Raw genomic sequence first — 113919 nt, forward strand, 5'->3', positions numbered from 1 at the left:
AGATTTTCACATGATTAGCAGCAAACAGCAGGAAACCAGAACGAAAGGTATAGGGCCAGGTTACCTGCATGCTATTTAATGTGATTTCATTTGATTTCTCTACCTACTTTGATTTCTGTACCTATCTGGGCCTTCATAACTTCCAGTGGGGCCCTTTTCCAGGTCCCTCCACCAAGGGAGGTGAGTTTGGATCTAGAAAAGAAAGAGCTTTTTCTGTGGTGGCCCCCTCATTGATAGAAATCCCTCCCCAGAAAGGCTCAACAGGCAACCTCAGTCCCAGATAAAGGCCCCTTTATTCCCCTCGGTATTTTATTTGGCTTTTTATTTGTATTGCCTTGTCGTTGCTGAATCTGTAGGGTGTTTTCATTCCTGCAGTTTATCTGCCTAGGTTTTCATTCCCAATGTTTTCCTTACAGTGTTTCATTGCAAACCAACCTGAGAGCTTCAGATATGGGGTGGTTTAAAGTTTGAATGAATGAATGAATGAAATTGTTATCTGTGCAATGGGGAAATCAAAATACCAAAAGCTGAATCCTGATTTCATAATCGATTACACGGGCATTTGATATACCGCAGTTGTCGAAGCACTTTTGTAACCACATTGTCGGTTCTTGCCAGAAATGTAACTTCCTCCAGGGTCTACATCCATGACTCTGCCACTTCCAGTTCTCCCTTTGTGCCAAGGGGATGTCTGATCACACGTCATTGAGATTCTTCTCACGGAGAAAGAAAGAAAAAAACACCGAATGAAAGGAAAGTTTGTCCTTGCTGAACACGAAGGAGTTTCTCCGCAAGTTGACCAGGAGAAGCTTTGGACACCCCCCCATCTATCTCGCTGCATGTCTGCTCAAGTTGACGCCCGTTGGATTCTTAACTAAAACCAGCACTTTGTGACTCCGGAGTTCAATAGAGTTGATGCCACTCTGCTTGTCCCTAAAGAATTGGGTCAGTTTGACGGGTTTTCTGAAGAAATAACTGCAGAAGGACAAAAGTGGACCAGAAATAAAGCAATCAGGTAAAATAATGCCTGGAAAATTGCTTTTTTCTTGAAAAATGGAGGATGCATTGTACAGGTGCTTGTTTAGAAATAAGGATGTCAGGACTGTAACACATCAAACCGATAATAGCTTTTTTAAAAAAAATATCAAAAGACTTGGGAAAAGTTTTGACCCACATTTTGTTTGGTTGAGTTTAACTGGGGCAGCAAGAAAGTTTTGTCCTTCCTGAATGGCAACTTTTTGAGTTGTCTTTTGACAAATTGAACATAAAGCAATTCAATGGGCTAAAATATAGGAATGCATGAATGTGTTTTCTATAAAAGTAGGAAAAGTTGGGCTGAAACGGGGGCAGGGCGGGGGTGGGTGGGAAGCTGGATTCTGAAATAGAGAATAAGTGCAACTTTTTTTTTTGGAAAGAAAACGGTGTTCCAAAAAAGATACAGAGTTGTAATACGTGCTATTGAGAAAAAAAATGGATTTTTAAAATATTATTTTGTTTGCAAAGAATAACTTCCCTTGTGAAAAAGAGAGTAAATGCTGATGTGCTAAAATGATTTATCTATAGAACTTGCTTGAGAGAATATTGTTCTATGTTTCTACCCTGCATTAGATAAAAATATTGCCCATTGCGATTTGTCTTCTGAGAACTCTGAACCTCTGCAAACTAAGGGAGTTTTAAAATCTCCTTCCTTTCACAGAAATTTGTCAGAAGCCCAGAGCATCTGAAAAGATTCTGGAATGAGTCTGGAAAAAGATTCAGGTAAATGAATATCAGGATGAATTTGAATTGGTTTATTTGTGATACATTGAAGCAGATAGAAGACGGAACGGAATCTACTTTTGGGACAACGATTCATGAATTTATTTCTACCTTGCATATTGCAAAAGCTCCCATTTAGGAGCCCTTGGTGCTGTAAACTTGGTTGTTTTCTTTGCAGATGTTTCATTACCAAACTAGGTAACATCATCAGTGCCAAAAGTGAATGGGGATCTTGCATATTCTTCTAGCACTGATGATGTTACTTAGTTGGGCAATTCAACGTCTACAAAAACACAACCAAGCTCAGGGAGACCCAAGGGCCTCACACTTCGACCTTGAACTACGAATATTCTCGTTTATTAGCTCCTGCTCTCTTTTATAAATCAGTAAAATCAAAATCCTCCTGGCTGTAGGATTATGATATAGAAAGATTGCTTATGAAAGAAAACAAGTTGTAAAGGAAAGAGGAAATCCAGAAAAATGCCGTTGCCTCTTTTATCTTCCTCACAAATACCTATTTGGTCCCAATGAAAAAAGAAGAGCTAACATAGCTAGAGTTTTTTTCATCTCCAGATACTGTCACTGAATAATCTGCTCTTGTTTCCTAGCTCTTCTCTGGACCACAGCAGCAGACGGGCAGGTAAAGCTGCGAAGGGACCCCACCTGCTCACAAGCGCCAGTAACAATTCACCAGATGTTCCTAGAATCCCTAGAGAAATACAAGTCTCTCAACGCATTAGCCAGCAAAAAGGAGGGGAAATGGGAAAAAATTACTTTTTCGGAGTATTACTGCCTTTCTCGGAAAGCGGCCAAGAGCTTCCTGAAGGTAAACTTTGGGTTTTTATAGTATACCCTTTATTTTCATTGTACAAAATAAATACCCAATACCCATTGTGTAGTCTTTGGGATGACTGAGACTTATTTAAGTGAGTGCCCATATACGTGCAATTTTATCTTTATATTCAGAATGATCTATACCGTTGCATTTTTGCAACAGTTCTTATAAAGAATAATACTTCAGCAGGAATCCTGTGGCAGCCTCTCACCTAACAAACTTTTGGCGTAGACCACCTTCCTGTTTTTCTCCTTCCTCTCCTTTTTCTCCTCCTCCTCCTCTTTTGCAAATTGTGGGACGACTGCCTTTTGAGCAACTGCAAAGATATTCAAGCCCTGATAATTTGGTACTTCCCGTCCTCATGAAGCCTCAGCTGATTTGATAAGTGAAGACAGCCGCCAATGTTCTTCTTTTTATTTTGACTAAGTGAGGCAAGTATTGTTCAAACAGCAAGATATCGCAAGGGGTTTAGAAAAGCAACAACAGCAGCTAAAATCAGAGAAACAGCCAGAAAGTTGGCGTGGGATAAGGATTCTGTGCTAAATGACCTAGAAATGATGCATGCCAAGCTAAATGAGAAAGGGGAGAAATTAGCATAGTTCACATCTGGGGGGCGGGGGAGACTTTCTCTTTCTTTCCAACAATGTTGACTGTACTGTTCCTTTTCCCCCCTCAAGCTCGGCCTTGAACGATTCCACAGTGTTGCGATTCTGGGTTTTAATTCTACAGAGTGGTTCATTTTGGCTGTAGGAGCTGTATTTGCTGGGTAAGGTTGGAAACGTCCCCGTTAGGGATTTACGGAGGAAAATGCGACACAAATAAACTGGCCAGGGAAGATGGGCTGACGTAGCTGATGGTTTAGCTGGAGCCCCCTTCTTGGCCAGCTTCAGGTGGGGAGAGCTGGAGGGGTACCAGCAGGTCCCAAGATCAACAAGTTACAAGCCATTGGGTATTTATCCCAAGCAAGCTGCATTAAATGCAAGGGATGAGTGAAAAAAATCTGCAAACTGTGCACAAGTCTTGATGCTTATATGGAATTGTCCATCAACTTTTCATAAGCAGATTCCCACTGATTTTTTTTAACCTCTTAGTTTAGATCTGGGTTTCTCAACTACTTGAAAATGTGTGGACTTCAACTCCCAGAATTCCCCAGCCAACTGACTGGGGAATATTGGGAGTTGAAGTCTACACATCTTTCTGGACTTTGAGAGTTGGTTCAGACCAAAGTTGTGAAACACTGGTTTAGATTATAGTCTGGCATTTCTGGCTAGATTCCCATCCAAACACCATCCAGTTGCAGTCCTGCTTTTGAGATCAGCCAACATCAGTTGGACCCTAATTAAAAAAAAATCCAGTGTTCTTCTATAATTGTCATAAGCCTTTGGTTTTTAAGCTAGGAAATATTAACCCACTTGTATGATATGGCATGCTTGTCATTAAAAAGAAAATGTTATTTTCACTCAACAACAGTGGCATTGTGTCTGGGATCTATACCACCAGTTCTCCAGAGGCCTGTCATTATATTGCTCATGACTGCAGAGCCAATATTGTGGTGGTGGAAAACCAGAAGCAGTTGGACAAGATAATGCAGGTAAGGAACGTGCCTGCTGCTAGAATTTACACCCCTGTTTGAGAATGTCACCTTGACTTTATTTGCCTCTATTTATTTGTGAATTTATTTGCTGGGCTTCCATTTATGTGTTAGATTTGTGTCCCACATTTTGCCGTTTTAATCAATGTCAGCTTAGAGCAGCTCATATTACAGATTTAAAACTTATTTTGAGATCCAGTAAAATTGGCTGTGAAGGGTTACCCTGGGCTGTACTCCGTTGCAAAACAAACCCAGATTTGCATGTCACTAAGCTGGTTTGTTTACTTTTGTCTTAAGGTGTCTGGTGAACTCAGGCATTGTGGTTAGTTAATTGAGTTTTATGGCTTAAATGTTACATACAGAGCAAGCTTTACAATTCATTACAATTCATGTTTGTCTGTCTGATTTCTTTTCAGTTGAGTTGGAAGGTTAATTTTTTTGTTCTAGTATAGCATTATCCATAATACAAATACAAAGACTTTAAAAAAAAATCTCAAACTTTACACAGATCTGGGATCGTTTACCATACTTAAAAGCTGTCGTGATGTATAAAGATCGTGTGTCTGAGAAACATCCCAATTTGTATATGGTATGTAAATTCATGCTAAATCAAGTAATTCATCCATTTTAGTTGCCTCGTTAGTTTTAATTCCATTCTCCCTCCCCATTGCTGGGATTTCTGTAAATAGTGAAAAACAATTGCAAGAGGAAATATTAATACTTCAGCAAGACAGAAAAGGAAAAAAAATCTGGGGAGTGTCTGGTTGAGCCGATGCATATTGTTTAGCCATAGTTTGTTAAATAAGCCACAATTGGCAGATTCAAACATACAGCTAGGTTCAAATAGGTTCGAACCTATTTGAACCTAGCTGTAGAAAATAGGTTCATATATCTTACTACGAATGACATGAACCTGGTTGATATATTTAAAGACATCTGGAATTCTAAAAAGCAGAAGAAACACCCTATATCATGGGTGTCTAACCATGACGACTTTAAGACCTGTGGACTTCAACTCCCAGAATTCATCTTCCAAGATTCCCCAGACAGCCATTCTGGCTGGGGAACTCTGGGAGCTGAAGTCTACAAAGTTACCAAGGTTGGATACCTGTGCTATATACTGTGCATCCTCAGCCTTTAAAATAATACTTTCCCACACATGTGAACAAGACTTAATAAAGGTGTTATCTCAGATTAATTAGCTAAAACTTGAGACCAATTCAGCAACAGTAGTAAAACTAAGCCACCAGCTAACTAATCCCACAGACTTTAGCTTGCTAAAAGACATCAAGAGATGCTCTTATGAATTATGAAACATGAAGATGCTTAAGCCTCAAGCACAGTTCATTGGCTAGGAAATGATGGTCTCTGTTCCCAACATGTAAGGGTGTCCTTCCCTGCCCTTTGTGTTTACTGGAAGGATAGTATCATGGTAATGGCGAAAGGATTTCTCCCCAGACGTGCTGACACTTCACACTTCGTCATCCTGACCAAACTGACACCGTCCTCCTTTGAAGTGTTAATGGATGGGCTCCCCGTTGCCTGGGTGCTGTTTCTTGGCCAGCTCATGCATCAGCGTCAGATTTCCAATTCTGTAGATGTTTTAGCTTTCCGTTCTAAAACTCTCCATGGGAGGAGATTCACAGGAGCCTTCTTCACAGGGTTCATAAGTCATGTGTGAAATTATATGTTCTGTTGCTGCTCTCTTGTCCCAGCAATTACACCAGCAAAACATTCTTAGAGTTAGACTCTTTACTTGTTCAAGGATAGGACCAGTCCTTTGGAGACCTATCAAGAATCCTTTAGTTCTTCCCCATTGTATCCCTAATTTTCTCGATGCCCATGTTTTTTTTAATTGTCATTGGATGTAAAAAGAAGGACATTTATGACCACATTTTTAAAAGAATGTAAAACCAGTTAGTAGTCCAGGATGCAAAATTAGGAAGGTGGGGAGACAATAATTGAACTTACAATCCTCCCACTACAAAAACCTAGTGCTATTCTCCTTCCAAATGGTATTCATTTAGCATCTTATTTGACAGACGACATGCACCCCACATAAAATAAACAGGGGTTTGGTTTCCTGAGCCCAATTCAATGGATTTACTTTGGAGGGAGCATATGCATTTCATGGCCATATCAAAATTGTATATTGGTGTATTGCAAAAGCCTTTAATGCACTAAAGATACTCAAGCCTGGTGAAAATAAATGCAGGAAGATTAACAGATATATTATGATGAAGACCTGGGTATCTTAGGGACCTTCCTCTCTGTTCCATAGATGGATGAATTCATGGAGTTGGGAAACGAAATTTCGGATGGACAACTTGATGCCATCATCAACTCCCAAGAGGCAAACCAATGTTGTGTCCTGATATACACCTCTGGAACAACAGGGAAGCCCAAAGGGGTCATGCTGAGCCACGACAATGTAGGTATTTTAGCTGTGTCCATGTCAGTAAATGCTAACAATAGCAAATTAGAAACAAAAATTAAACCTCACTGCCAAAATTAATGCAAGAATACAATGATAACTGTATTACGTGATCGATTTTGCATTGAAGATTTATTAATAATCCCCTCAAGGCCTGAAATGCAAGGATTAAAATATAGATAGTAATCTACAGTAAAAAAAGAACCAGATATAAATGCCGAAATAGCTAAAAAAATGTAGAACAAAGTTCATATTTCTTCTGGAAGTAAAAAAAATAGTAGAGATTTACTGTCAGGATAACACAGAAAAGTGTTTTTTTAGTATACACAACAAAGGGCCATATTTCTCCTTGTCTCTAGGCAGCGCCCAAATGTGTCCTGCCAACTGCCTGGTCTTTTTGCCAGCTTGGGAGTAAAAGAGATTACTCTGTCCTTGGCTGAACTGGCATAAATCATGTTTTCTCTTTTATTCCAACACTGCAATGGATTCCCGTCACCTTGGAAAGAGGTCAGGGGGCTGGGAAGCGAGACAACTGTGGCAGAAGAGAGATTGGCCCTGGGCACAGAGAAAATCGTGCCACAGAGTTTTTGGCTGTCTCAAGGAAGGCTGGAGACCACTCAGGTTGACAGTGGAGGGAAGTTCCACAGTTGTGCCCAGTGGAAGATATGTCTTTTAAACAAGGATCTCCACCCTTGGCAACTTTAAGTCTTAACTATGCGCTGGCTGGGGAATTCTGGGAGTTGAAACCCACAAGTTGCCAAGGCTGGGGAATAGAATGACAGGGTTGGAAGGGACCTTGGAGGTCTTCTAATCCAACCCCTGCTCAAGCAGGAGACCCTATACATTTCCAGACAAAAGGCCATCCAATCACATCTTAAAACCTCCATGGATGGAGTCCCCACAACTTCTTGAGATGGTTCAGAGGCCCATAAAGTTGATTTTACCGATAGAAGAGAATATTGGTTTTCTCTCTTCTTGTTGGGCTGATCTCTTCCAAAGAAACCTATTCATGGATCACAGAGTTGAAGTTGGAGACCAGAAACGCCTCTTCTCTGTGCAAGGTCTAGCTTGCTCGGCCCGGCTATTCCTGATTTCCATGTGCAGAAAGGCTATTTTTATTGTCTCCCTCATTGTGGAAAGCATCTGCTGGCCCTCACTGCGCACCAAGGCCCCTTTTATTAAAAGATGACCTGCTCTAAACGGTCATCAGATTCTGCCTGAGAATTTGGCCACCTTGATGCTGCTTGGATGACGGAGAAGAGCATATTTGGACGCGGTGGAGACAGTATTATTTACTAAGTTGATCTCTCTCCCACTGTTATCTCACGACTCTCAGCAGTTATAAAGTCGCAATAAACACGCCAAAATGTTAAATCTAATCCAATTCTAGGCTGCATAAACAGAGGGATAGAATCAAGATCACGTGAAGGGTTAATACCACTTTATAATGCCTTGGTAAGGTCACACTTGGAATCCGGCATTCAGTTTTGGTCGCCATGATGTAGAAAAGATGTGGAGACTCTAGAAAGTGTGCAGAGAAGAGCAACAAAGATGATTAGGGGACTGGAGACCAAAACACATGAAGAACGGTTGCAGGAACTGGGTATGTCTAGTCTGATGAAGAGAAGGACTAGGGGAGACATGATAGCAGTGTTCCAATATCTCAGGGGATGCCACAAAGAAGAGGGAGTCAAACTATTCTCCAAGGCACCTGAGGGCAGAACAAGAAGCAATGGGTGGAAACTAATCAAGGAGAGAAGCAGCTCAGAACTGAGGAGAAATTTCCTGACAGTGAGAACAATTAATCAGTGGAACAGATGTTGCCTCCAGAAGTTGTGAATGCCCCAACGCTGGAAGTCTTGAAGAAGATGTTGGATAGTCATTTGTAGGGTTTCCTGCCTGAGTAGGGGGTTGGACTAGAAGACCTCCAAGGTCCCTTCCAACTCTGTTTTTCTCCTCTCTTCTCCTCTCCTCTCCTCAGCTTTGCCCCATTTTACGAACTTTCTTGCCACAGTCGTTAGGTGAATCACCACAGTTGATAAGTTAGTAATCCGGTTGTTAAGTGAATCTGGCTTCCCCATTGACTTTGCTTGTCAGAAGGTTGCAAAGGGGGAATCACATGACCTCGGGCCACAGCAAACAAAAAACAACCACCACCACCCCCCCCCCAGATCCTTGGCTCAGGACTTTAATTCTTTGTCATTTCTTTCTTAAACCTGGACAGATTACCTGGACCTCTGCCCACGCCAGTCAAGCAGGAGACATGCAACCAGCCGAAATCCAGCAGGAGAAGATTGTCAGTTACCTGCCACTGAGCCACGTTGCTGGTCAGATGTATGACCTCTGGACTGGGATCAAGTGGGGCGAAGAGGTTTATTTCGCACAACCGGATGCCTTGAAGGTCTCTCGGCGGGATTTGGGGCCAAGTTTTTTCCCCATATAATTCCATGCATCTTCCGTAAGATGCACTCTGGACTTTTCAGAAGGATAGGATGAGATACCCTTCTAGAGAAATAATAAGGGAAAAAGAGGGTGGACGTACTTTATAGGCGATAACCTGATTAATCCCTTCAGCAATTTCAATTAACCAGTCCCAATCGTGGTAAGATTAATTACCAATAGAAGAATAGAATAGAATAGGATAAGGTAGGGTAGGGTAGGGTAGGATAGGGTAGAGTAGAATAAGAATAGAATAGAATGATATAGAATAGAACATACCAGAATAGAATAGGAATAGGAATAGAATGCAGAATAGAATAGGATAGAATAGAATAGAATAGAACAATAGAATGTAGAATAAAATTAGAATGAAATAGAATAGGATAGAATAGAATAGAATATGGCTAGTGCTCTCTGAGCAAGAACGTTCTTGCGGATGTTTCATGATCCAACTAGGTAACAATATCAGTGTTATAAGGGAGAAGAGGAGGAGGGGGGGAGTCCTTGGTGCTCTCTGAGCTTGGTTCTTTCCTTGCAGAGATTTCATTACCTGTCTAGGTAACATCATCAGCGCTTGAAGGGAGTGAGTTTTGCTTTCTCTTTATATGCAAGTAGCTCGCCCTATCTGTGTTGATGGGAATGTCCTGTTGTTGACTGTTTGACTGGTGGTAGTTCCTTGATTGGGGTGCTGTTTGTTGCGTTAGAGATGACTTAAAGTACTCTTAAGATTAAGACTAGGTCTCCTAGGGAGATGATATATTTTTAGACTTTCAAAGGGCTCTTTTTGTGACATTTGCTGACCTGCCAAACTCAGGGAATGCTTTTTGAGAAATATGGGGTAGCTACAAAATGATACCCCTCCTACCCAACCCCCTTTTAAAGCCGAGTGAGGCAGTGGCTGTGACTCCTTCATCTTCTAACTCCTGGTTTCATAATTTAACAAAAAGCCCCGTGAAGGCAAGATCCTCTAGTCTGACCTGTTAACCAGGGAGTTGGCATGGAGTGGGCATCCCTGGTCTCTTGGCTCCCAACCTCCCCTCTTTTTGGCCTTCCCAGGGAAGCTTGGTTGAGGTCCTCAGAGAAGCTCTGCCCACTTCCCAAATGGGAGTGCCCCGTGTGTGGGAGAAGATGATGGAGAAGATCAAAGAGGCTTCTTCTCAGACCAGCTTGTTGAAGAGGAAGATGCTGTCTTGGGCCATGTCGGCCACTTTGGAACAAAACCTGAGCTGCTCAAATAGGTGGGTACCCACAGGGACCTGCTTTTTTTTGGGGGGGGGAGAAAGGTTTTACAGACCACAAACGGAGGAAAAATAAATCCCTCATTCTGTGTTTCCCAACCTCTGGGGTAGAAGCTGTTCTTCAGCCTATTGACAAAGGGACACTCGGCTCCTCCCGATCTCACCTTCAACCCCTTTTGCCTCTTTGTAGGGACTCCAAGCCCTTCTGGATGGGGCTGGTGGACTCGTTGCTCCTGGCGAAGATCCGCTGGGCCCTGGGCCTCTCCCAGTGCCAGAAGCATTTCTCCGGAGCTGCCCCTCTCCCGGTGGAAGTCTCCCACTTCTTCCTTGGCCTGAACATTCCTATTTATGAAGGCTACGGGATGAGCGAAACCTCCGGTCCCTTTTGCATCTCTGGGCCACATGTGTATCGACTCCACAGGTAAAGATCCGGCCTATTCTCCTTAGCAACCCCCAACAAAGCAACCTGGGGAAGTTTAGCTTGCAGGTGGTGAGGGTAGACTGGGCTAGGGGCCATCTGCAAAGATAAGGGAGGGAGAAAGCAATTTGTGGTGTTTTCCCTGCCATCCCTGGGTGTGGGTGTGAAATGTAGCTTCACAGAAAATTGTGGTTGCCGCATAAGAGTTTGGTCCTTTACCTCCAACTCCTGCAATTAAAGACGGCCTTTTTTTTTACAGCGTATTAAACTTAGTTGTCATGATGATGGAGTTTATTTGTGCTTCATACACTGGCAAATAAAAGCATTGGTTTCATTTAGTGACTCTGTTAAGCTCACTGTGAAAACCCATATGTTATTTGGAATTCCTTGGAGACTCGAGAGCAGTGTTTGTCACCCTCGGCAACGCGAAGAGGTGTGGGCTTCAACTCCCAGAATTCCCCACACACCTTTTCGTGTTGCCGAGGGTGACAAACACTGCTCAGAAGTAACATTGGGGAAAAGGAAGACCTGCTTTCCCCAATATTCCATAACCATTTCCTCTTAGGAGTATTAGATATTTTCGTGATGCATCTGGAAGCCGTTGAGTGCCAGAGCTCCAATATTTTTAAAAATAAGCAAATGTACAATTGGAATTAAAAAAAAAAGACTGTCTAAGGTTGCGTGGTCTGGTCATCCTTGACACACTCTTGTTTCTGCTGTCCATCCTTTCCTTCCTTCCAGCTGTGGCAAGGTTGTCCCGGGCTGCCATGTTAAGATAGTTAACGAAGACGAGGATGGCAACGGGGAGATTTGCTTTTGGGGACGGAACGTCTTCATGGGCTACTTGAACATGGAGGACAAGACCAGGGAAGTGATTGACCAGGATGGCTGGTTGCACTCGGGAGATCTTGGAAAGATGGACCAGGATGGATTTCTTTATGTCACCGGAAGAATTAAAGGTGGTGCCTTCTTTGCTGCTTTTTGAAGTCCTCCAGATGTTTGGGATCACAGCTTCCATACTTCTTTCCCACTGGCCAGAGTGGTTGGAGCTTTAGTCTCAAACATCTGGAGATCGCCTTGCCCTAATTCACTTCCTTTCAGCTGTCCAGACTGTTAAATGCTCAGGTGCTTCTACCCAGCCCTTCAGAACCAAATTAATTTTAAATAAAGTTTTATTTTTTCATTTCATACATATTCACAAATCTATGTTCTTGTAAATACTATTAACCTATATCTATTAAATATTGCCATTTGTCACACTCTTCTTACAAATATAGAAAACACAGTTGGGGTCACTTTCTTGCCACCCCATATCTCCATCTTGTTTTGCAACAACCCTACTCCTTCCTTCTTCTCAACTGCCTTCTCCTTTCCTCCTCTCCTTCCTCTTTCCTTCTTCCCTTCCCTTTCCCCCACTCCTCCTCCTCTTCTTCTTCTCCTTCTCCTCTCTCCTACTCTTTCTTCCCCTCCCTTACTTCCTCTGCTTTACCCTTTCTTCTTTTCCCTCCTCTTCCTCTCTCCTTTCCATTGTTGCCCTTACTTATTTTCTTACTTATTTTCTTTCTCTAGTAGATTCTCGGGGTGGCATTCCAGCGATCCCAACTTTATCTTTACATAAAAATAAGTTTTCTCTTCCACATTTTTTCCCGTTTCGTACTTCAGTAGCAAATTCCAAGCTCCATTATTGATGGAGGCTGCCCTCTTTCGGCAATCGTGCAGAAGTTTCCCAAGAATCTCTCAGCATCCCTTGAGGCCCGGCACAATTGATCTCTTGGAGAGATCCTTGTTTGATGGGAATGGTTAAATTTCAACTAAATCAATTAGCAGCAGGGCCTACATAATACTTCCTAATGTTCAGGATAGCCTTTGCTGAAGTAGATGACATTGGTTGAGCTGGATTTGACTGTTTCTTGTACATAGGACGGCCAAGAGATTCTGCACGATGCCATATGACAGGGGTGTCCAAACTTGGGAATTTTAAGACTTGTGGACTTCAACTCCCAGAATTCAACTCCCAGAATTCTGAGAATTGAAGTCCACAAATCTTAAAGTTCCCAAGTTTGGACACCCCTGCCATATGAGAACATAGCAAACTTTCAGTTTAATGGACGGCTTAGAATTTGCACGGATCAATTTCCCATCTGGATAGAAGTCTGTTGCATCCAAAATAGCCAGGTTTAGGAATTTGGATTTAATTTTCACATTTCTTTTTAATCGTCGTACATCTTTTGCGCTTTGATGTGGGCGAAATGTAGTCATTTGTGTTCATTCATGCAAGTTGCCTAGCGCATTGATCGATGCAAATGACACCGTGATTTGGTTGACGTCATTTGCAATTTGAATGGACATTTGGCCGGGGTTGGGGGGGGGGTAAGGTGGAAGAGAAGGATACCCCCCTGCACTAGTTCATCCCCACTGAGATTTTACTGAACATGCCAATGGGGCTATAGAGAAGTGTTTTCAAGGATGCTAATCCATCTTCCCTGTCACAGATTGAAGCCTAGGATGACGATGAGATGTATTTTTGAATTGAACTTTGATGTTCTGTATTTCTTAGAGCTGATTATTACAGCTGGGGGTGAGAATATCCCTCCAATCCCCCTGGAAGAAGCGGTCAGGAAGGAGCTGCCTCTTATTAGCAATGCTGTGTTGATTGGTGACCGGAAGAAGTTCTTGTCTATGCTGCTGACCTTAAAGGTACATGATGCAAATAGGGTTTTTTTTTTTAATTCATTGACTGATACTCAGTTGCATATTTGAAATGTGGGCCTTTTCCTTGGATGCCTTGATGAGATGACCAGTTTCACCCCGTTTCAGATCCACACAATGTCTTGTATCAAAGTCCAGCCAAGTCACCCAACACTCAACCCACCCGTGCTTAGGTTTTGTGCAACCACTCGATTTTCCTTTGACATGGTTAAAAGTGTCACTGTTCTCACCGAGGCTTCCCAAGAGCGTGAAGCAAACTCCTTTCCCCAGCACAAAAACCTTTTATTAATTGACTGTGAGTTCTGCTCATTCACCTCCAGCAAAGTCTTTCAAGGGAGGATTTACAGTCACAGACCTTCTCTGGCTTGGAGAGCTGCCAGGCCGATCTCTGCAAAACCTGGCAAGGAGTCTCAGAAAGTCAGGAACCAATTAAGCAAACTCATTGTCTCTCCTGCAAACTCCTCCCCTTTCACTCCTCTTTTATTTCCCCTGGGAGGGGCCATTCACCCTCCACCTGTGGCCTCACTCCCAAGTTGACCCCTGTTCTTTAGCGGCTCCCTTCTCCTGGCAGCTCTGCGCATGCGCACACTGGGAACAGGTTCCAGCTGTTCGTCTGCCTCACTTATGTCTGACTCTGATCTGATGTCATTTGGCCCTGGCCCCCTCTCTGCCTCCAACACAGAGCCCTCATCAGAGCCTTCCCCAGACTCCAGGACTGGCCCAGGTTCCTCCCCAACCTCCTCACTGTCCTAAAAACTGCTGCAAAATTACAGTCACGTGTAATTTTGTTGTTGTTATTATTAGTGTTCAGTGGATCCTGATACATCGGAACCCACCGACTGCTTGACCCAGGAAGCCAGAGTCTTTTGCCAAAAAGCCGGCAGCAAAGCCACACGGGTGTCCGAGATTGTGCAGAGCAGAGACTGCGCCGTTTACCGGGCTGTGCAAGATGGCATAGACCGCGTCAACAGGCGCTCCGCCAGCAACCCTCAGCGCATTCAGAAGTGGGCGATTTTAGGAAAAGATTTCTCTATTTCCGGGGGAGAATTTGGTGAGTTTACAGTGAATTGTGTAGGGGGCATTTTCCATTCTGAGCTAGATGATTGGGAAGGTGGTGGGTTTGTGAAGCAAGAGAATAAATTCACCAAAATTGCACGAAATCTACAACCTGAACTGAGCCCACCTATCATTTCCCTTCAATTCATCCCCCAAGGACACCTAGTAATGAGCAATCCCCTTCCCCTTTAGGTCCATCGATGAAATTAAAGCGGCAAGCGGTAGCCGAGAAGTACCAGGACGAAATTGAAGCTTTTTACAAGGATTGAAGTTGAGTCGCCTTCGCTCAGTCAGAAGAAATCTTGCCAGTTTCTTTTGTAAAACATTAACCGTTCCCATGCAAACATTACACTGGAAAAGGTATGAATCGTTTTTGCAATTTTGGGCAGAAAGCATCAATAATACTCTTGTGGCTTCTTATTTTCAATTTAGCAACCAGAAAACACCAAATCGGAACTCCCAAATACATTCCAGTTAACATAGGCTTTTATTCTATTGCAGTTATATCGTCTAGAATAATTAAGCTGTCCCTTGAAAATACTTTTAAAGCAAACTGTATTTTGATTTATTCTGAATTCCACAGGAACTATTCAATTGAATGGATAAAGGTCATTTTTAAGCCAGCTTTTTTTTTGGGGGGGGGGGGCAAACATACATCAAAAGATAGAAGTATTTTGTAAAGCAAAGTTTGGCTTAAAAAATGTAGAAGTACCCCAAAATGTACTCATAAAACTCTGCAATGAGCTATGATAATTGGTTCAGATGGTGCTGTTGTGTTTATTACAAGCTTTTTATACTGCCATATTCCACATGGCTCTAAGTAGATTATTTTATTCAATGAAAGACTTTTCCACGGTTCCAGATTCTTTTTTCTCCAGCCTTAGTAGTTTCCATTGAGAAATCTGAAGACTTTCTATGATTCATGACAAAGCTAGTTTGTAACCTCAATGCATTGCTTACACTTAACGTTCTTTCTAGAATCAGTCTGAGATCTTGCAGAGATAAAAGAGGGAGATGCAAAAATAGATTGCCGGAGCATTTAAAGCCTCACTTCTTATTAAAAGAACACAAAAAAGCAAGAGATTTCTTTGTAAAGTCTTTTATTTTCCTCCCGTTATGCATCGAATGGCAGGCCCCCACCTCATTTATTACAGACAGCTGCAAAAAAACACATTCTGACCCAGGAAAAGATACGTTTCCCAGGTTTTGAACCCATACCGAGATATGAAAGTGACCGCATTAAATACCGCACAGAATCACACACAGGATAAAGCTGGCTGCCTCACGGCTACTTTTCTGAACGGTAAAAATATCGAATGGAATTCTTGGTAGCAACGCAAGCAGTTCTGCTGGTCTGATTTCAATGGGAATGTATATCACCCACACCCCTCTCAAAATTCCCCACCAAGCTGGAGCATGGCTATCTGGGAGTTGAAATCCACAAGTCTTAAATGATGCCAAGATTGGACACTCCTGTGTTAAAGGTTTACAGTATAGTGGACTACGTAAGGAAAGGCCAACGGGGCTTCCAAGAATTTCCAAGGAAAAGAGAAAGATTCCACCTTTAAGGAGCGGAAGTACTAGCAGCAGAAATATCGATGCTTTGGTACCCAGCATCTCTCTGCAATTCCTCTCTTCCACCAACATCTGTTCCCACGAGACAAAAGCAGATTCCCCTTCAAGGACATTTCATTCGTTGATCCCTCTTGCAACAGGAGAAAACTCCCACCTTGGCATGCGTTTTGTGTTTGCTCACATCACCTGGAACAAAAACGAATCAAGCAACCGTCAGCCTCCTCCACGTCATCTCACCTCACACGGAGTACATTTCTGGTTTCTTTTTTTTTACTGTAGTGCCTTGAACCTAGTTCACTGCAGAGCAGCGCACTGGAATATAACCTAAAGCTCTATAAACTCCAAGCACGATACAAACGGCCTGCAGATACATTCTAACCCCAAAATATATATTTGATATTCACCGAGATAAATATATATATATGTATATTTTTAAAAAGGCATTAGCATTCCCTTCATAATCAGCAGCAGACAAAGGCAATTGATAGAACAGATCAGCGCTGGAAAATGCTAGAGCGAGCAAGAGATGATGTGTAAAAAAAAATATACTGAAGCTGTAACAGGACAACGTGTTAGTTTTTACTGCTGAATGATATTCCTTCTGCCCTTAAAATCTGGATATTTGACATTTTATGTACACGAGTTGAAATGCCCACAGTTTCAAGTCTTGATGCTTTGGAAGGGCAGCTTCCAGGAGTGAGTAATGAAAAACATAATTCTATTTCCAAAGGATTGTTTTTTTAAATTTTGTGCTATTTGTAACGCCAGGAAGCTGCTTAAGGACAGCTTGAGGAGTGTCTTCTACTGCTGGGGCAAGAAAAAAAAATACTTCAAGTTTTGGAGTGTTTCTGGAAAGTGGAAGGGTCTGAAATGTAAGGGTAGCTAACAATTTTTATCGTTTCAAGCAATGGAAATGGAGTTTATTTCTAGAAAAAGAAAAAAAAATGGACGTGACATGTAATAAATAACAGCATCCTTCAGCAGGGATTGAAACCAGGAGGACACGGGGAAGACTTCTATTCCATGGCTCGCACTCTGCGACAGATCTCGGCGGTGAACTCCGAGCATTTGGCGTTGCCTCCTAAATCTTTGGTCAAGACCTAAAATTGGGAAAGGGAGACGAGATTTTGCTAATTGTACATGGAACTTAAAATCATTTATGAAGGGGGAAACTGAATAGGCTACCTGATCTAATTTTTCTACCATCAAATTTATAGGTCACACACAAAGAAAGCTTCCGTTTTATAAGATTTGTACTGAAAGACGGAATAAGTGTGCAGTTCCTGCTTTGAGTCTGGTGTGAGGTGCAACTTTTGGCATCTTGTCACCTAATGCTCTTAACTGATAGTGCTAACTGCATCATTTATACAGTAAAAATAGCAAAGGGTGATAAAACCATTATAGTCCAATTATGGGCAATTATGGTGACTTTACATCCCCGTGGACTTCCAACTCCCAGAATTCCTGAGCCAGCCAGAATTCCTGGCTCAGGAATTCTGGGAGTTGAAGTCTACCAGTCATAAAGTGTACAGTTGTCCACTCTTGATGCTGGCTCTGGAATTCCGGGAGTTGAAATCCACTGATCACAAAGTTGCTATAGTTGCCCACTCCTGACCTAGTCAATACCTAACTCATTTTGGGAAAAGTGCTGGGATTTCAGACATGGAAGGCCTGAAACCTAAACAGGCATTCAGCCCCAGAATGTGACCTTCCCAAAGTCACCTCAGTTCAGTGAACCTTAGCCGAGATCTACCTTCTGGTCTTTGATGGTGTCGAAGCAAGCCGTTTCTATTTTCATGGCGAAGTCTTGCATTCCCATGTGGCGCAGCATCATGACAGCACTCAAGAGAAGCGCCGTTGGGTTGGCCAAGTCTTTCCCAGCAATATCCGGAGCTGTTCCGTGAACCTGCGAAGAGAAAGCATCCTCATCCCACTGACCCATCGCTACCCACCCACCAAAGCCCCATCTAACGAGCTATGGCCACGTCGCAGACCCCTTACCGATTCAAAGATTGCAACTCCGTTAGCACCGATATTCCCACTGGGAGTCACACCAAGACCCCCGATCAAACCCGCGCACAGATCACTGAAAAGAAAAGAGAAAAAAAAATCACACACACAAACATAAAGAAGAGGATGGGAGAAAGGGCAATTAGCCTTTGGAGTGGAAGATATTTGAGAAGCCCAAACTCTGTAGCAGGGAAGCAAAATCGGGTCGCACCAGAGGAGAACGTTTGGAAGTAGAAGCGGGGGACACATCTCCCCCCCCCCCCATGGACCACAATTGACTCGAAAGCTACTTGCCTAAGGATGTCCCCATACAAATTTGGCATGACGAGGACATCAAACCGAGAGGGGTCCTGCACCATCTGAAGGAGAAAGACGGGTAACAGTTGTTTTTAATGTAAGCAGAACAGTGGCCGCTTAAATGACTCATCCTACATTATATACTCACATTCAGACACACGGTGTCAAGGTACATTTCATTAAACTTAATATCTTTACAGTTTTCTGCGGCTTCTCTGCATTTTCTCAGGAAAAGGCCATCAGACATTCGCCTGCACACAAGGAAAAGCAACCCATGTTGGAGGTCTAGATGTACAAACGGTTTTTTAAAATTATTATTTACAAGTAGTCATCAATCACTTGTAGCTAAGCAATTATAAAAGCTTTCTTTTAGCGAGTTAATTTGGAAAAGCAGAGAAGAGGGATCGAGTCTTAAATTGAATAATATCTGTCTGCCAAAAATAAGCCTCCAATATACAACCTCTCTTTCTCTGACAATGTGTTTTTTTAACATGGTTTACAAAAAAAGCAGTTAGGTTTCTGAAAACTGGAATAAGAATTGGAAAGGCTTGGAGTCATTTCATTTGAACTTTCCCCATTTCTTTTGAACTTTCATGTGGCTGGTGATTGATTCCCCACAACTAAGGGGGAATTTCCTGACAGTTAGAACAATTGATCAGTGGAACAGAAGTTGCCTCCAGAAGTTGTGAATGCCCCAACACTGGAAGTCTTTAAGAAGATGTTGGATAGCCATCTGTCTGAAACGGTATAGGGTTTCCTGCCTAGGCAGGGGGTTGGACTAGAAGACCTCCAAGGTCCCTTCCAACTCTGCTATTGTATTGATTTTATCACCACCTACATAATATTAGCTTTGTGCACAGCTGTAACTTTGCTCCTCTGATTATTCCTGGCATATTCGAAAGCAAAGTCAGCAATTCGCTTGCTTGCGTCCTCGGTGATAAGTTTAATGCTCTGCACAACACCATCCACAATCTGAAAGACACACAAAGGTTAAGCGAGTAGCAAAAAAAAAAAAAAGGGGGGGGGGTATGAAAAACTTGGAAAAACCAAATTAAGCGGTGGTTAAAAGTTAATTTCATTTCAGTCTTTTGTTAAATTCAAGCAGCCTGCCTAATCCGGGCGTATGGGACGGCTGGAATTAAAGTCCACTGAACTACGCACAATGTGCTCAATGCCACTGTATTCGCCTTCCGTGTTCTCTCGTATGGTGACGATGTCCACATCTGTGTAAGGGGTCTTGTAGCCCTCGATGGACACGCAAGGACGGACATTGGCATACAGGTCAAAGGTTTTACGGAGCAGCAAATTCATGGACGGGTGGCCAGCAGCAATGGGAGTTTTCAAAGGGCCTGGAAAAGAAGCAGAGGCACAAGAGATGTGGGAAAATCCTCATTGGCAACACTACATTTAGAAAACTGGCAGTGAAGCAAGCAACATTTTTTTTCTACACCAAAATGTGATTTAAAAAAGACACAAGATATAGGACCTTCTTGGCTTATATCCAAGCGTTATTGTAGCGCAATTCAAGCACGGGCTTATTTCCAGAACTGCAGCAAAACGTAATAGTTTCTTCCTTTCCATCCAAGTACCTTTTAATCCTATTTTGTTCTTGTCCATAGACTCTTTGGCATCTTGGGGTATCATCCACTTCCCTCCCGGTCCTTGGATGGCAGTCACGATTCTTTCTTCAAACTGAACAGGGACCTAAACACATTTGATTTTCTTTGCATTATCAACCACCCTCATTGTTGTCCTCAGAACTAGACAATTAAATTGCACTTAAAAAAACAACAACCCAGCAGAGCCTCAAGGTGGAAAGTGTTGTCAAGGAATAAAGGCAGAAGGGATAAGCAAACCCATGAATCTACCCATGGCCGAGTTTACCTTAGCAGCTTCAAAAATCTCCTCCACAGCAGCAGAGATTTCAGGCCCAATACCATCTCCTGGGATCAACGTTACCGTCCGAGGCTAGAAAAAAACAAACAAAAACAAAATAAACCCTCATCTATCAGATGTTATGCTTAAAGATGGTTTCATGAAAACAAAACAAAACTGGAGATTATTTGGACTTTAAATGATGTCCTGTAATTTCCGTACATTTTTTCTACTCTGCGTTACTCAATGAGAGGATCACAGTTTTTCATTTTTGGGGGCTTCCCTGACCTGCTACCTTTTTATGGATACGGAATTCAGACATTTTAAAAAAAAATTTAAACAGACAAAGACAAACAAAAACAAACACATATACAACCTTCTGCCATTTCATATAGCGTGTCGTTTGGTTACAAAATTTTGTGCATCCTTTCCATGGTCACCACTTATAATTATATATCAAATCACAAATTGTTCAATAGATAAACATAAGTACCTTATTGTTATATATCAATTCAACTATAATTATTATTCCTTAATTTTAAATAGAATATTTTAAATATTGAATTCATGCATACATCATTCCATTACATCATTCTAATCTGTTTAACAATGCTAAACCCTTATAGTATTGCATATATCATTCTATTATTCTTAATCTCCAATATTTTTCGTTACCATGATTTTTTATCTAACCATTGATAAAACAAATCCCAAAACTTATAAGATTGTTCATCTTGTTCTCTAATTTCAAATGTCAATTTGCTCATTTCGGCACATTCTATTATTTTTTTGGATTATTTCCTCCTGCGTTGGTATTTTCTCATTTTTCCAATTTTTTGCAAATACAATTCTAGCTGCTTGGACTTTAACTTCTTGAATCCCACAACCAGCAAGGTCTTATTTTGGTATTCTACAATCCTCTAGTAAAAGAACTTTTTTTTAAAAAGGGAGGGGACGATAACAACAACTAGACTAGTATACTCACATTACTAGCAAAATTTCTGGTCACCTGTTTCTGAACTCTGAACCCTCCAAGAATACGAAAGACCTACAGCAACGAAAATAAGAATATAGTCACTTTTAGCTGCCAGACTAACAGGAAAGCATCTTCTGTATTAAATCAGCACTGAGTTTTAAACCAACATAAATACAACTAACTAAACAAACCAGCTCAATTGCAGAACCAAGTAGAGGGGTTTGCAATTGGCCAGAAAGCCAATCAAACTGAAGAGAGCAGAGATATCCCTCCCTGTCACTCAACTGCAAGGAACTTTGGGCATCCCAGGGTACCATAAAGAGAATACCACACTCAGTGGCAGCCCTTGTTCTGCAGCTTTACATGGTTATCAGAAACTGTCTTGCAATATTATTTGTAGTATGGGAAATATCAGATATTGGGCACCAGTGAAAAGGGTCAAGAGACTCCTATGGAAGCCACTCTTTCAGAACAAGCCAGCGTATCATTGAAAATGGCAATAATTTTATTTTAAATGCTGCCCTGTCTCACCAGAGGCGGCTCTAATATTACCTATACAGGAGTGATAAGATAAAATAATGCGGGTAGCATAAGAATATAGTGATTCATTATCTTATATTGAATCTATGCATTTATTGATTATGTATCTATATTGACATATATCTATATCTCTATACATAGACTGTTATCTAGATATTTAGATATCGAGATAGAGAGATATTGGCAATGGTTTGCTCTCCAATTTAGTTTCCGAACGTTTCATTGCCTGACTAGGTAACATCAGCAGCAGGATTGTCTTGTCCTATTCTCCTTAGCTTATAAATGTCTTATGTGCTAGTTGGTTGTAGATAGATAGATTAGATAGACAGACAGACAGACAATGATAGTTATAGATAGATAGATAGATAGATAGATAGATAGATAGATAATGATAGAGATAGATAGACAGATATTTAGTTAGATATATAGACAGACGGATAATGATAGTTAGATATAGAGATAGATAGGCAGACAATGATCTTGTCTTGTCTATCAGACAGATAGATAAATTGATGGATAGATAGATATAGAGATAGGCAGAGGCATAGATATAAAAGGTCAGAATCAATAATAATAACAGGCAACAGACAATGATGAGACTGTGAATATCAGCAATCCCTTCCCAAAAGAGTGGGGGTCACATCTGCCACTCAATCCCACTGCAACGGGGGAGGGGGACCCTTCAAGCAGTCCTCTTCCCCTTCCTCCTGGCCTACCCCGCGGGGTTGTTGTGAGGAAGCAGGTAGCGGTGTGAGGCAGGCAGGGCCAGAGGAAGGGCAGAGGCTCCCACCTGGCTGGAAGGGGTGCTGGCCTACAACTCCCAGCCACCTCTCGGCCTGCCGCGGGGACTGCCGGGAGTTGTGGTTCGGTTTCCTCGGAAGGGCCGCAGACCGCGCTTGCTTCAAGGCAGTTGCCGCACTACAGCGCCCAGCAGCCCCCGCGCGTCTGACAAGCGAAAGGCCTGCCGGGAGTTGTGGTTCCGGGGCCCCGCGAGGCGCCAAGGGCGAAGCCGTCAAAGGGCGCCCGAGAGGGAGTCACGGAATGCCCCCACCCCACCGCGGGAAGGGAGGGGCGATCCAACTCTCGCGAGACTTCCCAGGGGCCACCCGGGGGTCCTCCTGAGGGGAAGCCAAGGTCACCTCAGGGCCCGCCTCACCTTCGGAACCCAGGAACACGTAGCCATGGCGAAGGGAGCGGAGGCGGCAGCGGCGACCCTTTCACCTCCTCGCCGGATCGGCCCCGGCTTGTCGGTCACGCCGCGGGTCTGAAGGAAAAGAATCGCCGCGGCCTCTCCGGCGGCGCTGCGATGGGGATGCGCCGGCCAATCGGCGCCGGCGGACTACCCCGGACTGTCAACGGATTGGTGGGAGGCGAGGAAGTCTACGCCCCATCCCACCTCCGCGGCGACTGGGGTGGAGCCTTTCCTGATTGGTCCGCGCGGCACCTAGAGCTGTTGAGGGCGGGGCTATGCAAAGGGATAGAACTTGCCACGTGACCTCGCCTGGATTCCTACTCTCCATGTGCGAATGGAGGAGAATAGAATCGAATAGAATTCAGAATTGGAATGGAATGGAGTGGAATAGAGCTGGAAGGGACCTTGGGGGTCATCTAGTCTAACCCCTGCCCAAGCAGGAGACCCTACACCATTTCAAACAAATGGCAGTCCAGTCTCTTCTTGAAAGTCTCCAGGGATGAAGCTCCCACAACTTCTGAATAACAGAATAATAACAGAATAACAGAGTTGGAAGGGACCTTGCAGGTCATCTAGTCCAACCCCCCCTGCCCAAGCAAGAGGCCCAACACCTTTCCCAACAGAAGGCAGTCCAGTCTCTTCTTGAAAGCTTCCAGGGATGAAGCTCCCACAACTTCCGAAGGCAACTTCTGTTCCACGGGTTGATTCTTCTCACTGTCAGGAAATTCCTCCTTATTTCCAGGTTGAATCTCTTCTTGGTCAGTTTCCACCCATTGTTCCTTGTCTGGCCTTTGGGTGCTTTGGGAAATACACAATGTGGTTTACAACAAAAGTAACAAATGATTTCATGCTTATATAGGAATTAAGTAGCCATTTATTTCAAATGTAATTTGCATTTTGAAAGGACTATTACCCCCAAAGTACATACATTCCCAAGTGGTGTTTCTGTTGCCTTCCTAAAGTTTAATTAGTTAAATCTTAACTAATTAAAGGAGAGAAGCAACCTAGAACTAAGGAGAAATTTCCTGACAGAGAGAACAATCAACCAATGGAATGGTTTTCCTTCAGAAGTTGTGGGTGCTCCAACATGGGAGATTTTTAAGAAGAGGCTGGACTGCCACTTGTCTGGAATGGGGTGGGATCTGCTCCTTGAGCAGGGGGTTGGACTAGATGATCTCCAGGGTCCCTTCCAGCTCTATTCGGATTGAGCAAAAGCTCTTCAGGAAATATAGCCAAAGCCCCAGATGTTGTGGATGCTCCAACACTGGAAGTGTTTAAGAAGAGATTGGATAACAGTTTGTAACATACAGGGTTTCCTGCCTGAGCAGAGGGGTTGGACTAGACGACCTCCAAGGTCCCTTCCCACTCTGTTATTTTGCTGTCTGTTCTTCTCATCCTCTGCTCTCCTTCTCTATAGTACAGATGGATCATTCTTATTTTGGTCAGTGGGCAGATCAAGGAGAAGCATGAATAAATCCGGGCAAGGACATTTATCTTGTGAGAGCTTCATTCCTGGAGGCTTTCAAGAAGAGACTGGGCTGCCCTCTGTAAGAAATGGTGTTAGGGTCTCCTGCTCGGGCATGGGGGTTGGACTAGATGACCTACAAGCTCCCTCTTCCAACTCTGCTCATCTGTATGGAATCTATTTGCTGGCTTTCGGCCATTAAAAAAACCCGAGACGAAGTGCTGCCACCGTGTGGCCGAAGCCGCGCAGCGCACGATGGAGAGAGCGCTTTTCTCTCCGTGCCTTTGAGATCGGAGGCAGCCGAGATGGTTTCTCCAGACCTGGGAGGCGTCTCCTCCGATTGTCTGCCTCCAGCAGAGCCCTCCTGCTGCCCCCCCAGGGACGAAAGAGGGAGCCCAAAGCGCCTCCTCTGGGCCTGATCTTCATGGGGGAGTTTAAGCCCCACTCCTCTGCAGGGAGAACGGGCACCGCGAGTCTTTTGATGCAGGTGTGAGATTCTTCCCCCCCACCCTTCCCCTCTTTTCTTCTCGATCCGGTCACGTCGCCTGCTTGGTCTCCATGCCAGCAAGACCCCCAGGCCCTAAATCTTGGCATGGGACGCCTCTGGACGCAGGAAGGTGCCTCCTTCGAAAATGGGGAATAAGCAAACCATCTTTACGGATGAACAATTAGATGCCTATCAGGTGAGGCTGGGCTGGGCTTGGGGATGCTCGGGGTGGAGGGGGAGCATGAGGCTCTCTGGCGGCCTTGAAGGCTGGTGGGTCTCCCCAAAACCCCAGGCAGCATCTTCTCTTTCCTGGGGGGGGGGAGGGGGAGAGTCGCCTTTCTCTAAGCTTGGATGCTTGGTTAGGAGGCTTCCTTGCGACGGGGCCCCTCCTTCCATCTGGCCTTGGGGGTCAGGCTGGGCTGAGAGGCAGTTTTCCAGGATGGGGGGGAGAGACAGAGAGGGAGAGAGAGAAGGGAGAGAGATGGAGGAGGAGGAGGAGGAGGAGGAGAGAAGGGAGAAATGGAAAGGGAATGGGAGAGAGGGAGAGGGGGAGAAATAGGAGAGACGAGAGAGGGAGAAAGAGAGTGAGGGTGAGGGAGAGAGAGAGATAGAGCAGGGGAGAGAGAAGGGAGAAATGGAGAGGTAGTGGGAATGGGAGAAGGGGAGAGATAGGAGAGAGAAGGAGAGAGTTGGAGAGGGGGTGAGAGAGGGCTGGAGAGATAGAGGAGTGGGAGATAGATGATAGATAGATAGATAGATAGATAGATAGATAGATGATAGATAGATAGATAGATAGATAGATAAATAGATAGATAAATAGATAGATAAATAGATAGATAGATAACGTTTGGGGCAGTTGGCCCTCCTTGGAAAGCCCAAGGTCTGTTGAGTGAAACCCCGAAGCTTTCCAATCAGGCTGTCGAACCTTGTCAATTTTCCCAGATCCCAGGGAATTCTGGGCGTTGAACTCCATAAGTCTCCACGCTGTGCTGGCTGGGGAATTCTGGGAGCTCATAAACCTTCAGGTTGCCAAGGTTGCACGCCCCTGCTTTGGATGACAGGTGTGGCGGGCGAAGCAGCGAGTGCCCAGAACGCCTCCTGGGCTTTGTACCAGTCCTGCCATAAAGACACCCTCCTATCTGTGCCAGGGAATCTGCTGCCCACATACCTCTTGGATGGGCTTCGTTGCCTCGGAATGCCCCTTTTCAAACCGATGTGCCAACCTGCAAGGGCGAAACCGTGGAGGGTATGAATCAGGCCCCCCAATTGACCCTGCTGGACATCCGAATGGTCCATGCTTTCCCCTGGTGATCCTCAGGAACATCCCAGTCAGAGGATCGGTCCACTCCCATCACGAGAGCTCCAGTGGAAACTGGAAAGTGGGAATCTCCACTCCCATCACCTGTTCTACTGGCCAACGTTAAATAGGAGCCGATTTTCCAACACAATAACCTAGGCTGGCCCAGGTTAGATGGCCTGGACTGGGAAGGATCATGGGAAGTTCTGTTTTGCTTCGTTCTCCTGTTCCAGCCAGTCAATGAAAATGATGGAACTGGTCCTTGTGCCGTGGCCAACGCCTGCATAACTGCCTTCCCTGACTTCCTTTTGGAGCCTTCCTAAGGGAACAGGAATTGGCGTGGACTCCTTCTTCCCGTCCGGAAGGTTCAAAAGGAGGGCAAGCGACACCCTTGCAAGTTGGAGAATTCAATTCCCGAGGTTCAAATCCACAATTTTAAAGCAAAACGGCCTCCATGGTTATGTCGGTTTAGGGAAACGTTGCAATGAAGTGGATTGTTGTTTTTTTTAAATGCATGGAAACCTCTCAGGGTTGAATAGAATAGAGTAGAATAGAGTAATATAGAATAGAAGAACAGAGTTGGAAGGGACCTTGGAATTATTTTATCTGTACGGCGTTTAACCTGCATGATCTCATCGGAAATTATTTCATTATGAAGGGCATCATGTCAGACCCAGTAAAACTTTACACAAAGATAGATAAAGGAGGGGGGGAGAACGGGGGCGGCCATGTAAGCATCAGAAATGGATCTTACTTAAACGGCCATTTCCATCAAGTGGAAAGAAGAAAGGAATGGATTCTCGTGGTTGAAAAAGAAAAAACGCTATCGTGGAAGGAACTCTTCTGAAGAGAAATGGGATTTTTCAGAAGATTTCTCCTTTCTATTTCATCAGGTTCTCATTTTCTTAGAGGATAATTCACTTTTCATCAGTCTCAGTTTTGGTCTTTCTGGCTGACCATTTATACAAAGCCACGATCCTACTGTAAAAAGAAAATAATAATGATAATACATAACTCAGTTGGATAGAGACTGAGCAGACGCATGTGTAAATCACAGAAAACGTGGCTCCTTTTAATTCTGAAGAAGAATTAAACCCTTCTGCCAACCTTTGAGGTATTTTATTTTATTAGTTTAGTTTTAGTTTAGTTTTAGTTTAGTTTTAGTTTAGTTTTAGTTTAGTTTTAGTTTAGTTTTAGTTTTAGTTTAGTTTTAGTTTAGTTTTAGTTTAGTTTTAGTTTAGTTTTAGTTTGGTTTTAGGTTTAGTTTATTAGTTTATTCTCTCTCTCTCACCTTCCCTCCCTCCCTCCCCCCCTCTCTCTGAATAATGATGCTAATTTGGCTTGAAAGCAAACTGAAGTCGAAGGCCATTTCCCCTCTGAACGATCTGAAGCCATTAGCCCACAATAAACGGTTTTGCTTTCAAATCCTTCCCCAGCCGAACGGGGCTAACCGTGGAGCCTCCATGTACAGGCATAGCCGAGGTTGCCGAATACAGTGCTGGCCTCCAAGATTTGGCTCTGGAAAACCGAAAAGGCTTTCAGCTTAATGGAGCTTGGAAACTGGACGCTGGGTGGGAGGGCAGAGTTTTTCCTTCCCCCTTGGAAGTTTGGGTTACCTTGCCCAGTTTCGGACTTCGCTTCTGGTTAAGTAACGATCTTGGCTACCGATCCTGGCTGATAGAATTACACCAGGAAAGAAAGAAAGCTCTGTGTGTGTGTGTGTGTGTGTGTGTGTGTGTGTGTGTGCATGTGTGATTAACTAGCATTTCTTTGTTTCCCCTGCCAGCCTTTTGCCAAGGGCCACCGACACTTTCCTCCCCACCAAGTAGTAAATATGGTGCAAATTCAGGGAAGGATCCTAGCTTGTTTCTCTTGCAGGGTTTCAATATTTTGGGGGTTGCCCCGAAGAAGAGAGGAGGGGGGGGGTCAACCTATTCTCCAAAGCCCCGTTGAAGAAGCTGGAAACTGAGCTTAGGGAAGAACCAACCCAGAACTAAGGAGAAACTTCCTGACAGTGAGAACAATTAATCAGTGGAACTGCTTGCCACCAGAAGTTGTGAATGCTCCAACACTGGAAGATTTTAAGAAGAGATTTGACAACTATTTGTATGGAATGATACAGGGTCTCCTGCTTGAGCGGGGGGTTGGGCTAGAAGACCTCCGAGGGTCCCTTCCAACTCTATTCTGTTATCCTGAAAGTGTCTCCTGCTTGAGCAGGGGGCTGGACTAGCAGGCCTCCAAGGGTCCCTCCCAACTCGCTTATTCTGTTATTCTTTCCTCTCTAGAAGGATGAGAGAAAGCGTCTCCCTGCGTTCTCTGTAACCTTATTCGGCCACCCAGTCCTACCTGGAGAGACTTGAGCCCATCAGCCACTCCGTAGGCAGGAAAAGAACCCTTCTTAACAACTGAACACTCTTCCAGTCCAACCCCTTGGTTAAGCAGGGGGCTTTATGCCAGAGGCTTTCTCCTCTGCGGAACATGAAGAGGTCTTCTCCTCTGCAGGTCCCCTGCAATGCCCCCTTTTTTCTTTCCTTTCTCATGCAGGATTGCACCTTCTTCACACGAAAGGAGATCCTCAGGTAAGCAGAACACACACCTTGTTCCACCCTTCAGGTTTGTCCGGGGAGAGGCACCAGATGTTGCTCAGGTCCTTCCTTGGGGGGCGGGGGGGGGGGCAAGGAATTAGAGAAGCCTTTCTACCTTGAAGGTAAAGGGTATACGGGTGACTCTTCCACACGTGAACCACAAATGAATGGGTGTTTTTCGGAGCTCTGTTGTGCTTCTTCCTTCCAAGTTCTGATAAAGTCACAGGCCTTGTGAGTTGTTGGCACACTCAACAAACCATTTGGGACATGGATTAAAAACAAAGCAACACATGTCACCACTGTCCATTATTAAGGGATGCGGTGGCTCAGTGGCTAAGAGGCTGAGCTTTTCGATCAGAAAGGTCGGCAGTTGCGGTTCGAACCCCTAGTGCCGCATAACGGAGTGAGCTCCCGTGATGTGTCCCAGCTTCTGCCAACCGAGCAGTTCGAAAGCACATCAAAAATGCAAGTAGAAAAATAGGAACCACCTTTGGTGGGAGGGTAACAGCGTTCATTGCGCCTTCGGCATTGAGTCATGCTGGCCACATGACCACAGAGACGTCTTCAGACAGTGCTGGCTCTTCGGCTTTGAAACGGAGATGAGCACCGCCCCCTAGAGTCAGGAATGACTAGCACATATGTGCAAGGGGAATTTACCTTTAAATTCCACATAGGATTGTGACTAATTACAATCTAGCTAAAAAAATTATGCTGCGTCCTAGAACAAGACCATTTTTTTTAATGTGTTGGAAGAAGACAACAATCTCCAGGCTGAACGAACTAAAGCTATTCTTTCTGTTTGTCTTGAGAAAATCATTATCCTCTTCCAAACTCATCATCTCAGCTCAAAGCCAAAAGTCCATTGGCGTTGGTTTGAATTCACGGGACAACGTTCTCCTAATAACGGGTTGTCCAGAGTAAGCTCTCTTTAGGAATCCAAAATATTCTCTCTCTCTCTCTCTTTGCTCCCCGTAGCAGAGTTGTCCCTGCTGTGTGCAGTGTACCTGAAAGGTAAAACCAGAGAGGAGCATAATTTATGCTGGTCCAGCCAAGGCTGCAGGACTCGGAGTCCTTTCAGAGAGGGTTGCTTTTTAAGAGAACAAAATGTGTCAGCGGAAGGCGGGATGGGAAAAGAAGGCGGATGTTTTTGCCCAGGTTTTTCGCATCCAAGCAACTTTTTATGATGTCTTCCTGGGCAAAACTTTGAACTGGGCGAGGCTGGGAGCTTAGAATCATCAACACCAGGAGAGTTCATCTCCCTGCAATCTGACCTTATTTCTTGGACTTCAAGTCTCGTGGTCAGCAATTCCCCCAAAATGTAGGGTTGTTTTTTTTTTTCCTGGCCTCCCAGGCTACAGGGGGTCCCACATCTAGGGACGGCAGAGTTTGCGACTTCTGTACCACTGAGGTTCATTTTCTTGGTTTCCTAGAAAAATTCTTCTCTTGTTTGAAAAGGAGAATCCGAGACTTAGTTTCACGTGAAGCCTGTTTGAGGGCCTGAGCATCCCATTAACCTGGTGGGGAAATCGCAGCAATTCTCTGTTGTGGCCTGCCAGCAGCTGGCAGTGCTGGCAGCAGATTTGGACAGTGAGGAGGGTTGGGGAGGAACCTGGGCCAGTCCTGGAGACTGGGAAAGGCTCTGATGAGGGCTCTGTGTCAGAGGCAGAGAGGGGGCCAGGGCCGTCTGACAGTTATCAGCTGCCTTCAGAGTCAGACATCAGTGAGGCAGAAGAACAGCTGGAGCCTGTTCCCAGTGTGTGCATGTACAGAGTTGCCAGATGAAGGGAACAGCTGAGGAACGGGTCAACTTGGGAGTAAGGCCACAGGTGGATGATGAATGGCCCCTCCCAGAGGGAATAAAAGAGGAGCGACAGGGGAGTGGAGTTTGCAGGAGACCATTAGTTCCCTTCATTGGTTCATGACTCTCCGAGACTCCTTGCCAGGTTTTGCAGAGATCGGCCTGGCAGCTCTCCAAGCCAGAGAAGGTCTGTGACTGTAAATCCTCCCTCGAAAGACTTTGCTGGGTGTGAATGAGTGGAATTCACAGTCAATTAATAAAAGGGGCTTTTGCCGGGACCAGGAATTGGCTTCCTGCTCTTGGTTAGAACATTCTGAAAAGTTTTGGTGGCAGATCTCCATGGGGTGACCAGAGGACCAAAAAATCAACCCATGGGACGCCTGATGACTCTCCTTGAAGCTGGCAGACAAATCTTGCCTAAGGGCTATTTTCTTGGTCCTTAACTGTGTCTGTTTCCTTACAGGTTGCATGCCCGTTATCAAGAACTGGCACCAAACATGGTTCCCATGGATTATACCAAGAATCCAGATGTTAAACTCCCTCTGCAGCTCATAGAAAACATGCCGGAATTAAAGGTGAGGCAGAGCGAGTGAGTTCAGCCTTATTTTGGCTGATATTTTCCAGCAGGCAGCCTGTAAAATCTCTGGGGGAGGCGGGAGGCAGAGAAGGCTGTAAAATCTGCAGGTTTTACAGATGTAGCTGCAAAAGTCTAGCCTCTTGTTTTAAAGATTTAAAATTATCCCGTTAAGACTTCGGCATTGAGAGGATGGGGCTCTTAAACATCTGCATGGATTGCATTCTATACGGACGGCCGTGGTACTGATAAGCTCAATTTTTTCTTCCTTTCTCTGCCTTTGCAAAGCAAATGAGGATGGGAACAGACCACAATAATGAGCATGAATAGATTTCATGCTGAACCATTTGCCCTCAATCATCAGCTTTTATTGCCCGGCAAGAACGTTGCATATCTCTTTTTCAGTAGAGTATTGATTTTTCTTTTCTTTTTGGCTAATTGAATTCTCCCAGTAGAAGAAGGTCCATCAGCCATCCACACATAGAGATAAATCACATTTACATGCCATTGAAAAGAGCTAATAAAACAGCTAAGAAGGGAAAGAAAAAAGCCAGAATATATTGTCTGCAGTAACCAGCGCCTAGATAAGCAGGAATTAACACCAGACAAATAATTGATCAGAAAACAATATCCTAACCAATTACCAAGGGGAAAACCACACCCCACCAACATGGACAGGGGAAATTACTATATGTATACACCGTATTTCCCTGAAAATAAAGACAGGGTCTGATTTTCTTTTGACCCCCAAAATAAGCACTTGGCTTTAATTTTGGGGAGATCTTATTATTTTTGAGGTGCAGGAGGCGGCGAGTGTGGTCCCCTCATGTCTGCTGCTGTGTTGCAATATATTCAGGGAGGTCTTATTTTCAGGGGAGGGATTATTTTAGCGCATGCGCCCCAAAGCCTGATTGGGCTTATTATCCAGGGAGGGCTTATTTTCAGGGAAACAGGGTGAACAGGGAGCAAACCTCACATTCATTTACACGGATGGTGTTACCTATTTGGCTAGTGAAATGTCTGAAAGAAAACCACCAAGCTCAGAAAGCACCAAAGTCTCCATAATTGAATTCTTTTGTTGTTGTTGTTGGTCTTTATTTGACTAGTTTGTTTTGGGGCGCTCGTTTTAGACTTCCCTTTCTTCCACACTGGAGGAACCCTTGTGTGAGATAACCCTTGGCCTAGCTTCTCTCTGGCCGTGCTCCTAAGTGACTTTGACCTGTTCTCAACCCTAAGGGGGATTGGTTTACACTATATCTATAGCCTTGTAACTTCATATATTGACACTGAGAGATCAACAGCAGGGAACAGGAGGCTAGAAGGCCAATTCTTGGGATTGAGTTGCCCTAAAAAAGCAGGAGAATTAATGTAATTGCTAAGGTCTTCTAGAAAACTCCTGGGAGGGAAAGCAGAACTCCCTGGTCAGCGTGAGAGTTGAAGCCCATACATCTTTAAGTTCCCAAAGTTGAAAACAAAAAAAGTAGACCCCAGCAATGGGTCATAAAGAATACAATGGTGATAGGAAGTTTTGAACAAGCTGGTTTTCGCTATTGAGTTCACTGTACTCGTTCACACTTCTAGTCCACATGGAAAAAGGCAGGTCTTGTTCTGACCGAGGCTTCCTGTACAGTAAAAAGCACACAATTAGGTCCAAAAACCCTCTTTTTATTTCAAAGGCTGTGAATTATATTCATCCACAGCCCGTAATGAGTCCAAAATAGTTTGTAAAGAGTCCTACAGCAGGCTGCCAAAGTCCTTCGGGATAAGGCTGATAAGCAACCACCTTTATCTTCCTTGAAACGCTGCCAGAGTCCTAATTGGCAGTTAGCATGGCAAGGCCACATGGAGCAAAGAGTCAAAAAGTCAAAACGGAGCTTCAGAAGGGAAACTGACCAGCATGAACCAAGTTGCTTCCTGCACAGGCTTCTGTGCCTTTGTTCCTCCTTTATTCCTAAGGGAGCGGCCAATCACCTCCAAGCCTTACCCCCAAGTCGTCCCTTCTGTCTTAACTGTTCTTGCCTTCTGGCAGCTCTGCGCATGTGTGCACTGGGAATAGGGGGAGCCTGTTCCTCTGCCTTGCTTGTGTCCGACTCTGGAGACTCTCGGAGGCAGCCCATAACTCCAAGATGGGCCTGGCCCCCTCTCTGCCTCTGACGCAGAGCCCTTTTCCGAGCCTTCCGAAGACAAATTCCTTGTGTGTCCAATCACTTTTGGCCAATAAAGAATTCTATTCTATTCTATTCTATTCTATTCTATTCTATTCTATTCTATTCTATTCTATTCCATTCCACTCCACTCCACTCCACTCCACTCCACTCCACTCCACTCCACTCCATTTTCTTCTAGTCTAGTCTATTCATATTATTTCTATTTCTATTATTTTCTATTTCTATTTATTTCTATTTCTATTTCATCCCATCCCATCCTATCCTATAACTTTGGGGAAAAAAGCATATCCGTGTCTCTTCCTGATGACCCGATGGCCACTTTGCCATTTCTATCAGTTCCACTTGATTGAAATGGAAGAGGGTCTTGTAGATCCAATAAAAGGAGTCCAAGGATGGCGTTTGTCTGGGGGGGGGGTCTGCCTTTCCCAGCCGAAACGCACAGGGGTATACATATATATATATTAATCCATTCCCTGCTTCCGAAGGTGTTGAGTGGATCCGTCTGCAGACGGCCATCAGAGTAACTGGATCCAGTGGTAATGCAGTCCGTTGTAAGAGACACCGACGGGTAGTCCAGAAATGGGAGAGACTGTTTCAGCTCCTGAGATGTTATATCTCTGGGCAGATCTATCTTTTGCTTCCTCTCAGGTTCTCCTTTGGGAACGACGGGAGAGAAGACACGATGTCTGTAGGAAGGCATTCACACACATTGCTCCCCGTCTGAGGCACTGGGTTGAATTTCTCAACTTTAACCCCAGCTTCTTGCTGGTCCAAATTTAAACTGATGTTACTTTCTTTTATTTAATTTTTTTTAAAAATTCACCCAGCTTGTTTGTTTGATATGACCTTCTAAGGGACCGTTTTTTGCACTGGCTTTCTTAAGCGTTTTTAGCCCACAGTTTTCCCTCGTACAATATAGAATAGAATAATAGAGTTGGAAGGGACCTTGGAGGTCTTCTAGTCCAACCCCCTGCTTAGGCAGGAAACCCTACACCACTTCAGACAAAGGATTATCCAATCTCTTCTTAAAAACTTCCAGTGTTGGAGCATTCCCAACTTCTGGAGGCAAGTCCTTCCACTGATTGTTAATTGTTCTAACTGTCAGGAAATTTCTCCTTAGTTCTAACTTGCTTCTCCCCTTGATTAGTTTCCACCCATTGCTTCTTGTTCTGCCCTCAGGTGCTTTGGAGAATAGCTTGACTCCCTCTTCTTTGTGGCAACCCCTGAGATATTGGAAGGCTGCTATCATGTCTCCTCTAGCCCTTCTTTCTCTTAAGCTAAACATACTCAGTTCCTGCAACCGTTCTTCATATGTTTTAGCCTCCAGTCCCCTAATGATCTTTGTTGCTCTTCTCTGCACTCTTTCTAGAGTCTCCACATCTTTTTCTACATCGTGGCGACCAAAACTGGATGCCGTATTCCAAGTGTGGCCTTACCAAGGCATTATAAAGTGGTATTAACACTTCATGTGATCTTGATTCTATCCCTCTGTTGATGCAGCCTAGAACTGTGTTGGCTTTTTTGGCTCCCCCTTTTTTTAAAGATGTGTGCTTGTGTGCTGCAAAACCAGGAAAGGATTGGGTATTGGTACAAAAAGATGCAGCTGCTTTGATGAGTCACATTAAGGACCCTTTGCTTTCTTGAATGGACTCATGGAAGCAGCTGCAATCATTTCTTCAGACTCGAGCAGTAGCCTAAAAAAAAGAGACAGCTGCTTTCAAAAGCCTCTTGCTTCTTTGCTTTCTAAATAATGTCTTCCGAATTTAAGCATGCACACCCCTGATTTCTATTACGCTAGTTTTTTTGTTTTTGTGTTTAAAGGAGGGAGCTAACAACGTTGTCTCTCTCTGCAGGAAAATCCCTTCAGGCAGAGAATCGTCCACTCTTTCTCAGAGGATGCAGAAGGAAGCCTCAGCTTTAATGATTTTGTCGACATGTTTTCTGTACTTAGTGAAATGGCTCCCCGGGAACTGAAAGCAATTTATGCCTTTAAGATTTACGGTAAGATAAATAACAGGGTGGGTAGAACAGCTGGCTGGGGAATTCTGGGAGTTGAAGTCCACCCCTATTAAAGTTGTCTGGAGTCTGGAGGTGGCTAGTGAGGAAGAAGAGGAAGACCTGGGTCCAGTGCCTGATGGGCGAATGCACAGAAGGCAGAGGAGAGGAGAGCAGTGGAAATCTATGGGCTGGTCCTTGGGATGGAAGAGCTACTGCTGCTAGCGAAGCAAACTCTGGGTTAGAACCCCCGTCCAGTATCCCTATGGCCGTGATGGCGAACCTTTTTGGTACTGAGTGCCCAAACCAGAAAGTGTGTGCGTATCCACGTGTGCAACAGAGCGCTGAAAATCCAAAGAACAGCTGGCTGGTGCGCGTGTGCCTATAGAAAAGGCTCTGCATGCCCTCTCTGGCATGTGGTGCCATTGGTTTGCCATCGTGGCCTTATGAGAAACAGCTAATTCTCAGCAAGATCTTTACAATCTTTTAAAGATTTATGCCAAGGAGTGGAATAATAGCAGGTTAGAAGAGTGTTTCTCAACTTTGGCAACTTCAGGTGGGGTGGACTTCAACTCCCAGAATCCCCCAGTCCAGCATCCTTTTGAGAAGCAGCTAAAATTTCTCAGCCACAGTGCATGCCTTTCTCTTGGAGGTGACTTTGTGAATCTCCCGTCCAGTAGTTTGCATTTTATGGCACAAGTGGAAATCTTTTTCTCTTAATTGTCTCCAGTAAGCTACTGGTATGACCAGCTCACCCTCTCCTCAAACTCCTTCAGCGAAGCCATCCTTCAGCGTCAATTTAATTTTTAATGTCTGCTTTTCACCACCACCATTTCTGGAGGGCTACGAGGTCCAAAATTCTTTGCAAAAAAAAGAAAAGAGGAAGGATGTGATTTATTTCCTTTGTGGCAGGAAAGACCTGTCAGATGCCAGACCTTTTCCCAATAAATCTGCCTCGACAGATTTACCGTCCATACGCAACCTGTTAAATGTCATTCTGCTGGTTTCTAATTAAATAGAACGGATGGTAATTCTGCTTATTGAGTGAAGCACAATAAAACAAATGTTCAGCGTTGGCCTTTTAATCACCAGCCTATTGGTCATTTGCTAGATTCATGATTGAGGATAGAGGAAAGGAGGAAAGACACCTTCTCCAGATGCTCGGGAGATTCCAACCAGGAGAAGTGGAATGAAGGGTGGATGGGGTTGGTTGAAGTTTAGACATCCAAGCCACGTGAAATAAATCAACGCATATTGTTGCGGGCCGTCTGTCAGCCCTCAGATGGAGAGTCAACAGCCCCTGGGTCTGGAGGTGGCTAGTGAGGAAGAAGAGGAACAGCTGGGTCCAGTGCCTGATGCGCGAATGCACAGAAGGCAGAGGAGAGGAGAGCAGTGGAAATCTATGGGCTGGTCCTTGGGACGGAAGAGTCACCACTGCTACCAAAGCCTCACTCTAGCTCTCATCTCCCGGATGGACAGACTTGTTATCCCGCAAGAGAATTTTTTTGCTGGGACTGCTGGCACTTGGGAGTTTGGGAAACATTAATCAATAATAGATAACAGAGTTGGAAGGGACCTTGGAGGTCTTCTAGTCCAACCCCCTGCCTGGACAGGAAACCCAATACCGTTTCAGACAAATGGTTATCCAACATCTTCTTAAAGACTTCCAGTGTTGGGGCATTCACAACTTCTGGAGGCAACTTCTGTTCCACTGATTAATTGTTCTCACTGTCAGGAAATTTCTCCTCAGTTCTAAGTTGCTTCTCTCCTTGATTAGTTTCCACCCATTGCTTCTTGTTCTACCCTCGGGTACCTTGGAGAATAGCTGGACTCCCTCTTCTCTGTGGCACCTCCTCAAATATTGGATATTTGGCCCACTAGAAAAATTCTACCCCATCTACTTGTTTCTGTGCAGATTTGTAGGAAGCCCTAAAAAAAAAGAAACCACGTCACTCCATATCCCCTTGACCGCAGTGCAGGGTATGGGATCTGTAGTCCCAGCCCAGTTGAGGGGGGGGGGCAAAGAGAACAACCTGACCACCCTTTTTCCTTCCTGTCTTTTCCTTCCTAGATTTTAACACCGACAACTTCATTTGCAAATCTGACCTGGAGCAGACGCTGAACAAGCTAACCAAGGAAGAGCTGACGGAGGAGGAAGTTAGCCTGGTGTGCGAGAAGGTCATCGAGGAAGCAGACATGGATGGCGACGGGAAGCTTGGATTCTCGGATTTCGAGAACATGATTTCCAAAGCTCCAGATTTTCTCAGGTAGAAGAAGCCTGTCCAACATCGGCCAAGGCTCCTCAACCTTGGCAACTTTAAAAGTGTGTGGACCTCCACTCCCAGAATTCCCCAAGCCAGTATTGTTGGTGGGGGGAATTCTGGGAATTGAAGTCCACTAGATCTTGGTGAGGCTGAAGAACTCTGGTTTAAAGGCCTGCAGCCAGATTTGAATAGGTTGGAGATGGTCAGAAGAAGACTTAAGGCAAATCAACAGAATGAGAAGGGACCTTCCTGGACTAGGTCATCTAGTCCAACCCCCCACTCCCCCCACCAGCCAAGCAGGAGACCCTACATCATTTCTGACAGGTGGCAGTCCTGTCTCTTCTTGAAAGCCTCCAGGGATGAAGCTCCCACAACTTCTGAAGGCAACTTCTGTTCCATTGATTGATTGCTCTCACCGTCAGAAAATTCCTCCTGATTTCCAGGTTGAATCTCTCCTTGGTCAGTTTCCATCCATTCTTCCCTGTCTAGCCTTCAGGTGCTTTGGAAAATAGCTTGACCCCCTCCTCTCTGGGGCAGCCCCTCAAATATTGGAAGATGCTATTCCTGTCTGCCCTGGTCCTTTTCTTCCCTAGACTAGCCAGGCCCAGTTCTTCCTACGTTTTAGCCTCCAGGCCTTTGATCATCTTAGACAGATTCAGATTAACAGAGCTGGAAGGGATCTTGTAGGTCATCTAGTCTGGTCCCCTCTGCTCAGGCAGGAAACCCTGTATCGTTTCAGGCAGACGGCCGTCCAATCTCTCCTTAAACACTTCCAGTGCTCTAGCCAAAGCCCCACAGCATCTGGGGGGCTTTGGCTATGCTACCTGAGGAGCTTTTGCTCAATCCGAATAGAGCTGGAAGAGGCCTTGGCTGGTCTTGGGGAACCTGCATCCAACCAGGGGATCCTTTTCCTCCCGTGGGAATTGAGGGTAGCATTTTCTTGACTCCGGTCGAGGGCAACTCGCCTCTCGGTTTGGAAGGAAATAATAGATCATTGGGAAGGGGGATTGTTCTGAGAACCACCATCGTCTGACCCAACTGCTTGGTGGAATGACCTTCCACCAGTGCTAAATCCCACAGGCCCAAACTTCCAGGCAAGGGCAGAAGCACTTTACGGATTCTGAGCATGGGATCCCCGTGGGATCGTTTCCCTCTTTAAGGACAAAAAAAAAAGGGGAGGGTTTTGAAGCCACTTTAATGGCCCCATTAGCACTCGCAGCTGGCAGGAGTGTTCCACCCGACGAGGCTGGCTACGTTTTCGCAGGAAATGGTTTTATATCAATCATGGGGGAAGCTGAAACGTTCACACACACACACACACACACACACACACACACAAACACAGAGGTCTGCAGGATAGTGGGAGATTGAGAGAGGTAAGTTCACTCCACACCCCGTTTGAAGGTGGGTTGAAGAAGTGAGGTCTGGGCAAGATGCCAACTTTGCTTGGTATGAAATGTTGTGCTTTGGTGCAATTTTGTCAGTCTAGACCAGGGTTTCTTTCTCAAGCTTAGCAACTTTTAAGGTGTGTGGATCTCAACTTCTCTGCTCTCATATTGTGTTGCTTCTCTTTCCTTCTCTTTCCCTCCTTCCTTCCTTCCATCTTTTTTCCTTTCTTCCCTCCCTCCCTCCTTCCTTCCTCTCTCTCTCCATTCTCCCTCCCTCCCTTCTTTCCTTTCTTTCTCCCTATCTCCCCTCCCTCTCTTACTTCTGCCTTCTTTCCTTCCTTTTCGACACCTTCCTTCCTTCCTTCCTTCCTTCCTTCCTTCCTTCCTTCCTTCCTTCCTTCCTTCCTTCCTCCCTCCCTCCCTCCCTCCCTCCCTCCCTCCCTCTCTCCATTCCCCCCTCCCTCTTTCTGCTTCCCCCTTCCCCTCCCGTTTCCTTTACAGCACCTTCCACATACGAATCTGAAACCCATGGGTCTGAGCCACCGGAAGCCAGGCTGGCTGACGTCTTCCTGGCTTCCTTCTCCTCCTTTCCCGGATGCTGCAGCAAAGGTCTCGCAGGATCCTGTCCCAGCTGATGAAGGACCATGTCCCAAGATCTTTGGAATATCCCTGGATTATTATTATTATTATTATTGCTAACTCGGTTTTTATTTTTTTAAAAAACAACAACAACAACAACACCCCACAACGTAGGCCTGTCGCCTCTTGGGACACCCCTTGCTGGACTGTGATTTTTTAAAAAACGGGGCCACCCCCGAGTCGTCCGTGGACTTCTCTGTCATTTTTTATACGTGTCTTGTCCTCCTAGCCCTCTAAGCAAAAAGAAGACAAAAGGGCAACTTCGCCGAGATGTCGAATCTCCCCGAAAGGACTTGATCCAACCGAAGCACTGGAACTCCCAAGAGAAGGAGGTTCCCCGATTTTAAAAACCAGGAGACCCTTCCCCGCTGGATTCGTGCGGCAGGAAAAAAAAAAACACCGCCCAGTGCCCAGAACGAGGCGTTTCATCCACCGAGGAGGCCTTGGGTGAAGGCTTTTTTCCTTAATGAAACTTGAAATACGTCCTCCTCCTCCTCCTCGTTCCTCCTGCCCCCCCAAGAGATTTTGCATTAGCAAATCAATGCCTCTCCCACAAGGGAGACAACCACACACACAATCCTCGGTGGGCATTCTGGCCTCCTCTCATATCCTGATTGCATTAAGCTGAACGATTGCAAAAAAACCAACAACAACGAAGGAACAAAACGAAGGAATGAAAACAAAAGTAGGAACAACACAAAACACGAACCATACAACTTTCGCCAAGGCCAACCCCGGGGGAAGCCGCCTAAGGCAATTTTCCCTTCCCGTTGGATGCGTGACCCGCCGTGATTTCTCTCCTATCCGAAACCAGCTGCATTTCGTATTTTATTTGATTTTGTTTCGGTTTGGGTCCTCGGCTAATCAAAGCTAAGCATGATGACAATCACATCTTGCCACAATTTTTTCACACAATCTCCTGGAAGGGCTTTTGCTACATATTGTGTGGCTTCTGTAAATTATCCAAGAATTAAAACGTTGGCTGGTTTTACTGAGGGAGGATGGTTTTCTTTGAGCTCACCGTTGAAAAGAAAGGCTCTGGTTGTTTTGTTTTGTTTTGTTTTATTAATCCGATTTATTTGGCCGCCCGTCTCACAGCAAGAGACTCTGGGAGGCCTGGAGCAAGGCAGTGAAAACAGGAAAGGAAGAAGACAATCGTTGGTTCAAACCGTCATACAATCATGATTAAAAAGAGTTAGAAATTAGAGAAGAGGAGCTAAGAAAAAACTTCTTCTTTGTGGCGATTATCATCATCATTATTATTATTATTAGCTGGTTTTTAGCCCAGATGATGGCATGCAAGAAAGACAGTAGGGTTTTTTTTTTGTTTTGTTTTGGGAGAAAGGAGCCATTCAGATCCACACAATTTTTCCAAAATTTGCTAAATCTGTTTAGTACTGTGGCAAAAAAAAAGGAGGTCTCATTGGTCTCCCCAAAATTTCCAGGTACTGCCCCTTTATTTATGGGATCTGGTAGCAAATGACAATAGAACAACAATATTTATAGTGTTACAATATTTTTAAAAAAAAACAAAGATTAGTTTATCGAACTTAAGATCCAAAAATCAAATGAAGGCAAGTAAAGATTTGCGACCTTCCTAACTGGCTTCTGATAACTCAGTGGGGGAAAGAGCAGATGGTTCAATTAGTAACTGATTTGTTTAAGAGCCATGGTGGCGCAGTGGTTAGGGTGCAGTATTGCAGGCTAATTCTGCTGACTGCCAGCAGTTCAAATCTCACTGGCTCAAGGTTGACTCATCTTTCAATCCTTCCGAGTGGAATAAAATGAAGACCCAAGAGGCTGATTCTGTAAACCACTTAGGCACCATAATAAAGCGGTATATAAGTCTGCTGTTGCTAGTGCTATTAACAAATGTGGCAAAAAAAAGTCATAAAATTGACCCAACAGCCAACTTGTTTAGCAACTGGGAATTCTTGTGGACCAGGCAAGGAGTACTTTTACTAACAACAGCGGCTGTTTCCATTTTGTAAAGCCCAACAAATTCCGATTTAACCAGGCAGAAACCCGTTGCGCCAACAGGCAAACTTTGCATCCGTTTACTTGGAAGTAGATAAACCGAGATTATTAACTTTGCTTGGAAAGCCTTAAAAGCAGGAGGTGGAAGTCAATTTCCCTAATGAAAGGGATGGGTGGAAAAAAAATGGGACTTCCGGATAACCCTTTGTTCACCCTGCAGTGATGGAAACGAATCGAGCCATTAGGGATGTTTTTATTTTTTAAAAAAAGCAAGCATTTTTTTCTTTCTTTTTGCTTTTTTAAAAAAAAAAACGGAATAAAATCTTTTTGCTTTTCTTCTGATTAATCTCCTTTTAATGTCAGGGCGAAGAGGATGAGGGCAAACCAGACAGTGCAGAGGGGGAAGTCAAGGTCAACCCCCCCCCAAGATTTATTTTGCCTTCTGAGAAGACTCCCAGTCACCCACCCTCCAAGCTCCCTACAAGAGGCAGCCAAGGTGTATGGTGGCCCTGGCAGGCAGGCAGGCAGGAGTGACCCAAAGGCCGGGCATGGCTTCCGTTCAGAAATGGGGGACTGAGACATCCTGGCGGGTAGTTTTCCATCGCAACTTTGCCTCTGGTCTTTGAGCGGCGGCCTTGGGAAGAGAGTTTTTGTTGGAAGGCCCCTTTAAATCAGTGCCTTCAGGATTTGGCCTTCTTCTCTGTGAAGAGGAATCTCCTGGGCTTCTCATTCTGCCGGGGGAAATAGAGGGAGGGGGATCAGGGGGGTCGTTTCAGAAAGACCCTTCCCAGAAAATGCAGTTCTGGACACTCCTGGCTGGGTGAAAACCATGAAGGTTACTGGCTGGAAGGCTCTCCATGTGCTTGGATGTTGTATGGTTTTTTCCCCAAAAATTCGGGGGATTTTATCTCTCTCTCTCCGTTGGTCCATCCATCCACCCATCCATTCACCCTTCCTTCCTTCCATCCATCCATCCACCCACTCACCACCCACCCTTCCTTCCACCCACCCATCCTTCCATTCACCCTCCTTCCTTCCTTCCATCCATCCATGCATCCATCCATTCACCCTTCCATCCATCCACCCACTCACCACCCTCCCATCCTTCCATTCACCCTTCCTTCCTTCCTTCCTTCCATCCATCCATCCATTCACCCTTCCATCCATCCACCCACTCACCACCCACCCATCTTTCCATTCACCCTTCCTCCCTCCCTTCCATCCATCCAGCCACCCACTCACCACCCAACCTTCCTTCCACCCACCCATCCTTCCATTCACCCTTCCTTCCTTCCATCCATCCATCCATCCACTGACCCATCCATCTATCCTTCCCTCTCCCTCTCCTTCCTTCCTTCCTTCCTTCCTTCCTTCCTTCCTTCCTTCCTTCCTTCCTTCCTTCCTTCCTTCCTTCCTTCCTTCCTTCCCTCTCTCCCTCCCTCCCTCCCTCCCTCCCCTTCCCTTCCTGGATTTTGGATGTTAAACCTAGATAACCTTTCCTTTTAATTGACTACACCCATCATCCCCTACTATCATCCCCTACTTTGCTCACCGACTTCTCTGAAACCAAAGAAGACTCATCCTCAGGATTGGCCCCTATTCTGTACCACTTCGACGTATCCTGTTTGTAAGCCACTTCCCCTTTCCATGGGGTGAACATTCAAGGTTAAGTACCTTTTGGGTGACCTTTCCTTCTATTCTTCTCCCTGGCAGGTAGGGGATTTGCTCGTAGGGATCCTCCAGAGTTGCAGCTTGACTTGTGGTTGAGGAACGTGGAGAGTAAGGATCAGATATTTTTTCATATGGGCTCTCAGGGTTGATCTGACTCTTGGAGACCTGACCAAACTTTGTGGAGATTTGATCATAAGACCCTTTGGACCTGGTCAGGGAAGACTTGGGAGCCTTTTCTGAGCCATGGAAGATACTTTTTGCCCACCTGAACGATTCCTGAGTATTAGCTGTGTTGTCTGTCCATAAGGCAGGCGGCTGGTTTTTCGGCTGAAAGGTCTTCTCATCCACATGTTCCTTTGGAAGTTCAAACAAGGATTTGGGTTGGTTTAGTTGCCCATGTTCTTTGTTGCCCACCGACTTCGCGTTGATCCCAAGAGAAGAGACATGGAATGCCATGGAATTTTTGGATTTCTTCAGCAACGTAGGAGATAACTTTGAAGGCGGGCAATTAGGAACGGCTAATTTCTTGGATGATGGAAAGGTGGATGGATGACTGTGGGGCTCCGCAGATATCCAAAAGCTTTTGGGTTGGTCAAAGACAATCCCAGAGTAAATTATTTCTGGTTGAGCTGCCTCTGTAGGATTGGCTTTTACGGTGAATGGTGTGTCTGATTGCTTGGCCAATCCAAAGATGCTTCCTGTTTTCCTTTGGCAAGGAGAGGAATGACCTTGGTCCAGTCCTCCTACAGGTTCCTTTGCCTTTGTGTCCCCAAAATTTCTGCCCCCCTCTTTTGATTTCCCCAAGCTCCTTTGTTCTAAAGGAGGCTTCTTCACAGCTGAATAAATGGTTCCTTCACCTCCAACTTCTTCCTCCAAAGACAGGGACTCCAGCAAGCGGGACCGGTCTGGTATAGGTGGAGCTGCCTCTGGGTCCTCCTGTGTTGAGTAAAGCAAGGAAGGGAAAAAAGGAGAGTATGCAGAGGAGAATGGCTCCTTTATTAGAATTCTTCCTCCTTTATTAGAATTCTTTCTTGGCCAAGGGTGATTGGACACACAAGGAATTTGTCTTCGGTGCGTAAGCTCTCAGTGTACATAAAAGACATAAGGGATGAATAGAATAGAATAGCAGAGTTGGAAGGGACCCTGGAGGTCCTCTAGTCCAACCCCCTGCTTAGGCAGGAAACCCTACACCGTTTCAGACAGATGGCTATCCAACATCTTCTTAAAGACTTCCAGTGTTGGGGCATTCACAACCTCTGGAGGCAACTTCTGTTCCACTGATTAATTGTTCTAACTGTCAGGAAATTTCTCCTCAGTTCTAGGTTGCTTCTCTCCTTGATTAGTTTCCACCCGTTGCTTCTTGTTCTGCCCTCGGGTACTTTGGATAATAGCTTGACTGCCTTTTCTTTGTGGCAACCCCTGAGATATTGGAGGACTGCTATCATGTCTCCCCTAGTCCTTCTTTTCATTAAACTAGACATCTCAATTTCATATGTTTTAGCCTCCAGTCCCCTAATCATCTTTGTTGCTCTTCTCTGCACTCTTTCTACATAGTCATCATATGACTATGATGATGAATCATCCTTATAGTCAAAAATACATTCATCATGAACCATAAGATTCTACACGTAGTGATATTCGTAGGATACGAAATAAGCAATCAAAATCATACCAGGAAACTAAATAAAACAATACCAATCATAAGATACAAGTCACAAGGTTATAGTCCTAAGTAGAAAAGGAGATAGGTGATAAGAAGGCTGAGAAGAAGAATAGTAATACAGTCTTAGTAAATAGTTTGACTGTTGTGGGAATTAGTTGTTTGGCAGAGTGATGGCATGTGGGAAAAAAACTGTCCTTGTGTCTAGTTGTTCTGGTGTGCAATGCTCTATAATGTCATTTTGCTCTATAACTTCTTGGCTGAACCTTCTGACTGTGGACTCTTACTTGCCATGATAGAGAAGCAAAGAAGAAACAGAATATAAACTTTCCCCGTTGCTGAGTTTCAGCATCCAGTCTTGAAAGACGTACCACCTCAAACAGGAAGGAACATCAGAGATGTCATAATTAATTGCTACCAATTCCTCCCCCTTCGGAAGATGGTTTCCTCCACCCTTTGGCAGCCTCCTCAAGGCTGCCATATTGTTGAGTTGAGAACAACCAAGTGCATTCCTATCGCTTCCGTAGAGTGAGTAGGCTGAGGATATTTTAAATCAATGCCCCAAAATGTTGTATCTTGCAATGGTCAATGCCACCACGGAACTTCACTTCTTCTGAAGATCTCACCAGGAGTTACACGGTGAGTTTAATTATGGCACAAAATTGAGCCGCCCAAGAAAATTCTTGTATATGATCCAGATCTTGGATCCTTCTAACTTTCAGCTCCCATGCGTGCAAAGCAGGGATCCCACCAGTCTGGAGGAAGCTGGTTTAGATCAATTTCTAAAACCTACCTTTGAATTTTGACGTTCTTTGGAAAGAGACTTCTGCTCTTCCTGAAGTGGAATCCTTGGATGTCCTGGCTGATTGGTGAAATGACTCCGGGTAACCAGTGAATCAGCAGATGGGTTCCTGCTCAGCATTGGAACGTCTGCTCTGGAACTTCGGTCTGAAGATATTTCATCATAGATGCTTTTCTCCTCCAGCTATGAAAATGGAAGAACGTGGAAGAAGATACAGCATGCGGGACCATTACCACTAATTTAGAAATGCATGTAAGGTCTAGATAACTTCTTACTTCAAATTCTTTGGGCAGCCCAGAGACCAAAATGAACCCAAAATACCACCCCAACCTTTAAAAAGAAAGGTCTCGAAAGCTACAGCTATGGTACCTCAACAGCAATTCAGAAATATGAATTTTAGCTCTAAGGAAACTAAAATGGTACTTTGGGACTCAATTGCTTTCTTTGAAACTCATCAAAGTTGGTACTCAACGTGTTTTGATGGGAAAAATTTGTCCCAGTACTCATCGTTTGTTTGGTACTCAACACACAAGCTAGAAAGTATTGGGTGTTGGCTGCCTTGTGACTTACTACGTTATTCCTCATGTAGAAAATTTCATCACGCCTCTCAGAACCAATTAAACATAAGTATCGAAGTACCACTGTACCCCGTGATGCTAAAATGATGCTGACATTCTTGGATAAAGAAGGATATCTCTGGCTGTTTTAGGAAGCCTCAAGAGAGGGTCTTCTACTGAGTGCAACCCTTTAGGACAGGCTGGGTGGTAAGACAGGGACACTTAGCTAAATAGCAATTGCACTTAAGACTTATATACCGCTTCACAGTGCTTTCCAGCCCTCTCTAAGCGGTTTACAGAGTCAGCCTCTTGCCCCCAACAATCTGGGTCCTCATTTGACCCACCCCGGAAGGACGGAAGTCAACCTTGAGTCTGGTGAGATCTGAACTGCCAAATTGCAGGCAGCCAGCAGTCAGCAGAAGCAGCCCTGCAGTACTGCATTCTAACCACTGCACCACCGTGCCTCCTAAATGCAACAAAACAACAGGATCATAATTTACGTATGCTCAATGGGTTGGATCTATGGTTTCAGCAATCCGACCCACCTTGGGACAGGCCGATGTGAGGTTTTCTCCAAATGGCTGAATTTCGGACCTCTGGTAGTAGCTGATGAGTTCAGCCAAATTCAGATGCTTCTGAGTGTCTCCGGAGACAACGTATCGCCCGCTGCGGTGGCAGACGACAAAATGACGGCAGCGATCCTTCCCTCTGCAAGTCAAAAAGCCGGCCATCGGAGGAGCAGGCGTGAGGGCAACCTGCAGCCTCTCCTGACTCTTTTCTCCTCTCCCCAAAGGAAAACAAAGAGTCCCATAGACTCTCCAGGGAAGTCAAGCGGAATTTCCAGCTAATTCCAGATCACCCAGTTGGCGGCATTGTTCCTTCTCTGGTCTGCCTAGGTTCCGCCTTTCATTTGCCTCTCTCTCTCCTCCTGCCCAGGTGCCAAGTGAAGCCCCAGTTGGGGTGGGGAGTGGGGAGTAGGGGGAGAGAGAGACAGAGACAGAGACAGAGGGAGGACAGCCCAGCGGCTCTTCCTCCTGCCTCTCCTCCTGAATTCTCAAAGGGATTGCAAATTCAACCGCTGAACTGGGCAGTTTAGAGCCTCATGCCATGACGGTTTTGTCCTGGCATGAACAAGCTGAGTTTGGCACCCTGGGCTACATTTGGCACCAACCTGTGGCTTCTAGAGATGTAGTGAAGCCAGAAATGAAAGTTTCCTGCTGGTAATATATTTTATTGTGAAGGTTGCTTTGGATCATAGATTCTGTTCAGTTGCTACTAGCAGTTTGATCTCTTGTGGCCGCAATACTTCATTTGTCTATCAGTCCTTAATCTCCTTCCCTCCTTCCCTCCCTCCGTCTTCCTTCCTTCCTTTCTCTTCCTTCCTCTTTCTTTCTTTCTTTCTTTCTTTCTTTCTTTCTTTCTTTCTTTCTTTCTTTCCTGTTTTCCTTCCCCTCCCTTTTTCCTCCCTCCCTTCCCTTTCTTTCTTTCTTTCTTTCTTTCTTTCTTTCTTTTTCTTCCTTCCTTTTTCTTTCTTTCTTTCTTTCTTTCCTGTTTTCCTCCCCTTTTCTCCCTCCCTCCCTCCCTCTTTCTTCTTTCTTTCTTTTTCTTCCTTCCTTTTTCTTTCTTTCCTGTTTTCCTTTCCTTCCCCTTTTCCTCCCACCCTCCCTCCATCTCTCTCTCTCTTTCTTTCTTTTCCTTCCTTCCTTTTCTGTTTTCCTTTCCTTCCCTTTTTCCTCCCTCCCTCCCTCCCTTCCCGCAGCCCAGTAGGCAAACCCTCATTCCCTTCCTTCCCATGCAGTTTAGTTCCTTCCACTCTAGAAAAGATCACCTAGTATCTGCCCAGCCCTGTTTCCTTTCTTCAACACCGGAGCGTTTAATCCCGGGTCCCCCTGGCTGAGATCCTGCTTGCCTTCTTTGCCACCCCGCCAAAGGCTGAAAGACTGATCTGGAGAAAGCCCCCACAGTCGATCCTCGCGGCCTCTCAAGGACTGAATTCAGAGCGCCGGGGTGTGTAGAGAAAGAGACCAAACCCAACGGGGATTTGGGAAAAGAAAACTCACACCACGAACGGTGACATTTCTCACCTGTGGGGGAAGGGAATGTGCCAGGACTTACCGGTAGGAGAGGATGTAGCCGAAGGCTTTTTCGTTCAGCCTGATCAGGAAGCACCCAAATTCTCTGTTTTCCAGCAGCATCTCGGTTTCCCTGAGACAGGAGAGGAATTTTGACAAAAGATTCACATTTTAAATATAGCTGTGATGAAGACGTTCTAAAGATCAACACAAAAAAAGTTTTTAAAAAATAGCTGGCAATGATGTACTAGTTCTACAAGAGTAGACCTTCCATAATCTTAAAATACACGTGGCTTCCAAGCCACCTCTCCTCTTCCAGAAGAGGGAAATTCTGCTTTCTCTCGATCAGAAAAGGGGTCGTCCGCTTACTGTCTGCTGAGGAATCCATGGAACCAGTCTGGCAACTGGCCGTCTTGCAACAGAAGAGCAACCTGGGTCTCCAGGAACCATCTTAAGATCAGGTCCTTCAGCATCTCTGAAGGCTGCCGGTCCCTTCCTGAGGAGGGGGCTCCCACCAGGTGATTCTGCATCCTGCCTTCCAAGAAGAGATGCAGAATATCCCCAGGGAACCAAATATATATGTATCTTCTTCTTCTTCTTTTTTTTTTTTACAGCTTCCCAGAACACTCATTTGCTTATTGTGCTTCACCGGCCTTTGTGGATGGCTGACACCATTCATCAGATCAGATGTCCTTGGCTTGAGACCAGACAAGAGAACCTGGCCTGCCCCAAACTGCCCTAAAAGGAAGCATCCCTTTCCCCTCAATCAGAGACTGATGGGGATTAATTCTGCTTTGGGTGTGTGGTTATGGCCATTAACAGGCTTTAGCCATAGGGTGGATTTGTCCCAGTGGCGGGATTCAGCCAGTTCGCCCCACTTTGGGAGAACCGGTTGTTAACTTTCTGAGCAGTTAGGCGAACTGGTTGCTGGAAGTAATCATTAGGGTAGAGAACCGGTGGTTAAATGATTTAAATCCCACCACTGGTTTGTCCTGTATATCAGGTAGAAATTGGAAAGGGAAGGGAAGGGAGGAGGGAAAGAAGGAAAGGGAAGAGGGAAAGAAAAGAAAAGGGGAAGAAGGGAAGGAAGGAAAGGAGGAAGGAAGGAAGGAAAGGAGGAAAGAAGGACGGGGGAGAGGGAGGACAGCAGGAAAGGAAAGGAGGGAGGAAGGAAAGAAACAAAGGCCTGGAGACTAAAACATATGAAGAACGGTTGCAGGAACTGGGTATGTTTAGTTTAGTTTAATGAAAAGAAGGACTAGGGGAGACATGATAGCAGTGTTCCAATATCTCAGGGGCTGCCCCAAAGAAGAGGGAGTCAAACTATTCTCCAAGGCACCTGAGGGTAGAACAAGAAGCAATGGGTGGAAACTAATCAAGGAGAGAAGCAACTTAGAACTGAGGAGAAACTTCCTGACAGTGAGAACAATTAATCAGTGGAACAGAAGTTGCCTCCAGAAGTTGTGAATGCCCCAACACTGGAAGTCTTTAAGAAGATGTTGGATAGCCATTTGTCTGGAACGGTATAGGGTTTCCTGCCTAGGCAGGGGGTTGGACTAGAAGACCTCCAAGGTCCCTTCCAACTCTACTATTGTATTGTATTGTAAAGAAAGAGAAAGAAGGGAGGGAAGGAGGGAAAGAAGGAAGGAATGAAGAAAAGGGAGGGAAAGAGGGAGGGAAGAAAGAAGGAAGGGAGGTGGGGAATTCTGAGAGTTGAAGTCCATGCATCTTCAATTAGCCAACATTCATAAATCCTGCACTAAGCTGTCCTTCATCCTCAGCATCACAGCTGCTATCTTCCTTTTGGGGGTCACATCCTCTAGATGGGGGCATCTGAACACTATATTGCTGCTTTGACTCTGGCTTGGAACCTTCCACCGTTGTACCAGGATGCGAAAGAGAATCAACAGTGGATGCTTGGCAATTTCTGGCCAAGTCTCATCATCTTAACTGCCAGGTTTCATTAACCGAATCTTGCAACTCTGCAAATATTTCTCCTTTCCTTTCCTTTTACTCAATGGAAAAGCAGGGAGGGTCCCTTCTGAGATGCTTCCCACACCTCTTTTCCTCCAGTGGGCTCAGCTGCCTCTTCTCTACCCACTGCCTAGTCTGCAGCGCTTCCTCCTGTCTCCAAGGTCATTCTCACCTACCATCAAAAACCATCCCAATTCTCATTAAGGGCAACGCTGAAGGGATTGCAACCCCTTTGCTCAGTTCGTCCTGTTCCTCCTCTTGCTGCCCTCCCTCACCTGGCAGGGCAATGGAAAACCATGCAAATAATCCCACCCCTTCCTGGGGGAAAATGCAAATTTGTGCCTGTTAGGTGAACAGCATCATTTTACATTCAAAGCCTCCCAGACGTCAAACAAAAGAAAGTGGAAAACATGTAAATGTTGCAGACTCTGCACAAGTTCCTATAGATGGAATGAGCTGAACTCGCTTTCCAATGGACTATTTTTAGTCCTAGGACAATTTAGATGTTTTTTTTCAGCTTGGCAACTTTAAACGGTGTGGACTTCAACTCTTTGACTGGCTGGGGGAAATCCTGGGAGTTGAAGTCCACTTGTCTAAAATGGTGTAGGTTCTCCTACTTGAGCAGGGGGCTGGACTAGAAGACCTCCAAGGTCCCTTCCCAGCTCATTCTATTCTATCTCTTAAAGTAAATGCCATGTCTCTAAAGCCTTGGTAAGACCACACCTAGAGTACTGCATCCAGTTTTGCTCACCACACTATAAAAAAAATGTTGAGAGTCTGGAAATAATGCAGAGAAGAGCAACCAAGACAATGAGGGGACTGGAGGCTAAAACATACGACGGACGGTTGCAGGAACTGGGCATGGCTAGTCTAGTTAAGAGAAGGACCAGGGGAGACAGGAGAGCATCTTCCAATATTTGAGGGGCTGCCACAGAGAGGAGGAGGTCAAGCTATTTTCCAAAGCACCCAAAGGCCAGACAAGGAATAATGGATGGAAACTGACCAAGGAGAGATTCAACCTGGAAATAGGGAGAAATTTTCTGACAGTGAGAATAATGGAACCAATGGAAGTTGTTGGAGCTTCATCACCCAAAGCTTTCAAGAAGAGATTGGACTGCCATTTGTCAGAAATAGTGTAGGGTCTGCTTGGGCAGGGGGTTGGACTAGATGACCTACAAGATCCCTCCCAACTATGTTATTCTGACATTAAAGTTGCCAAGCTTGAGAAATAATGGGTTAAACTCAAGAACACACTAAGCCATAATTTTTCTTGTTATCAGCCACCAGGAGCTGATAAACCATCAAAACTGACACCCAACCAATTTCCTGAGGTGGGAAATGGGCAGGCTGATTTTCTGCCGTCTCTGGCAGGATATAATTTGGCTTAAATAGATTTTTTAAATAAAGAAAAGTATATGATACAAGCAAATTTAAGTAAGGAAAAGAAAGCCATCAGAGAGAAAGTTAAAAATGCAACAAAGGGGAAAAAGTAGAAGAAACCGATAAGAACTCACACAGACACACACCAGGAAGTGGCTTCCCATCTCCTTGATGACAGTTATAAGCACAACCATAATATTTATCTCTTACTCAATGATTACAACACAACTCACCTTTTTTTAAGCCATTATTTTTTTTCCCTAACCCTCAAAGAAAAGCCAAACTTCCCTTTTCTTTGTAGCTGTTTGATTGCTGTGGTCACTGGCATTCCCTAATTTGTTTGTTACCCTTTTAATTTGCTTTTGGTATTTTATATATATATATATATATTAAATTTAATAAAGTTTTGATTTAAAAAACCCTAAATCATAATTTCAATATTGTCAAAAAAATAAAGTCCCCATAGAGGTTTCTAGTCCCAATAAAAAGTAGATGTTGTCTTATTGTTGATCAAGGAAATCGATTTAGCCATCCCAGCAAGTTGCCTTCTCTTTGCCAACTGTTCTTCCCCTGGGCTTCCCACCTTGGTACATTAAAATAATGTACAATATTTGTCTCACCCCAGTTACATACAAAAAGAAAATTCTGTAACTCTTGTCCATCAATCCCCGGAGAAAATCCTCTGGTTACAACAGTTATATCAATCTTTAAAACCCTCCGAATCAGGGTTTGTAGGCAGGCTGGTTTTTCTGCACACAATATTTGGTATTTCCCTGATCTAATTGGCAGCCTGATTGCAATTCTCATTAATTCTTTTGCCAGGTTAAGGGCGGAAATTTCTCTGTGCTCTCTAGTGGCTGATCCAGGTAATATCGTTGGCATTTGAATCGTCATAAGCTGCATTTGGCCTCCTCCTCCTCCTCTCTGTTCAAACAAACTCCACTTCCTTCTAGCTCTGATGATGTTCCCTAGTTTGGTAATGAAAGGTCTGCAAGAAAACAACCAGGCTCAGAGGGCACCAAGGACCCCACTGTCCTCCTTCTCCACCTCCTAGCCAGCCCTGGCGCTGTCTTCCATTCTTCTAAAGGGCCTGGGCGTGGCAAATGATGCCAGCCCATCTGCAGTGGTGCAAGTGCAACAGGAACAAAAATGTCAGTTTCATGAGCTCTCGTGCATTTCCTTTTGCTCCTATTTTTGGCCCCCTGGCCTTCAGCGAACTTGGCCAACTTCCTCCTTTACTCAAGCAGCTTTCGAGATCTGAAGAAAGAGGAGAAACGAAGAGATGTTGAGGGTCTCGCCCTGCCTCCTGGCTCTCCTGTTGCTGAGAGAAGCTGCAGGTATGGCTCTCCTCCCTCCTGCTTTGGTTCCTTGGGTGGCCCCTCTTCGTCCTGCGGTGAATTTGTCACCGGGGGGCATTCAGGATGTGGGATCTACAGGAAGCAGTTGGAGCCGAGCTAAAGACTCTCCTCTCTCTTGATGCCTTTGTATTTGGAGTTTGATCTTTGCTTGACTTGGGGGGTAAATTTTTGGATGTGTTCTTGATTTGACAGACCGACAACCACAGCGGAGTCCAACATTTCTGTTGCTAAGCGAGGCAGTTGTTCGGTGAATTTCACCTCATTTTACAACTTTTCTTGCCACCACTATTAAGTGAAGCCCTGTAGTTGTTATATTTCTAGCACAGTTGTTGAGTGAATCTGCCTTCCCCATTGACTTTGCTTGTCAGAAGGTCGCAAAAGAGGACTCACGTGTCCCCGGGACACTACAACCGTCATAAATATGAGTCAGTTGCTAAATTTAGATCCCTGTGACTACGGGGATGCTGCAATGTCATTAAGTGTGAAAAAAGGTAACAAATCATTGTTTTCCCAATGCTGTTGTAAATTTGAAAGGCCAATAAATGAACTGTTGTAAGTCTAGGATTACATTTATTATCTTTACTTCCCAATGGGGTAGTAGTAATTCCTTATTCAGGAATGGGGCACAGCTTTGTTTTTTTCCTGAACTCACAGCTGATCTTTGAACTGCTTTGTAAATCCTTAGTAAGGCCACACCTGGAATATTCTGCATCCAGTTTTGGTCACCACATTACAAAAAAGATGTTGAGACTTTGGAAAAAGTGCAGAGAAGAGCAACTAGGATGATTAAAGGTCTGGAGACTAAAACATTTGAAGAACGGTTGCAGGAACTGGGTATGTCTAGTTGAATGAAAAGAAGGACTAGGGGAGACATGATAGCAGTCTTCCAATATCTCAGGGGCTGCCCCAAAGAAGAGGGAGTCAAACTATTCTCCAAAGCACCCGAGGGCAGGACAAGAAGCAATGGGTGGAAACTAATCATGGAGAAAAACAACTTAGAACAGAGGAGAAATTTCCTGACAGTAAGGACAATTAACCAGTGGAACGGCTTGCCCCTAGAAGTTGCAAATAGTCCATCACTGGGGGGGGGGGGCGTGTTTAAGAAGAGATTGGACAGCCATTTGTCTGGAATGGTATAGGTTCTCCTGCTAGAGCAGGGGGTTGGACTAGAAGACCTCCAAGGTCCCTTCCAGCTCTATTCTGAGTGAGGAATATGCTGGAGACTGGCGGGAGTTCAGGGTTAATCTCTCCACCTGTCTCTGTTTTTCTTACCCTAGGTGCCACTTTCTTTCACCAGTATGGAACTGAACATGTGGCTCAAATCTGCAATGAATCCTTTAGGGGAGACAATGCTGCTTGGTGGATTGGGGAGGATGGAAGCTCTCTGCTAAAATTTGAACCAGGATACTGCAATTCAAATGAGATTTTCCGCTCTAAAAAATCTAACCATGAAAAGTGCCCCAACAACGTTTCCCTGAGCAATTTCACCAGTGGTGGAATTTTTGCATGCAAAACCCCGATGGAGCATCAGAACTTGAAAAATAAAAACCCTTTATTTTCTTCAAAAGATGACTGCATGAATTTCAATTTCTTTTTTGTAGCAATAATAAAGAGCCCAGCAGGTGAGAAGGTTTTGGTTTTCTCCTCTATTTGGCACGAGTCAAAGTCAAAGTCATTTTGATGGTTTAGATCAGCCATTCTCAAAGGTGTCGGTCTTTGCAATTCTTAGGAATGACTGAAGAGCTACAGTTGAGGCAAGCCATATCTGTTGATGTTCGCTGTAATAGAAATTACTTTTTTTTAAAAAAATATTGTTTTATTTGATTCTGTAGACCTGAAAAAGGTCTGGTTTAGAAATTCAGATTTTGTTGGGTGCATTTTGGGAACCAACTAGAGAATTTTAACAGAAGAGAATATTTGTAGCTCAAGGTTGAACTGTAGAGTTTTTGGTGCTCTCTGAGCTTGGTGGTTTTGAGTTTTATTACCCAGCTAGGTAACATCATCAGTGCCAGAAGGAAGTGGCATTTGCTCTCTATTTATATACAGGTGGCTTGATGGAGATCATCAGTACTGATGATCTTCCTTAGTTGGGTAATGAAATGTTTGCAGGAAATATTTGCAGGAGAATCACCAAGGAGGAGGAGGAGGAAGGACCCCACAGCTAGAGAATTTACAAGTTAAATCAGACTTACACACAGAGGCCATCCATAAAGGAAGAAGGATATCCTATAAGATGGGGTCTCCAACCTTGGAGACTTTATGACATGTGAACTTCAATTCCCAGAATTCCTCAGCCAGCATTCTGGGAGTTGAAGTCCACTTGTTGTAAAAAGTGCCAAGGTTGCATAGACCCCTGGTCTAAGACAAGGCACCACACCAACCTGCAAAACAGCAATGGGTTTTCAACTCCCTCTCTCAAAAAAATATTGGCCCCTGGGATGGAAGGAAATGCATCCAAAGCAAAGCGCCACAGCAATAGGACAAGAATGTTGTGGGTCCATAACTTGACAAAAATATGCCTCTAATCTCAACCCTTTCTGCCCATTTTCCTCCGCAGAGCAGAGTTCTGAAAACATTCATACGAAAGCCGAGGAAAAGGTCTTCATTGGGGAAAACCAAAACTTGACTCTTTCCTGTGCATTTGAACTGGGAAAGAACACAACCATCTTTGCTGTGTATTGGTTTAAAGAAATCAATCTGACCAAGTGCCTCTTTTCAGCTTCAAATGAAGGCTGCCACACCCCCTTTAACATCTCCTACGATGTCAGCTGCTGCATTGATGACGCATTCAGAGACCGACGGATCAATAGCTCCACAAGTTCAGGAGATAAACATCGAAACCAGACGCATGTAGTTACGATCACCAACAGCACCATGGCAGACAATGGAAGCTACTTTTGTGTGGTGGCCGCTTATAATAATGGATACACGTGGACAATAGAACACAGGGTATCTGTGAATGTGACGAAAGGTGAGTTTCAAAGGGTCAGAACCGAGCCTTAAAATGTGTCCCACAAATTCTGACTCTTTGGTGCTCTCTGAGCTTGGCTGTTTTCTTGCAGACATTTCATGACCCAACTGGGTAACATCATCAGTACTAGAAGGGAGAGGAGGAGGAAGGACTCTGGGATCTTTAGTGCTCTCTGAGCTTGCTTGTTTTCTTGTAGATGTTTCATGACCCAACTAGGGAACAACATCAGTGCTAGAAGGGAGAAGGGTGTGCAGGGAGGACGACTGTGGGGTCCTTGTTGCCCTCTGAGATTGGCTGTTTTCTTGCAGATGTTTTGTGACCCAACTGGGTTACAGCATCAGTGCTAGAAAAGAGAGAGGTTTGCTCTTTATTTATATGCAGTGGCTTGTCTTGTCAGTATTCGTGTTCTTGGTGATTCCTTGTTTAGGCTTTTCTTTACTGTTAGCTAGTTGGTAGTTCCTTCACTGGGGTGCCGTTGGCTTCTTGGTCTACTCTTAACCTTGATGTTAATCTTTGGGTGTTGGTTGTGGGCAAGGAGGTGTTTTGGTTTTGCTTTGGTGAGAGTAAAGTGCACTCCATTTAAACACTGGTGATGTTCCTTAGTTGGGTCATGGAAGGTCTGCAAGAAAACATGCAAGCTCAGAGAGCACTAAAGACCCCACAGTTGTCCTCATCATTGTCGTTGTATTCCTCCTCCTCCTCCTCCTCCTCCTCCTCCTCCTCCTCTCTGCAAACTCCACTCCCTCTAGATCTGATGATGTTCCCTAGTTGGGTAAAGAAAACATCTAAGTACAAGAAAACATCTAAGCTAAACATCAAAGCTCAGAGAGCACCAAGACACTAGAGTCCTCCTCTTCCTCCTCCTCCTCATTCTCCTCGTTCTCCTCCCCCCCCCCAAAATAGCTCTGAGTTCCATTGTTCTCTTCACAAGATCCATTCTTTCTGGCACTGATCATGTTACCTAGTTGGGTCGTGAAATGTCTGCAAGAAAACCCCCACACTCAGAGAGCACCACGGACTCCGCCAGTTCAACCCCCGAGTTAGAAATGTTTTCTTCTACGGCGTTCTGCTTCTGATACCTCCCCCTGTTTGCTTCCTAAAACGTGCCCTGCAGTGACTATTTCCCCTTTCTGACAACTTTAGAATGAATTTTTCGCTTCTCTTTTTTCAAGCATCGCCACCCAACTTCTATCTGAAGATCGCCCTAGCAGCCATGGTGGGAGCCCTGCTTCTGATGGGAGGGATCCTTTTGCTCTTGTGCTGCAAGAAAAAAAGAAAAGGTAACCAGGAATGATTTGACCAAAGGATACCTTGCAATTTTGGGAAGGGAAAAAAGCCTTTGAAACGTACAAAATGTATCTTTTTTATATTTTGTTCCAGGAAAGCCTCTGGAAAATCAGCAAAGGTATATTTGCCTATCGTACCATTGAATAGAAATTGTATTTTTTCCCTTTACCCTGAAACGATTTAAGAATAATCTCTTTCCTTTAGGGACCAGACTACAGTGGCTACAGAAGATTGTAAGTCAACTCTTCTTTCCATTACATTTAATTTTGAAATGAATATCGTATCCCTACTATTTGGGAAAGGGACGCGGTAGCAAAGTGGCTAAGACGCTGAGCTTGTCAATCAGAAAGGTCGACAGTTCGAATCCCTGGTGACGTGTAATGGAGTGAGCTCCCGTGACTTGTTCCAGCTTCTGCCAACCTAGCAGTTCGAAAGCACGTAAAAAACGCAGGTAGAAAAATAGGAACCACCTTTGGTGGGAAGGGAGCAGCGTTCCGTGCGCCTTCGGCATTGAGTCATGCCGGCCACATGACCACGGAGTCGTCTTCGGACAGCGCTGGCTCTTCGGCTTTGAAATGGAGATGAGCATCGCCCCCTAGAGTCGGGAACGACTAGCACATATGTGCGAGGGGAACCTTTTACCTTTAATATTTGGGATGTAAATACCAAGATATCTCACAGGCCCACTTAACAGATATGATCAGCAGTGAGTTCAAGGCATTCTTGCAAAGCATTTTTATTCTTTTGACAATGCACTGAAGCATCAGCTAACGCCACACAGACAAAGCCCGTCAAAAGTTTTCTTTTAATAACGAATTCAAAACGAAACAATCGTAACCTGTTGTGCACGTTGACCAGCTGGGTCTTCCATGCACCTAATCAGGTTGCAGCTTCAAATTTACTTTAAAAATAAAAAATGAACCATATTTGTCCTTTTCTTGGCTTCCAGGTTCCCCATATGCTGTTTCTAGCCCCAATGCCCGAAGTGGACAAGAAACGGTTTATTCTCTGGCCACCAGCCCTGGGGAAGCCCCACCAGCACGGTGCTTCTCATCACAGAGCAAGCCAGCTCCTGTCGTGCAACATGGAGGAAATGTGGAAGTTCTTTATTCTAAAGTTTCTAAGGACAGAAATGGTCCCTCTTTGGCTTCTGATTCCAGCGTATGAAGTGCCTGGTTTTGCTTTCTGAAACTTTCTTTTACTGAGCAGACAATTCTCCAAAACAGGAAGCGAAGGTAAGTTGAATTGTTTGGAGGACGGCAGATTTTAGGCCAACCTTCTGGAGTTGAGTGGGTGGAGAACATCTTCAAAGAACTTTCGCCAGAAAACTTTTGAATTAGCTGGTTCCAGAACATCTGCCCAGCCCTTTTCTCCTCCCTTCAATTTCCCTGTGAGCTGCCATGTTTTGTTTTATTTTGAGTTCTGCACCCCCGACATTGCTAAAAATCCCACCTGCTGCTTGTCTATGGAGATTCTCCATTATCCACGGCATGTTTTGCCCCAAAGGTGCTTTTTCCAAAAGGCAAATGGACTTTTTGGGTTTTTTTTTATTTCTTGAAAAACATTTTGCTTCTCATCCAAGAGGTGAACCGAAGAAACTTCTTGGATGAGAAGCAAAAGGTTTTCAAGACAAAAAATAAAAAATAAAAAGGAGAAAGTCCAGGTACCTTTTGGGAAAAGCATCTTTGGGACACTTGCTACTTGGGGCATTAGCTGCCAGTGGTCTTCATGCCTCATGATTGGAAACCCTTTATGGACTTTTTGCTGCCAATTGATAAAAGCAAACGAGTGGTTTCAGGAGCCATTGCTTCAAAAGAGCTTTTTTAGGGGAATAAGGCAACCAGGATATATCATTTGCCTCCAGAAGTTGTGAATGCCCCAACACTGGAAGTCTTTAAGAAGATGTTGGATAGCCATTTGTCTGAAATGGTATAGGGTTTCCTGCCTAGGCAGGGGGTTGGACTAGAAGACCTCCAAGGTCCCTTCCAACTCTGCTATTGTATTGTATTGTATTGTATTGTATTGTATTGTATTGTATTGTATTGTATTGTATTATATTGTAAGGTAATAGTAATATAGTAATTCTTATGTCTATAACCACTGGAAAAAAAGATTGGAAGTTGCTTCTTTAGATATCTTCTTTTGTCTTTCCTCTGTTATTCTTTCCTTTCTTTTTCTCTCTTTTTCGCTTCTGTTGTTTTTAAATCTTGTATAAAATTGCCTTTCAGGAACATAGTTATAAGAAAGGATCCTGTTAAGGAAGCTTCCCAAGTATGTCGTGCATATGTTAAAACGTGTTGCGATGTCCGACAAAGAGAACTCAAACTCTTTAAGATCTCCGCGCTCATTCTTCTTTGAAGCAGTCAAACCAAACATGAGATGTCCATATGTAGCACCTGCTTAAAACATTCTTTGCAAGCTGGCTGGGTGTTTCTTTCCATTGATGGTCCATTAGATGGCAGCCTTGTCTCTTATGAGAGAAGTCTCTTTTGGCCAGAAGACACTAAGATCTGAAATCGCCACTGTTGGTCTTCGTCGGCAGTAGCTATTTATGGAGTCAGTTTTGAAAACAGGAAGTAATAGCCAAAGGCCAACATGGGTTTGTCAAAAACAGATCATGCCAGGCTAATCTTATTGCATTCTTCGACAAAGTGACAACATTAGTGGATCAGAGGAATGCCGTCGATATAATTTACTGTCTGGAATGGTACAGGGTTTCCTGCCTAGGCAGGGGGTTTGACTAGAAGACCTCCGAGGTCCCTTCCAACTCTGCTATTGTATTGTATTGTATTGAAGGTTGGGTAGCGGAGAAAAGCTAGAGAAAAGTAGCTTTTCTCCAGCTGATCTCCAAAACGTGTCGTTCTTAAATAAGAAGAAAAAGGAGATTTATTACCCAGATCAAGTTCTCTTTTTGAATGGTGAGGAAGATCTATTGTGCATGTCAAGAGTTTTGTTTGAGGTCATGTTTAACCGGTAGTGACCCAGGCCTGCCACGCCCCCAAACCGGTTCCCCAGTTGCCACCGCCACCATCTTGTTTTTGAGTTGTGTGCATGCGCAGAACAATTTTAATTGAACTGCGCATTCCCGCAGAGAAGCGCGCGGACAACCGAACCGCCAGTAAAGCTGGATAGCACCTTTTTCAATGATCCAACTGGATCAACGTTGCGTGAAAAGGCCCAAGCGTTCGTGAACTCAGAATTTGATAGCTGGAAACTTCGGTCCTTTAAAGAACAGCCGTACAGAATTTTAGCAGGAAAGCAATTTTTCAGGCATCGGCCATAAAAAAAATAACTTGCTGGTTAAGGAAAAAGAGAGGACACATCAAACACGGTTCTGCTTTCTGAAACATGGAGGGCTTTGCTTCAAATTTCTCCTTATTCAGCCGTTACTGCTTCTTTGGCAGCAGAGGAAGTGACCAGCTAATAGCCAGTTTCTCCAAACCAGGGTGAAATCCAGCAGGTTCTGACAGGTTCTGGAGAACCGGTAGCAGAAATTTTGAGTAGTTCGGAGAAACGGCAAATGCCACCTCTGGCTGGCCCCAGAGTGGGGAGGGAATGGTGATTTTGCAGTATCCTTCCCCTGCCATGCCCACCAAGCCACACCCACAGAACCGGTAGTAAAAGAAATGAATTTCACCACTGCTCCAAACAAACAATATTTGAATTTGGAGTTAAACATCTTTAGCCTATGATTTTAGGACTTAAGGAAGAGCAAATACAGAGCAGCTTAAAACACTGTTAAGTTAGGAGTTAGCAATGATTTTTTTCCCCTAAAAGTGTTCGGCGAAGGAGGTTAATTCCCTTTTAATATTTGCTATCTTAGAGTTTAAATGACTATTGGATTCACTGGGAAATTGGCAGCCCCGGAGGAAGCCTGAATTTTAAGTAGGATTGGCCTTTCGTTTAATTTATTTTAAGCTTTGCACAAGGAATTAAGAGGTAGCAGAACTGGATTTGAAGGGTGCTGTAAATTTCTGGACATCACAATCCTTGTTCGCTTGCAGAGGCCCCAGAAAGGATCTGCATATATGCAAAAGATATGTAACTAAGCAGAGAGGACTTTAAAATTTTTTTTTAAATGGAGATTTCCCAAAGCTAGCTGGAACCGGCTGCAGACGAGAGAGGAGAGACAGAGTAAGAATTGATGTTTCATCCTTTCTTCTGTATGATTTTTACACTCAATGTCCCAATGGCGGCTTCCTTTTTCTTCAGGGTTTTGACTGTATATTTAATAGATGCGGCACTTAATTAAGGAATCCTTTCTGGATGCTTTGCTGGAATCTTATCCATGTTCATTTGAAGGATATTCCTTGAGGATCGTTCTCCCGTAGAACCCCAAAGGAGACGAGAAAGAGCAGCCAGCTAGTTCATCTCGAGCAATGCAAGAAATCCATGATTATGCTTCCTTTCTGGAAGTTTCCTAACAGTGTGAAAAATTAACCAGTGGAACAGCTTGCCTCCAGAAGTTGTGGGGGCTCCATTACTGGAGGGTTTTAAGAAGAGATTGGACAAATCATTTGTCTGAAATGGTCTAGGGTCTCCTTCTCAGCCAAGGATTAGAAGACCTCCGAGATCCCTTCCAATCCTATCATTCTATGTTCTGTGTTCCAATTTTCATTTTCTAATTGTGTTGTTAAGGCTTCTCTTTTCCAATGTTGTGTTGATTGATGGGGTGCTTTCAAATCATAGTTGTGAGCACATGGATAGACCTTCTCCAGGAGGATCTGCTCCTAACGTGGTCCTTTTGATCCTTTGTGATCACCACTGTGACTCAGTCCATCCTACTTGCTGTTGGTCTTCTTCTCCTTCTCCTCCTTCGCCTCCTCCTCCTCCTTCTCTTCTTTCCTTCCCCTTTTCCCAACATCAGAACCGTCTCCAGAAAGTCAGAGCTTTCACACAACGTGTCCCAAGTTGCATAATTTGACTCTGGCCATTTGTGCTTCAGTTGAGTTGATTTCTTTGATGAGCTGTTGGTTTGTTTTCTGGGCTGCCAATGCTGTGAACAGCCTATTTATTCTCTCTCTAAAAAAAGAAGAGACGATCGTTCAAAAGGCAGATTGGAGCTAGCATCAAACATATGAAAGTGTTTTCCTCTGGGGTCAGATCTTGTTCCAGCCTACCCCGGATTGCCTGCAACTCTTCCCCCCTGCTGGGCCTTTTCATCTCTTACACACACACACACACACACACACACACACACACACACACACACATGCACGCACATACACACACCCTTTCAAGATCTCCAGGCCAGGGCCCACGAGCCTTGCCTTCTCTTCGCCACCTTGCAAAGGAACCATGTGCCACCTTGATTTACCTCCCCGACACTCTGTCGCCGCTCGCGGTCGCCTTGCGAACAGAGTTGGCTCATCTGTCAGATCCTCTTAGCATCCCCCTACTTACATTTAATGCATCTCCTGGCAGATGTTTGTGCAGGTGTGCGCACGCCTGGCTCTCTCTCTCTCTGTGTGTGCGTACGCTTGATGGCATCTTGTATTTCAGATCAGAGTGTGTGTGCGCGCGCGAGTGGGGGGGGAGTGCCGGTTCTAGTGCTGGATTTGCAACCCTGGATGACGAAAAGGGACTTTGGCAGCGGCTGCCACATTAAGGTTGTGTCTTGGCCTGTCGGGCTGCTCTGCTTGGTCATTTTCTCTCCTTTCTATTTAGAAGGTTCAAGCCGGTAAGGCCATTAGCAGAGAAGATAAAGGCTGCCAGGATTGGCCTCTCTCTCCATTGCAGGCAAGGACTCGGGTTAATTAACACAGCCTAATTGAAACCGCATAAAGATGAGCTCGTTTGGGGTCTGGAAAAAGCTGGGCAGAGAGCCAGGCACCTGGATAATGAAACCAGTTGCCAAGCTACTAAAACAGTGCGGGGCGGGGTGGGGGGAACTGGGTTTGGCGTGCTTGACCAGGGGGCTCTGCAAGCAAGAACTGCAGGCTGGGTCTCCAGCATCCCCCCCCCCCAAGTAAGGTAGGAAGCCCGATGAACAGGGATTAACTTCACACAATATTGTAATCTGTTATTTACTCAATCACGGTTGACTTAGGTTGAATACTGTTGATAGAGTGGGAACTGAAGGTGTTTGCCGCATAAGCTGGATCAGAAATGGTAATTGGCAAATTGCAAGGACCAGAAGCAAAGCAATCGACCATGCCAGAGTCCCAGCAAAAGGCAAAGAAATGAAGAGGTTGGTGGCCTACAAGGTTCGGGTTACAATATTGTAACCCAAACCTTGTAGCCCCCAATGTTGGCTAAGCGAAGGGTTTCTCAAGCCTACAACTATCTAGAGATCTGCTACAGTTGGACAGTTGTGTAGGTGACACAGCTTCAAAATCTAAGGGATTGGTTTGGACACAACTCAACAGCACTTTTTCGTGCGGCTGTTGATAAAAATAGCATCGCCAACATCTGATGATGGATATGACAGAAAAAGAAGATGAAGGAGGAGGAGGAGGAGGAGGAGGAGGAGGAGGAGGAGGAGGAGAAGAAGAAGAAGAAGAAGAAGAAGAAGAAGAAGAAGAAGAAGAAGAAGAAGAAGAAGAAAGTGACACATTCATAATCAGTAAAACGAGTCCATAGGCAGTTAAAGTCATCCATGTTTTAGCTTCAGCCATGTATGTTTGTCTAAACCACCATGGACTAGGATCACCTATCTTGCAAAGTCACAACATCAGTGGTGATTTAGAAATCATCATTGGCTGGATTCACACACACCTTTGCTTAGCTAAAAACTAATACCTGTCTGAAGGCTTAATATGAAGCCGAAGTGTCTGCGGGAGTCAAAAAAGTCAAGATGGCAGCTACAATGGGGAGTGTGAAGCTTTGTTTGTTATGATGCACATCAAATAACATTGTAATTCCAGAAAGAAAGGATTGGATTTCCTAAATACATGATTTAGTAATTTTTGAGAAAAAAACTATTTTGTCAATCAGAAAATGCCACAGTATTGCTGGGGGAAAACCCCCAATATTGGACAGGTTGGTGAATATTGAAAGCTTAGCTTCTTCTTTCAGACTTATCTTATCAGTTGAACTTGAAAGATATTTGCAAGTTTAGACTTTCCCCACCAACATTTCAATGTTTTCGTTTGTGACGTTAGGCTTTTTTCTCCTTTTTTCTTCATGTGTTGTGAATTGTTCAATTTCATTTTATGTATGTTTGTTTGCAAATGGGTGAATAAGCAATATTTTTTAAAAAAAAAATTATGCAGCTGGAAAACAGGCGGAGGTTTTCGGAAGAGGGAAAAAAAAGATGCGATGGATTGTTGAACAATATTAATAAATCTTGAGTCATCTAATAATAGACTCCCAGATTTCTCTTTCATTTTTTTTAGAAAACAAATGTCTCCGAGGCCCCATGTATAAAATTTATACCCCTTTAAAAGGTACATTGCGGCTTTCTATTATTCAGAGTTGAGATGACAGTGGAAAAATTGTCGGAGTTAATTTCCTGCATTATTCAACACGATACTATTTGCTTCCCGCCGCTCCAAAGTATTCATTCTTCAACTGTTTCTTCTCTCTCTCTCTTCTATTCATGCAAAATGCACAAATCCTAAAATCATCATCTTTTAACGACCCCATAATCCCTTGCAGAGTGGAGTCTGATCAACCGTGTGGAGCTAGCAGAGTGTTTGAATGGCCAGATGCCTTTCCTGTCGCCAATGAGGAGTTTTCTTCAGCAGATACATTCTCATTGTGCCCTGAGAGAGAAATATCTGCCTCTACCTAGGATTGAACCCACAACCTCCCGATTGTGACTCTAGGACACCGCACCACTCCACAAAACCTAAAGTCAGATTTGAAAAGAAAAAAGAGACTCCCCTCCCGACAGTTACAGCAATGAATCAGTGGAACAACTTGCCACCAGAAGTTGTGAAAGCTCCAATACTGGAAGTTTTAAAGAAAATGTTGGATAGCCATTTGCCTGAAGTGGTGTAAGGTTTCCTGCCTAAGCAGGGGGTTGGACTAGAAGACCTCCAAGGTCCCTTCCAACTCTGTTCTATTCCCCCTACCATAACTTGAGATATTACTAAAGGGGCGGTGGAACGAAACCCAGGAGGACACATCCCCAAATCCTGAAAATTCTGCAGATTTTATTTATTTCATTTATTTATCTATATTAGGCACCGCCTGTCTCACTCACAGATTGACGGCTACAATAATGACCATACACTTCTCAAATAATCCGGTGACAGCTTTGAGCCCTTCAAGAGTTTCAGCTGTCACCGAAGCAGGGATTTCTTCTCAGTTGGAAGGATTCGGTTGACTAATACATTTTTTATTTTTTAGGCGGTGGTTAACAATCTGCCTTCCTAATTCTGGGAGCGCTCCATAAGGATTAAATAGACTCTGAAATGCAACAGTGATAGCAATGTAGGTAAAATTAAGAATAATATTTAAATCACTCTAGGACCGGGCGAAAGAAACGGACAGATATTTTTTTCTGGAAATCTGGTTTCCTCCAGTTTTAGAAGAGGCTGTTTCTCTTCATGTAATGCATCCATCACAAATTGAACACTGAGGCATTCCATTTTCTCAAAGTACAAATTTATTTAGATGCACAATATTGGCACTAACTGGTGAAAAGCCAGTACTGAAGTTCCAGAGCTTTTCACTCCAATATAAGTTTAGATTCTCAAGTTTCCAAAACAAACTGACACATTGTCCAACCAAAATGGTTTGTCTGATCTCTTCTTAAAAACTTCAGAGAAACTCCAAAGGAGAAGAATAAGACCATTCCAAAAATTGCTTCTAAAACCCAGCGGTGGGCAGCCCATCAATTCCCCCCCCCTTCCGTTTGACTTTTCTCCGCTAGTTAAACCAACCAGCACCTTAAGAACAGCTTCAGTCAACAGTCACAAGTTTTCTCCTTTGTTTTGGGGCACTAATGACTTGGAATTTATGATTTAAAGATGACAGCCTAATTGTTTCGCTGGAAATGTGGCTCTCCTGTATGTTGCAGTTTAGTGAACTGTAAAATATCCCACAGATGCTAATTTGAATGAATAAAAGATTCCACCCGCTTCCTAAACCTGGCCTTGACAGTTGCTTTAAGCAAGATCTATGTCTCGGAATCGGTCGGCGGGCACGCTTCCTGATGCCCGGAGTCATCCCCCACCCAACGGTCTCCAAGCCTGACTACATTTTAAGGATAAATGAAGCCATCTCTCTGGATTATTTAATAGAACGTTAGATGAAGATGTTCTTTTTCAAAGCACAGAACGGTGGTGATGACCCTCCTTTGATGGCGAAGGGCAGAAAGTTCTTTGTGTGAGCAAGAGAAAGCCCTCTTCTGACCCTCCTAAAAATGCTACCAGTCCTTTGTAGACCCCAGGAAGAAGTGCTGTTGTTAACCATTCATGGTCTTGAGAGAAGGAGAAGGCTTCTCTCCATTTTTTCAAAAAAGAATTCCACCTGCATTTGTTGTCATTGTGTTAGTGAGTCATCATCCTGATGCCTGGAGACTAGAATAATAATAAATAACAGAATAACAGAGTCGGAAGGGACCTTTGGAGGTCTTCTAGTCCAACCCTCTGCTCAGGCAGGAAACCGTATACCTGTCAGGGTTCCAAATAGCATCCAAAAGTCAATCAGAGTCCAAAGTATTGCTGAAAGTTCCAATTTATGAAGAGAGCCATGTTGGCACATCTGGGGAAACCCGAATCTGAAAGATTCCCGGTTTTCCCACCTAGTTGAAAGTTCAAGATCTTGCCCCCACACCCACAAGTCCATCACATGATCCAATCTCCCACTGCCACGCTGGCAGCTTCCACCCATCCAGTTCCGGTCAGGTGCAGGGGTGCAAAGACAAAGGATGACCTTGGCTTTCTAAGAAGAATTGTGTTATGGCTACATATCATCTAACTCTGTACAATCGCCCCTCCCATTTTCCCACAATGGAAAATGCATAGTAGAATAATAGAAAGAGTGGGGGTCCAAAGATCCAAAAGAGTTTTTTTTTCCAATACACACTTCCTAGGGCTGAGAGAGAGTGGCTGGCCCAAAGTCACCCAGCTGATTTGGTGCTCAAGATAGGATGACAACTCAGTCTTCCATGCTCCTAGTCCAGCGCCTTAACCGCTGGACCAAACTGGGAACATCCAGTTGACAGTTGAAACCAAACCAGGAAAACTAAGATCATCTTCCTTCTTCCATGATTATTCATCTTCTACATCATGGTCATTATGAAGAATTCACTACCCCCCAGATGGAGAGATGACCTCCTGCTCGGATGGCTTTGAAAGGCCCAGGATCAAATTCATGGGAGGGGAGAAGAGGAGGTAGCTATTCTGGAAGTCTAAACGATTCTCCTAAATGATTCCTGATCTGCAAAGATTGGACACAACGATGGCAGCTGGAGTTGGGCATTAGGCATGGACCAAGTTGGGTGTGACGAACGGAGCCATCAATATCTGTCATGAAACTGGATTCCAGGAAGAGAGATTGGCCTGGATTCACCATGCTTCTGCAAAAAAAAAGAGGCCTTTTTGGAATCTGTTCCAGGACCCAGATTGGATCAAATCAATCGGCTGAATTTGATCTGGCTGAAGGGTAACATTAACCCTTACAAAACACGGTTGGCTTGTGGGGGCCCATCACACCTTCCCTATCTCCAAGGGGAAAACACCCTGGTGCCAAGTGCCAAGAGTGCCTCTGAGCATATGAGCGGTCTTGTAGATCCAGGATGGACAACAAGTCCATGCCTTGGGGGTGGTGGTAGTGGGGGGGGGGGGGAGGAAGGGATTTTGTGACACCAACCCTTTGGGATCAAAGTGGGGAATCAGGCTGTTTTGATTTCCCCCATCAACCCTGGTTTTAACAAATACGGGGGGGGGGGCAAGCTTAGGGGTGTAGCCCACCCCTCCCGATCGCCAAGAGCCGACTTTCCTTGCCACCCTTGCTTTCAAGCGAGCCTGATCCTTGAGCTTCCTGCTCTCCCGTCGACAGAGCGCAGTGCAAGGCGCTTTCCCGCGAGCAGGCGGGGCGGGGCGGGGGGAATCGCCGTCTCCTGCCGCCCGGCTGGCGCTCTCCGGGTCGGGAGGGAGCGAGGCTGGGCCCGCCGCTGAGCAGGAGGGAGGAGAGGAGGAAGAGAGGGAGAGGAGGAGCAGGAGAGGAGGAGGAGAGGAGGAAGAGAGGGAGAGGAGGAGCAGGAGAGGAGGAGGGGAGGAGGAAGAGGAGAAGGAGGGGGGAGGAGAGGAGGAGGAGGAAGAGGGGGGTCCCGCCGCTATACATAAAGCGGGTTGGGTCCGGGAGCTGCAGTCGTTGGCAGCATCAGCATCAGCAGCTGCCGCTCGGCTCCTGACGCGGGGAAGGAGGGAAGCCCGTCACGTGGGAAAGGCAGAGCGGAGCCCAGCCGAGCAGCGGCGGCGGCGGAGGCGAGCGAGCGGGCGGCGGGCAGGTGGGCGGACGGGCGAGGGAGGGAGGGAGGGAGCCGGGCTGAGAGGCGGGCCAGGCGGCGTCTGGCTCCAGGAGGCTCCGAGGAGTCGGCGGCAGAAGAAGAAGAAGAAGGAAAAGCGGAAGAGCCTCCACCCCGCGGGGCTTCCCGGTTGCGCGGGATCCCCCGGAGCTCCCCCGCCGGCCTTGCGCCTCGCCAACTTTGCGCTTTATCCCGTCCGACTGGCCGAGCGGCGCAATGGGGCTCCGGGAGCTGACCGTGGTGCTGATCCTCGCCGGAGGACTCGTGCGCGGTGAGTGGGGGGCTTCGGGAACTGGCTCGTCTGGACTCGCAGCCTGGCTTCCCCTCCCAAGAGCTAGGGAGGAGGCAGAGCAGGGGGAAAGAGAGCCTCTGAGCATGTCTTGACTGCCCTGTTTCCTCGCTTCTTGGTTTTCTTAAGGGGCGGTTCAAGGAGCATTTGGAGGAAGGGTCTTCACGCAGATCCAAGGTGCCTGATTCAGGTCGGATTCCCAGGGAAGCAGGTAGCCCGAGCCTTCGTGAGGACCAACCCTCTAAAATCGGCATGGTGATGAGTAAGAAAGGAGGGGCAACTCGCAAGAGACCCAGAAGAAGCAAAGTGTTGCTTGTTTTGGGTCGACTGGCTTCCTCCAGCAGGGGTTTCCTCCCCACAAGACCCCCCTGAGCGTTGGGGGGACCCTCCAATGGAGTTTGCACGCTGCCATCATGCGGTTGGTTGGTTCTCAGCTTAGCCTGCTGCACAAACTCAGCTCTCTGGGTTTGCCCAGCCCTGCTTGAAGTTGTGTGAATCCAGCCACTTGCAGTTGATTCAACAAGCAGTTTAACACAGACTCCAGAACAAACTCCAGAGATCTGAAAGAGGGGGGGGGGTACAAAATCCTGAATTCAACTTGGGGTTGATTAGATATTCAAGTCTATATGTGCATAATCTCAAGACAAACCTGCCTACCTTCCAAACTTTCAAAGGTCTTTCAAAAGTGTTGTTTTCCTAATACTATCAATCACACCTACATGCCCAGACGTTCCTATTTACTCATACTGGGGAAGTAACTATGCCTAGAAAACGTGGGTCTAATTCCTGGGAGGTAGACAATTGTGCAGCCAAATTTGGCAAGTCCCTTTTGGCTTTCCTGGATAAATGGGAAGAGTTGCTAATCCTTTCCCTCCCCAGATGCTTAAAATTTGGTTCACTCACAAGCAATGCCAGGCTGGGCTGGGACGGGTGAGTAAGAGTCCAGCTGCTGTGGTTTTATGCGTGCTTACGTAACTTGCTTTGAACACACCAGGGCTTCTGAATTGGCTTGCAAAAACCCCCAAAACACCACCACCGTTAGGCTTATGGCTCTTAAGTTAATTAGAAAGAATAAAGGGATTGCTTTCGTTTTTTTTTAAAAAAAGTATCCCATCAAGCCAATTTTCAGAAATGATTTGCAAAGAGTTTCCAGTAAGTTTTTATGATGGGAAAAGTACTGTGTGTTCTTTTTAATTTATGCTAATCTGACTCTGTTGTGGCAGCTGTTTTTAATAACCCTGATTTATATATATAATAGATAGATAGATAGATAGATAGATAGATAGATAGATAGATAGATAGATAGATAGATAGATGATAGATAGATAGATAGATAGAGATGGATGGATGGATGGATGGATGGATGGATGGATGGATGGATGGATGGATGGATGATGGATGATGGTTGGATGGATGATGGATGATGGATGGATGGATGGATGGATGGATGGTTGGATGGATGGATGGATGGATGATGGAGGATGGATGGATGGATGGATGGATGGATAGATAGATAGATAGACAGACAGACAGACAGAAAGAGATAGATGGATGGATGGATAGATATATAGATACTCTCATATTTTGGGGTAAGCAGATAAAGTATTATGGGGGGGCTTTGCCCAGGGACCCCAACTAGTAAGGTGGGCATCAGCCAGGATTTGAATCCTGGACTCCCAGGTTGAAGGCAATGCTCTCACACATACACACTTTTATTAAACATTTGAAAAAGGAAGATTAAACTATGTCAAAGTAATGTAAAGTAAGAAATAAAGGAACAAATTAAAGAGAAAGCTAAAGGTGTAAGAGAGGAAAACAGAAAGAAAGCAGACTCCAATTGTCTTTAGAAGAGTTAGAAGTAGATTTACCTCTTGCTCTACATGACTCTTGTCTTTCCATATTTCAGAAGCATAAATCATACGTTTATTCACCCCTCCCCCTGTTTCAAAGGAGTCTTTAAGGCATTGGGTACCTTAAAAAATTGGGCGCAACTCACTTAAACAACCGCCTGAAATTCTGGTCCTGTTTGTGATTGCAAGTCGAGGACTACCTAGGCAGCTCTGAAATTTCCTGGTGGTCTCCCATCCCAAACTAAGGGCTCTGTTTTTGTCTTGCTTCTGATCCTGGACAAGATTGGCCAAGGGCTTCTGTATGCGTTGAGACAAAAAGTTGTTCCACGTGGCAGTATTTCTATTTATTAATTTTTGCTGGGTTGCGGATTTTGGTTTCCTCCCCAGGATCTCCCTGTCTTTGACTTGAGTGTACAACAAAACAACAACTTCCCATTTAGGACGGAGGGGGGGGGGAGTGTGTCTGCAGCAATTCAAACAGCCCTCTGCACTTCTCAGCCACTTAAATGGCTTTTAAATGATTGCTTTTAGTTGTAATGTAGCTTGTTTGGCTTCAACGTAGCACCCTGCCAAGTCTACTGTGTGACTTCTTGTTGGACAATTGTTGCTGTAGTTTTGTTTTGTTTTTAATTTCGGAGATGCTTTCAATCGGGCGATCCTTACAAATGTAATAAATGAAAGGAATTGCCGAATGCAGACAAGGTGATGGGTAAACCACAATGGCTTAGCACAAGGGCCTTACTCCCACACAGTCACACACACACACCCCAACCATGCCTACCCAGGTTTTGTGGGTCCCTGTGTTTTCTTTTCTGTGGGAAATGGGTATCTCGCTCTCTGTGTTTCTCTCTTTGTCTCTCTCTCTCTGATTCTGATTCTCTGGCATCTCATCTCTTACTGGCAGCAGCAACAGCCCTTGTTGGTGCTGCGCATACCTCGGTCACTTGGGGAGACGCACGACCTGCTCTCCGCCTTCTCAGGCCAGGCGAGGAGTGACTGGGAGAGGAGGGTGAGGGGCAAGGCCAGCCAGTGGTGGGATCACCTAAAAAGGAGCTGCAGCAGAGGGACAAAAGAACCACATGCAGCTCCAGAGCCACAGGTTGCAAACGCCCAACTTAGCGTGACAAGAGAAGCCAACCCGACAGAGGTTGGTTCTAAAGTTTTAAAGTTGCCTGAAAAGACTATGGAGCATAAATACTGCAGATGGTGGAGACCAGGAGTGTTAAAGAAAGAGATAAAATTTGAGAGCAGAATAACTGTTTCATTGAGCAGAGAGCTACGCGCTAAGCAAATCTCTTTATTTATTTTTAAAAAGAAAGACACCTGTCCCTAAAACACACACACACACACACACACACACACACACACACACATTAGAGCAGTGTTCCTGGACCTTGGCATCTTTAAGATGCATGGACTTCAACTCCCAGAATTCCCAAAGCTGACTGGGGAATTCTGGGAGCTGAAGCCCACAGTTCTCAAAGTTGCCAAGGTGGAGAAACATTGCATTAGCGAGTTCGTTTCTCTCTTCCCATCTCATCTCCCTGGGCCCATCCATCAAAGAGAATCCCCTTTGCAGTGGAGCCCCAACATCTGTCTCCAGCCCCAAGCCTGGAGCTGTAACCTGTGTGAACCCCTCCAATAAAACCGTGGGCGCATTTCCCCCTAAATCGCACATGTGCAAGAAGAGCAGGTTTCCCAAACAGTTCATGCCTGCAGATGTTTTGCTTCTTCTGCCATATGCTCATTTTTTTCTCCCCTGGGAGGAGAAGTAAAAGCTCTCTGGGCCTTCAAACGGCTGAGAAACTTTGCATACAGTTGAAAATCTGGAGAAACAGTTGGACGCGGGGAGATTTACTCCTTCTTTTCCCCCTTTGCTTAATGGAGCGCTTACTTGAAGGGCAATAAGGGAGGGTTAGACACATCCTTGTATGATTTGTAGTCCGATCTCCAGGATGAGTCTTCGGTACTTGTGCAGGGGAAAAAAATGTAACCCTTTGCCAGAGATGCTGCCTAAACAATGAATAACAGAATAACAGAGTTGGAAGGGACCTTGGAGGTCTTCTAGTCCAACCCCCAGCTCAGGCAGGAAACCCTGTACCATTCTAGACAAATGGTTGTCCAATCGCTTCTTTAAAACTTCCAGTGTTGGAGCATTCACAACTTCTGGAGGCAAGTTGTTCCACTAATTAATTCTTCTCGCTGTCAGGAGATTCCTCCTTAGTTCTACGTTGCTTCTCTCCTTGTTTAATTTCCATCCATTGCTACTTGTTCTGTCCTCAGGTGCTTTGGAAAATAGCCTGACCCCCTCCTCCTCTCTGTGGCAGCCCCTCAAATATTGGAAGACTGCTATCCTGTCTCCTCTGGTCCTTCTCTTCCTTAGACTAGCCAGGCCCAGTTCCTGCAACCGTTCATTGTATGTTTGAGCCTCCAGTCCCCTAATCAATTTTGTTGCTCCACAATTCTGGGCATTGAAGTCCATCTGTGCTGGCTGGGGTATTCTGGGAGTTCAAGTCCACGCATCTTGAAGTCCCCAAGGTTGAGAAACATTGGTTAAAGGATTCCAGTTTGAGATGATGCGCTAAATGATCCTGACTCTGGACGCTTCCAATGATGCCTCTTTCTTCTCTTCCAGTGAGCCTCCAAGGGGAATACCAGCGGAAACTTTACCGAGAGCTGCTGAAGAATTACAACCCCTTGGAAAGGCCTGTGGCAAATGATTCCCAGCCACTCACGGTCTCTTTCAGCCTTAGCCTCCGGCAAATTATGGACGTGGTAAGACCTCTTCGTTTGCGTTGTGCCTTGTCTTCCTCTGCTCACCATGGCAGCATTACACACAACCAGCTCCTCCACTTGGCGGTAGGAGAACTGGCAATAGCCACAATGCACCCAGAACTCATCAGATCTGTATCTTCCTCTATGCCAGTTTGGTGGGTCCTAATCAAATATGGCCAGTGTACTTCGGGCCTTGTATACCAGAGTCGATTGTTTTAATGTGACAGCCAGTGGTTAAATGTTGACAGCTGGTTGAGAGCAGCGTTGAGCCACGGTGCCTGGAGGGCCAATCAGCTTTGGGGTGACTTGCAATGCGGCCCAAGGATGGCAGTGGATGGGCAGAGCCAGCTGGGATCCATTTATTTAGCAGGCTGTTGGAGGTTGCCAAATGCCGCTTTTCAATTCAGTCATGTCAGCTCTCTGAAATTGGCAAACGAAGCCTTCAGGGCTGACTGAAATTCTACTTCATTGGCATAGGGACAGTTAGTTTGATTGGGTTCTCTTTCCTTCCTTCCTTCCTTCCATCCTTCCTTCCTTCTCTCTTTCTCATCTTTCTTTGTTCCTTCATTCCTTCATACCTTCTCTCTTTCCTACCTTCCTTCCCTCTTTCCTTCCTTCTCATCTTCCTTCCTTCTCCCTTTCCTTTCTTCCTTCTCCCTTTCTCATCTTCCTTCATTCCTTCTTTCCTTCTCCCTTTCTTTCTTCCTTCCTTTCTTTCTTTCTTTCCTTCCTTCCCTCCTCCCTCCTCCCTTTCTCATCTTTCTCCCTTTTTCCTTTCTCTCTTTCCTTCCTCACTTCCTTCCTTCCTCCCTCCCTCCTTCCCATTTGTTTTATTTCCGTTGACTCATATCCAACTGCTTGGATAAGTCCCTGCAGTTTTGTATGCAAGGATTTTCAGACGTGATTGGCCATTGCCTCCTTCCTAGGGCCGAGACGGAGGGACTGGACCAAGGTCACCCTGCTTTCTGTCCAAGGCAAGACTAGAACTCACAGTCACCTGGTTTTTAAACCGTTGCTTAACCATTACACCAAACTGGCTCCTTGAATTGGCATGGATCAAATCTGAGCATCCTTCTCTGTTTCTCAAGCCCTGGGAGACTTTTGTGCCTGTGGGTCACTCACTGTACACCCCTTCGAAGTAGGCCGGGTCAAGAAACAAATGTCAGAAGGAGATAGTATCTTTTTGGTTCTAGCAGAATGAATTTACCGGTCATCCTTGCAGAACTTCGCAAAGACCTTTGCAGATGCAAATGACGCCTCTTAAAAAAAAACAGAATGAAAGAGAAACCCGATTTTTAAAATGAAGATGCCAAGAATGAAGCCTGCAAAAGCAAATCCCAATGATGCTAAACCAGCCTTTGGAATCTCATTCGGAAGTGGGTGGGGGCTGAAAGAGCGATAACCCACTTCCCAAACCCCAGCTGGCTCTGTTACCCTCACGCATCCTTGGAGATGTTACTCCGGCTGGTTTCGAGCTTTTAATTGTTTGCCTTTTGAAGGCAGGTTGGTAGGAACTTCGCTTTCTACTTTTCTCCTGTTTAGAATTTGCTCCCAGGCATTTTGAGTGGGGGGAAAAAACCCCCAACTGAATAGCTTTTAAGTGCTTAGGAGAGAAGTTCCAGATATCATCCTTTGTTCTTTTATTTGGAGGGTGGGGTGGGGAAGAAAAGGGGAGGGGTGCAGTGACATAATAATCAAAAAAGCATTTTACAGACATGCTCCACTTCCTAGTCCGAAGTCCCAGATTGGTAAGATTTCCAATGCCTTGAAAAATTTCCATCGTTCGGCTTTGCGGCAAACTCTCGTCCTGCTCTGAAGTTGTGCCAACACACAATTAAAAAAAAAGGAATATGGGCTTTATAGCTATGATACCAAGTACAGATAGTTCTCGACGTACAATGATTCATTTAGTGACCCTTTGAAGCTACACCGGCACTGAAGAAAGTGACTTATGACCGTTTTGCACACATGGCCGTTGCTGCATTCCTGTGGTCAAAATTTGGATGCTTGACAAAGGATTCATATTTATGTCCTGGGGTCACTATGTAGTTGAATTCAACTGTTGTGTTTTCTTCTGAAAATTTTCTTTTCTTGGGTTTATCCATGGTTGGCCTTCCGGGGGTTGAAAAGCTCAATAAATCGTGTGCTGGCAAGTATCAATCATTGGCAGTTGTGATGCCTATTTTGAGTGACAGGGAGCTGCAACAGAGGGATGAAAGAGCCATATGCGGCTCCGGAGCTGCCGGTTGCTGATCTTTTGACCTACATCTCTCTCCCCGCTGTCGTTTTCCAATCATCTTTATATTCATCTGTGTTTTATCTTATGATCATCTTAATAAAATTCTTATATAAGTAAAAAAGAGATCAGTAGTCAAGGCTCTGTAAATTCTCCCCTAGCAGGCAGAATCCCAAACCCCAAATTTTTGGGGAGGCCAAATATCAGGTTCTCCACTCAGGGCTTCGATGTTAGGGTTAACTTTCCTAATTAGCCGCCCACAAAATCAGTATAGAAATGGAGAAATGCCATTCCAGCTTTTATAACCTACCTATAACATTACTTATTTACCCGCCTGGCTAAGTACTGAAAGCCCCCATCAGAGAATTAAGGATGGACTGAAAAACAAGGCTTTGGACCAAGTTTCTTTAAAAACAAGACCATTTAGGGGTTTGTTTTTTATTTTAAAAGATTTTGAACAGGAGCCACTGAGCCATTAAGATAATCATATTATTCAAACAGAATAAAAGCAGTTTCAATAGCTGACTAGTGGGATATTTCAGCCACCCAAATAGCAGGAAGGAGTGAATTAATTCAAATTGAAAAACGTAAGGAGAGCAATTCTGGGCCAGGCTTAAATGGATCAGAAGTTCAGATTTTTCTTTCCAGATTCCAATGGGAGATCTAGAAATTGGATAGGAGAGCAAGGATCCCTCCTGAGGATCTTGAGCAATGGCTAAATGCAGGTACATCTGTCCCTCACCTAGTCCTTCAGATCTTCCAGTGGTGTCCCCATTGCCCCTCTAACCAATCCAATCAACTAGCTTCTGATCTCCTCCTCCTCCTCCTCCTCCTCCCCCTCCCCCTCCCCCTTCCTCCTCGCCCTTCCCCTTCTTCTCCTCCTCCTTCCCCTTCCTCCTCCTTCCCTTCTTCCTCTTCCTCCTCCCCTCCCCCTCTTCTTTTTCTTTTTCTTCTTCTTCTTCCCCTCCTCCTCCTCCTCCTCCTTTTGACCTGTTCCCCAAGCTACCTCTTCAGCCACTTGAGTAGCATCTCCAATTTTCTCCCTTCTTTCTAAGAGAAAAAAGCTATTTCCAATTGCTGCCAAAATAAGGGCAATTTGCATAAAACGAAGAAACAATCCGGTCTGGACAAAACAGAAAACTAAATTGCTGGTGTTTGAAATTCTGAAATAGGTATGGAGGCATCATGAATTCCAAAGATTATTTTTATACACATGTAAATTGGGCATTTAGTAATGAGTCAGCTGTGATTAAGGAGGCCTGGGAAAAAATGACTGGGATCCTAGAGGATAGCTGGTATGTGATGGATTGCTCTGGATGATTGGGGCTGAAATATAAAGCTTTCCTTTCACTCCTAAAACAACAGGATCAGCAAATCCAGATGTCGTGAGATAGTTATGATCACCATTAAGCAGTTAATGCAATAGAATTACATCCTTGCTCGTAATGTTTATGCCGCAGCTGTGCACGGTTCAAGTGTCCTCGCCTTGTGTTGTTTCGAATTTTATGTAAGCGCAGGGGCTAGAACAAATGTTTTCGGTTGCAGAGAAATTTGCATAGTGGATTTCTAAGAGGAGGACAGTTGGCAGCAGAATTCCCCCCCTTTTAAAAATGAATTTATAGTGCATCATTTCCATGAATAAAGAGATGGTGGAGAAGAGATGGCATCTGAGAGATTCTTGTCCACTGGAGAGGTGGAGAGTCCCAAATCAAAGGATGTATTTATTAATTATTGTATTTGTGTGCATTCCACTCCATATGGGCATTCTGAGGATTTACAATATCTTTATTTAAAACTATGGGTATCCATGGTGACCCCATCCCTTGGGAATTGTGTAATGTTGGGAAAGGAAACAGAAGGAAGGAATGCTCAACAGCAAATGGACGGATTCAATTGTAGTGGAATTGGATATACTGTTAAAGACCTGAAAATTGGAGACAATCCACCTGGGGAAAATGTATGTCTTTGCTAACAGTCAACGCCAACTGATGGCATGTTATCAATCAATCAACCAATTAATCAATCAATCAACCAACCAAGAGTGGGAGGCAAAATCCCAACACACTTTGTTGATATCACAACTGGCATCAGGATGCAGCTACAGTATTGATGAGACATCAGGGTTTGGACAACATTGTGGTTCCCGAGGGATGCTACTATATTGAACCATAAAAGCAGCAATTAACGCCATTAAAAACAAGGCAGCCCCAAATCCCAGCTACTTTCTAGATTTAAGCATCAACAAAATCTCTCTGTTTTATGGTGCTCCTAGATGCCATAAAAAATAGCAACATCTGGAAGCTTGTTCCAAAGGGATGGACCCAAACTGAGAAACATTGCGCCCCCTCCTTCCTGAACTTCAAGTAGAGAAAGTTTTAACTCTGTCCTGCACCCCAAAAATAAGCTTTTGCCCGCTCTGTGATGAACACCAAGTGTCCAGCAGAGAGTTCTAGTGACCGATAAGCTAATAATGTCTGATCATCTCTTTGTTCCTAGACCCAAATCTTTTATTCCTGACTCTGTCCAGGGTCCTGAAGTGCTGCCCCTTACAAAATGTCTTGATCGTATTGCAAGCGTTCAGTCTTGTGCCTGTCAATCCAAGAAGTCATCACTTCCCATTTCAAAATGTTGAACCCATCACTGGAATGGTCCGTATCTCCAGCCAGAAGGAGCTCTAATTCCAAATTGGAAGGAACGCCTTGTGCCGATAAGGAGTTTGCCTTTCTAAGCAAGTTTATGGAGAAGGCATTTCTCCTATGATTCAAGCTCCATTTGTGGTGTCCTCACCCTGGCTTTCAAAGGTGCTCCATCTGACAACTTGATTGATCAGCTTTCTTAACACTCTGGACAAATGCACCGATGGGCCGTGTCTATCTCTAAGACAGATTAACTGCCTTTTTATAGGTTTGCTCTCTGTGTCAAACTGTTTCTAAGCATTTCAGGGCTTAGAAGATTCCCACCAAACGATGACATCCTTGTATCTGAAAAAGAGATCTGTGGCTCAGACAGTTAAGAGGAAATCACTATTAAAAGAGCCCAATTAAATGTAGCCAAAACAATTAGCCAAGATGACGAAGGACAAAGAGGCAGAAATAAACAGAGGCCAACACAACAGTGACAGAGAAGTGATGGGACCAAGAATTATCTCAACAGCAGAAAGCTATGAAGAGGTATAGTGAATGGACTTCATTCATTCATTCATTCAAATTTCTGTAGCTGCCTAACTGAACCATGTGACTCTTCTTGTAGTGTTAGCTGTATTTCCTTTTCATCTCCCTTTGCTATATTTTGTGGGTGTGTTTTGTATACTATTTATTATCCCCAAAAGGAATAGTATGCTGGGTGTGTATGGCAATGCTTATTCGGACCAAACGGTGCAAGTATTTGGCATTTCACGTGCCATCTCAACTCTGAAATTAATCGAAAATCCGGTTTTGTGTAAAGCTCCATTACATTCCCATTATCCCAAGTGGGGCTCGTCAAATTAGCTCCGTGTCTGCACATATTCCATATATTCTATTAACGGACCATCCCATTAAATCAAAATTATGTTCAACCAGCCTTGATAGATCTAAAAGCGGAAGCGAACTACGCAACTATGCTAGCAATGCTGCTGAAGAGCTTATAGCAGGGGTGTCCAAACGTGGCAACTTTAAGACTTGTGGACTTCAACTCCCAGCTGGCTGGGGAATTCTGGGAGTTGAAGTCCACAAGTCTTAAAGTTGCCACGTTTGGACACCCCTGGCTTATAGGTTCTGCTAAGTTTCCTAACCGCATCCCTACTAAACATCTTCAGTATCTCTCCCATTTTGTAATAATTGGAATTCCCCCCTCCCCCATTTGAAATGGAAGAAATACACCCGCCTATTTAATAGCTTCTTCAGGTTTCATTTTCGGAGAAGTGGAAATGCGATTTCCACAGATCTGCGTTAGGACTTTTATTACTTGATAAGAAAAGTAATTTGTCTTGCATCAGTAAAAAAAAAAAAGGATCCAATTAGGATGTGGACACAGCAGTGCCTTTTATCTGATTATGTTGTATAAACTACGCTCTCCAACAGAGTGTGGGCGATAGTTAAATACCGAGGACCGGCAGAGTCTCAATCATTGGCTACCAAAAGGCTTCCTTGTAATCTCACGAAGAGCGAATGGCAGAAACGATTCTTCTGCAATTATGAATATTTGGGTCTGAAGTTCCAATTGTGTTGTCATTATTTTTGGGATGGAAAAAGGAACTTAATCCAGCAAGTATAAGAAATATTTTTGCTCCATTTCATGAAGAGCCGTGCTTGCTTCAATTACTTTGAAAATGACATTTCCAAATTTGCATTCATCATGGCGACACTATCTAGGAAGGTGCAAAATGTTTTGAATGAAGCCGTTTTGAATGGGAAAGGTCTCATTTTGAATTCAAAACAGGTCAGCTTCCAGGTGAAGAGCAATTGTTTTGAGGGTGAAAAGGCAACTGAGTTGGAAATATTTTTCTAAGTGCTCAAAACTCTTAGAAATAGTTGACATGGTTTGCTTCGTTCTTAAGACTAATGTTGCACATTCAGATAGGAGGGGCTGCATGAAACCCCTAACTCAGTGGTGGGATTCAACATTTTTTTACTCCTGGTTCTGTGGGCATGGCTTGGTGGGCATGGCTTGGTGGGCGAGGCAGGGGAAGGTTACTGTAAAATCTCCATTCCCTCCCCACTCCAGGGGAAGCATGCTGCAAAATCCCCAACAGAGGAGCTGAAGGTTGAAGCTGTGATAGAAACCCTTGCCAGATCCCACCATCTCTAGAGCTAGGGGAGGGGAGGGCGGTCCCAATGAAAACATTCATTTGATTGGATGGGGTCCCATCAATCAATCCACCTGTTCACTGCCTGCGGTCTTCTTAGTTTGGGGGAAATCTTCCTGTTTGGTTCTCAGCCTCTCCACTTCTTTTAAATTGGTTCAACATTGCAGATACTGATAACAGTTGAAATAGGTGGCCTTCAATATACCTTAAAGTCATCCTAAAAATGTCCTATTGTGTGAGAGAGATATAGACATCATAGGATAAACCTGGAGGGGTTTCTTTTAGGTCTGTTGTTTTCAGTGGGAAAGTAATCATTATGACTTTATTCAGGGACAGAGATCGAAGAAAAGAAATAGTAAATTTCTTAAAGTATCTACTGGGGAACAGTGTGTGTCTGTGTGTGTTTATCTATCTATCTATCTATCTATCTATCTATCTATCTATCTATCTATCTATCTATCTATCTATCATCTGTCTGTCTGTCTGTCTGTCTCTCTCTCTCTCTCTCTCATCTCTCTCTCTCTCTATTTCTCTATTATCTATAACATCTCTATTTATCATCTATCATCTCTCTCTCTTTCTCTATCATCTGTCTGTCTGTCTGTCTGTCTGTCTGTCTGTCTCTCTGTCTATCTATCTATCTATCTATCATCTCTCTTTCTCTTTCTCTCATCTATCTATCTATCTGTCTGTGTCTGTCTGCCTGCCTGCCTGCCTGCCTGCCTGCCTGCCTGCCTGCCTGCCTGCCTGCCTGCCTATCTATCTATCTATCTATCTATCTATCTATCTATCTATCTATCTATCTATCTATCTATCTATCTATCTATCATCTATCATCTATCATCTATCTACATTTCAGAAGAGCAGAAATTGTGGTTCCTCTTGCGCCTTCAACTTTGCCAGATTGCACTCAGATGTTTGAGGGTGTAAAAGAAGAGAGTATTGGAAATGCTTTTATTATGGAACCGTGAAGTTTTCACCGGAAAGAAGTATTATAATGATAACCGTTTTTAAAATGTTGGCAAAATTAAAGTAGGTTAAGAGAGCTTCTCTGCAGGAGCCCTTCTCTGTTTAATGTTTAACGACTTTGTACCCTCCGGGGGATGGGAAGGAAGTTTGTTTTATTGTCTGAAGGAGAAGGGATAATAATGTTGACGCTTCTGCACCGTTAGACAGAAATTTATAGCTTCGCATACTCGTTGGACCTCATTGACAATCTCTTCATTAATTACTTGAACTTAACTGGTTATTGCAATTAAACGAACGGCAACATAACCTCTGTAGTGGAAGACTCATTAGCAGGTCAACAGTGGATGGAGGAGGAAGCAATGGTACACCTCTAGTTAATGTTGGGGAAATGCATTTTAAAAAATATAGATTAATAAATTAAAAGCTGCCCCAGTCAACCAATGATTTCTCAACGGCTTCCCCGTGTCCATTAATAATAATAATGGTAATGCTGATAATAAAGGTCATGATGATTATAAATGGCTCTCTTGACCAGAGCAGACAACTGTCAAATTGCCACAAAAGACCAGGGCCATTTGTAAGGTTGCAGCATAGAAAATTTATTTTGGCTTGCACATACAAATGTGGTCAACTAAAGTTCAACACTAAATTGGTGCCAGATAAGGGTCAATGGATAAGAGTTGGACTAAGAACGCAATGACTCTAAGCTGATGACATGCTTAACTCTGCCTCCCCAGCCTTGTCTGCTCTTCTCCTACCTTAGAAGAACAGAGGAATGGAATAAAGTCCAAGGAATTTTGTTGGGAAAGGAAAGCGAATGAGTCTTCCCTTTAACTCAGGGCAACCACAACCACAACCTCAAATCAACCAACCCACCCAGTTGTGCCCAAGATGGGACAAGACTCACAATCTCCAACCAAATTTCTTGGATAATGTAGGAGAAGAGCAGGCACAGATGGGGAGGTGGAGTTAAGCGGGTCATCAGTTTAGAATCGTTGAGTTCCCACAAGCACTTCAGGTCCAGCCGTTCCTAAATATCATGGACTCTTCTCTGGCTCCAAATTAGAGTTGAACTTTAGCTGACCAGATTCATGTACGCAAATCTTCCTTACAAATGACCCTGACTCTATGTGCCAGTTGGACAGGCAATTTATAACTGGGTGATGCCAATTTCCCACCTTTCCAACCCATATTTAATAGTCGAGCATGGCTGCCCCTAATTTAACAATTTCTGAAATAAGTTATTTGCTCATGGTGGTAAAGATTATTATTGAAAGCTGATGAGCTGCATCCTTTGGGATTTTGAATGTGGAAATATTTCTTGGCATGTGGCATAAAGAGAGCGTGCCTCCAAACTTCTTAAAGTTTAAGAAACTAATCCATTCCCTCTCTATGTCAGAGAGGGATCTACTGTTGAGATTATGGGATGTTGCCCGAAAGCTAGGTTTGCTCCCAATTTTGCTGGTTCAGTATGTTATTCAGTATAAGGAAGGCGCTTTTACGCAAAGCAATTGATTCTTAGGTTTTTAGCCTTCTTTCCTTCTTTCGAGATTGCACTGTTTGCCTGCAGGGATTTCTGAATTATGCATCGTCAATAGAATAGTAAACTAACCCAGAATGACAATTTTTACAACAGCTTGGGGAGCCGGGATTGTGTTTTTACTACAGGCTATTGCTGTGCAGTGTGAATTTAACAATGGCGTAAGATGCGGAGTGGGTACAGCAAAGTTATTTTGAATTATAATCATTGTCTTTTGCTGCGTGCATTAAGAGTTTCTTTGATTTTAATCTCTTGCGAGCAGACCTGGCAAAATCTGATTTTTTGTATGTGTGAAGGGGAGCAGATCTCTTCATAAATCGAAGGACTTAGTTTTGCAAAGAGCAAACCCAGATTTAAGAAGGAAATGTCTCCGCAGAGGCAAAATTGCTGCAGTTGCTTTTATGGAGCATTAAAAAAATATAAGAACAAAAAACGACCCCATCCGATACGTAAATTAACATTCAGAGAATGACTTTCCAAACTAAGAAACTGTGTGTTGGGTTAGCTTAGCTGTTGGAAATGCAATTTATTTATTTCTCAAATTGCTACGAAATTTGATGGATTGACCTCTGCAAAGAAGACCATTGGTTCCGTTGTGGCCGAGATGTTGGGCGTTGGCCACCTGTCCTTTGGTTTCCAAATAAAATTGTTTGCAATCAAAAGATTTATCTGCCAAAAAAGTCTTTGGAATAATTTGGTTTGCTGCAAAAAAACAAGAAACAAACTCCTGGCCGAGCCTCAGAATGCAAGTTTACTTTTATAGCTGGTTAACATTCCTGGAAAAAGGAGATTTGGAGTAACAAATCTTCAATGCGATACTCAGAAAGGAAGTGAGTACGTCTAGAAATGCTCTCGCATGCAATTCTGAATTTTTAAAGTCAAGTGCTGTTCCTACAGGAAGAGCTCTTCATAAAATCTTGGTTTTTTTTCTTTTGCTAACTGCGCTAAGAGCTTTGCCAAACTTTGCAAATTAGCAATGCGGAAAGAAAAGCATCTCTGCGGTTCTTCACCTCCTTTTTTTGGGGGGGGGTTGTTTTTCCCCCCACAAAAGCGACTCTTGACATTTGATTAGAAAGGCTGTTAAAAGCCGTGCAAACTTAGGCATCGTCATTCTCCGAGCTGAATTGGAAAAAAATAATAATAATAATAATCTTGACATTTGGCGTTCGATTTGTTCATTCAATTATGGCAGTAATTAGATTTGCATCCCAGTCTTCAGTGGGAAGCCTCTTGTTTAAGAACGGTGAAAATATAGACTGGTGCTGGCGAAGGCTTCTATTTAAAACAATCTTAAGTTATTAGGAGACCTGAAAGAAATGGAAACATAGGAGAGCTTTGGGAGAAGAGAAGCAAGCTTCATAAAAGCAGGACGTCAACTCTGGGGGTGGCGGTGGGGGTGGGAAGAGATTAAAAAACAAAGGCAAGCCTTTTGCATCAAGGAAATCTTCCACGTTGCTAAGTAGAGTATCAGCACAACAGGAAGCACAGAAATTAATCTTTGGAGAGATACAGGCAGTTCTTGACTTTGTTTAGTGACTGTTTGAAGTTACAAGGACACCCAAAAAGTGAGCTGTGACTGCTTTTCACGCTTACAACTACTGCGGTATCCGCATGGTGGCGCAGTGGTTAGTTTTCCTTGCTTTGGGGTTTCTAATAGGATGCTTTTTGTCCGATGCCATAACACCTTATGAAGCCCATTATTAATAAAAACTCCCAGGAAACTGCGCTGATAATGACCAACAAATTATATCTCCATGGCATGGATGAGGATGTTTGTGGCCAAACATGTCCATCTCCATCCTTAATAACTAGTTGGCCGAAAGGCAATTTTTACTGGGCTGGGAATCCATTTCCCCTTTGCTAGGAACAGTCCCGGAAGAGAAGAGCAAAGGCATAGCATCCATAAACCAGGTTAAAGAAGAACCAGTCCAACCACCAGTTGCAGTGGCACAACTTTCTTTTCCTTCCTCGTCCATTGCAGGGACCTGGTTTGGGAGAGTGGTTAAGAGCTCAGCTTGGAAACCAGGAGACTGTGAGTTCTAGTCTCACCTGAGTCACAAAGCCAACTGGGTGATCTTGGGCTGATCTCTCTCAGCCCTGAGAAGGATCCACTTCTGAAAATCTGTAGGGGTCCAGGCAGTTGTCATGAGTCAACACTAAGGTGTGCGCTGACACACGCATACACATGCCCAAACACAGAAGGATCCACTACAGAGTTGGGTTCCTCCTTATTCATCCTCAAGCCTTTGGTTCAAATCCTCTTAAAGGACTGAACTTAGAACATCTCATTTGGAGGAGGTCTACACCTAAGGAGACCCAGTAAGGATGAGATGTGTGTAGCGCCTCCAACTGGTCAGTAGATAGTGCAACATTTGAAACTGTTCCCTTTAGAACAGCTTCAAATGTTGATAGTATAGGATCTCTTGCTTGGGCAAGAGGTTGGGGTTGAACTAGAAGACCTCCAAGGTCCCTTCCAAATCTGTAATTTTGTTGTTTGATTCTCTACATCCTTCATGGAGAAGCTCCTTATTTTTCAGGTGGGTTTTTTCTTTCTTTTGAAATATCTTGTGGCTAGGAAAGCAGGCATGGTTTTTCCACCTAAAATGTAAAGAGATCTGACTCAGTCTATTTCTCTCCTTGGTTTTGCAGGATGAAAAGAATCAAGTATTAACCACGAACGTTTGGCTACACATGGTAAGTTTTAGAGAGCAGAAGTTCCTTCAGAAATCGTGGCTGGGTAATTGTTTCATGCAGCCAAGAAGAAGGCGCAAAAGGTGGGACTATTAAATGGCTGATCGGGTTTTGGTTTAAAAGCTAAGCTCAACTCTAGTCCGCCGTGACGGAGTTAATGAATGAATCCAGTGAATGGAGAGGAGACAGTTCCATTGGAACATTGGAAGCCCTGAATAAGATCCTGTCAAATATTAACTGCTGTCATGCATCAGCTGTCAAGTAAAAAAAAAGTCTCAAAGTTGTCTGTCACACCAGGCGAGGTTTTAACAATGCTTGAGTTTAGGCCATGCCAGCTGTCACCTGCTGGAAATGTCAAACACCTTCTTTAGAATATCAAATATCGAAGAATTAGATATAGGTCAGGAAGCTATAGTAGTTTAGCTTGATTTTTAAGTCAAAGGATGATATTAAATCAGGATGTGGCATCAGCAGGATAAAACAGAGGCAAACTGAAACAATATGCTGAAATAGTGTGCAGGCACATGTTTTAAAAAACTCACCCCTGCAGCAATTAACCCTAATCAACAATGGATGGCAACTGAACAAGGAGAGACTCAACCTAGAAATAAGGAGACATTTTCTGACAGTGAGAACAATCAACCCATGGAACAGAAGTTGCCTTTGGAAGTTGTGGGAGCTTCATCATTGGAGGCTTCCAAGAAGAGACTGGACTGCCATCTGTCTGAAATGGTCTTCAACTCTGGGAGTTGAAGTCCACAAGTCTTAAAGTTGCCAAGGTTGGAGACCCCTGGTCTAGGGTCTCCTGCTTGAGCAGGGGTTTGGACTAGATGACCTCCAAGGTCCCTTCTATTATTCTATCTAATCCCATCTAGATAGGGGTGGATTGAAGGCTTTATCTATAAGCTTGACGGTCTTTGGTTTTGCCCAGGTGAGAAATCTAATTTGAAGAATCTCCATTTCGCTTTCCAATTCTACAGTGGCTTCATTTGAAGGCAATCCAAACCGGGCTAAAAGTTCGCTTCCGAAGGCTGTCATTGTTAGGGAAGTGGAGCTTGAAGGCCAGACAGTAAAACAGACACATTAATACAAAAAAAAAATGACATTAAAACCTGTCCAATAATATTTGCACCGTCTTGTGGCTCCTGGGATGCGATGGGGCAGGCTTTGAAAACCCAGCACTTCCCACCACTTCTTCAGGCCACCCTTTCAGAGAGAAGATTTATCTTAGGAGAGCATCCCCTTCTTACATCTGTGGTCGATTGCCGTTCTTTTGAACGGTGGCTCTGAATCCCGACATGACAGCTGCTGTCATAGCCTCTGCAAAAAAAAAAGGCACGGAGAGAAACGCGCAGAGAAGGGATGCTAATTCAATTTGTCATACATGCTGTCACTGGCAAAACCACCCGAATTTCTATGTTATTACTCCTTTTTTTCTTCTTCCAAAGAACGGCAAATCCAGAATTCACCGAGAACCTTGGAGATGGGGAAGGGACGGAGGGGAGGGGAGTTGTGTGATGTTGACTTCCAAGTGCAAAAAAGCCAAGTGTCAACAGAATGGTCTCAGTATAGAAGTGGCTGTAATTATCTCCTGCATTGGCCCGGAATCAACGTCGTTCCGTGCAAAACACTTTTCTGGGATTGATTTTTGGCCACTGCTTCTGTCTCTCTGCCAAATGGACTTTTAAGCTCTCCTTCTCTTCGGATGCTGAGGTGGGGCAGTTCCAGATATTCAAATCCTTGCTTTGCTTTGAAGACAGACTAATTCCCAGTGCAGAGTTTTCAGGAGGGGAGGGAAAGAACTTGGTGGCTAAATGTCAGAAAATGGGCCGCAGGTCTAAAATAGTCTGGGTTCTAAAGTTGGTAGACACATGTTTGAAGTGTGGTTGAAAATATCGCAGAAATAATAGCAATAGCACTTAGACTTATATACTGCTTTACAGTGCTTGACAGCCCTCTCTAAGCAGTTTTACAGAGTCAGCCTCTTGTCCCCAACAATCTGGGTTCTCATTTGACCCACCTCGGAAGGACGGAAGGCTGAGTCAACCTTGAACCTGGTGAGATTCAATCTGCTGAAATGTAGCTAGCAGTCAGCAGAAGTAGCCTGCAGTACTCCATTCTAACCACTGCGCCACCACGGCTCAAATACCAAGATATCTTCCACGGATAGAAGAGAATATTTGTAGCTCAGGATTGGCCCTGGGGTCCTTGGTTCTCTCTGAGCTTGGTTGGTTTTGTGTCCAACATATGGACAATCCTAACCATAGTTTAAGGGAAATTGTGAGCATTCTAGACCAAGCCAAGTCCAAAAATGCTAGAGAATTTTTGGAAGCCATCAACAGATACATACAGATAAACAACAGTTACCTGCCATTGAAAAGGGACAATCATAAAGCCAAAAAAAGGAATTAAAAAGATGAAAGCATCTCCTCACCAGCAAGGAACACCCAGATAAACAGAGATTAACACCAAGGTTAATAGTAGATTAACAATCAAGATGTCAACAATGCCCCAATCAAGGAACTACTAATTCAGACCAACAAGCTAACCGTAAACCGCAACTTAATGAAGGAACTACCCACCAAGACTGACAGGGAAAGTCACTTGTCTATCCATAAAGAGCAACCCCTACTGATTGATAGGATTGTAAGGAAGAAAGTTAATGATCACCTCCGCAGCAGATCAGCGTAACCAGGGACACGGCCCTGTGGAGCACAAAACAATTATTTGGTGAGAAGTGTGTGACTTTGAGAAAGTAAAACGAATGACAGAGAGAGTGCTGCAAATTTAAAAGGAGCACATGAGGCGTTCTCAACTTGAAATCCTCAATGCATTCAAATCCATGAACAATATTTAGGTAAAGGTTCCCCTTGCACATGCATGCTAGTTGTTCCAGACTCTAGGAGGCGGTGCTGATCTCCGTTTCAAAGCCGAAGAGCCAGCGCTGTCCGAAGACGTCTCCGGGGTCATGTGGCCGGCAGGACTCAATGCCAAAGGTGCAATGCCAACAAACCACATTTCAACCCTACACATATACTCCTTTAAAGAGATTTTTCGCCGGCTCACTAATGACTTCTAATTGGTTATTTCGGTCTTCTCCATTTCAGCTTTAAGCAACTATGCCAGTCACGGCTCTAAAGAGAAATGTAATTGGAATGTAAGGTGTATGTGGTGTTACTGCAATATTCTAATTTTCTGCTTATGGTTTGCTGGATGTCAAAGTTTCTTTTAGAGGTAGTTGTGTGCGGTTGGGTGACCTAAAGCATGAGTTTATATTGACCATCAAAACATTGGTTTTTTTGGGGGGGAGGATACAGCGTGATCTTCACGTGGGGAACATTGAATTCCATGGACTTGCATCTGGGAGGAGCCATAGGCAGCCCTCCGGTTCCCTGACACCATTCCTTAATTTGCATCCATTGCGCATAAAACTGTGACAGGTGCAAATGACATAATTTGCTTTATATTTGCAACGATGCTGTGATCCATTTGACATCCCTTGCCCCTGTAGACATCCAGGTCCTAAGGCAGCAAGTTGGTGCTAATGGAAAAGTAAATTAGCTTCTGGTGTTGTTGGCTCTAGTTTTCCTTTTGTCTTCTTTTTAATTTTCAAGTATTGGACGGATTATTATCTACAATGGAACATGTCGGAGTATCCTGGAGTGAAGAACGTTCGTTTTCCAGCTGGACAAATATGGAAGCCAGACATCCTTCTGTATAACAGGTAGGATTAAGGTAAAGGTTCCTCCGCACTTGTGTGCTAGTTGTTCCTGACTCTAGGGGGCGGTGCTCATCTCCATTTCAAAGCTGAAGAGCCAGTGCTGTCCAAAGACGTCTCCGTGGTCATGTGGCCGCCATGACTAAATGCTGAAGGTGCACGGAACACTGTTACCTTCCCACCAAAGCTGGTTCCTATTTTTCTACTTGCATTTTTTACGTGCTTTGGAACTGCTAGGTTGACAGAAGCTGGGACAAGTGACAGGAGCTCACTCCATTATGCGGCGCTGGGGATTCAAACAACCAAACTGCCAACCTTTCTGATCGACAAGCTCAGTGTCTTAGCCCCTGAGCCACTGCATCCCTTCAAGTAGGATTAGCTGATGCTAAAAGAAGGAAGATCATTTCCCTTCAAGGACAAGGGACATTGGATGTGCATGTTATGAGGTGTCACCAAAATTTTGAGTATGTTCTTGACTGGGTGAGGCTGGGGACATTATTCATGAAACAGAGGAAGAAGATGGGAAGAAGTTGTAAATCTTTGCTGGCCCCAAGGAAGAGCAATGGACTGCCATCTCGCTGTTCTTCTGGTTCCCATCTAGAGAACATTTGAAGGATCACCATACATCTACTTAGGCTTCAGCAGAAAGAGTTTCCAGATGACGGCATTTCCAGCCAGATGAGTTTTGGAGAACTTGAACTCAATTTGGGGATCCCAGGGAGGATGACCCCTTTGGCCACATGATATCTGCAACTACGGAGTGGCAGATGGTCCAAAAAAATTCCACCAGATTGGAATACAGCTGGAGGGTGTTACATGTGTGTATAAATATCTCAATTACTAGCAACATCATCATCTGTGAAACGATCAGCTGAAACTCTCAGCCTAAGAAACCCAATTTCTGAGAAAGATTGAACCCGTTTTCTGGAGACGGCTGAGGTTATAAATAATATCTTGTAGTTGTCTGTCAAGGAGGGATTTCTTAAGATGCATTTGTATAAATGCATACATTAACAGCGACACCGGCAAATTGCACAAAGTTGTCACTTTAGCCGCACAATATTGTTGCTGCTGTAATTATGCTTTCATCACCGGCTTAATTACAAAGTCATATTTCATTATGGAGATAGAGGAAGGAGAGACGGGAGCAGTAAATTTGAATTCAACTCTGAGGAATTCAAGGATTCTCGGCTTCCTTAGTAGGACATGAGCAGTTGTCTAGTACAGGGGCTTAAGGCTGAATAATAAGTACGTCCCTCGTTTGGAAACCAGCAAATTGCACAAGCCCTTTGCAATGCTCCTTGCCCAAACATTTCCACACCGCTGGCTGTAACGCTATTAGAGCCGTTGTAAGTTATGAGAGAGGGTCACAGGTCCATGTCGTGCATCTCCTTCAACAGCCGCCAGAAGTTTGATCTCCATCGCCTCAGTTTCGGGAGATCAAGTTGCAACGGAAGTCGTAAAAAACAGTCGGAGCAGGAAAACTGAACAAGAGGAATTGGGGCTTAAACCAGGACTTAGTGGTTTTAGTACCCCTTTACTTCTCAGATTCATTTCACAGCATCTCCAGGTAAAGCTGAAGAAACATCTACCTGAAACCTTGCGAGGTATTCACTTAAGGTGATGAGACCTCGATTGCAAAAATTCAGAGAGCTTAGATTGGAAGCTTTCTCCTTCTCCTTTTTCATTTTCTTCTTCTCCTCCCGCTCCCCCTCGTTCTCCTCCTTCTTTTTCCTCTCCCTCCTTTTTCTCTTCCTCCTCCCCCCTTCCTCCTCCTCCTTTTTCTTTTTCTTCTTCTCCTCCCCTCCTCCTTTTTCTCCTTTCCTCCCCTCCTCCTTTTTCTCCTTCTCCTTCTCCATCTCCCACTCCTCCTCTTTTTCTCTCCATCATTGTCTCTGCAGTTCCCAGTTGGAAGTTTCTGGTTGGGTTGGTAGTCCTGGAGTTCTAACCATTTTAAATGTTCCTACTAGTCTCACCAATGCTGGAATGACGTGTTTCAAGTCCACCTTGGTCAATAACCGAGTCATTCTCCAGATGCTGAGCTTGTGTGAATATTGGGAGGAATCCTCATGCAAGCTAAGATTTGGGGGTTCAGCCTAAAAACCCTTTGCACTCTCTTCAACATTCTTCCTGGGCAGTTCAGCTTCAGAAATAGCACCTTAACATTCCCTTCTCTGGCTGTTGTGCTCACACATTGCCCTTTTCTGAGTGCCTTCCCATCCATCTCTGTCCATTCATCCTGCTAAGCTACCCTCTTTATGCCAGGCGAGTCGCATTTATGCACCAGATAGAAAATCCTGCTTGTTGAATGCCACAGAGAGAAGGGATTAAGTCAGAGAGCGGATTTAAATGTTCCCAGGGAGTTTTGTCGTGTTCTGCTTTGTTTTGCTGGCTTCAGCTCAGCCCTCACCAACTCCCTCGCTGGTCTTTAAAAAAAACAAGCCATAGAACTAAATTCTTGGCTGCCTCTGCAATGGGTTGCCACCAAAATCTGAAGGCTTTTTGGCTGAAGGCTGAAAGAAATGCATCCATCAGCTCTCTCGCCAATATTTCACAGATAAAAATAGACGTGTTTAAGATGCCCACTTCTGTTCTCACAGGAGATGCAAAAGGGACAGATCTGTCTTCCCAGGTCCTTCCAGGTTTGGATTGCCAATGAGCGCTGCACCTCAGCAGATAAAAACTCTCGGCTTCGTGTCTACTCTCTCGTGGCAAGATTTGTTTAGCAGATCTTCTTAGATACGAAAGATGTTTTAAGCAATTCATGGAGCTGTTTCTTTTTTGACCAGTTTTCAAAGAAGCACAACTTTTGGGCAGGTCCACACAGCACAATGCATCTCCAGGCCAGTTAAAACCTGACTTCATGCAGCCTGCTAAGCTTCATTAGTTTTAATCTTGGTTAGTTTTTTTTGGAGGTACTTTGCAAGCAGTTGAAGGTTCTTGTTTGGAATCTGATCTCCTCCTCCTCCTCCTCCTCCTCCTCCTCCTCCTCCTCCTCCTCCTCCTCCTCCTCCTCCTCCTCCTCCTCCTCCTCCTCCTCCTCCTCCTCCTCCTCCTCCTCGCTGCAAACCCCTCTAGCACTGATGAGGATCCCTAGTTGGGTCACGAAACATCTGCAACAAAACCAGCAAGCTCAGAGAACACCAAGGACTCCAGAGTTGTTGTCGTCGTCTTCTTCTTCTTCTTCTTCTTCTTCTTCTTCTTCTTCTTCTTCTTCTTCTTCTTCTTCTTCTTCTTCTTCTTCTTCTTCTTCTTCTTCCTCCTCCTCCTCCTCCTCCTCCTCCTCTTCCTCCTCTTCTTGTTCTTGTTCTTCCTCCTCTTCCTCCTCTTCCTCCTCCTCTTCCTCCTCCTCTTCCTCCTCCTCCTCTTCTTCTCATTTTTCTTCTTGTTCTTGTTCTTCCTCCTCCTCTTCTTCTTCTTCCTCCTCCTCCTCCTCTTCTTCTTGTTATTCTTCTTCTTCCTCCTCCTCCACCTCATCCCTTGCAAACTCCACTCTTTTCTAGCACTGATGATGTTTCCTAGTTGGGTGATGAAATGTCTGCAAGGAAACCACTAAGCTGATAGAATGCCAAGGACCTCACAGTCCTCTCCTCCTCCTCCTCCTCCTCCTCCACCACCACCTCCTCCCCCTCCCCCTCCCCCTCCTCCCTATTGTCTCTCTAGTTGCAGGGAAGCAGAAGAGAATGGTTTCAGAGGTGTCACAGTCTGGCTAGATTTCCAAGGAGACCTAACCCTTCAGTAAAAAATATCGAGCGAAACTCGCTTATAAAACTGCTTATAAAAGCCTTGTGAAGGACACGTCTCCCTGTTTTCTCCCAGCGAAGCCAAGTGTCCACATATCTTCATGCTACTTTGCCTCCTCTGACATTTGAGCGGATTGAAAGTCTCTCCTGGCTTTTGTGAACGTTGTCATAAGCCGAGAAGCGGTTGAAGGGCCTCTCTGCAGCCCATCAAAGCTGCCATGTCCGGGCCAAACGCAGAGCAGCAATCTTGTGAAGGGCTTTTGAAATTAGGCCAAAGACCTCTTGCCTTGCCCCGTGCTGTGCTCAACGCTGTTTCTTTGGCTCTGCCTTTGATCGTCAGCCGAAAGCTGCCTATTTTAAGGTGGACTTTTCTTGCAAGCATTTTCATCTGCCTTTTTTTGATAGGGGCAGACTGAAGGTCGAGCGCTCACAGAGGCATATCTGAGGTTCTGTTTCACCTCGCTGCTTCCAGGGTGAGATGGAAAATGGGTGGGAATGAAAAAATCGTATTTTTCAGAGTATACGACGCACCGGAGTATAAGATGCACCAAGATTTTGAAGAGGTAAATTAAAAAGTTTTTGCACTCTGCAGGCCTCTCAAACCTTTTTTTTTTTTTGGGTGAAAAATGGGGTGTGCAGAGAGTTTGAGAGGCCTGCAAAGTGCTCCTGGGGGCTGCAAAAGCGAGCAAAAAATGGCCCATTTTGATCTCGTTTTTGCCCTTCCCAGCCCCCAGGAGCACTTTGTCTCATCTCAAAGGACTACAGAAATGGGAGACCTAGATCATCTTTGGAACATCTAGAGTACCTTTGAAGCGATGGTGTTCTCCAGCCAGTGTGGCCTTTGTTCATTTTTAGCCCATGTGTGAGCATCTTAATAATGCTTATTATCCACGGATGAGTACGCAGTTGTGTTCTTTGGCCATGCATGTAGGGATTGGCCACATCCTGGCTTAAGGACCAAGAAAGTACCTTGTCTCCTTTCTCAAACGGCTTCGGCGCTTGGTTAATTTCACTCCAATTTGGAGCTGCCAGTGACAATCACAGTGGCATTTCTTGTGGCCCACTTGAGGATTGGCATCGCAATTAGACGCTAGTGTGAACTCATGATATCGTTTTCGTTTAGTGGTCTGTAGAGAAGATACTTTCTCCCGTCAATCAACAAAGACCCTCTATCAGTCCTGACAACTTCATTTTGTTTACTTCAGGATCCAAGCGAGTCTTTCCCCCTCCTCGTTGCATCTCTTTCTTGTTTAAATCCTCTTGGATGAAACTTGCTCCAAAACACTCTCCACCAGCTTCATCTGTCAAGAGGAATAATTGGTTCTGGCGCCAGTGTTTAAGCAAGAGCTGGAGATGAGCATATGTTATTAGCTTTGGAGGGAAGGGAAAACACTAAAAGGCTTATGAAGACTTCCTTCTGGGAAAAAGAGCTCAAGACCTGCTCAGAGCAAGCGTTGTTTAACATTCATTTCTGTGCAATGCATTTTTTTTAAAAAATCCTTGTTGGGAATATGGTTTCCTTAAGCACTGGAGAAAAGTCAGAAAGTTCAGCAGTTGGTTTTGTTGGCTTTGGCCGAAGATGCTGGTTTGACCTCAGTTTTTCCAAATTGCCCTGCACTGATGAGGTTACTTAGTTGGGTAATGAAAGGTCTGCAAAACAACAACAACAACAACAACAACAATAACCAAGCTCAGAGAGCACCAAGAACTCCACAATTCCAGTCCTGAGCGACAGATCTTTTCTTCAAAAGGAATATGAAGTCATGTATTCACCCCTATTAGTTGGGCTTAGAGGTATGCAGGTAATCCTTAACTTACAAGAGACCTCGTGGCGCAGTGGTCAGAGTGCAGTACTGCAGGCTGCTTCAGCTGATCACCGGCTGCCAGCAGTTTAGCAGTTCGAGCCTCACCAGGCTCAAGGTTGACTCAGCCTTCCGTCCTTCCAAGGTTGGTAAAATGAGGACCCAGATTCCTGGGGGCAAGAGGCTGACTCTGAAAACCGCTTAGAGAGGGCTGTAAAAGCACTGTGAAGTCTAAAGTGCTTTTATAACCACAATTGGAGTCAAGAATTCCATTGCTAAGCAAGGCAGTTGTTCAGTAAATTGCACCCTGTTTTCCATTTGTCTGAAATGTTCCAGGTTCTCCTGCTTGAGCAGGGGGTTGGACTAGAAGACCTCCAAGGCCCCTTCCAACTCTGGTTATTCTATGATTCTTCGATGCTTGGCTCCTTAGCAACTGTTCTCCCAGAACAGTTCCTGTTGGTGAGCCTGGGATTTCCAATTCCCTGATGTCCAAAGTGTGAGGAGAAGGGGAGGAAGAAGAGGAAGCTCTCTTCACAAGAGCTGAAATGCATCACATGGGAGGCCTGCAAAAGAGCCTTGGTGGATTCTGGCTAAACATATGCTCTGGTGACTTCTTTTGGCAGGCTTCATTTTTCAAGCCATTCGGTTGTCAATTTGTCAAGTCTGTTAAGTAGCGTTGTAGGAAAGCAGAGATGTTGTGTGTCTTCTGGCCCAGATTGTGATGGATCTCCTTTCAGAAAGCAATGACAAGGTTCCTAATTCACCAGGAGACGGGGTGATAGACCCAATTTCATTCCCTCCATATACTCGCACCTATTTCTGTGACGGCCGTGCGCAGCACATGGAAGAGACTACAAGAGCCCGCTGATTGATGAGGCCATCAACATCAGCCCCACACTGTCCCTCAACCCCAGGCAGGGTCTCTAGTCTCTACCTGAACTCATCCTGTGAGTGGGAGCAAACCTTTAGCTTTGTCCTCCACTGGCAGAGAAGAGCAAAGGAGGTGGGTAGCCAGCACCTTCTCAAACAGGTCATCTTTCTCTCTGAGAACTTCTTTTCAGGTTATACCTCAATCAAAAGCAGAAAATGGCTTTTGTGTGGTTACCTGGATTCAGCTATGCCACCCTCTGCACATAAAGGGAAAGGTTCCCCTCGCACAGATGTGCTAGTCGTTCCCGACTCTAGCAGGCAATGCTCACCTCCGTTTCAAAGCCGAAGAGCCAGCACTGTCTGAAGACGTCTCTGTGGTCATGTGGCTGGCATGACTCAACACCGAAGGCGCACAGAATGCTGATACCTTCCCACCAAAGGTGGTCCCTATTTTTCTACTTGCATTTTTTAATACAATAATACAATAGCAGAGTTGGAAGGGACCTTGGAGGTCTTCTAGTCCAACCCCCTGCCTAGGCAGGAAACCCTATATCATTTCAGACAAATGGCTATCCAACATCTTCTTAAAGGCTTCCAGTGTTGGGGCATTCACAACTTCTGGAGGCAACTTCTGTTCCAATGATTAATTGTTCTCACTGTCAGGAAATTTCTCCTCAGTTCTAAGTTGCTTCTCTCCTTGATTAGTTTGCACCCATTGCTTCGTGTTCTGCCCTCAGGTGCCTTGGAGAATAGAACTAAAAAAATAGTTTTTACCTGCTTTCAAACTGCTAGGTTGGCAGAAGCTGGGACAAGTCATGGGAGCTCACTCCGTTACGCGGCGCTAGGGATTTGAAGTGCCAAACTGCCGACCTTTCTAATCGACAAGCTCAGCGTCTTAGCCCCTGAGCCACCACGTCCTTTACCCCTCTGCACATAGGTACTCATCAATTTACAATAGTTCATTTAGAGTCCCTTCAAAGTTGCAACAGCACCAAAAAAAGTGACTCATGACTGTTTTTCACACTTACGACCAAGGTAGCATCCCACGGTTGCATGATCAAAATTCAGATTCCTGGCAATGGACTCATATTTATGACTGTTGCAGTGTCCCGGGGTCTTGCGATCCCCTTTTGCGACCATCTGGCCAGCAAAGTCCATGGTGAAGCCGGATCCGCTTAACAACCGTGTTACTAACTTCACAACTGCAGTGATTCACTCAACGGCTGTAGCAAGAAAGGTCTTAAAAGGAGGCAAAACCTCACTTAACAACTTTCTCACTTAGCAACAGAAGTTTTTGGCTCAATTGTGGTTGTACGTCACGTGCTATTCCAGAAAGGCGGGAAAAGAAAACATCTCTGTGGAAAGTTTTAGAAAATTGGTGTCCAAGTTGGAGGGAGACGGACTTAGTCTGGAATATCAAAGCCAAAATGCTGGATATTTTGACCAAACACGATTCTTTTTCGTTTGCCGTTTTTAATTCTAATAAAATCATTTCTCTTTTCTTTGTTGATTTTCTCCAGTGCTGATGAACGCTTTGATGCTACTTTCCATACAAATGTTTTGGTCAACTCTTCAGGGTACTGTCAGTATCTTCCTCCAGGTATGAATGATGGGAATGCTGGGAAAATTAGCACCTGTCTCAGGGGACCCTGGCAAGCTTCCAACAATGAGATAGGATTTTTGGAAAAGTTGAATAACCTCTTTATATATATGTATGTATATATGTATGTGTATGTATGTATGTATTTGTGTTTATATATATAAATCAGCTATCACTGCTGTTGTTTTAATATGATAATGGGTACAGATAAAAACATATTTATAGGTCAGAGGTGCCTCAAAACTGCAGAGATAGCCTTGGCAGGATTAACTTTTAGAAATATTTATAGAAAAGGAACATGAAGTCATTCTCTTAGATCAAAAATTCAAGGAAAAATCTAGCTGGAAATATGTAAACAAGCAAGCAAACAAAAACCACAGAAATGAAATGAAAAATAAAATGATAGCTACAGGAAGGAAGAAAAAGCAATCGGTACAGTAAAAGAATCCATGGGATACTAGTAAGGCTGAGAGTTTGTGTTGTCTTGCAGGAAGCACACAATACGAATATTTTTAAACAAATCAGGTGTAAATTTGGAAGGGCAGAAGTTTTGCATTCTGTGTGTGAGCTTTTTAAAAAGTGAATGGTCGACATGCTCCTTCCTTCCTTCTTTCTTTCCACTTCAATCTAGGGATTTTCAAGAGTTCTTGCTCCATTGATGTCCGCTGGTTTCCTTTTGATGTTCAGAACTGTAAATTGAAGTTTGGATCATGGACTTATGGAGGCTGGTCTCTTGACCTCCAGATGCAAGAAGCCGAAATCTCTGGATACATTTCGAACGGAGAGTGGGATTTGGTTGGTAAGCTAAATCTGTGGATCTTCTTTATGAACAGGATTCCCCCTCCCCCAGTTTAACAGTGGGTGGCTCAGAGTGGTAGAAAACCAACTGCAGGTAAAAAAAGTAAAACAAAAAAGAAAGAAAGAAGGCAAGAAGGAAGGAAAGAAAGAAGAGGAAGGGAAGGGAGGGAGGGAAGGAGGGAGGGAGGAAAAAGGGAAAGAAAAGGAAGGAAAGAAGGAAGAAGAAAAAGGAGAAGAAGAAAGGAAGGGAAAGGGGAAAGAAAAGGAAGGAAGGAAGGGGAAAAGGCAAAGAGAAGGAAGGAAGGAAGAAGTATGCATTCTTATAAATCCCAGTTGACTAGGACCATAGTCTGGGGACTCCCTGCCACCAGGACACCTGAGGGCTAAAGATGAGAGTCAATAGAGAAAACCATTGGATATAAAACTCCCAACATGTCCATCATCTCACCAAACCCTGAAGAAGACTTCTCTTTAAGATTCTCCAGGGATCTCCAGCTCCTTGGCATACCAAGAGCAGGCCAAGGGAGCGATCCCTCCATTGAGTGTGGCCCATAAGGGGCTGCATTATGGAGGAGACTGTTCAGAGGGTCTTTAGCGGGTGTGGATTGGGTTCACGGATGAGGCATAGATGGCCTTCCCGGTGGCCAGCAACACCGCCATGGAGATGGATCCAAATTGGCTGGCGATGGTGGGGTCATATCAGCCAAGATCCAGCATCTGCTGCTCAGCCTCCTCATCCACCATCAAGTTTGCTTTGGAAGGTCCTTCAAACACATGGCTAAGATTGAGGTTGAGCTACAACGAAACCTCAACATTTCAGTCGTGTTATCCTACCTGGGGGAATCATTATGGCAGCGAGGAAGCTCGCAGATGCTGCTTTACTGCACCCTGTGTCAAAAAGTTGTGCTTTTATTGCCCCATTATAAAAAGCAGGACAGCTGGGGGGTGGGTGGAGGGGCTGCTATCACAATCGGATGCTTCTTCATTGTCCATATTCCTGATTGTTCATTAAAAGCAGCCCAAGTTTTGCTCGGCTGCCAATCCAGATAGGAAGTTGTGGGTAATTTCACTCGAGGCCTCCCCGACGCCTACGTAAAGTTGTAAATGATGAAGCTGGAAGATTTAAAAAATGGGCTGCTTTGTCTGTCTTTCTGATGAGAGCTAATAACAAAATAAGAGGCCGGGGAATCGTTTTACAAGCTCGGTAGCTGATTCATGGAAGACAGCTGGAGGGGTAGGATGGTTTTTATGAGAGTCAGAGATTTGGAAATGTTTTTATCTTCCCATTGGTCCATTCTTCTACATTTGCTGATTGTGCATTGATTCAGTTTGACTGTTGGGAACTAAACAACTCTCTCCTTCTCCTTCTCCTCCTCCTCCTCCTCCTCCTCCTCCTCCTCCTCCTCCTCCTCCTCCTCCTCCTCCTCCTCCTCCTCTTTTTCCTTCTCCTGCTTCTCTTCCTCCTGCTGCTTCTTCTCCTCCTGCTTTTCCTTCTCCTCGTCATCCTTTTTCTCTTCCTTCTCATCGTCCTCCTCCTCCTTTTTCTCCTCCTGCTTCTCCTTTTTCTCCTCCTTCTCCTCCTGCTCCTCCTCCTGTTCCTTTGCTTTCTCCTCTTCCTCCTCCTCTTCCTCCTCCTCTTCCCCTACCTCCTCCTCCTCCTCTTTTTCTCTCCATCATTGTCTCTCTAGTTTCCAGTTGGAAGTTTCTGGTTGGGTTGATAATCCTGGAGCTCTAACCATTTAAAATGTCCCTACTGGTCTCCCCAGTGCTGCTATGATGTGTTTCAAGTCCACCTTGGTCAATAACCGAGTCATTCTCCAGATGCTGGGCTGGTGGGAATATTGGGAGGAATCCTCGTGCAAGCTAAGACCAATGGCTGCTCCATCTGAATTTTTGTTCTCCCCACGCAGGAGTCCCAGGCAAGCGGACAGAATCCTTCTACGACTGTTGCAAAGAGCCCTATCCAGATGTGACCTTTACAATCACAATGCGACGGAGAACCTTGTACTATGGACTTAATCTCCTCATCCCGTGTGTCCTGATCTCCGCACTCGCCCTTCTGGTTTTCCTGCTTCCAGCTGACTCTGGAGAGAAAATTTCACTTGGTAAAGAGATGATTCTATTGGCTTTGAAGCAAGCTTTTCTCGCTGAAGGTCACCTCCATTTGTAAGCATGTGGAAAGCAGGTAGAAAGAAATGTCCATGAAATCATCGGAGAATTGGATCAGGAGCGGGGAGTAAAGGAAGTCAAACCAACCGCTGAGGAAACTGAAGCCCTTATCACTTTTATAATATTGAAACTTTAAAAAAATGCAGTGGTTTTTAAAAAATGTTGGTCACCAGTTCTGCTTCCTTTACTAACTGGCAAAGAAGCAAATTGAGTTTCTGCTTCCAGTAGTTAGACTTGCTACATCCAATTGCAAAAATCTAGATGAATATTTAATTGCAAGAAAGAGTTTCCCTTAATTATTTGCTATAATCTAATGTTCATCTTGATTTTTGGAGCCAGGTATGATAATCAACAGGGATGCAATGGCTGAATGGCTAAGATGCTGAGCTTATTGAACAGAAAGGTTGGCAGGTCGGCGGTTCGAATCCCTAACACTGCGTAATGGAGTGAGCTCCCGTTACTTGTCCCAGCTTCTGCCAACCTAGCAGTTTGAAAGCACGTAAAAAATGCAAGTAGAAAAATAGGGACCACCTTTGGTGGGAAGGGAATAGTGTTCTAAATGCACCTTTGGCATTTAGTCATGGTGGCCACATGACCATGGAGACGTCTTCGGACAATGCTGGCTCTTCGGCTTTGAAACGGAGATGAGCACCGCCCGCTAGCGTCGGGAATGACTAGCACATATGTGCAAGGGGAACCTTTACCTTATGGTAATCAAGTCCTAGTCTAGCCATTAGCAGCAGGGATTCAGCAGTTCTAAGCTGGAACAATGGAGCTGATCATTCTGGTTTGCAGGATGCTGGTGGGCAGGCAGGAGCAAGAGAAAATAACTTTGCCAAAGATGCCCCTGGGTGGTCGGCAGAAGAGAAATTCAGACCAGGCATTTCCAAACGTGTCATTTCTTTGCAACCCCATGCCCCTACTCACGAGCAAGTGCCTTTCTGCTCAGTGAGGATGCCTCACTCAAGCAGGGCTGCAATTGCCTCCTTGTTAAGAGTTTCACTGGTTAAGAGTATAGACCCACCTCTGGTTCTACTTCCTCATCTCATAATGGACATAAAATCTTGACTTCCTGTATGTTTGTCACAATTGTTGGGGGCGGGGAAAAAAAGAGCATAAGGATGATTCATTTTGGCACGCCAGTTTGGCAAGCGTCTCTGTCCAACAGATGAGCAATGTGGGATCAAGTGCCAAAGGATATCATTTGCAACTCATCATCATCATCATCATCATCATCATCATCATCATCATCAATGAATGTTTTCCAAGTCCCTATTGCATTGCGTATGGTGACTTCTCTGTCTCTCCATCCCCTTGTTTCCCACAATATGATTCAAAGGATAGCTACTCAATATTTTATATTTGGTTACTCAGCAGTGCAGCAGAGCCAGAAGGATGAGAAAAGGGGTAGTAATTTGCCTGCTCAATATACATAGGGTTGGTATCGCCAGCGGGCTACAAGGATCACCCTCTGTGAGAGTCTTGTTCCTCCTGAGAGCATTCTTGCAAGGAATTTAAGATTTCACCCGTCTTGCAGGGGGTTGTGTGGAGTAGACAAACATGAAAAACGAAGTCTATAAAAAGTGGTAGAATGAAGGCCGTGGTGGGCTGCCAAAGACATCCCCACTTCCACAAAGTCTTTTATCACCAAGAGATGTCACCTTCTAAAGCGTAGCTTCTAGGGCCAGCAGCCTTTTCTCCTCCTCTCCTTTGAGACATTGGTGAAGAACCTCAACGGTTTCAGACTCCATCTGTATCTTCTCTTTGTCTTCTCCTGTCCAACCAGAGGTGGGTTGCTCCTGGTTTGACCAAACCAATATTGGAATTCAGGCCTGGGTCACAGAACTGGCAATGACCCATGCCCCCCATGCCCCTGAGCCGGTTCACTCACCACTGCTGGGCCGTTGCTTCTTAACCTCGGCCACTTTCAGATGTATGGACTTCCATTCTCAAAATCGAAAATTGTGAAGAAGTGAAGGCACCATCTGAAAGTGGCCAAAGTTGAGAACTTTGGTCTATTGAATCATTTTTGTTCAACCTCAGCCTATTCGGTGCCCTGGTTCCAACCCAATTGTTTGTTTTCCAGGAATCACAGTTTTGTTATCCCTCACCGTTTTTATGCTCCTGGTGGCCGAAATCATGCCGGCCACATCGGATTCTGTGCCCTTAATTGGTAAGTCGCTTTCAAAGAATTAAGCTCTTTTCCATCTCGCAATACAGTCTCAAAAATAACTAATTTAGGAAGTTTGTGTCTTATGCAGTTCTAGCTTCCCAGAATGTTAGATTCAGGGACCCTTGGTGCTCTCTGAGCATGCTTGTTTTCTTGCAGATGTTTCATTACCCAACTAGGTAACATCATCAGTGCTACTGTGTTTCCCCAAAAATAAGCCAGGGTCTTATTTACTTTTGACCCCCAAAATAAGCACTTGGCATTATTTTCGGGGAGGTCTTATAGTTTTTGAGATGCAGCAAGCCGCTTAACCTCTGCCCGTGGCCCACGGATCAGCTGATTCAGAGAGAGCCGGAAGTTCTGTCTCTTTTTCTGACTTAATGACGGAACGACAAAAACAAGATGAAACATATCTAATAGAGCAGGGGCGTCAAACTCAATTTCATTGAAGGCTGCATCAGGGCTGTGGTTGACCTCGGGGGGGGGGAGGTGGTTAGGCGTGACCGACTGGGTGGGTATGACCGGCTTAACGCCACTCACTGGACGTGGCCGATTGGGTGGAGGACTGGATAGGTGTAGCCAGCTTGACGCCACTCCCCAAGCTGCTGGCATGTTTCCTCTTTGCGCTGGGTAGACAGGGCCGAAGCGACGTGGGTTGGCACCTTACATTTTCCAGGACAGCCTTGCGGGCTGGATCCAGCCACATCGCAGGCCACATCTGGCCCCCAGGCCTTGAGTTTGACACCCCTGTAATGGAGCGATCGGTTGATCTTCCATATCAGTCTTACAGCATCAGAAGTGGGTTTCTGCCAGTTGGTCCCGGGTTGGGTGAACCGGTAGTGGCCGTGGCAAGAGGCGCCCTGCCCACCCACCCAGAAGCATTTTCATGCAGCATGCACAGAAGCATCACATGAGCAGGCATATGCACAAGCAAACCGGTAGTAAAATAAATTGAAACCCACCCCCATACGGCATCTATTTTTCAATTTAAAAAAATGATTTCTTGGTTCCTTCCATAGCTCAGTATTTTGCCAGCACCATGATTATTGTCGGTCTTTCGGTGGTGGTAACGGTTATTGTCCTCCAATATCATCACCACGACCCTGAAGGTGGGAAAATGCCGAAGTGGGTAAGCACTGTTTTTTTTGCAGAGTTTTATTTTTCCTCTGTTAGAAACACCCGACCTGCCACTCGACAGAGGCAGGTAAATAACACACACACACCCTCTTGTAGGAAATATGAGATTTTTCCAGGCAGAAGAGAAAAATGCGTAGTGATTTCTGCTACCTGAAGTTCAACCGACTGTAGCTACCTCTCTTCTTCCTGCTGCCAAGTATCGGGAACTGCCATGATGTATATTTTATTTATGCAGATACGTTGCACCGCCTCTTCATCTGTGAAGTTCATTCAGGCAGCCAACTCATCATCAATAAATAAAGAAGACTGAAATTAAAGGAATACGTATCTTTTTTCTCCCCAGCAGGCAGAAAATTCTTTGGCCGCATATGCGAATGTTTTTTAAACTTTCAGGAGGCATTGGGAGTACCATGGAGAAGAGGTCCAAATTCCTTACTGTACAGTTTTGCAGTTTTTGCAACTCGAGCGTAAAGTGGTTGTTCTCTTCCCCACCACCAAACATCACCAGAAAACTTCAGAGTAGGGAGTCTTCTCTTATTGTTGCCAACTTCAAAGAATTCTACTTTCAGACATTCTGTTGACATAGCTTTACAATGTGGTAGAGTTAGTGTTGTTTTGGGTCATGTTCAACTGTGGAACCCATGGGTGAGTCTCAGTGCCCCATACATATGGTTCAGAGGTGGTTTTCGGAAGGTTCTGACCAGTTCTGGAGAACCGATAGCAGAGATTTTGAGTAGTTCAGAGAACTGGCAAATGCCACCTCTTGGCTGGCCCCACCCCCGTCTATTCTCTGCCTGCTGAGTCCCAGCTGATTGGGAGGAAATGGGGATTTTGCAGTATCCTTCCTCCAGGAGTGGGCAGAGAATGGAGTGCAAATCAGACTGCGAAGGAGAAGGATTTGTACTTTTAGACCTGCAAGATGAATGAGCTCATTTGGTGGTGTTTTTTGTCTGGTGTAATTAGGAAGGCTGACAGAAAGACTCCACACATCAAAAACCACATGCTTCTCTCTCTTTTCCAGACCAGAATTATCCTCCTCAACTGGTGTGCCTGGTTCCTGAGGATGAAGAGGCCCGGGGAAGGCCGAGTGCGCTCAGCTTGCCAGCACAAACGCCGCTGCAGCATTTCCAGTATGGAGATCAATACGGTCAGCGGTCAGCAATCCAGCAACGGGAATATGTTATATATTGGCTTCCGAGGCGTCCACTGCACCCCGGCCACCGATTCCGGGGTGGTCTGTGGAAGAATGGCGTGTTCCCCCACGGACGAGGAGAACCTCCTTCACAACGGTCACTCTTCTGAGACGGACTCGGATCTGGCCAAGATCCTGGAGGAGATCCGCTACATCGCCAACCGCTTCCGAGACCAGGATGAGGCTGAAGCGACCTGCAATGAGTGGAAGTTTGCCGCCTCCGTGGTGGACCGCCTCTGTTTGATGGCCTTCTCGGTCTTCACCATCATCTGCACCATCGGGATCCTTATGTCCGCGCCCAATTTTGTGGAGGCGGTTTCGAAAGATTTTGCTTGAGCCGCGCTTGGAGACCGCCCCTCACCCGCCATTTCTCCAAATCTGTTATGTAGCAATAATGTATTTCAGGGCACTTGATTCTATTGGATATATGGATGCAAACTTTGCTTTTTCTTTTCTTTCCTGGGGGAGGGTCACAGCGGAGGGTGAAGGTTCAGGCTGATGAAGAACCTCAGTGAGGTGACATGAGTACCCCTCCATCACTACCTGGCCTCACAGCTTTGGCGTCTGGAATAAACTCTTTAAATGAAGTCAACTTGCCTCTCCTTTGCATTATTGATTCAGCTGCGGATATTTTTTTGTTTTGTTTTCCAGGATAATTTTGTTGTTTGTTTTGTTTGATTGGATTTGTTGCCTTGCAACTCCAAATTGTTCTTTAAGCAATGATGTCACCCCTGCTGGAAAGTGGTACAAAGAAAGAAAGGAAATCTGAGCCTTTTCCCTTCTCCCTTCTCCTTCTCCACCTCCATCTCCACCTCCTCCTCCATCTCCTCCTCCTCCTCCTCCTCCTCCTCGTACTGCTTATTTGCCAAGGGTTCAATTGGTTCAGTTGGGACCATAAGCAAACTGCAATGGTCCTAACCCCCCCCTTCTTCTTCTTCTTCTTCTTCTTCTTCTTCTTCTTCTTCTTCTTCTTCTTCTTCTTCTTCTTCTTCTTCTTCTTCTTCTTCTTCTTCTCCTTCTCCTTCTCCTTCTCCTTCTCCTTCCTCCTCCTCCTCCTCCATCTCCATCTCCATCTCCATTTCCCCTTCCCCCCTGAAAGTTGGAGAGAATCAGTCAAATACTTTCCTACCCCCCTGAACTAAACACACGGTTCTTCTACACCAATTGCTCTCCAAGGTCACCTCCATGGGTCCATTGTAGGAGTCAAAGTATTGGCTTTAAACTTGGAAGACCTAAATGGTTTGACTCCCAGATTCTCTTCCGAGCAGAAACTGCCCATTCAAGTGGCATATACCAGTTGGATGCATGGTGGCTGATCTAGGAGAAAGGATGTGCTTTCCTGTGGTGGCTTCCACTCAACACCGTAGCTTCTTACTGCACATCGGATGACACCCACCCCAGCATCCTTTCAAAAAGTTGCTAAGGAGGAGTTGTCTCACAAGGCATCTCATCAGTGCCTTCAGCTCCTAAAGCTTACCATTGTTTCTTTTAATTTTTCAACGCCAAAGTTGTCCGTGCCTTTAAAACTGGCTTGTGAGGTGTTTTGACCATGGTGAGTAAGATTTACAACTGTATGCAAATTACACCAATACCATTTGCATAAAGAAGTTTTTAAAAACCCTCTCCATAAAGGAACCTTAATGAGAAGCTTCCTATTCTAGTTAAGGATGCCTGGATGTCTTCTGGTGTCTTCTCCCTGAGCAGGGGAGAAGGCCTTACTTTGATTTCTTCGCAAAACTTTGGATTATTAATGCCACAGGCCCTCCGGATTTAGCTTCAAAGAAAAGGCAGCCTCTGAGTGCGTGCATACCGTTTGGCACCCCAGCGAGTCACATTGATGGGCAGAAATGAGCAATTAATTTTGGGGGGTGGGTGGGTGGAGGATTCTTTGATCCACTGGCATTTGGCTGGGTTTCAATGCCATCTCTGGCCAAATGTTTGGCCAGGCCAAACTGTGGGATGCGTTTCTCTAACTCACTGTTTTGTTAGAACATAGAATTATAGAGTTGGAAGCAGTGGCGAAATTCAAATTGTTTTACTACCAGTTCTGTGGGCGTGGCTTGGTGGGCATGGCTGGGGAAGGATCCTGCAAAATCCCCATTCCCACCCCATTCTAGGGCCAGCCAGAAGTGGAAATCCAGCAGGTTCTGACAGGTTTTGGAGAAGCGGTAGCGGAAATTTTGAGTAGTTCAGAGAATCGGCAAATACCATCTCTGGCTGGCCCCAGAGTGGGGAGGGAGTGGGGATTTTGCAGTATCCTTCCCCTGACATGCCCACCAAGCCACGCCCACAGAACCAGCAGTAAAAAAAAATTGAATTTCCCCACTGGTATGCACACAACTAAATGTTTAATAGATTTGATATTCCTTAAATGGATGGGCAACCCAATCTTCACCTAATGCTCTCAACTTTGATCCAGACTGACGCAAAGCATCTATTTAATTCTCTTGATTTCTTACCTTGTGCCCTTGGGACTGTCTCATGCTTGGTGTTTATTAGCTCATTCCTTTTCATCGTTGAAAGTCCTGGTATTTGTCAGTAAACCTGTTTTGAATCTCTTTTGGTCGTGGGCTTCTCTTAAGGCAGGAAAAAGCAGAGCTATATGGCTCAAAGAAGGGCATCCAGAATCCATTAAAAAAGGGGGGGGAGCGAGGGGAGGCGATGGTTATTGAATTGGGCAGAGACGGAATTTAAAACAACCCAGTAAAAGAACAGTTAGAGCAAATTATCCATGTGTGCACCATAAATTGGTCCATGGGTTGGAGAGCTGATGTGCCAAAGGAAGCCAAGCATTCCTTAGGGAGACATATTTCTTGTAGACATTTTTCTTTCATGGATTCTCTCTTCTTTTTGTTAACAGCTGGTGGCCTTTGAATTCTGCATAGATGCTTTGAGGTCACTTGGGGGGGGGGACTTAGCAGTGTGCATTTTCAAAGATATCATACAGAAGGAGCAAACCAGTGGAATTGGGGTGGCACAGTGGATGAAAACCAGTCATTTCCTCAATTATGCTAGGCTTAGGCTGTTCAGGCTGGAAAGTAAAGAAAATCTATCCTTCCTTCAATCCTTCCTTCCTTCCCCCTCTCTCCCTCTTGTATCCATCCATCCATCCATCCATCCTCCCTCCCTTCCCTCCCTCCTCCCTCCCTTCCCTCCCTCCCTCCTGTATCCATCCATCCATCCATCCTTCCATCCATCCATCCATCCTCCCTCCCTTCCCTCCCTCCTGTATCCATCCATCCATCCATCCTTCCTTCCATCCATCCATCCTCCCTCCCTTCCCTCCCTCCTGTATCCATCCATCCTTTCTTCCATCCATCCATCCTCCCTCCCTTCCCTCCCTCCTGTATCCATCCATCCATCCATCCTTCCTTCCATCCATCCATCCATCCTCCCTCCCGTCCCGCCCTCCTGTATCCATCCATCCATCCATCCTTCCTTCCTTCCCATTTAAAATGTTCTCCAAATTTTGAGAAACTGCAATTAAAAGCTTCATAAAGAACATGAAAATTAACACAAATTGATACAAAGCAGAATGAACATAGAAAGCACGAAGAAAAAAGAAACAGAGAAAGAAAGAGAGAAGGAAGGAAAGAAAGAGTGAAAAACAAATAGAAAGAAGCCTCCAATTTCCCTTGCAGCAGACATCAGTACAATTACAACATTATCTCCATGGTTACAAAAGAAGCTACCTTTTCTCCCCTGTTACTCATTTCTTTTCCTAATCATCAAACCCACAAGTCATCAGTGCAATCCCCCCCCCCCCCGGTTTCGTGCAAAAAGTCTATCAGGAATTTCCATTCAACCATAAATGTAGACATTGTTTTTTTCCCCTCCCCCTCTGATCAAAGAAGCCAATTTAGCTCTCTCTCCAAGTTCAATCATCTTCACCCAAGGACAAAGGCACTTCCTGGGATGCTCACATGAGAAGCTGGCAGCTCCGTCCAGCCAGGGAGAGGAGGCTGAATTTTAATGATTAAAACTGGGCGTGAATCGTCCTTCATCCATCCTATTTTATTCTGTTAGATGAGAGGAGCTCCTCTCCTTTCCTGAGAAGGTTCTTCTTTCTTCTCTTTCTTCTTTCTTCAATCTTCTTTCTTTTTCTTCTTCCTTCCTCTTTCTTCTTTCTCCTCCTTCCTCTCCCCTCCCCCTCCTCCCCTTCCTCCCCTTCCTCCTCCTCCTTCCTCTTCTTCTTTTTCTTCTTTTCCTCTCCTCCGCCTCTCCTGCTGCTGCTGCTGCTGCTGCTTCATTTCTCTTCCTCCTCCTCCTCCTCCTCCTCCTCCTCCTCCTCCTCCTCCTCCTCTTCCTCTTCTTCCGGTTTTCACTAGACTGAAGTTTCTATCCAAATGCACTTTCAAGTTTGAACATTCGCATAACCCTACTCTAAGTGTTGGTTTCTGGAGTTACTCATCCTCTGTTAATGACCTCCGCAAAGAAGTGACATGTTTTAAGAGCTGTAGCTGAAAATAGTGACATTTATTCTAGCCTATTGTTGTAAGAATATGTCCTTGGAATTTCTTTACTAAGCCTGTAGCTGTGTCTCGGATTCCCACTGGCCTTTTCCTTGAAAGAAGCTTACTTACTGGCACTGTGGTTGAGTATTTGGGGCATCAATTGTTCTGCACTGAGGTTTTTTGTTGTTGTTCTGCTGATCTCATTGAATTCCACTCGAATTTGTTCCCCCTTCTTGGTCTGCAAGGCAAAGGGTTAGGGTACAATTGAAATAATTTCTTGAAACTTCTTTTCAAAGTGCCATCTCCTTCTTATTCTTCCTCAAGGAACAGAGAGGGAAAAATGACCCAGAGCTCATTGGTGAAGCTTAAACTGAACTGCTGTTGAGCTGAGATCAATAAAAACATGGCAGGGAGCAATATATTAATTTCATCTTTTTCATGCCTTGTTTTTGGCTGATTTCCCCAAACTTCCTCTAATTTCTCCAATCTTCTTCCTCTTTACTGTAGAAGAAGGTGGTTTTATCCTGATATTGATGGGTATTCTCCTGGAAATTTTCTGAAAAGAAAGAAAGAAAAAAAGAAAGAAAATGATGGGAGGGAGGGAGGAAGGTGGATGGGAGGGAAGGAAGGAAGGAAGATGGATGGGAAGGAAGGAAAGAAGGAGTGAAGGAATAGAGGAAGGAAGGGAGGGAGGGGAGGGAAAGTTTACACCACAATAATCCACATGGCAAGTGACCAGAAATTGTGTGACTGTAAGAAGGGCACATTGGTCTAACAATATATTTTAGGCAAAACAACAACAACACTATTCTACTATACCATGGCAATGCACAGGTTTATACCTTGGCTAGCCTAATCAGATATTTGCAGAGAGGAACTCAAAGATCTATCGGTTGGTTGATGGAGGATTTGGAAGACAAATTCATCCTATTAGAATTTTAATGCAAATGTACCATTTTGTTTTTTCAAAATAACAAATGCTACCCAAAGCACAATCCACTTTTGAAACCTGGACTCCTTCTGATTCTTTCCAAGGATCAAAAAGCAACTTAGAAAGTCATACGATGTGGGGAATGTATCTATTATATTATGAATAACATAAAAGAGTAATTGGTGAAGAATAACGGAAGAGGCATCCCTGTATACAGAGCCTACTTTTGGCAAAAGCAAACAACGGATTAGTTCTATCTCATGGAATTTAACACATCCCTTTAATAAAAACCAGAACAGCATATAAACAGTGGTGTGATTTAAAGTTCTCTCCCCATCATGGAGAACTTATGTATTTCTTCCTTCAAAACAGGGAAAATATTTTCTATTTTTAAGGGGTAACTAAGCATGGAATCCTCTGCCGTATTGGTTCTATTTGTTATCATTTCTTGCTTGCCGGTTGCATTCATCATAGCTCAGTTATTGTCCTTCTTAATTACTCTTTAAGAAGATTAGAAGGCATTGTTAACCTTCCTCTGGGGCGCAGTTGCTATATGAACTGTGCTAATACAGTACGTCTCCCTCTTACATGAAAAATAACTGAATCGGGAATGCATTTGGATTAAACCAATAATAGGTTTGCCTCGGATTAAAATACTAGACACCAATCAATGTTTGCTTGCTTCAAATAAAAAAGTAACAGAATAACAGAGTTGGAAGGGACCTTGAAGGTCTTCCAGTCCAACCCCCCCTCTGCCATTTCAGAGAGATTGTCCAATCTCCTCTCAAAAACTTCCAGTGTTGGAGCATTCACAACTTCTGGAGGCAAGTCGTTCCATTGGTTAATTGTCCTCACTGTTAGGAAGTTTCTCCTTAATTCCAGGACGCTTCTCTCCTTGATTAGTTTCCATCCATGGCTTCTTTTCCTGCTTTCTGGTGCTTTGGAGCTTGACCTCCTCTTCTTTGGACCTCTCCTTAGAGATCAATCAATCAGAATAGAGCTGGAAAGGGACCTTGGGGACCTCCTGCTCAAGCAGGAGACACTACACCATTTTAAGAGAGCTGGGTGTAAAATCTCTTCTTGAAAGCCTTCAGTGTTGGAGAATTCACAACTTCTGGAGGCAAGGCATTCCACTGGTTAATTGCTCTCACTATCAGGAAATTCCTCCTTAGTTCTAGATTGAATTCTCTTCTTGTTCCCCTTTCAAGTGGTTTATAAATAAATAAATAAATGCAATTTTTTAAAAAGTGTGTTATGTTTATACAACTCACCAAAATCTAGACTATAAATCTCATAACATTTTAATGCAATCTATTATTTCAAATTACAGCCAGGAGTTGCGATGTAGAATGATATATCTCATCTGAAATCCATTTGTGGCCAGTATTGCTAAAAGTCAATCCTTGGTCTTTTTGGGAAACCAATTTCTTTTCCCCACAAGTATGTATCCACTGATCAGGACCAATTTCTCAAGGTTTTTATCAACCCCCCCCCTTTAAAAAAAAACCTCAAATAATGGACAAACGTTGAAAGCACAAAATGTGCCATTATTTCAGGCCCTTACACGACTCTACTGGCATTTAGAAAACTATAATCAGGATAATCACAGTCTACGCACTTCTGAATTTAAACATTATGGGTTTGCATTTATTTCTTCTTTTAAAAAAAAATCCCCTTGCTGTTTTATATCGTAATTCCACTTCCTACAGTTAGACACGGTGGCTCAGTGGCTAAGATGTCAAGCTTGTCGATCAGAAAGGTCAGCAGTTCACCGGCTCGAATCCCTAGCACCGCATAATGGTGTGAGCTCCCGTTACTTGTCCCAGCTTCTGTCCAAACCTTCCCCAGCCTCCAGGACTGGCCCATGTTCTCCCCTGGTTTTGTTGGGACCAGGAATCTGCTTCGTGCTTTTTGGGGAAGCCTCGGTCAGAATAAAACAGAATACAACTTCGAGGTGTCACTATGGGCTTCTCCGTCTGGCCTGGCATTTCTATGCTAAGTCAGAAACCATGGTTACCATCCATGACATGCTGAACCAGGGAGGGTCTAAGATCCAGGCTTAATTTCCAGAGTCAGAAGACGGTTACGGATCACTTCATATATGGCAGGATTGCCAAAAGTTGGCATGCTTTTCTTTTGAACAGAAAACGTCAGGTTTTCTCTCCTCGCGAGGAAGATCAAGCGTGTCGCCATCCCTTGACAAGGATGCCCACAGGGGCTTCAAAAGGAAGGTATATATTGCCCATTTTTGTTTGAAACCTAAAGAAAAACCAACTCCCCAACAGCACTGCATCATGTGTGATTAATGCACACTCTTGGGACCAACACATATTTTTTTTCCTACACAAAACGCACAAAAGGTTAAAAAGAACCAACAATTACTTGCCTCTCACGGCTATCTAATTTCATCAGAGAAGTCTTTACAAAAGGAAGTTCAGCTCAGTAGAAGGAATTAGACCCAGAGAGCAAATTGAAAAAAAGGAAAAGGGGAGAAAATGGATAGCAAAATCAGGATGTCTTTCCACGCTTTGCTTATTCTACATTTATGTGTGTCTAAAAGGGACATGGAGGGTCAGGGGCTAAGACACTGAGCTTGTTGATCAGGAAGGTCGGCATTTTGGCAGTTCGAATCCCAGTGCCACGTAATGGAGTGAGCTCCCATTACTTGTCCCAGCTTCTGCCAACCTAGTAGTTCGAAAGCATGTAAAAATGCAAGTAGAAAAATAGGAACCACTTTTGGTGGGAAGGGAACAGCATTCTGTGCTCCTTCGGTGTTGAGTCCTGCCGGCCACATGACCACGGAGACGTCTTCGGACAGTGCTGGCTCTTCAGCTTTGAAACGGAGATGAGCACCGTTCCCTAGAGTCAGGAATGATTAGCACATATGTGCGAGGGGAACCTTTACCTTTTGAAAGGGAGTTTCCAACCCTTTCCACTTTTGGGATGTTGGAAAGTCTTTCTAAGCATACCTGTAATGGGAAAATACCAACGATAATAGCATTATTTGTCTTGTCACAAATAATTCAATATTGGATGCCTTTGGTATTTAATAACCCAGAACATCAGAGCTGCTGTAGTTATGCTTTGTAGCATAAATACAAATATTGCATGCTTGACTTCAGGGCGGGGGAGGGGGAGCAAGCAATGGGAAAAAAGAAGATTATTTCTTTTGAATGCTTCATGTTTCATTTGGAGAAATCAAAGCACTTAGGAGAATGAGGCAGAAATATCACTGTTATTTCAAAAGGTTGTCCTCTGAGTAGAAGGTCATGGGCCTGTCCAATACCCATCGTCTGCTTCTCTTTGGCTTACAAATTGACTTGGGATTGTATTTGGGGGGAAATGATATTTCCTTGTCAAAGCCTTCAAATGTGTCACGGAGTCACATTTCTGCCCAACCTTGTTGCGGTCCCCCCCCCCCCTTTTTTATCTCCAGCAGTCACAGCCAGTGAGTTCTCGCAGAGG

General features: G+C 44.6%; 6 protein-coding genes across 14 annotated transcripts; 4 read left to right on the forward strand and 2 right to left on the reverse strand.

The window, feature by feature from the left end:
• Positions 1-618: 618 nt before the first annotated feature.
• ACSBG1 (acyl-CoA synthetase bubblegum family member 1) lies at positions 619-15521 on the forward strand. Its single transcript, XM_081964760.1, has 14 exons — positions 619-1015; positions 1697-1758; positions 2367-2584; positions 3271-3359; positions 4064-4184; positions 4693-4773; positions 6466-6615; positions 8843-9019; positions 10114-10295; positions 10486-10716; positions 11455-11672; positions 13271-13410; positions 14227-14473; positions 14671-15521. Exons 2-14 carry the CDS (start codon positions 1737-1739, stop codon positions 14745-14747), a joined length of 1953 nt encoding a protein of 650 aa, XP_081820886.1. The 5' UTR covers positions 619-1015; positions 1697-1736; the 3' UTR covers positions 14748-15521.
• A 791-nt stretch (positions 15522-16312) lies between these two features.
• IDH3A (isocitrate dehydrogenase (NAD(+)) 3 catalytic subunit alpha) lies at positions 16313-23057 on the reverse strand. The gene is made up of 11 exons (XM_081964762.1): positions 22908-23057; positions 21221-21283; positions 20245-20328; positions 19950-20064; positions 19522-19709; positions 19199-19332; positions 18509-18611; positions 18358-18422; positions 18055-18139; positions 17807-17959; positions 16313-17153 (listed from the first exon to the last, which is right to left on the reverse strand). Exons 1-11 carry the CDS (start codon positions 22932-22934, stop codon positions 17070-17072), a joined length of 1101 nt encoding a protein of 366 aa, XP_081820888.1. The 5' UTR covers positions 22935-23057; the 3' UTR covers positions 16313-17069.
• A 1196-nt stretch (positions 23058-24253) lies between these two features.
• On the forward strand, positions 24254-40605 carry CIB2 (calcium and integrin binding family member 2). 2 transcript variants are annotated; one of them, XM_081964766.1, is made up of 6 exons: positions 24254-24895; positions 28737-28771; positions 31039-31150; positions 35171-35318; positions 37384-37579; positions 39466-40605. In XM_081964766.1, the coding sequence occupies exons 1-6, from the start codon at positions 24833-24835 to the stop codon at positions 39485-39487; spliced, it is 576 nt and encodes a 191-aa protein (XP_081820892.1). In that variant the 5' UTR covers positions 24254-24832; the 3' UTR covers positions 39488-40605. The 2 variants fall into 2 exon arrangements, with proteins under 2 accessions (XP_081820892.1, XP_081820893.1); XM_081964767.1 differs by lacking the exon at positions 24254-24895 and adding an exon at positions 24919-25091 and having other exon boundaries at positions 39466-40601.
• SH2D7 (SH2 domain containing 7) lies at positions 39689-50566 on the reverse strand. Of its 2 annotated transcripts, none has more exons than XR_014176356.1 (6): positions 50493-50566; positions 48712-48873; positions 48386-48475; positions 46816-46978; positions 43255-45896; positions 39689-42311 (listed from the first exon to the last, which is right to left on the reverse strand). XR_014176356.1 is itself a non-coding variant. In XM_081964765.1 (6 exons), the coding sequence occupies exons 2-6, from the start codon at positions 48870-48872 to the stop codon at positions 42261-42263; spliced, it is 657 nt and encodes a 218-aa protein (XP_081820891.1). In that variant the 5' UTR covers position 48873; positions 50493-50566; the 3' UTR covers positions 39689-42260. The 2 variants fall into 2 exon arrangements, 1 of the variants encoding a protein (XP_081820891.1); XM_081964765.1 differs by having other exon boundaries at positions 45705-45896.
• Positions 50567-52873: 2307 nt separating this feature from the next.
• On the forward strand, positions 52874-59271 carry LOC309398417 (uncharacterized protein). 4 transcript variants are annotated; one of them, XM_081965301.1, is made up of 7 exons: positions 52874-53033; positions 54332-54676; positions 55612-56025; positions 57198-57305; positions 57406-57430; positions 57517-57545; positions 58262-59271. In XM_081965301.1, exons 1-7 carry the CDS (start codon positions 52979-52981, stop codon positions 58477-58479), a joined length of 1194 nt encoding a protein of 397 aa, XP_081821427.1. In that variant the 5' UTR covers positions 52874-52978; the 3' UTR covers positions 58480-59271. The 4 variants fall into 4 exon arrangements, with proteins under 4 accessions (XP_081821427.1, XP_081821428.1, XP_081821430.1 ...); XM_081965302.1 differs by lacking the exon at positions 57198-57305; XM_081965304.1 differs by lacking the exon at positions 54332-54676.
• A 9560-nt stretch (positions 59272-68831) lies between these two features.
• On the forward strand, positions 68832-105650 carry CHRFAM7A (CHRNA7 (exons 5-10) and FAM7A (exons A-E) fusion). 4 transcript variants are annotated; one of them, XM_081964441.1, is made up of 10 exons: positions 68832-69005; positions 73509-73648; positions 85829-85873; positions 89485-89594; positions 97524-97603; positions 98235-98402; positions 100312-100506; positions 102657-102743; positions 103760-103869; positions 104899-105650. In XM_081964441.1, the coding sequence occupies exons 1-10, from the start codon at positions 68951-68953 to the stop codon at positions 105403-105405; spliced, it is 1497 nt and encodes a 498-aa protein (XP_081820567.1). In that variant the 5' UTR covers positions 68832-68950; the 3' UTR covers positions 105406-105650. The 4 variants fall into 4 exon arrangements, with proteins under 4 accessions (XP_081820567.1, XP_081820568.1, XP_081820569.1 ...); XM_081964442.1 differs by lacking the exon at positions 73509-73648 and having other exon boundaries at positions 68918-69005; XM_081964443.1 differs by lacking the exons at positions 68832-69005; positions 89485-89594 and having other exon boundaries at positions 73595-73648.
• The last annotated feature ends 8269 nt before the right edge of the window (positions 105651-113919 follow it).

The sequence above is a fragment of the Natrix helvetica genome (genome assembly GCF_964273705.1).
Source record: "Natrix helvetica genome assembly, chromosome: 12".
Lineage (NCBI taxonomy): Eukaryota > Metazoa > Chordata > Lepidosauria > Squamata > Natricidae > Natrix > Natrix helvetica.

Excerpts from the sequence above, each read along its gene's own strand:
- ACSBG1 (XM_081964760.1), top strand. The coding sequence starts at position 1,737 with ATGAGTCTGGAAAAAGATTCAG. Across the intron at positions 2,585-3,270 it reads CGGCCAAGAGCTTCCTGAAG|CTCGGCCTTGAACGATTCCA; the intron begins GTAAACTTTGGG and ends TCCCCCCTCAAG. Across the intron at positions 10,296-10,485 it reads AACCTGAGCTGCTCAAATAG|GGACTCCAAGCCCTTCTGGA; the intron begins GTGGGTACCCAC and ends GCCTCTTTGTAG.
- IDH3A (XM_081964762.1), bottom strand. The coding sequence starts at position 22,934 with ATGGCTACGTGTTCCTGGGTTCCGAAG. Across the intron at positions 18,612-19,198 it reads GTGCACAAAGCTAATATTAT|GCGAATGTCTGATGGCCTTT; the intron begins GTAGGTGGTGAT and ends CCTTGTGTGCAG. Across the intron at positions 17,960-18,054 it reads GAGTTGCAATCTTTGAATCG|GTTCACGGAACAGCTCCGGA; the intron begins GTAAGGGGTCTG and ends TTCTCTTCGCAG.
- CIB2 (XM_081964766.1), top strand. The coding sequence starts at position 24,833 with ATGGGGGAGTTTAAGCCCCACTCCTCTGCAGGGAGAACGGGCACCGCG. Across the intron at positions 24,896-28,736 it reads CCGCGAGTCTTTTGATGCAG|GATTGCACCTTCTTCACACG; the intron begins GTGTGAGATTCT and ends TTTCTCATGCAG. Across the intron at positions 28,772-31,038 it reads ACACGAAAGGAGATCCTCAG|GTTGCATGCCCGTTATCAAG; the intron begins GTAAGCAGAACA and ends GTTTCCTTACAG.
- SH2D7 (XM_081964765.1), bottom strand. The coding sequence starts at position 48,872 with ATGCAGAATCACCTGGTGGGAGCCCCCTCCTCAGGAAGGGACCGGCAG. Across the intron at positions 46,979-48,385 it reads GGCTACATCCTCTCCTACCG|AGGGAAGGATCGCTGCCGTC; the intron begins GTAAGTCCTGGC and ends TTTGACTTGCAG. Across the intron at positions 42,312-45,704 it reads AAGAACGTCAAAATTCAAAG|AATGAGAAGCCCAGGAGATT; the intron begins GTAGGTTTTAGA and ends TTCCCCCGGCAG.
- LOC309398417 (XM_081965301.1), top strand. The coding sequence starts at position 52,979 with ATGTTGAGGGTCTCGCCCTGCCTCCTGGCTCTCCTGTTGCTGAGAGAA. Across the intron at positions 56,026-57,197 it reads ATCTGTGAATGTGACGAAAG|CATCGCCACCCAACTTCTAT; the intron begins GTGAGTTTCAAA and ends TCTTTTTTCAAG. Across the intron at positions 57,431-57,516 it reads CCTCTGGAAAATCAGCAAAG|GGACCAGACTACAGTGGCTA; the intron begins GTATATTTGCCT and ends TCTTTCCTTTAG.
- CHRFAM7A (XM_081964441.1), top strand. The coding sequence starts at position 68,951 with ATGGGGCTCCGGGAGCTGACCGTGGTGCTGATCCTCGCCGGAGGACTC. Across the intron at positions 98,403-100,311 it reads CGGAGAGTGGGATTTGGTTG|GAGTCCCAGGCAAGCGGACA; the intron begins GTAAGCTAAATC and ends CTCCCCACGCAG. Across the intron at positions 100,507-102,656 it reads TGGAGAGAAAATTTCACTTG|GAATCACAGTTTTGTTATCC; the intron begins GTAAAGAGATGA and ends TTTGTTTTCCAG.